Genomic DNA, 141,217 nt, shown 5'->3' on the forward strand with positions numbered 1-141,217 from the left:
ACAGTTGTGAAGATAACTCAAGTGATAAATTTTCAAGTTCAAGGATGCAAAATTCAGATACTTCAGGAAAAGCTGGAAAGGCAAATTGTGAGATTGAATTGAATGCAGTAGCAACTTCATGTGTACTGTATTTCATAACATTGCTCTACAAGCATCAAGGTAATTTCCCAGGATAAATGCTTTGCTTTGCACTGCCATGACATGAGGCTTATCCCACTGTACCTTCCCTGAAAAACCTGAGATAAACATTCTCATTATAAGCCTCTTCTATGAGAGTGTGAGTGCCCTTAAGAGAAACTCACACCAATGGAACTTCACTAAAGCAGGCATCACTAGGGTAAAAGGATCTCTGTTACACAACAAAAATGAAGCCCTTTGATAGGAATTCAGCTACTGACCACTTACTGTTTCATCAGAGCTGGTGAAGTGTGGGCCATTCAGCTTATTTATAGCCACAATGACAGCAACCAAGTCTTTGCCATTCAAGATGGGTGTTGCAAGGATGTTTTTTGTAGTGTAGTCGGTGAGTTCATCCACAAATGGGCTGAACTGGGAGCACTGTTTAACAGAGAATTTACAAATAAGCATTTTTCACAATGTGTCTTGAAACCAAGTCCAAGCACAGCCCCTTAAAGTAAGCTGCCTAAAGAAAGTTTTGCTTAAAAATTACTGAGGAAAATAAATGAGTTAGCAGAAAATTGGACCATGTACAGATGATAAAGATAATATCAAGAGCAGAAGGTGTGGCTTTTAACTGCAACATGCACGATTTTAACATTCTGTGAAGATCTTGCCAATCATAAGCTTTAACATGTCAAACTCTCGCAGAACAAGGGGGCTCTCCACTGGTTATTCTCAGATCAATGACATTCCCCATGGTACCTCCTCCATCCTTTCCTCTGATTTCTTACTAGCACTGCAGAGTGGGTAGAGCCAGGTAGCACTGCACAGGAACAGGGTATAAACCAGTGCAGTCACTGGCAATGTTCACACACGTTTTTCTTCTACTTTTACCATGGAGTTTGTTGTCAGCTTGCAGCATCTACCCTTAGTTTCTCTTAAAAAGTGGAGAAAGAATAGTCCAGGGAAAGCAGATGGCCAATGATTTCACCTGCACAGGGCCTTATTGATACCTACCATGAGGGAGTGCAGGGAAGGCCCTGCTGACCAAAGATATTCTCCCTGCTCAGGTGAATAAATTGTCATCTCTAAGTTATTCTGTTTGGGTTAGAAAAAGCCACACAAATCTGATCATATTCAGAAGGCTGTACCAGAAAGAGTGATCACTCCCTAATGAATCTTCTCCCCATACCTTCCCCACTGTTGCCCTTTTCTGCCAAATGGGCTAGACCAAGCATTTAGTTTCTGGGTCTTCTTCAAAGGAATTGCATTACAGCGATGTCTAAGAGCACCAGAATTGGACCACAGCACTCGGCTCACAGATCTGAAATCCTCCCCTCTATTTGGAGAAACATCAGAAACCAAAAAACTTTAAAATTTAAGTCACATTCTGATGCTTCCCTCAACACCAACAATTTGCCCAGCAAAAAAGAACCCAGGTTGCAGAACCAAAACAGTGTCTCAGTGTGTTCTGTGGAAGACAAGGAAAGATTTGCTGAAGGGTTGAGATATGCCTGCACTGAGCAACAAACGAATGAATAAACAGATGCTCCTTTGTAACTAGCAAACAATAGATGGAGTAATCCCAAATGCCATCTTTGGGTCACATGGATTTTATTAATCATATACCTATGATTAGAACAAGCAGATTGTTATTCCTGCCATCCAGGTTTACATGATTGAACCAGAAGTATGGAGAATAAATACTGTCATGAAAGCATAAACATAAAACATTAAAATCCCTCAGGTCCCTCCTGATATTGTAGATTGAAATTTTTGCTGGAAGAGTTTTTTTAGTCTAAGATTGTCTTTTGCTGCTTTTGATGAAGATCACCTGTACACAGCTTGCAGTTAACCTACCTGCTCTGGGGTCCACTCCCTCTGTTTGATAATGATTCTTCTAAAGGCCCTTAGCTAAATCTTCATCACAGCAAACATTTTCGAAGTTCTTTTGTCGTGGAAAACCCCCACTGTAAAGAATTTCTCTCTCTGCTACTTACTCATAGAATATAAAATTGCATGTAAAATTCCCTGTGCATTCAGTGCAGATCTGACTACTTCACTCTCTTCTGCTGGACTAGATGTGACTTTTTTTTTTTTTTTTAATTAGACAGGCAAGGTATAGCAGTGCACTGTTTGCAGGCATTAAGACCTAGCGTAATCAATGTGCTTAGTTTCACCTCACCCCATAAATGAAATTGGAAGGAACTTTCTGACTTGGTACTTGTTTACAGTACACAGCTACTACACCATGAGGGCTTTGACCAAGCACTGTGGATTGCTGCTGCCTCTTGACCCCTGTGAGCCTCTCTTCTACCCAGGTAATAAATAAATAGCACACATACCTCACGGACGTCCTTGATGTTCATGGTTTTCTTGGTCTGAGCAACATGGCCCACAATGCCTATGTCCAGTGGATAGACAATCTCACAGTCTGGGGCGACCAGGCATTCCTCCAGAGTACTTCCCTCTTGGATGTTGAAAAGCCTTGTTGCCAGCTCAGGAGTGCCATTTCTCTGCCTGTACATGAAGAGACTACAGCGGTCAGCATGAATAAGGGACCTGATTCTTCTCAAGGTCTTGAAAACAACTTTCTCCATGTTGATGCTTTCTTGCATGTCTTGGATCAACTCAAAAAGTATTTCACTCTCATTGTTGTCCCAGGACTCTGTTTTTAGTTTTTTCTCAAAGTACTGCTTGGCAAAAGCAGGGTTGCCATCAAGAAACTTCTCCACGTCGTCTTCACTAATGCTCATGGTGAATGCCCTGAATCTTGTGGGTAAGTGGTAGCCCAAAGATGTGCAAGTAGCACTCTAATTTCTCATGTGTCTCTTAAATTTTTGTAACAGAAGATGCCACTTCTGGTGTAACCAAGCTTGAGGTATCCCCGCAAGGAGAGCTTGTCATCAGGAAGATGTATTCCTTTATAATGCTGAAGGTGGGTCTGTGGGAGGACAGATCTTCTCAATCAAAGAGATTAGATGAGCTCTACAAGAGCTTTGGGTCAACTTTCCTCTTCTTAATCTAACTGCAAACAAAAACTGAGTGCTCACAATGTCTGAAAACACTATCCTGTCTCTTGATAAACAGAACACTTACTGAAACAATTCTGTTGAGGCAGCACCAACAGGGAAGGAGTGCATCTCCTAACATTGAAATAAGCTCTTTAAAGTCTAATTAAATATATACTGCTTGGGCCTAATCCTTGGCTAACAAGGTGACCATCTTATTATTTCTGCTCTCCCAGCTCCCGGCAATAGTAGGAAGAGCATTCTTCACAAAAGAACTCAGTGACCAAAATAAAAATGAAGTGAAGTAACACTGCTCTTTTAGGACTCTCTCTACTACTGCATAGCTCTATAGCAGCTCCTGTAAAGAGTTGTTCTCTAAGCACCAGCCCTGAATGCTTTAGTCCAGGGTTTGAACTGAATTGGCAAGGTCTGTGGTCTTTGCTTCTTGCTAGTAAGAGCCACGACAGGAAAACATGCCTCTTAGTGGCATCCATATAGGTAGGAATCTGGAGAGCTTCTGTTGGGGGTTGCTGAACTGAAGCACTCTGAGGAAATGTGGGAAACCCTGCAGACAAAATGAAAAACAAACACCAACCAAAACCCAAGCAATCTGGGAAGGTATAAATATTTCCCTCATTACTATCAGTGGAGAAAGGGGGAGAATTATGGCTGTGAGGAACAGGAGTTGTTTCACATCAGTGAAGCCACAACACTGCAAACAGCAGGTTTGGGTCAGTGTGATGCTGGGAGGCAAAGTGCTGCTTCAGAAAAATTAAACAATGCACAGGAGATTTCATTACTGGAGAACAAGGGTGAATCCCATCTCCTGGACTGCTGGAAAATAAGCAAGCCTCACCTGCTCAAGGAGGAAGTGTCTAAGGGCCCAGGCTGCCTGTGTCTATGAATATTGTCACTTCTCCCAGGAGTGGTTCAATCCAGCCTGGGAGGAAGGTGGCTTCTTGTGGTAATTCTCAGTCAGGATATTAAAATATAATTATTGCTCAGGAAGACTTGGGGGAGGTGATGTGTGCCACACTGCCTTCCACACCGATGCTCTAGCAGAGGAACCAGGACCCACTCAGATCTGGCATGGTGGGGGGCTGCTCCAGGCCTCCAGAATGGAGTGCATGAAGCCTTTTTGTGAGAAACAGGCAGGAGTGTCCCAAGCACAGGGTTTGGTGGCAACAGGGAATTTTGGTAGGGACTGCAGTGCTTCAGGTTGCAGGCTGCTCAGCAAGGTTTCACGTGTTGCAGCAATTTTCTGTGTACAAAGGGTGTACACAGAAAGAGCAAGAGGCAATTTTCTTGGATTTTGACTGGACACAACAGCAAGAACCAGCAGCAAAATGAAGGTGGAAAACAGCTCCAGTGAATGAGACAGTGAAATGAAAGTTTCAAACTGAATAAAACAGGCCCTTTTGTAAATTATGTGTTCCTGTTAATCCTAAAGAAGAGAAAACCAGGCAGAACATGTGTAAGTGTGGTGAAATTATTGAAGATGTGTATAAAAATATAATGAACAAGTAAAAATAGAAAGTCAGAGAACTCAAGATCAAGCATGAGGTTAAATTAGGAACAAGAAAAGCAATTAATATTTTCTGTTTATCATGTTAGGGAAGAACAAGAACATCAAGAAAAGTACTGAAGAAATGAAGTTTTTAGAGCATTGTGTAAAGTAACCTCTAAACCTTTAATTTTATTTTTTTTTGTTTTGACAACTAATGGAGGATCTTCTGAGGTTTTGAAAGTCTGGGAAAAGGTAGATGTAATGATGCTTTCAGCAAAATAGGAAAAAATAAAGAACTGGAGAATTCTACAATAGATAGTTTTGAAAGTTTGGTTTCTAAGAAAATACAGAAACAAACCTGTTTATCTACATATCCAGAGGAGGCAAGTAACAGCCAATGTGACTTTGTCAAGAGCAAATTGTGTCATACTGTATAGTTTCCTCTGTGGCAGAGCCAGAAGCGTCTGGACAGAAATGTAATTTTTGTCACAGCTCTTCACTGATGAGAAAATAACACAATAGGTATTTTTGTCTTACAGTGAGGGCTTAGATGAGATAGTGAGAAGCTGTGTGGCAAATGTATTTGAAAGATTAATAGTTTGTCTTAGTAGCTCACTAATGAAACGTATAATTTCTTGAATAGGGTTCTCTGTGTAGGCTTCAACAGATGTAGAACATGTCAGTATTTCCACTGATAGGTGTGAAAATTTTAAGCCAATGAGTAAGCCATGGTCAGGTGTCTTTAAATGTGTTTGAGCGCCATCTTAAAACTAAAGACATTTGTGTTCAGGATGAGAGGACTAGAATACACCAAGGAGGCGTGGAAAGTCCTACTTACGTGAAGAGCAGGCACCTGGTGAATTCATGGGGATGAGCCACTACCTCAGCTTAACGAAGGCTGCACAATGTGTCAAGCCTTCCAGGCAGAAGGAGATGTACATCCATTAGGATGAGCCCTCTCTTGCATAACAGATTATGCCATGTTGTTCTAAACAGATGTCTCACCTGGAATACACTGGGAAAATGTGACCTTTGAGGAAAGACTGAGGTTTCTCAAGTCCGTTTTTGAGTCATCTCTTTTCTAACAAACAGTCCCCAATTGTATAAAAGGCTATGGATAAGAAAAAAGGAACAGTCCGTCCTCCATAATTGTATAGGACAGTAGATTTTAGACCTGCAGAGAAAAGCCTTCTGAAACAGTTGGAAGAGATTGCTCCCACCTTAGAAACAGGGGCATCATCCTTTTTCCCAGGAAGCATTTCTAGTCAGAAGAGATGCACGTGAGCCAGCTGGAACTGATATAGACAAACATCTTCTTAAAGCTGGAGGGAAACATATTTTTCTATGGGTCAAATCTTCCTGCCCATGGTCTGTCAGGACAGTTATATATAAGGAAACTTGTTCACCAGTAAAAACACATTTGCAGCTGTGTAAACCTCCCATATGGGAGCAATTTTATTTATGACTAACACAAGGAAAGCTGGAGGCTGCCTTCTGCCTTTCAATATTTCTCCTCCAGCAGCAATCTGGGCCCTTCCAATACATGATAAAATACAAGCCTTGTTTCATCCCACAGTGGCAGGGAGGAAAAAAGGTTAAAGTAAAACTAATTAAATATCTTTCAAGGGGACTAACACATTTTGGATCCCAAAGGAACGAATTTTCCTCTCACCAGGTCTTTAAAGAAAGTCTGAAGTGAAGTTTAGCTCTTCTTACAGCCCAGCATACTGTTGTCTGACAGTCTGTATGATCCATTGGATCCTCCTTGTGCCAGGTACAATTTATAGGAGATAAAGTCTGCTGGGAGCTCATAGCCATTTCTCAGAAATTATTAGAAGTCCAGGAATCATAGGAATGATTAAATGTCCAGGAATGATACGAAGTGGATGTCACAGGACAGTGCTATGCAGTAAGAGGATGTACTCAGGATGCCTATGTCTGAACAGAAGGTCCTTTGGGCTTGGTAACGTGGTATTTTCCTGATTAAAAAAAAGGGTTTTGTGGATGCACTAAGGGTTATGAAAATTGTTGTATGTGCTTTCTGGCAGTGATTTGGGAGCTGAAAAATTGCAAAAGCATGAACCATTCATATTGAATCAAAATTGTCACTCTTTTGGATCCAAACCTTCCAGATATTCATACTTCATTTGGTATGAAAGTTTATGTTCAGTTCAAGATAAGTCTTTTTGTTTCAAAGCATTGATAAGAAAAACAGTGTTCAATAGTGATACTCCAGGCTCCAAATATGAAAGATCCAAGATCAGTTCCTGCTTCTGCACTCAGGGTTTGAAATTTAGCAAGAAAATTTCCTCTTAAAAAGGAGGAAGAATGAAGGTCCTAACATACTGATGTTCATAGCTGCAGAAGTGGAGAAACTCAGGCACTGCTTCTGGAGGCAAGCCAGGGCCGTGTCATTGCCGTGCAAATGAAACTATGCAGGAATGGCAGGTGGAAATCTAAATGACCTTTGCAAATGGAGCCAGCAGGCCCAGAGCAACTTTTTGGTGGGCTGATGTACTCAGAAATAAAAGCATGACGCAAAGAGGCATAAGTGTTCCCTAGGCTTTCAGGGATATTCAAGCGACACCATGACAGCCATTGCTGGCATAACAATGATAACTGAAGTAGGTGCAGTCTAAGCTTGCAATAGGATAATGTTCTTTGAATGGCCTTAGGCAGACAATGGAGGATTTTGGAGGAGGATGAGGCTGCTATTTTAGGAAACTTGCACTAGACTGTCACACAGCATAATAACATCTGAACACGTGTGGTTGCACAGGTTTGTTTCCAATAGCTTTAAACACAAATTGCAGAATTGGCATAAGACCCCTGCTATGTCACATGTTGGTAGATGTCATTGAAAGAATGTTCCAATTAGAAACATCAGATATGTAAGCTGTCCCAAAGGCTTGGCTGGTAGCTGGGAAAACAAGGTGGAGTTTCTGGGACTAAAATTCCTCCCCTCCCAACAACTCATATGACAGTCTCTCCCTAGTCCTGGCATGAAGCATGAAAATTTGTGGAGTAAAATCATCTGGCTGATGTGGTGCAAAACATACTGTCCAGGAAAAGCAGTAATGTTCGGGCCATTTATAGGACTGTGTCCAAAGCAGTGGGGGCAAACACTGCCTGGAAAGCAAAAAGAGGGGTGGGATGTGCTGAGGGTGTTCAGGCTGCTAAGATGTTTTGTGTTCCTTCTAAGTGGGAGCATTGTTTTTCCCCCTAAACAAGAAGCCTGTGGGGATGGGAGCTGCAAGTATCTAATCTAATTTGATTAGACTTTATCCTTACAGGGTGATGTATTGACAGCTATACTCAAACCTTTCTGACCCACTCATCTGTTGGCATAATGAGATTGCAGCTTATCTGATTTACCACGTAATATTCTCATGCCACCTGCTTCTATACAAGAATAAGCTTTCCTGCCTGCAGCCATGGGAGCCCAGTGAGGATCAGAGCCATGTCCCTCGCCCCTCCTGGGCCAGGGTCTTCTTCTGTCCCCCAAACTCTGGCCCCCTCCGTCAGCTGCACATGGATTGTCACTTGTCACATGGAAGGCTGGCATGCAAAATCTCATGGCTCTTGCTCAGCATCCTCCCCCTGTTCTTCCCCTCTGTGGCTCTCCAAGGACCCTTAGGACCACCACAGCCCAACCTTGCCATCTGGGATCTCACCTTAGACTCTGCTGGGCCCCAGTCCTGGTCTGTGGTCCCAGCTAGCGCAGCCACCAGTGGGTGGGATACTGCCACAGCTTCCCTGTCTACACACGTGGTCAAGCTGGTTGGGGCTGTATGGGAACAAAGTGCACCTGGGTCATAGGGATGGCACCAGGCTGGGGGTGCAGAGATCAGGGCCACCCTTCATCACAAGCTCAGGGGCTGGAGAACCTCCTCCAGCCTGAGCAAGCACTAAGCCCTGCCCCTGGCACTGCTTGGAGCCCGGCAGAGGTGCAGGTTGGCAGCCACGGGGGCAAGCGTCAGCTGGGGCACGAGCATGAGCACACCTTGAGATGTATTTGTTGTAGCACAACCTGACTATCCCACAGAAGCACAGCAATCTGACTCACACACAGGAGCACAGCAGCAGACTCTAGCTCTGCGGGAAATGCAGTTGAGCAGTAGCTGGTTATGCTAGAGCTGTATTTTCTTGCTGGCAGGACAGTTGATAGCTGCGTTGTAGCCAGATCATGAAATGTTTGCAATAACCTATAAATTCCTTGCACTTTCGTGTACAGGAGAAAGTGTGCTGCTGGCAGCCCAGTTGAAAAGGGGAAGAAGCACTTTGTCATACGCTTGCATTTTGGCCAGAATGTTGCCTCCACCTTGTCATGACAAAGGAACATCAGCACTCAATGTATTAACTCCTTTGGAGGATTAACTTAAAGTAGCCTACAACTTTTTGTATTGCTCTGATGAATTGCAGGAATTAGAGATTTCCATCTGAACGGTTCTTGTAGAAGGGACATGAGAGCACACAGGTCAGTTTAGTGTTTGTCAAGTCTGATTGTTACTATTCTGAGAGATATTTATGAGGAAATGTATCTCTGCCACACCAGAAGACTGGAAATGTACCTGAGCCTGTAAGTCACCACAGGCTGAATGTGCCTTGATTTCCTCCTTCTTCTATATGTTGTAAATATGCACAGAGTCTCTTAATCTCAATTTGATGGAGAAATGTCTCTGTTAAAAAATATAACAGTACCATAGCAGGGGCAATTTCTGCCCTAAGTGTACATGAGTTGATTGTGTTTCAATTGACAGATTGTATCTAAAGCTCTTAGCACAAATCACTGGACCTTGAATAAGAAGATTACTTCATTCATCAAATGTTCTATGAAGATGAAGCACTGAAATGATCTTTAAACTCTTCTCAAATTAAACCATGTGCACAAAATACTTCCTTCCTAAGTTTCTTCCCAAAATGCTCTGGGCATGGAATTAAGGAAGGCACAGTGGTGTAGGACATAACAAAAACTCGTAGAAGGAACATTAATGACACAAAATATGTGCTCAGGTTACCCAGAAGTAAGCTTGCTTATGCAATCTCATGAAGAAACAATGAAGAAAAGAGAAGACGCTCTAAGGAAAGATTTGCAGAAGTTTGCAGAACAAGAGTACAGCATGACAGATGAGGGAAATTATTTGTGGGAAACAGGGCCACAATGGGGGGAAAAAGACAGACAGCAGGATGGTCAGGAGAAAAGGAAGGAAGCGTGGAAAATTACTCTAACTTCAAGACTAATGAGGCATTAAAAAGGGCTACTGAGTCTATAAAAAGTTGTGGAACCAGAAGGGTGGGAGCAAGCATAGCCACCATGGGTAAGAAGAAATCAAGCAAAAAAATCACAAGAAGAAGCTGGAAGTGTGTGTGCAATCTCCATGCACCCGCCAGAACAGTATAAAGAGGTTTGCAGCACTGGCAGACACAATGCTGCAGCAAAGAGGAAGCAAGTGCTCATATTCCAGTGACCAGCAGCAGGACTGGTCATGCAGGAGTTTCACTGGTCCTCACAGGAATGGCCATAGCTCCCCATGCTAGGCCAGGGAGTCCTGCAGAGGTTTTGGTGATGTTGGGCCACACTGTGGCCTGCCTCCTCTTCCTTCTCTTCTTATGGGCAGAGGGATGCTTAGTGTCCAGTTCCTACAGCAGAGGTGGCTGCTGTGGTGGTATTTTAATGGGCCTCTCTCTTTGAGGCAACCCTGAAATTTTCAGTGTTTCCAGCTTGTTGCTCTGTCTGAAGCAGATATAAGTTTGTTCTTCAGGTTGGGTATCCCAGTTGTAAGTTTACAGAGATGGTAACACCGTGGGACTCTGAGATTTGACTGGAACTTCTGGGCTTGTCTGTAAAATAAATGATTTTTGTGTGTAGGTGATAAGAAGTGTGACACGGTGAACACATGTCCTTGGAAGGCTTGGGCTCTCTGAGGTCTTTCAGCTTTAAAGACAGCTGCTTAAAACATAAAACAAACAAACAAATCCTCCATGAAGATAAACCATTGTATCATTTTTGACAGTTTAGAGAACTCCTCTCTTTCCCACCCTCCATACTTCCATCCATTTCTCCTGCAGAAGAAGCAGATATATAAATCTGAAGTGCAGTTGTATGTGAAAGCCTTTGCTTATTCTCTTAGCTCTGTGAGTCACTAATCAGCCTTGTGTTCACAGCTATGCTCCCTTTGGAGTGCAGAAAGGTGCTGTGACCTAAACTTTCCCTCTTTGCACCTTCTGTTGCACATGGAAACTGTGTCCTCTAACACTTACTAAGGCCAGGTGCCCAGCCAATGGCTTTTGACTGTGTGCCCATACAGATTTCCTTGGCTTTTGTAATTTGTTCTTCTGGTTTTAGCTTTTAAATCCATCATCACGACTGGCATGGACATCCTGGCTTACCCATAACTACTCAAGCCCTGTGCCAGCAGTATCACTTTTGTAAAGCACCTTGAGATGCATGCTATGTAAGGAGCTGTATATATCCCATTGGAGTAATCTGAAGGAATAATCTGGAAGCAGAATTTACTGTCTGAAACATGTGGACACATGGTCTCTTGTTATATCATGCTTTGCAACCAGTTAGAGCTATAGATTTATTCCTGCATTTTTCTGTGTTAAACTGCTTCTGTTGCAGGAACAGGAAAGGAAAGAGAATACTAGACACATGGTTTGTACCTTCAGGGATATTCACATGACCTTTGTGCCTCCTTCTTTTTGGAAGGCATCCTGGGAATAACACCAGGGATTAAATTAACTCTGGTCTGTTACCTCATTTCGAAATGTGGGAGAGACTAGTGCTGCCTGAAGGAAACAATCTCCTTCCCCTTGCCTTCCCCCAAGAGCAGAATAGGATCACACCATATGTTATGAATAAAAATATACCTATTTTTATTTAAGGTTACAGAGAAAAAAAACGGTGGGACCAGTCGCTGTTAAATTAGCTTAATTGTAAAGAGTTCTTTAATTGCCCGTTAATGGTTGGTGATTTAGCCATTGTCCTCCCTGGCGCTTGCCCCGGAGCTACACCTGGACACGCAGCCCAGGAGAATAGGAGAGGCCTGGGACCACGTACGCAGATGAGAAATGCACCGCTCCAAAATTTTCCCGTTTTCTTGGAAAACCCCTAAAAACAACGAACCAATATAGAATTAGGGGACCCTAGGTGATGTCTAAGGATGGGCGTGAAGTCCAGTGCCTGCTTGGATCCTTTTTGCTTCACACCCTGACCTCAAGGATGTTCACTAAGGAGGGCACCCGAAGTGTTGGACCGAAAAGGAGGAATCTGCCAATCTCCCGTGAGGACTCAGTCCCCAGCTCTGCCTGCAGACCAGCGGACAGAGCTGCATCACCCTCCTCCTCCGTGCCACTCTTGGGGACAGCGGCGGCGTGGGCGCGACCCGTCGATTTCTCCCCACCTGAGCTGAATCTCTTTAATAAAGGCATTAAAAAGGAGAAAGATCTCCTGCCCTATTTATGTCACCATAGAGGTATATCAGAGGTCTTTTCAAGTGCAAAGACCTTATCTCCAGAGAAATGAGCTCCTTTCTTGTCTGCAGACGCCTCACTCCTTGTCCATGATGAAATGGCAGGCTCTCCAGTCTTCTTGGGCTGAAAGGGTTGGTCTTTGCCCTCCAGGACCTGGCAGCTTGGCATGAAAAAGGCAAATATTCTATCTTTAAACAAATGTTACAATTCAAATGAATACACCTGCCAGTGTCTGGAAATGGATCAGTTCAGCAGTAGTAAATATTAGATAGGTATAGAGATATGTCAACCGTATGCCTTATAGTCAGTACTAGAAAATTGCAAACAAAAAGTTTATACTTTTATCTGATGGCCCCAAACAGTCTTTTTCATGAAGTTGTCTCAGGCCTGAATTGTCTTTTGGTAGAGATTAGCAACAGGCCATTTGGGAAGCTGCCATGGCTGGGGAGGAAATCCAGCAGCTCACCGATCAAGCAGCAACAACCATCTGCACAGTTGTGCAGAAACCAGCAGATGGCACAAAACCTTAAATTTACTTTGGCCAGCAGATCATTGTGTGTTAAAATCCCACTGGAGGAGATATTTTAGCCAGCTCTGCATTCACCCTGTTCTACCAAAGCAGCAAGATATGGAAGCGTTTGGAAGAGAGGCTGGAACTTAATTTTTCTGGCAAGCTCTTGTCAAGACTCTGAGAAAACCATTCCTTCCAGGCTGACTGCCCATTATGACAGAGTGGTTGAGGCTTCTTGACTTCTCTTGCTTTGAGCAGCCTCTCTGTTTCACTTAAAAACAGTGTGAAAAGTGTGTGCCTTTTTCTGAGATATGTTGTGTGCACAAGATGTGAGGCCCTGCTCTGCCAATTGTCAGTCAATACATTCAGCAAAAATTACACTGTCATTTTTCAGAAGAGAAAGGTGTATCTCAGCTCCTGTCATTTAAAACTGTGAGGTATTTGAATATTGCCTTCAAAGTCCTAAGGCAGTGATTAATGATGCCTTTTTAACCTAATTAGATAACACACCCAAGAATCTTACCCTTGAACCACAGAACAACGAACTTCAAACTATTTCCTCTTGATCTGTATTGCACCACTCACTTGGAAAAGATCCACATTTCTGAGCAGAAGTCACAGAAACTGAAAACCTCTATGTCTGCAGCCTAAATGTGGTGTCCCACTGAGGGGAAGCCTTATTTCTCCTGCATCCTGCCCCTACAAAGGAGTGGAGCAGACTATCACTGCCCTCTCAGCCCTTGGCAAACCTGGGACTGGGACGTGCATTCTCCAGCAATGCAGGCACTGCCGTGTGACAGCCCCGAAAAATAGCCCCTCGTCAGCAGCACGAATTAGATTGAAAGTGGGAGGTTCAAGTGCCCACAAGTCATGGTGCAATAATCACTGCAGAAGCTGTCAGGGGCGACTCAGAATGTACTTGCCTGTAGCTGTTCTCCAGTGCCCTGGCAAACAAGCCCACAATTTGATCACCCGCTGGACAGCAGGGAACTTCGTGCCTGTTGCAGGAGCATATTTAGAGCTCTCATCCTGTGGCATCGGCTGCTGAGCTAGCAGCACAATTACTAAATCTGAGATAGCAGTGCAATTGCAGCAATTCCCAGACAGTTTACCCAATGCTTATTCCAATAATAAGGCAAAAGGAGGATCTGCTGGGTGCAGGAAATCTGAAACTGCTGGTGATGTATTTTAAAGGATAGGGAAGAAGATAAGAACCATTTCATCTGCATACCTGTTTAGCTGCATTTCATTAAAATTACCAGTTACTCTTATGCTGAGTTCAGTACACTGAACAGTCAGGCCATCTCTTCTACTAAAAACCAGACAGTTTTGGTGAGCAAGTCTGGAGCAGGCTCTTGGGTTTCTTCTTTGACAACCAAACACATCTTTTGGCATCTTTGTTTTATAAAATCTGTTTCGTGTTACATCAAATTCAACAAACTCAGGAATATGTTTCAATGCTTTTATTCCTCGCTTTTTTTGCCCCTATGCCCAGTACAAATGTCCATAACACTGCAAAAAATGAAGGCAAATTTGATTTTGTTTTCTTCTTGCTCTAAACAGCAAATAATATAGTGACAGATGTTATGCTCACCAACCAAAATCTTGTGCTGTGATTAGCTATTATTAGCATGTGTCTAATCCCCAGGAGATTAAGTGGTTCATCTAAGCATGGTTTCAAGTGTCACCTATGTCTCACATGGACATAAACTAATCTCTTTTGTTGGAACCAGATGAAGTGGTAAGTGTTTGGAATCCTTCTAATTTACAGAAAACACTGCAGTTTGTTCTCTGTCAAATCCCCATGTCAGGTTGAAAGAGCGTATTTTATATTCTGTGTCAGTCCCTTTAAAACCTAATGGGCATCTAGCTCTGAAGTGCAGTTGAAGAAGTTACTTTTTATGTGACTCTTTAAGTGGCCTAGCAGTTACCATGAGCTCATTCCTGTGTGGAGTTGCCCAGGCTGCCTCTAAAGATACGCAGATGGCATGAACGGGACAGGTTCAGTCACTGCGCTGCGTGAAAAGTACAGCTGCCTCCCTCCAATGTGGAAAAGGAGGCTGCACAAAGGCCAAATCAAAGTTGCCTCTGGCAGCAAGCAAGGACAGCTTTTTCCAGGCAATGGGCAGCCCTAGACAAGCTGCCTGGAAAACAACAGAGTTCACACCAGCTACAGGCAGAGTTGTGTGCTTCTATTCAAGAAGTCCTGGGCAAGAGGCAATAAGTGATCACTGGAGCAAGCCTGAAACATCCAGAAGGCTTTAGCCTCACTCTGGAAGTCCAGACTGTTGGATCAGAATCAAAAGCTTCAGGACTTCCTGGGCTGACTCCAAAGGAATTATAGGGTTGTCCCTGGTGGTTATGTCCAAGGCTCCCCACCACTCAGCACACAGTGTGAGGAATAACTGCTAGTACCATCAACTCCTACTTGAATGTCTGAAGTCTTAGATCTCCCACATGAGCCTGGGAAAAAGAGTACAGGAGCAACCTTTGCAGTTAGGGAAATTATTTGGGCACTTGAGAATGGCAGGCATGGTTTGCTGCCAAAAGTACTCTTCTAGTAATCTCTGCCATGAAAGGCTACCAGAAGAAATATTTTGGGAAGGAGAGAGTTGTAGTATTTATGTAACTGGAAGTGTTGACAAAATTATCTAGGAAGAATTTACATGAAATTGTTTCATTGAACAGGAGAACTGAGGACTGATATGAACATGAAGGCTAAACTGCATTTTTGTACTTTTTTATCCCCTCCCCGGTGTAGGTAATGCATAATGGTCTTCCTACTCTTGAAAGGATCACCTTAATTTGATGATGCAGGTATGAGAAAACTAATTATGTACCTGTTCCATGCAAGTTGTCAAAACACGTGCCTATGCAGATGCATGTGTACAGCCCAAGTGTTTCTCTAACTAATGCTCTGTGCTTATTCTCCTAACATGTGCTAGAGGCAGAAAGACTTCAATGAGACAAAGCACTGGTACAATCAAATCATCAGATTTATTAGCTTTCTGGGCAGCTTTTTCCATTATGTAAAAGCTGTGTTTGTATTAGTATAGCAGTCAGACCCACCAGTGTGAGGATTACAGTTGGTTTTTACATAATGGATTATCCAAGATTAAGTGTTTTATTCAGGCACACGAGCAAAAATAACCAATTAGTGACTTTGCAGATTCCTTATTTAAAGGGAGCTGGAGGGCAATTGACACAAAACCCTCCTGCTACCTGCAGTTCAAAGATTGAAGCAGAGTAGTCTCAAGGATCTCCAACATCTCTACTCAGCAGGTAGGTCTCTCTTCAGCAGAGGTGGATCAGACTGGCATATCTTGCAGCAGGGAAATGCAGCTTAGGTGGCAGCACCAAGGAACTGTAGTGTAGCTGCATGGGTGTTTGGGCTCTGGGTTGGTAGCTCAGCTTGGATGGTGCTGACAAGTGTTAGATAACTGTTTTATCTTAGCATCAGGACAGGTATTCAGTGTCAAATGCTCTGCAAGGATATATCATGAAGGTTCTCTCTTCCTGAAGTCTGAGAAATATGCTGGGATATGGATGAGTGGGATACTCAAGGAGAAAAACAGCCATGGGCACCTAGTTGTTGTGATGCAATGACAGATCAAGCCTCTAGAAAATTAATATTATTTGTCATGTCATGAAGGAATGATCAGAGGGCAGCCAATACCAAGGTGTATTATGCCATTAGAATGGGCACCTAGGAAAGGCCTGTTTTGGCGAGCAGAAGTGGTTGTAAAGAAGACAGCTTTGCTGGCTTGAAAGCAAAGTGGACACTCACTGTGAAATAATTAGAAACAACATCTTTACAATATACAGTGCTTTACCAGAACTCATCAGAACTTTTTTCTTCCTGTGAAAACAAAATTCAAAACATTTCAGTTTTTTACCAATTCTTACTGACCTTATCCATAGTCTGGCTTGATTTATAATACAAAAATAGAATGAATTGCATTACCACTAATGGCAAGCAAAATACTCCTCCAAAGTAATTGCCATTGATGGTCAGTTTTGGCTGAATTTAGGCACCACAATGACTCAATATCAGTGGAAGAGCTGGTTATCTACTTAGTATGGAAAGAAACTAGTGTTAAAGTGATGGAAATGCATCTGTAGCACTAGCTACCTCCATCTACTGCATGAAATAAACTCCCATGTTTGCTTTTGTCTTGCAGAATGAAATACGCACAGTATGTTTTCCTGGCCTCGGTCTTCTACACTGTTGAATATAGCCTAGCTCAGACCTGTGCAGTGGAGTCTTTCTCTGTGAAAGACAATTTTGATCCAAAAAGGGTAATTACAGTTACTTCAATAGTACATGTGAAGAAGATTTACATATAAAATGTTTTTCCAGATTATGTGCTTTGTTCATCTAAAGGGGTTCTTCACCAAAAAGCTAACTTCTTTCATATTCTGTGTTGCTGATGCTGTTCCTGTAGTTTTCTCAGTACTGTTTAACCTTCTGAACATTACAGTAAAACTGGCCTTGAAAGCTAGGGATGTTACTAGAGTTCATAATCTGTGACCTTGGCAGAACTTTGAGCTTCAAGCAGTTCCGTGAAAGGAACAATTTAGATCCACATCAGAGAGGAAGCTCAAGCCCAAGCCCTAGGGTACTTGCACCCACCACTAGTCATTCTTGGGAGTTATAGCAAATGGAAACTTTACCTAGTCTGGTATGCTGAACACTGACTCCTGTTTAAACCCATCATTTGGGCTTCTGAGGAGAAAATGAGGGCTAACCTGCTGTTGGAAAGGTCCAGTGTCAGTATTTATGTTAACTAATGGTCAGCAAACACCACAATTCCAGGGGTAGCTGGGAGGTGGCGAGCACTTTGTCTATACAAGACTAGCTTTGCTTTGTAAGAAATCACATCCAGGGAGAGCTTTGGGAATATCCTAGTTTGAAAAAGTCAAAGCTTTTGCTTGGACTCCTGTATTTGGGAATCACGGCCTTGCAGGCTTAAGCACATAACTTGCCTAACAGATGTCATTAGCTTCACTGTAGAATCAACTTTAACACAGCTAGCTCTGGTCTTCTCAGCATTTTTACCGATAATGTTAACTTTTAAGGGTCTTCCTCTCTGTCAATCACCTATTAAGATCTTGTTTTCATTTTACTAGATATTTCTTGTACAATTTCAGGGGCCCATTTTTTGCATGGATGTATTCTTTCCCTTAATCTCACTCCATTTTTCTCTGCTATTACTCTCCCCAAAACACCTTCTCCTTGTTTTGAGCATGTAGTCATCACTTTCTTCTTTGCTGGGTGGACCCTTTTCCTCATCAGAGATCAACTGTGGCCCGTGGCAGCCACAAAGATTCTCTCCAGCCAGCTTGCTACAGTCTTTGTACCTGCAATTTGATATTATTGAACGTGGTATGGTATTCCATGGAAGAGAAGGGGCTTGAACAGGAACAGGGAAGAACCAGTCTGACTCAGAAGATGTGTTAGGATGGGAGGTGCTTTTGGTGAATGTCTCACTTCACAAGGACTGCGCACACAGAGCAGTGCAGAGCTGCTAGACCCACTTCTTCTGGCACAGAGGCAAGGGTTCATCAGGCAGCACTGCAGCATCTGTGTGCTACATTCCCTCCCAAACTCAGACTGGCATTTATCAGGCAGTGGGGAATTAGAAAGGCACTTCGATCACAAAATTGTTTTTGTGCTAATCTTGCCATGGTGGCTAATGCAGATATCAATACACTTTCATGACAGTATGCAGGGAAATGGTATGCCCTGGCCAAGAAGGATCCAGAAGGCCTTTTCCTTCAGGACAACATCTCTGCTGAATACACTGTGGAGGAAGACGGCACAATGACGGCGTCCTCCAAAGGCCGAGTGAAGCTTTTTGGGTGAGCTCTTTTGACTTTCAGCTCTAGCTGCTGTCATGAGGTACTGGATGAGGGGGGCATGGATGATGACCTACCCTGAACACACAACATGGCTGGGGAAAAGCCTTCATCAAAAAGGGAAGCTTAGCCAAAGTATTAGATTAGAAGCTAGAGGTTAGACACCTTTGAGCCCTGAGACTCTTCACAGCCTGGGTCAGGTTTGGGTCTGTCACAAAACTACTGCAAAAAGTTAACAATTAAGTCAAATCTTGATTGATGGAATGGTTAGATAAATTAATTGCAATCAAGTAAAGGAGCTAATGAAGGCTGTCAAGATCCAAGATTTCTGAGGAAAACCTATGGTTAACTCTTAGATGTAATTGCAATGCCTGAATGGACAGATGGCAGGAAGCTTAAGAGTTTTGCCTGTTGGTCATGATTACTACAAGGAATTACAGCATGTAAAGAGATTAAATAGCTTTCTGACTGCAAAAGAGACAATCTGTGGCTTCCAATATGCTAGCAGTAGCAGGTGGCTATGAACCTTGAACACCTTAACGGTGCAGCACTCCAAGAAAATTTGGGAATGGGCAAATGAGGTTTTGCAGGCATGCCATGCTGCGCAAGGGGGAAGATGCCTGAAAGGACTCTTAAGAAAACAAGTGGGGTATCAAGGCTGCTGCAAATTTTATTTCTGCAAAGGTAGGATAAGAGGAAGTCCACCCTGAGCAAGGAAGGGAATGAAGACCCTTCCACTGTCTCACTAATCCAGGTAATGCTTGACAAATGGTGTTGAAATGTGGATGGCATTCAAAGAAAACAGATACCAAACAGAGAAGGGCATTGCAACAAATGGACACCCACAGGCTTCTCAAAGGCTCTGTGACAGCTTTTCACCAGCTTGGCAGAGGAGCTGTAACTATTACTTTGCGTGTAACAAACATTCCTGTATCCATATTGCCAGGAAGGGATAGACAGGGGAGAGCCAACTCTCTGCCTCTTCCTGGGGCACAGCTACTGACCCCAGAAGAGCCCAAATGCAGATGAGCTCACTCTGCAGACTGCTAGCAGGGAGCCAAGAAACAATGTTCATTATTGTGCTTGGTGGCTGTCTGCTTGTACAGAAATGGGTGGCAAGAAGCTTACTGAACTGAAGGAGGGTCAGGGCACTGCCCCATAGCTGTACAGCAGAGTTGGGGACAAAAGGCCATGCCCATGCCTGAGGCAGCTGTGCCCAAGCCCTGAGTGAAGGACACCCATTTGAAGTTCTCATGCTGCCAGGTTTTAGCTTGATTCTTACGGATCTCGTTGCAGTTTCTGGGTGATCTGTGCTGACATGGCTGCTCAGTACACGGTACCTGACCCAACCACTCCAGCGAAAATGTATATGACCTACCAGGGACTGGCCAGCTACCTCTCCAGTGGTGGTGAGTTAAATTCCCCAGCCCCTTGATGCTTGTCAATTGCTTATAGCTGTCCAGATGTGCGTTTCCACATATAAGCAGGAAAAACAGCTCAGCTCAGATTGCTCCAAGTTCCCCTGAAATACCCTTTTGGAGGGGGCATGCTTTATCCAAGCAGTTCATTTTATCTCCACAGAAAGGGCAGCATCCAGAGACTCCCCACAAATCCTTCTTATACATGATATATATTAACAAGGAGGTTTACAGGCACCAGGCCACACACAATGGGCTCTGTACAGCCAATTGTGGTGTTTAACCTAGGGAAGCCATAGTTCCTGGGGCCCACTGCGGGCATTATGGAAGTGCTGAGGTCAGTCGCCCCTGTACTCATAGCTAAACAGAGGAGACATGTAGACTCATACTGCACCCCAGCAACAAGACACATTTCTCCTCGGATAGACACAGCTGGACTCAAAGAAATTGAGATGTTAACTCAAGTGCACCTTTCAGAAACTGCTCATGCTGTATCTTACACACCCTTCAAAGCCCATCCTTTGTGTCCAAGCCTCCCATAGGTGCAGTTCCTCAGCTGTGGAACTTGGGGAGGACTTTTAAGGTGTAAGAAAGAAGTATATTCCCTTAGTACTGGCAGATGAGCCACACTAAAAAGAACTAAGTAGAGCAAGGCTGGAAAACAGGAGGAATGTTCTACTGAGGCTTCTTGTATGGAAAATGTAATCTATACTCTATGTCCTTCCTTCCACCATGCTTGAGCAAGCAACATAAAGAGGTATTTTGTCATTGAAAACCTAGAAAGTCCTAGTCCTCCTAATACTTTTAGCCTAAGAAATAAAAGGTGAAAATGCACTGAGCATTGTGGGGAAAATTATTGTCTCAAGATGCCCTGTGTTTGTCCCAGTTCTTCCCCTCATGGTATGGAGATAAGCTGGATGTGTGACATGATTATAGATCCTTTGGAAAGCTATTCCCGCCACGTGAAGTTTGCCACCTCCCTGCTGAAGGATCCACCTCTGCTCTGTTGTGCCCGCTGTGACAAGCCTGTGTGTTCTGTTGTTTCAGGGGATAACTACTGGGTGATTGACACTGACTATGATAACTATGCCATCACCTACGCCTGCCGCAGCCTGAAGGAGGATGGCTCCTGTGATGATGGCTACTCCCTGATCTTCTCGCGCAACCCCCGCGGCCTCCCCCCAGCCATCCAGCGCATTGTGCGCCAAAAGCAGGAGGAAATCTGCATGTCTGGACAGTTCCAGCCTGTGCTCCAGTCAGGTACTTCAGGCTAATTATAAAACTTACTGAGTTGCACAGCAGGTGATTACATTTGCTGTTAATGTGACAGAACTACAGCAAAGGTAGCTGTTCTTTTTTAGCAACCTTTTCCTCATGTTAGAGCTAATAGGAAAAGAGCTGCAAAGGGAAATCCAAACAAGAACACGAGCCTGCTACAGGCTGGTTCTGCAGCCTTGAGATTGCTACTTACTGGCATCCTCTGTGTTGAACCTGGTACACTACCAGATGAAGATCAGCCTTGTTACTGTAGTAGACAGTCCAGGGATGGATGCAACAAGCTGGTGTTTCTGCACTTGGAAATGCTTGTCTTGGCCACTTGCATAACAGCATCTTACCTTGGGTCCATGCAGTATCCTCCAGGAAAAGATGAAAAGGTGCCTCCAGGAAGGACCACTCTCACACTCCGTTCCATCACGACTTGTGTCCTGTATGGTCTGAGTACAGGGATGAGGGACTCTAAGCAGCATGTCTGACTGTGCCAGCTGGCAGTGGGAGTCAGCAGTTGCTCCACATACATGCAAACAGACCATGTCTAAAGCCCATTTTCAGAACAGTTTTCTGGAGGTACAGGAGTTGATCTAGTTCAAATGTTGCCCATGAAATAGGCAGACACATTTTTAGGGCTCTGCAGAAGGCAGAAATTCTTCTTTGTTGGCAGCTGAGCACTCACACTCTTCACAACCTCACTACCTGGACTGGAAGTTGAACCTTTACTAAGCCATGTAACACATGTTCTGCACTGTGGGACAAGGAATGGCAGCTAAAACCTCCTGAACAGCACTGCTGTCAGCCAGTGCTCCACTACAGAGCAGGTACTGGCATCAACCAAGGCCATGGGCACGGTGTGGGCATCCCTGCCCCATCCCACTCTGGACTGCTCCCTGTAGCAGAGGGAAGGCAGCTGGTTTGCAGGGACATGGCTGGGTCCTCAGGAAAGCTGAAATCCCATGGCTAGCTAGGAAAGGCTGCCTGTGTCTGTGCCAATAGACAGAGAGAAATGCAAACAGCAACTTTTGCACCCTGCATCCTAGTCTTGTACTGTGATTCAGAAGTATCCTAGGAAGGTTGTAGTTATAGCTTCCAGTGCAGACCTAATGGCTGTTAATGCACTTTGCAAATTTACTTACACAGACTAAAGTTTACTTTTCTTTCTTTCCAGGGGCCTGCTAAAAGTACGCTTCTGATCCTATCCTTAAGCACAGAAGCCAGACCTCTTGGTCTTGAAGTTGCCACTCAACTAATAATAAAAAAAAAATCATAGTATGGAATAGTGTGTTTTTCCTGAAAAACACATGAAAATATTGGGGGATCTTTAAACAGTGTGCAATATAATAGTGATATTTGAATTTTCAAGGGAATACCTAATGTGGCATTTGTCAATAAATGTTTTTGAAAAAAAGGCACCTCTGAAACTGGTTTTTATTGCCTATTGTCCTGTCTGTTGGGGTGCAGAAGCACAGAGGATGCTCACTGAGGAGCAGTGAGAGAGCAGCCAAGAGTGCTCCCAGCACAGTTGGGGCAGCATCACTCCCCAGCACTGAACAGGGTGGGCAGGGCAAGGATGGTGAGAGGGGCACACCCCCTGGCAGGGCTGATTGTCAGACAGCAGCATAGTGACGGTAAGTCTGGGATTCCCCTAGAAAGTCCAGCCAGCAAGGGCAGCAAGGCACAGGACAGTATGCAGGCACATCAGTGAGACGGCTCCAGGACTCAAGAGAATGTCTGAGGCAGAGCTACCTGCAGCAAAGTTCCCAAGGGGAGAACCACAAATGCAATAAAACAGATGCTATTTCCAATAACACTGGACAATGCTTTAAATAAGCAGGTGCTTGCATTTCTAATGGCATTAACAGTAATTTGCTCCTCTCTGCCTTCATAATCCAGGTTTTGGTATCTGAAAGGTATAGAACTGAAAGATATAGAATAGAACTGGGTTTAAGGCAAAGAATTTCACAGAGAAAACCAAAAGAAGAGTACCTGGAAATCTCCATGTAGAAAAATGGAGTCAGCATTATTGACATGTATTTTCCACTGCTTTTAGTAAAATCACATTCACCTTGTGTTTCCAAATAATAAAAATACCAGTCTAGAAGACCCCAGTATCCTGCTGAACCCTGCAGTTTATCAACTACACAACTTTTTACAAGCTATAATTACCAAACACAGAGGTAAGACCAAACTGAACAGCCCCTACTCCTGAGGGCTCCAAAAGGTGTGTGGAACAAAGCTGATCTTGACTGAAGACCTTCAGAGCACTACACTGTTAAACAGCTTCTACAAGATGCTTGCACAATCTTATCCACAGTAACCAGAAAGAGTATAGAAACCAAAGGCCAGAGACACTCTCCAGGACCAGAGACATTATCCCAGGGATGCAGTGAAGTCTCTCAAACTTGTATTTCCCAGGATTTCCTGGCAATATTCGTAAGGCTCTCAACCTGCTTGAACAAATGTGTCCTTGCTCTTCAGGTCTAGGGAAAGCTACCCTGACAGAGAACAAGATTGGGAGCTACCACCTAAAGCTAAGGACAGCAACAGAGGAACACTAGCAGGCAATGCTAACAAAACCCCACACAGACAGAGAGCTACACAGTGTTGAAAAAATATCGGCCTTTTCTGCTGGACTAAGTGCAAGGTCAGTGCACTGATTGAATGTTCTCCACTTCCACCCTTCTCCCAGCAGGAAGTATTGGGGTGGAATCTGTGACCTTAGGACTTGTGTAACAACTGATTAGACAGCACTAACCCTTAGCTGAAGGACCATAGCCTTTGGCCAAAACTGTCAGACCAATACTACCAGTCTTAGAGAAGTGGGATTTTTAATGTCTGTGGTTATACTAACTGTATAACCACAGCAGATGAGAGTTGTGGCAAGAAGATACAATCAATATGCAGGACCCACTGCATCCTTATTGTGTTTGGTGTAGTCTGTCTAGACAAGATAGGCAGTGAAATTCCTCCTTAGTCATATGAGGCAAAGCCTGCAGGATCATAGAAACACAGAGGTGATTCTGGTTGAACACACCATAGAGTTCACGTGCCCCAGGAATTGTACTTGGGGGAGCATGTCTCCATCAGGACCACGAGCAAGTCCTCATTGTATGATGTGGTAAGTTAAGGAACAGATGGTAGTTACACCATACATATTTCTTTCTGGTGATGCAGGAAATGTGAAAGACATGGTAGGCTAGGGCAGGCAGTCATGAGAGTATGCTGATGAGACTTACACTTCTCTTGAAATTCTGTTGAGTTCAACATGAAACATCACAAGTATATCTAGAGGCAGACATCTTCTGTCTGCTGTTTGAGTTGGTTGATGAAAAGCAGTCTATTATTCCTGAGTTTTAAGTATGTGTATAGGTCCCAAGTCATAATCTCTGTCCTGCACAAACTTTCCACTAACAAGACAAAATAAAAAAATTGTTTATTCATTAAAAGGACTGTTGTTTTGTCCTCAGAAGGTCCTTTAGTGCTGGCAGAAAGACTATGACTGCACAACAGCAGGAGGGACCCTGCAAGGATATTGTCCTTCACACACCAGTGAACCTCCTCCAGCAAGGACACAGCAAGTCCTGAGATCAGACACTACAATACCACCTTCAAATTGACCAGTTTTCTCTGGGTTGTAGTAACTGAAGCAATCTGTGCATTTGAGTTTCTACTTCAGCCTTGATTTTTTTTTTATGCTTCAGTTATATGTAATGCTGGAATTTCCACAAGTCGAGCTATTTACCCCTTGTGCTGGTAGCCGCAGCAAGCAGCTGCATGGTACTTGGTTGCCGGCTGGAGTTAAAACATGACAGTCCTTGAGAATAGTCTTTACTTTGCAAGATTAAGTTGAGCTGTAAGCAGTTTCTACAACACAATGATCAGATCTTGTTTTTACAGGGTTCATGTGAAAGACTAATAACCAGTTTTATTTGCTCTCACAAAAGATGGTAACAAATGTAGCATATACACAATTAAACAATGTAAAATACTCAGTTGAAAGGTTCTTTCAGTTGCAAAATGGTTATATTAGCCTCACAAGCTTTTGCTTGAAGCGCAGGCAAACAATCCCCTGTTGCAGTTGCAGTTACATATATTTATTTGGATTAATGAACAGCAAAAGACATACATGAGCACTCTGCAGCCTTGCTTTGGTTATGATACTACAGAACTACTAAGCACCTGCTATCACACCTGGTGCTATGGATACTTGGCACTTCTGAAAACTCTAACTGTAATGGGGGCTGATCACTACATGTAACAGAGGAGATTAGTTAAACATGCAATTTTGGAAACACTATCAGAGTCAGCAACAGATGGTTACAGAAATCTCAAGTTTCAAGTACTAAATAGCGTTTTTCTGTAGACATTAAATGATAAAAAAAGAAAACGCCATTTCAAAAATTTTTATAATTTGTTAGAAATAAACTCATACCTGGAAATACCAACTTCACTTCTCTCTGTAAAACATGCTCATTTCTTAAAGGAATGAGTTTATATCATAGCAGCAAAGAAGATTTTCAGAAGAAATCTTCTATTTTTCATGGTTTGCACATCTATATATTTTCATCCCTGCATAACAAAATCAATACTATTCACTACAGCTATGTTTCTTCTTTTTTTTTTTTTTTTTTAATACACCTGTAACTAGTACATAGTCCTTGGTTTGATAAAGACTGCTATATTCTGATTGCCAGGGTGAGAACATTTTAAAGCAGAAGGGCTACTCAGGTAGGACATCCTAACACACTAAACTGTCCACTCAAGTTCCTACATCTTCCCTTGCTCCAGACACACTAAAATCTCGCAAGACCCTATACTTAGTATTTCTCTAAATAATTTTATTTGTTTTTCCACCTCATACTAGCAAAACAACATGCTAACCGCTAGATTTTACTTAACTGTGTACACTGGTTCTTCACTCAGGGGCAATTATCACAAGTTTAAAATTTATTTTTACTACCTCCATCCAAGCAGAATGTCTCAGTAACTTTCCTTAAATTGAGAGGGTTTTCAATTCAGTAGAACCCATGGTCCTTTTCTGTTCTGCCTGTACGGACAAGGAATTGGAGGACTAGGATGTGACAAGTGCCCCTTACTAAACCTCAAATAAGGCAAGAAATATTTCATCTGAATTCTGTGATAGAATAAATCTTTTAAGGCTAATTTTGAGTAAAAGCACTTGAACAAGTAACCAGCAAGTAAGGAGATACAAGGCCACATTTCACATGCACTGACTTTTTGCATGTTTCTTTTCTGTGCTGTAAGAGTTGAGGGTATTTGAGGTAGTTCAGCTCTCTCCTACTGTGCAAACTTGGGCACTTCTTTTTTTCTGAGACCTGAATGTTTCATCAAATATGCAGTTTTTGTTGTTATGTTGGTGAGGTGGCTGATGTCAGCAAAGAGAGCAGTAGGGGATTGTTTGTGTGACAAAGTCACTCCTCTTATGGAAAACACTCCAGCTGTTTTCACTGGCATTATCCTTCTCTCTGCAAGCCTGTTAAAAGGCACAGCTCAAACTGTGCCAGTTGTGAAAAGGGAAGAAAAAAGCAGCACCCCTGCAATTTCAGGGAACTTTGCTGTTTACATAAAGTGTTTGGCATCTGCAAGCACAGCCAGTGGTGATCTGTAGCCTGTGATCTAGGACTATCACACGCTTGTGCACATGCTTTGCAAAGCACAGGAGCTCAAACTGTTCTTTGTTAATTTCCTAAGTGTCCTAAGTAGTAGCCCTGCTACATTTAAGAGTGTGCTGTCCTTTCAGATGAAAACACAGAAGGCTCTAACTAGTGTTTCACCTTTCCCCTGGCCATGCAGAGCTGAGAGACCACTTACAGCCTGTGAGGGGAGGTGTTAGCTGTAAGGGCTGAAGGAAACCAGGCTAGGTGACAGCAATGGAGAGAAAGAGGGACTTTCAGGGTTAGAGCCTCTATCACAAAGAGGCAGTAGCTGATGGCCAAAGTGCAAACAGGTGACTTGGGCAAAAGTACAAAAGAGAAAAGGCACGGAAGTCTGGAGACTAGAGTTTTCTGTGCCTTCTCCCCTCTGAGAATGAGCTGATACCCCTGTCTCTGCCTATGAGAAACAGCTCTGGCATCTGTGTAATGGTCACAAATATTGAGAGAGCTGGGTGGAAACCCCTCTGTGAGAGAGTGAAAAACCTCATAAAACTGAAGACACGGAAGCATTCTGAAATAAACCACTGTAACTAACCAACCAAAAGAACTAAGGGATCCTTTACTTCATGCTCTGAATGTGTCTTGTTGCTGTGCACTTTTCCATCAAATCATTAAGTCAAGACAGGCTGGCAGCTAAGGCAGCCAGTTCACTCTCAGAAAGGTCCTCCATGTGCCTTTGCTACCATCCTCACCCACACAGTGAAGCCATGTTCTGTTCCTGCTACAGTTTGTGACCTCTATAAATCTTAACTTGCCCTGGCCATTAGCTCAGTGAAAAAAGGGGAATCATAAATATGCATTCCCATAATTCCTAGTTACCAGGCTGAATCCCCGTTCTATAGCAGCCTCTTACCAGTTGTGTTGGCAGTTGTGCTTGTTTGATAATGCTGTCTTTTGTGCTGTGAAGAGTTAACAGGGGCAGTTCCTTCTAACTTGTGTTTCTAACTTTATCGGGCCGTTTCCATACACCCTCCTCAGCCTGGGAGGAGTTTATTTTTCTGGGGAGTTGTCATTTGCAAGGAACATACACCACTCTGACAGCAAGCCAGGCACCACTCTTCAGCATCACTTGAAAGCTTCAATGTACCCCACAGGAAGAGAGGACAGGCCTGCCTTCCCCCAGTAGTCAATGGCACGCACTCTGTAAAAGCCGGAGACTGATCTTCCTGCAAATGAAAAGGTTAGAAATGGTCACTGTGAAACTCTGACACCTGTGGTACCGGGAGGATGTGAAGCAGGCACTACTCCTGTAAAATGCAGATTCGTGGAACAGGCTGGGGAAATCAGTTCTGCACCCTAGGTAAGTGTGTCTGTGCCTGTCTGACTAAAAATGATAACAACTTCCTCATGGCCAAGTACTGACTTTTTTATCTTGTTTCACCAAGCATGTCCTCTCTACTTACTAGGATTAGCAAGTACAGGTACAGGACTGCTTTCCCACCAGTTCCTTTGGAAGAAGGCTGTGACATCTGCAACACACAATTAGTAATTTCCTTTTTTCTCCGACTTACTTTTCTGCCTGAATTTTGCCTTTGGAACAGGTTGTGTGGGGACAGGCTCAACAAAGAAGCAGAACAAGAAGCACGCAGGCTGACTGAAAACCCTCTGCTCTACTCAGGAAGCAGCACTGCTTACTTTAAAGGTATGTGAGCTGATCTTCTGAGGTTCTGCTGCTTTTTGTCCTTGATCCAGTTCAAAGAACACAGCCTTCCCTAGCAGAATCTTTGAACACACAAGCAGTATAAATTTGGGGGTATTTTATCAAATTAATTGATTTTTATATGTGTTTTAGTGGTTTTATTCTAGAAAAAAAAGAATGCTAGAAATAATGCGTAAGGAGGAAGTTCCTAGCAATAAGGACTGCTGAGACATATTTTTTCAAGCAGTCTTTTTTATTGCTGTTGATTTTGAAACAAACTATTAAAACTGGTATATAATATTATAATATGATAATGAATAATAATCTCAGACATTTGTCATAGCCATGATTTACAGTCTTTGCATGCTTGTGCAACCCTAACATTGCAATTGTAGCTCTGAACTTTTATTATGCCGCCACTGCTGATGTTAAAGACTTCTGCAGGGTAAGAGTCTTTAAGCTCTTGTTTCTGGTAAAAACATCTCTCAACCACTCTTTAACAGCATCACTATAAGGCAAGGCTGTTTCACTCAGCTCTCATCAGTGCTTATTATCAGTGTTTGTTGGATGGTCATATTGCAGACTAAACAGTACTTGATTAAAAAAAGAAAAAAAACAAAACAAACAACAAAAAACCAACCACCACCACCCTCCACCTGCAGATAAACAAAAAAATACCCAAATAAAACATCAGTATCTTCCTTCACCTGGATGTTTCATCTAAGTAAGCGTTTATTGCAAGGCCTGGTCATGGTTTTTTGTGGGATTTTTTATTATCATTTTTGCGTTTTTTACATCAGCTACAAAAGTGCTCCTTAACTTCTCCAGGACCTTGCCAGGCCTGCAGCTCAGTGACTGGCTTTTGTGACAAGTAATTACCCACGGCATACTACTAATAATGTCCTCATAACTACTTGTTGATCTCTGCTTGTCCTTGAGAATAAGTCTCTTACTGAGAATATGATCCTAAAGGAGGGGATGCACCCTTATTTGTGAGGGACTCTGTGTTACTAGCAAGTTACCTACCTTCACTAGTTACTAAACAATGGTTCACACACTCATGAGTGGCAATATCATATGACAGATTACCTAATGTGAGTACTCTTTCCATACCTGGACTGTAGACCCAGAGAGTGAATATTGTGTCTTTGGCATTAATCCGCTGGTACACTTTTCCATCTGATGAGAATTCCACTTCAAATGTCTTTATACATCTAGAAAAGAGAACCAGAGAGGTTTGTAATGTGTGATAGTGATGATAATGTGTGAACTATCAAATACTATGAAAAATCAGGGCTATTTTAACAAGAAGGACAAAAATAAGAAACGTTCAGTTGATTCATGCCTACCAAATGTAGGATGGAATGAACTGGCATTATTAGGAAGAACCAGGACCCCAAGAACCCTCAGAAAAATACCTGGACTGACTTGCTGCTTTGGGCATATGCAGCATCACAAAATGTCACGCATCTTTCACTCGGACACCAGGGTTATCAAGAATGAAGAATCTAGGAAGACTGGCTTGAAAAGGATCTAAGTCACTGCTTCCTGAGGCAATCTGTTTGTACACTGGATCACCTTTCAGAGTTCACCTACAGAGGGTTTCCAATTGAATCCAGCTTGCTGAAGAAACCAACTGGAGGTTTTCTCTTCCAGTTCACATCCCTTACAGAGATGTGTAAGATCCCACTTAGGCATCTGCTGATAACATAACTATTACCATTCATCTTCCTGTCTGGTATGCTGAATAGAATCCCCTCAGAAACGCCCCGGAATGCTGGTGACCAACAGGCAGATCCCTTTGATCAGGCAGCAAATTAGGCAGAGTTGCTCTTCACAGTTTGTGCACACAGGTCCTACAGTTCATTTTTTCATACAAAATTCATGATACGTGCACTGTATCATCTATCAAGAAGCAACAATTCATTAATTTTTGAACTCTGTAGGGCCTGTGGAAACTCAGGTAGTAGTATGTTGGTAACTCATTTGTATCAATTTTATTTTAAAGCTACTTACTTTGACTTAACACAGTTGTCATCCCACAGCACAATGACCTGCCCCTTTGTGAGAGGGATCAAACGAACACCAGTCACCTGTCCAAAGACACAAGCCCATGTAAAAAATCTGTACAAACCTATCAGCCAGGTCAAATTTCTGTGTTCATCCTTCATTACTAATTATTTGCTTTTATTTTTTTTCCATTGAGATCAGATGTAAAAACAAAATTCTTGGCTCTGTAGCTTTTTGCAGCCTATGTCTCCCACTCATCAACCCTGCAGAGGACCTTCAGAGGCTCTGGGTACCACTATGAATATGGGTGAGACTGAATGAGCAGATACAGATGTCTAATATGGCAGCCATGATTCCATTTTAGCTTTAGCTGTCAATTAACTTATCAATCCTGGCAGCATACCATGTGATTTTTAAAGAGATACTGCACTTTTCAGTACTGTTTTATGAATTTCCCACCATGGGAACTTCCATTCATCTTAGTGATGGTTCCTATCACTTGCTACGTAGTACTTGATCTTGAATTATATCTTTAAGAGCCTTCTCATTAAAAGAGAGAAGAATTGTTTATTTACTAATTCTTACACTTTTAACAATAAATAGGCTCAAATGGTCTTCTAAGATTTAAGGCAGGAAGCAGTTCCAGTTTTGATGTGTCTAATGGTAGAATACAACACATACTTGATCAGGAGCTGATCTGGGTCTTGCACAGATGTGGATAAGAAAGACTGAGGGAACAGGAAAGTCTTGCTTCAGTGTCAGGAAGCCAGCTTCAGGAAATGGGAATGGACCTGTTACCAGTGGGTCCTGCGGAGCCAAAGAATAGTGTTGTGAACAATCTTTCATTACAGCACCTAAAGATCAATTGTCAAACCAGTGTAAAGTGCTTGTGTATTTACTTTAAGACTCTAAATTTCCAATAGAGCTGGTTCTGCTAATGCTTACAGGCATCAAAGTTCTCCACACTGGGAGACTTTATATTCACCTGTTTTCCAGCTCTTCAGGAAAGAGAGGGTTTGTCCATCTCACAAGCTGGGTTGATCACAAATGCCCTTAGGCACAATCTGTCACTTCTGTAACCTCTCATGCATGCCTTTCAGGCTAGAGGTCTTTACAAACCATGGCCCCATCTCTCCCCAGTGTGCAGAGCAAGCTACTGCTAGCTACAACAGCTACACAGCTGGTCTCAGGGGATGAGGCTGTACCAGACAGCCAATCTAAAATCTTGCTGCTGCCCTTTTTAAGGAAGAGCTGATGTCTCCTACAGTATCCCAACACGTCTTACCAACAGTCAGTTGTGGTGACTGGGAAGAGAAAACACAGTACTGTATACCGAATTCAGAAAGTGAGTATTGTCTGTGAGCCCTGAAGGGGATGAAGATGACCTCCGTTTTTAACCTGGAAGTCTGAATGCATAGGGCAAACTATGGGAGGGGGAGCTGAAGTGACAGGCTGCTCACATACAGTACATAATCTCTACTTGGCTTTCATCCATAGGGAGAAGAGGACTTCTCAGAGAAGACTAACTCCTTAATTATCTCTATGGTGCATTCAGCACTAGTGAAGATGAGGGCAAACTGTCAGTCTTCCCATGAGCCCCTCAGTTTTCTGAACTTGCACTGGGCAGTTTTCACCTCAGGGAAGTGAGGCTTGTTTTCTATTATTAAGGGGGTTCATTTCAACTTTCTAATGCAGCAATTTGGCCATTCTATAATAGCCATAATATACACAGGGCCATGTGACTTACCTGGGGAGATGGAACAGAAAGAGTCTCAAAGCCCAATGAAGATTCAGAGAGAAGGCAGAACTTCCCCAAGAGCAACTGTGCCTCCTTATTTTATGGGTAGGCCCAGAGCGAAGAGGTTGTATAACACAAACACAAAGGCACAAGTTGTGCATTTTTCTGCAGGACCACAATTGAATTTTTGTGTGTATACAAAAAGTGAGTTACTGTGGGCTAAGGAAATTTTTGTTGCAGGCCTGATTTGTTGTCTTTTTCACAAGCACTTTACCCATACAACACTTCAAACAAACACATAATCATACCTCGGCATCCCTTATTTGCTGGAACTGTTCTGGAGAAGGAAAGTCAGGGCTTCCTAGGTTCTTCCACTTCAGATAGGGATTGGTTTGGTTGTTATCCATGTAATATGTCACATACACCATCTCTGTAGGAGATGAGACAAACAAAAGAAGGAAACTCTTTACTTGGATTTAAAGATTAACAAGAATAAATTTAGCAGGTGTGTAAGTCTACCTTTTCAAAAGTGATTTCAGCACTTCGGAGCCTGACTTCCACTGGAAGTCCCATGGCTAGCAATCTCATGAGGCTGTACAATTTACATTTGCCAAATTAACATTTCAAACTATTACTTCCACAACTAGTACCAAAATCCTCTTTTTGTATGTATTTGTTGGGTAACTGCATCAGCTGTGCAATTGTGTGTTCATGTTAGCTGTCTTGGAGTCATCTCATTAAGGAAATTGCTGCCTGACAGTATCCTGCCAAGTACACTGAGATCAGTAGTTTTCCAAAAAGGTAGCACTTGGAAGTTGCCATTAAAGGCAGGGTCAAAGTGTGGGCAATAGGAATGAACCTTTCAAAGAAGGACACCATTATATCTCAGAAAATCTAGGAGTGCACAAAAGATGACAGAGGAAGCTAGGAAATTAAATTCACTCTTGCAATGAAAGGCAATTCAGTAGACGTTTTCCAGCTGATATTCTGTCTTAAAGATCACTTAACATGAGCTGTCTACATGATATTTGTTTACCTCTATGTTTAGGGAAGTGGGTGGCATTCACTATGACACTGCTGATGTTGGATGAAGTCCTGTTATCTTCACTTGAATACATCAGTACTGTAGCTTGCCAGCTGTCTGAGGGCTGTGTCTCACTTGGGGTGTGCACAGATGCCAGCACACCAACTGTGCTGTTTTGAGCGCTTTCATCTCCACTGATCTTCACTTCAGCAAAAATCTGCTTTTCCCCTTTAAAAAATGTGACAACTGTAAGCATCGCTGTTAGTCAGTCCTGCATCAGAAACTGCAGGGTCAAAGCATGCAAATAGATTGAGCACAGGCTGAGCTATGTTCTGCCTTATTTTACCAGTTACAGCCTTCAGTCAGATTTATTTCACAACAGCAGAGTATGTACATACTACAGCAGTTCTTATGCTTAGCAGTTCAGCTAGCAACAGGTGACAGTGAATGAAGTTCTCCCTGTAATATGCTGTATGAGTCTCCCAGCTACAGGGATTTCCTAAAGACAGTTGCAGCCTGATGGGATGTACCCCTTGCATCACAAGAAGGAAGTACCAGTCAACAAAAAATGAGTGGTTGGCACACAGAGGGTATGAACAAAGCAGTAAGTTAAATCAAACAGATAACAGACTCTCAGGAATATTTTCTGAGCTATAAATCTGTCTGAGGAAATGAAGTTTCATTTTCTTAAAACAGCTAGTAAACAGTAAGTAGGGGAACTCACGCTTTTATGAATAGCGAGATATCTGGAACTGTCTTTCTTAGGCTGGAAACTTTCAGGGAGGAGGGGTTATTGATGTGCTGTTTACTATACCTAGCAGTGCCAGCAAGCCCATGGCAGTCAGCACTGGCTTCCGCACCATCTGGACATGAGGTGGCTTTGTGCTGTTCATCTGAAAACGTGCTGTCAGAGTCCGCTGGGTGAAGTAATGGGGGTAGTGGCTCAAGAAGGCATTGTCATTGCTCAGCAACGAGTAGTTGATGGTGTTGTTGGCTTTGGAAATGAGCAGGTTTTGGTGCTGGATGATTATCTGCAGAGTCATAAAGAAAATGAACCTTCACCTTGGAGAAAAACTAACAAACATGCAGTAGTCCCTGTATTTTTTTTTTAATTTTACAGCATTCTGTAAAGAACTGTCACTCTGCCTTTTAGAAAAGACTGAAGAAAATAACTGTTTATCATAAGTCTTGAACAACTTTACTTTAGGTAATATATTAATGACTGTAAAATCTGAAGTACCTGCATAGTTTTGCAGTAGTAAGTCTCTGAAATAATTAATACTAGAACTCTTCATAGATAATGAACACATCTCCTTGTCTATTGCACTACAAAAGATGTCCCTCTGTCTTGAATACTTAATTAGTAATCAGGATTTACCACCTGAATTAAATCTAAATGGTTCTCCAAATCTGGAGTTACTTTGTACTCACTACATCAGTATCTGTGAGCTGGTCCTGGATTCTGTTCCTCAATTAGTAATTTCTCCCACTTGGAGCTAACTTGGAATTAATTCTGCCGGTCATTCACTGGTTGCTATGCTGCTCTCCCAAAAAACACCAGGGTTCCCAAGATCTCTGCTTATTAAATTGTGCCTGAGTATCAGAATTAAGCAGAACTTCAGAAGGGTGACAACTGAAGAGTCTCACAATTGTGTTTCTGAAGGAACAGTGCTTCAGCTTCTATATAACCAAGTGTTAATTTTCCACTGGAGATGCGTCTTTCTTTTACCCTTCATATCATCACATCACTACAAACACTACTATTTTGTCTTGCAAACTCTCTGTGATGCAGTCAATGACTTGTTACCTTAGTGAAGACAGCTTGTATATGCAGTCTCAGGGAACTGGGAGCCTCTGTCTCCTCAGGAGCAGCTGATAAGATGCATCTTTTTTCTGGGTGACATACATGCTCCTGTGTTTGGGAATTATTCCTTTGCACAGGAGCACTTGGACTCTATGTGCTGTTTAAGGTAGTGGGCTCACAAAGCACCAGGCCTGCAGTGGGAGTTATTGCTACACAGGGGAACAGCTGAGCTTGCTCTGGGGTGAGGCTGCAATTACTGCAGAGGCAGGAATGTTGAGTACTCTCTTCTTCTTCTGCTTTTCTGGTCAACATCAGTAATTACTAGCAGTAATTAATAAGATCATGTGTACAGCCAGTATCCCAAACCAAAAAATGGACTATGCTGAGAGCTTTATTATACCTGATGTCTCTTGATGAGATAAAATTCTGAAGGACCTGGGAAATAATTCTCACATATATGAGGTGACAGCCATCAGTACTGACACCAGTGCAGTAGTATTACATGGAGAGGGCATGTGTGGGAGTAATCTTATCAGATGGATCTAACTGGGGGACTGTTGTATACATTCTGCAACTCAGTTCTCTAGCACTTCCCTGTCAAGTTCTCAGTTTGGTTCTGGGTTGGACCTTTTTTTTTTTTTTTAAAGGAAAGATGAAGAAAACTAAAATTAAATTAAATTTATAAAATAAATCAAGCTACTAAAACCAGACTATTGAGGAAAACCCCCACTGTACCAGTAGGGAGATCTCCTTTTTTAGGATCTATTAGTCTGAGTAGCTGCTTAAAAATTAACTATTCAGTCTACTTTTTCTACTGCAAAACCACATCAGGGGACACTACTGTGCCAAAACTACCAATGAACTATTACCTTTACAACCATAGCTGCATAGGTCACATCAGCTCGCCAGAGCTGTGGAATGGACCATCCAACCATAGGATCTGCTTCATCGTTATATATGGCAACAGAAGAAAAACCTGGAAACAGCTTCTGAATTTGCTGAACTGCTTCTACTTCTTGTTGCAAGATGTAGAGAGAATTCCCATCTCCCTGCAATAATATTTCACATCTGCTTAGTGGTAATGAGAAAAAAGTGGTAAACATACAGACATAATCTAAAGTCATAAACATAAAACACATTCTGAAAACATATTCCTTGGTCACCAAGCTGCTGCGGACCAACAAAATTAGTATTTTTACCTCATCTACTACTGCATGTGCTACTTGCATGAGCTCCTCCTAGAATATAAAATGGAAAAGAAGTAGAAGAGCTGTTTCCCTTTGGGAATTAGGCAAACTCAAATTCGCTTTCAGATGAAGTCTTGTAACTGAACATCTTCAAAGTTTTGCAAGAATAGGTAGCTGCGCTTCCTGCTATAGGCTGGACATTCATCAACTTTGTAAATCAGAATAAAACATAACTTTGGTTGAACTGATTGAAAAAAATGGCTATAAACTGAAATCTTGGACTTACCTTCTTATGGAGAGAGATGTAATCCAGCCTTACACCAGTCTCCCCTGTGAAGAAGTTCGTCCCATTGTAGCAATGACACAGAAGACTCCAACACATGGGTGACTTGGGTAAGGGATGGAAGGAATCCCCAGGCCCTCCAAATTTTAGAAAAGGACTGGCTGCTTTTAATCCTTCTGAACAAGCATCATAATAGTTGAGAAACCCTGAAGTCCAAGCAGACAGATATATCAAAGATGATAACTCAAAACAGAAACTGGATCTAAAACTACAAGGAGATATTATAACCCTGTTATTTGATTTATTTGCAAGGCCTCACAAACTGGGACTACCCTTTTCTATGCACTGACAACACAAGAAGACATCAAAACTTCAGATGCCTTCACAAGGTTCTTCTAAAGGTCTTGCATATGGGCATGTTCCCAAAGCAGGCAGCTTCAGTGAGGAGTTTTCCTCTTATTCCACTCTTCTCCCCCTTACTGCTACTAACTGTACTTTATATGCAATTAATGAACTGCATCTTCTTAGTGTAACTCGTGTTTTGTTTTTTCTGTACCACAATCCCTGATACCCAAGTAGGGAATAAAGTGTAGCCAGTAACATGACCTTAGCAAAGATTTGATGTACCTGCCACATTCCTTATCACTACTGTCTACCTTACTTCTTTGTCAGTACAACTTACACCTCACTGTCACCCCTCTGCTCACCCCATACACCTGTCTCACTTTACCACACTCAGAAGTGTTCCAAAACATGCTCACCTTTTACTGTCATAGACACATTGTCAAAGTCGTGATGGTCTGGTTCATTCCATGTCTCAAAATTCCATTTAGCAACATGCTCCAATCCATACCTATCTGTAGGAGAGGCCTCATTTATCAGTGAGCTGCATATCCAGACAATACTATCAATAAGTGACTTATACAGACAATACTATTAGCTCAGTCTGCAGGTGAGGCTCAGCACCCAGAACTATCACTAGATCACTTCCTTCATTTTTAATAATGAGGGAAATGTAATTTGTGAGTTTCAAAATGATCTTTCATGTATGATGAAATGCAGCAATATTTGAAAAAGTTGAAAGGTGAGAGGGAGATGACTTACAGTTTTGGGATTAGGGCACTCACCTTCCCTCAATTCAGATTGAGCCTTCTGCCTAATTAGAAATATTTGAAGCTGGCATACGAGAAGTGCTCAGGTTATCATGCTCCAGTGAAAGCTGGTAGTTTACAACCACAACAACATAACAAGGTTCAAAGTCAGTCCTTCGAGGCAGGCCAAATGTGCTACCCAGAACACTCTATTCATTCTGGATGTTGGCCACAGATCAGTAAAAAGAGGGACTATTATCCCATGGTCTCCATGGTCTGTTCTGGCATGTTTGTTTTCTGGTTTTGTGTTGAAATCCAGGGTCTTGAAATTGATCACAATACACAGAACTTTTTGAAGTAGGTAGAAAGGATTACAACAGAACAAATAACAAGGCTTTTCTTTCTTTAACTTACCTATGTATCTTCTGGCCAGAACAGTAATTAAGTTTCTCCACTGTACTACATGTTCTTTATCTTCAAAATCTAAAAAATATCCTGATGGATTCCCCATTAATTCAAATCCTAAAAAAGATGTAAGAAATTGGTCTCCTTTTTTTGTGAATGCTATCTCATTTTTATTAATGAAGGGTTATCACACCATCTGAAACAAACTTGTTAATGAAGTAGCATCACTAAATGGGTTCTCTTTTCTGTTTCCACATGTTCCCACCAGAAATACTTCAGATTTGAGGCTGTTTACTTGTTACTTGTCAGTGACTATAGTAGTCAAAGCTAGTAGTTGTCAACATAAATGCAGGGCTCAGAGGAAACTTGAAAGAGTGGATGTTCGCATGAATTTTTGGGAAGTTATACCTGGAGTACCTGCTTCTCTGACCCTTTTAGATATATGTCAATGGGAACAATACTCTCTTCAAGAGATCTCATTTACAAGTAGAACCATCTGAAACTGCCTTCAAAGGCAATGTAAAACAAATTGTGTTGTCTTAATTGCTATAATATCCTTTTGCTCACACTGGGACATGATGTAAAGGCAAATAGGTAAATAATGAATATTTTATCAAAACCAGCTTTGGAGAAGTTTTCTAAGAATATTCTAATGACTGTACAATATGGACGAACAGATTTACCAAGCTGTGGAAGCAGGGAGCTGCCCTTACCTGGAATCAGCTTATTTTCCCACAGCCAATCCATAAGGTTATCCAGGGCAGTAAAATCATAATTAAGTTTGCCATTCACCACTCTGAAGAAAAAAGGCAATAAAAACCACAAGTGTAAATATTATGACAAAGATAGGACTTAGATTAGTAGATAATGAGTCAGATGGCTTCCTTCTCAAAATTTGCCTAAGACTTGGGTTCTTGGAACTGTACACAAACTTCCTTCCTCTAAAGCAATAGGTGTTCACTATAAGCAAGTCATGTCTCTTGACTAATCCATGCCCTTTACTGATTTCAGCAGCAATAGAAGCAATTTAATATATGGGTCTGCTTGCTGAATTCTGTTTTTTCACAGAATATTAAGATTTTTAACTCTGTGCTGAAGTAAAATTTACATAGATTTTCTTTTTTTGGCTTAAGTTGTTTTTTCAGTTTCCATCGGATCACCCACTGCTAAGCCAGCTCTTTTCATACTGCCTCATATGCAGTCTTTCTTAATGTACTCCTAAACTGCAGTATATAATATAGATTACTTAGTAGCACTCCTTATGGATTTAGGTCCAGATGAAAAATAACTTTATATCTTTCAAAGAATGCTGAATTTATGCACAAAATGTCTGTAATTTTTACCTCATTGTAAGCATCTGCTTAATATTTCTCCTGTACTCCCAGGGTCTCGGGCTGCAAATCTTCCATCCAGCTTTGAATAAATGCATCAAAGACTTAGCACCCTACGATGCATTCCCTTGTGTCAAAGAATCTTGCAGGAACACAGGTACCAAAATGTGGACATGCACATGGATGGGAACACTGGAATTCTTTTATCCAGGGGATGAAAAATGGCATTTGCAATTTATATGTGATACACTAGAAGATTTGCTTTAAATTGCTGAAAGGCTTTTCTTTTTCCAGTAGAAATAAATACAAGGTACTATGCAGGTCAATTTCCCACAACTTCTGAACTTGTGGCCTGATTTAACCGAAATCTGAAAGGGATGGAGAAGTTTTGCCAGTATGAAGTGCCAAATAAGAATTTACAATGAACTTCTGTTAAGAACATTCTGTTAGTGTGATTTACTGCTGTTTGGTCCAAGAAACAGCCTTGGCCTGGTGGCCAAATTCTGGCCTCAGTATGACCTGAGCAAAAGGCTTTTTAAGCACCCTTGACATAAGTCCAACCCCAGTCACAGTGGCACTGCATGAAGCCTTGGCAACCCCTCTCAAAGTTGATTTCTCCAACCATGCCGGGGCACTACAACTAATTTGTTATCTGGTACAGTGCAGCCTGACCACTTCTTGTGAAGTCCTGCCTGCTCTTTCCTAGGCACTTTGCCTTTGCTTGGGTGGAAAGCTATACAAGTAAACTACAGATGCAATGCTGCCAGTATGATGGAAAGGGGAGAGACAACCACATTTCTTGCAACTGATCAGTGCTAGCATAGCATGGCAAGCAAACAGGATCAAACATGAGAAGCGGGCCATCAGCAGAGCTCTTAAATCATTGCTGGGTTCTGTGCTCAGAGTGACAACTTGCTTCTTTCTGTACTTCTCTGTGCATTTCTGAGCCTCTTTAATGGAGGCTCTTTCTCTGTGCTTTCTTGTGAAAGAAAGGTTTTAGTGAAGAATCTGTAACAGTAGTTCCAAATTCTCAGAGAAGTAAGAAGGGCTGACAGAATTGCCTAGCGAAAAAATAGGGGAATTATGTAATATGAAGAGGACAAATCTCTGACCAGGATCTAGAAGAAGAAGACAAGGCAAGCAAAGTGTAACATAGGCCATATCCACTATGCCAGCTCCACATGTTATGTAACAAAGTACACAGTCTTAGCCCCAGCCTGGTCACACTCTTTTACCAAAGACCTGAAGCGGGTTTTTTCTTTCTAAAGTATGTCTCACCACTATGACAGAAACTGATGGGCTTAGGGTTCCTGCCCAAATCAAATGGTGCAGCTGTAAAAGAAGCAAATAGCAAAAAGATATTTGCTTTAGTATACTTAAAAGTATTTTAAAAGTCGCTGTTGAACTAAAGAATGGCCATTTGGAACCTGGGGGTTTTTTTTGCTTAGACAGAGGTTTTTAAAAAAAAAGCCCTATTCCAAAGTTCAAAGACAATTTTTTTTTTTTGCTAAAACTAGTCTGCTCCCTCAGATCCATTAACTATTTCCAGTTGTACCCTGTGTTCTATTGAATAATTTGCTTACATGCACACTTACAGTGTGTGCGTAAGAATTATTAACTACACTGCCTTGTAAAAAGTTAATAATGCCATACAGATAAAAGCAAAGAAACTAGGGTCTTCCTGGCTTCAGTCCAAGGTCTACACAGTATTATTTGAAAATATAACCATAAATAAGCATATAAAATATAGCCACAAATAAAACCTTCTATTTGGTGCCTGTACACTTAAGATCCCAGGATATTTACATTTTTCTGACTGCACCAATTATGTAACACATTTAAAACAGAATGCCATTGCCAACCATGACTGAGTGACGATACACAAGATCTTTTGTTATGCACATACGTGTAGAGGCACTTCTTAAGCTCTTTGGCTGATCTGTCACTTTATAAGAATCTCTTCTTCCCACCAAGTGAACCAGACAATATGCTCCCATTAATAAAATGATTACTTGACTGACAGGATTGACATTTGCTCATTATCATAAGATTTTTATCTTATCCTTACCTATACTACATTCCTGATGTGAGATCGATGCATTATTTTACAGAACATACAGTACCGCTAGAATCTGGATTGCATGGTTGCCTGCCATGTAGTGGCTGGAAGCCATGCTGACTGTTGCACTTGAGGCACAGAAACTGGTACTACTACAAATGTTCTGCATGGACAACATGGGCTCAACTGCCAGGGCCTTGCCAGGAGTGCTCTGAAGATAATTTTACGATACTGAAGACCAGATCAAAACTGTTATACAGACACATGATAAGGTAAATCCGTGGCAGAGGATTAATCTGTGGCAGAGGATAAATTCATGGCCAAAGCTGTTCAAAACATCTTTCTACATCTAAACTGTTGGTAGAACATCATGTACCTGTGATTGGGCTCTTGGTTGCAAGCCCATAGAATTTCACAATCTACTTTTTGCCTGCTCCTCTTCCAATATTTCTGTCATGGTTTCTAGACACCACTGCCTTAATTTATTACAAGCACTCAGAAGGTTATGTACTCATCATTTCATTTGAGTGCTTGCAAGACTACGGTTGTTCATTGTTTGCCGTCAGGTATTTTGAATGTCAAGCAGCAGTCACTGTCCTGTCTGTGCCTGGCTTTCAACTGTTCCTCAGCTGCGATTTTACCGGGAAGCTTGCCAGATAGACCTTCTCATCTTCAGTCATTATAAACAACTACACTAAAGCACATTTACTGGTATCCTGGCACCAACACCCATAGAAGCACCAGGTCTGAGATTTCTATATTCCAGAGACTGTTGCCTGCTGGTGAGGAACCTTTCCAGTCTGTATCATGGTCTTAGTTCCAGACTCATGTGCCGCCTCTTGGGAGCAACAATCGTGCTGTGAATATGAAGAGCAGTGAGGAGTACAGAGGGGTGTCTGCCGGTTGTCACAAAAGGGAGCTGGTTGCTCCCTTCCTAGGAAAGGTTTGCTTCATGGGCAATCCTTTGCTGAATCCAAGGTTACAGGCCCATCTTAACAGCTTTCCACTACCTCTTATTACTGAAATAAATTTTTTTCATAGGGGGAAATTCTTTTCAGATGTATAGGTAGCACTAGACAGCTTGCCAGATTGTTATAAGATACTCATGCTGTGCTTCTTATCCACGCCACTTTCAGCTCATTCACAAACTCAGTCTCTTGGGAGGGCAGAGGTAAAACAGCTTTAGCTGCTGATACCTTGCATAACAGCCAGATCTGCTCCAGCTAGCAGATACTACTCCTTAGCCTACAGCTATTGCTTCCCTCCTGTGCCAGCATCTGTTGCTTCTCTTCTGCCCTGCATTGATCCTGTACATGCCCTGGAAAACATGTGCACATACACACATTGGACCAAATATCTTATCTACAGAAAAGAGAGAACAAAAACCACAGGCAGGGAGTGTTTCCATTCCAGGTGATCTTCAGTCAAGTACTGAATCTCTGATAACACATCAAGCTAACTTTATCAGACTTTATTGTAATGTACTGAATTAAATCTCCTGGGACAGGAAGCCTTGACCCCTGTCAGTAGGTCACACCCTGTTCAGGAATAAAAATGTACCATGTAGGGTAACCATCAACAGAGATACTCTGTTGAAGAGAGCCTAGGATTAAGGATGGCTGGGAAATACCAATATACTAGAATAGCACTCATCCTCATCCTGACATTCTCATTCAGCTAGTGTGGTCTCCCTTTTGTGTTTCTGGTAAACACAGCTACCACACACACCAAAAACTGACATAATCTGGCTTGTTTTCATCAGTATCTGAGAACAGCCTCTCTTTGGGCAGATTGGCCTTAGTGGCTGGCTAACACCACTCCCACAGCAGCACAGCCTGCTGCCATCCTCATTGGGAGCTTCTGCTTGGAAAGATTGCTCACCTAGTTCCAAATGTAGTCAAGAAGCAGGGACAGAAAACTGGCAGAGGAGTGGTAGCAGAGGAGAGACGCAACTCACACCTGTAAAATTTTTCAGCAGACTGTTGGCTAACCTCATACTTGGAAGGTGGACTCCATGAAGGAGTCACCTAAAAATCCCCTTTCTCCAATGAAGTTTTTCTGTATTACAATCTTAGAGAAGCAACAGTGCAGTGTAAGAGACCACCTTGCTGTGGCAGTATTTAGTACTTCTGCTGAGATAATGACCATATTACATACCATTATTCATCTGATAAAGATCCCTAGCTGTGCCAGACCATCTTTGCCCACCCTTTTAAGGGGGCTCCTGCAACCACTCTTGTCCAGTGTCCAGGTCCAGGATGTGGACCAATGGTAACACCATCACCATTGTTCTTGATGAATGTAAATATGCATGATAATTAAATTCCCCCTCTCAAGACTAAATGAAGTGAAAACAGTTCTTGAAGTAAGTTATTACAATAAGGAGGATCCGTAGATACAGTGTCCCAAGCAATTACTTACCACCTTTCTAGAATCCATGATGTCATTTTATGATGACATCGTAAAACTCCAGAACACACAAGAGTGTCCATCTACCCTGGACAGGACATTAGTGCCTAAAGTCAAGCTGTTCACTGTAAGCAAACAACAAACTTCCAAAGGTTCCCACAACAATTACTGTTGGGGGAACAAACAACAGTAATCTATGCCATTTCAAATTCTTTCTGCTACAAGGTGCCCCAGAAGGAGTGGTCTTCAGAAGTACCTGTCCTGCTTTTAGCCAGAACAGGCTGTTAAATGGACAGGGAAGCATATAAGCTTAAGAGGAGAGCATCTACAAGATGAAGGTCAAAAGCTTTGGACAGAAAATGTCAGCAAAGTTTTTTTTCAGAATGGAAATTGTGCTCCAAAGTGCCTCTTACAACACAAAAGGATCCCGCCTCCTTAGTTTTTCTAATTACTTTTGCAGCTATGAGGAATGAAATGAAGCCAGTTTAAAGATCAGGTTTTTACAAAGATTTTGTTTGCTCCAAACCCACCAACTGTCTACATAAGCTTCTTGTTCTGCTGAGTACTTAAGAAACCTCTGGACCTTAAAAGCGGATCCTAAGGAACTGTGAGCACTACTGAAATGTTACCTCAGAGTATACAAAGGGCTGAATAACCCAGAAGCTGAATTCTCAGCAGTTCTCTTCAGGTCTCATCAGTGTCAACCAAAAAACCTACCAGTCTGGTATTTCAGGTTTAAGTACAAGATCATTAATAACTAAGAAATCAGTAGACTCCTGGGTTATTAATTAAACAACACTTCCCCCTCCTGAACTGAGTGGAAACTAACAATATAGTACTCGTTCACACGAGAACTGCTTCCACCCTGTTCTTGTTCCACCTGCTCTCACTGCCCATGATCATTACAGGTAAAGTAAATTGGCTCCTGTTCACAAAATCCCCATAATCCAAAATAACCATGATAACTCGATAGTTTTCAGGCTGATGAACACTGATTCCTCCTCCCTGGTGGTCCCCAAACAAAATACTGCCTGTGTTTTTCACACGCCTTGCTAACTAAAAACCTAAAACAGAGGCTTTTTCAAAGGCCAGAGACTATCACATCCACACTAAATAACCTGTATATTTCACCACTTCTGTGTCTATTTATTAGCATTAATATTTTTCTGCATTTGCTTCTCAGCTCAAACATTTTTGTAAGCGGGGTTGGAAAATCTGCTTGCTTTACAATTAAGGCACAGCCTCTGCACAGAAGCATAATGCCCACCACTTCAGTCGGTGGGCCCACGCTTTGCACAATTCAGTCATCCTATAGCGGGAAGGAGTCAGCCCAGCAGTAAGAGGAGGATGTATTACAAAATCAGAGAGCCAGGCAGCATCCAGCCTTTGCTGATGTCACAGCTTGTCACAGTTAATCCATCCACACAACCAACCAGTGTGGAACACGCACAAAAAGAAGGATGGGTATGAATCCGTGTGACTTAGGAATAAACCGCTTCAAAAAATGGAGAATACATCAGCTGTTATTTACTGGAAATCACTGCCTCTTCTACAAGCCAGCCAAGAGGCTGTGCATTCAGCTGAATCTTTCTATTTTTTTAAAAACATAAAAATAGAACTGACTTTGATTTATACAGCATCTTAATAAGCATCTCTGCTCTTTGAAATCAGCAGTGTTTGAGCTTCACCTTGCAAAGCAACTCACAAAATCCTTGCTGTGATCTGGCTGAAATTCACAGGCACAGAATTGCAAGCAAACAATGGATGTTTTCAAGCTGATGCTAATCACGGCCTATGATTTTCCATTTCTTACTCAGCCTGCTTTTGTGAGCATAGACTCAGTCCTTTCAGCAGCGAGCGTGCTGTGTGTGAGGGGAAGAGAGAGACAGACAAAGCACCAACAGCTTCCTGTGCCGAGGTGAGTTAGCCTCGGAAAATATTGTTAAGACTGTTGTGTCTCTACTCCCCCCCACACCCCCCTTCCCCTTTAAAACAAATTCCAGACGTAAAAAGGGAAACAGGCTGTAGAAGCAATTTAGGCAAAGGTACATGCTATTTTAGTATCTGACCTCTCTAGACATGTGAACATAGCCAATCAGATCACTTAGGCATGGACAATTCAGTGTCCCTGTGATCCCTTCTTCAGGTTTGCTACGTTCACATTCATTTGCAAAGGGAACTATTACATAATAAGGTGAAATAGCAGAAAATGCTTTTCAGCTGATTCTTCACTACAATTTTAAAGGCTTTGCAAGTGACTGAAAGGTTCAGTCACTGTATGTGCACTGACTGCTAGAGGATACCTTTCTGATTGAGTTTGATGTATGAAACTGATTGATTTCCTTCTGCATAACACTTGGCTACAAGTAAAATGTTCACCGTGGTTTGATGCTGCCCTTGATGATTGAAGTCCAAATAAAGTCACCTATAAGCAAAAGTTTTGACATGAAGTGACAGGGAGACTTAATCAATAATGAAGAGTAAAGATGCACAAGGAAGAGAAAACATGACCAAATGCTAAAACTAGCTTACTTTAAGCACATAACTCCTTTTGGCACTGCCTGGGAAAGTTGTCACTGAACTTTTCTTCCCAAGCAGTGACAGAACAGTTCTCTGTATGCATCCAGCATTCTAATTCATTTACACACAATACTGCACCTTCTGAAATCAGCCTCCATGGTACATATTTGACTTACCATTATCGTTTCACAGTTCTGTTATTATCACCTCTTTAGGTTCACATCTTTATTTGCCATTTATGCTCCATCTATTATTTTGCTGCCAGCTATACAAGGAAATACAGTCCAAAAGTATGTGATTCCATCTATATCACTGAAAATAGCTTATTTACTGTTGTGTAAGTCATAACATTGAGAAGGAATTATTGCCGTCCCTGCTGCTAAATATGCAACAAGAACCAAGTTCAGCAATGCTTTACTTACTGTGCTCTTACAAGCACTTTGCTTGCTCATGCATTTACTGTAACTGGACCCGAAATTTTGCAATAATGCACAATATACTACTTTTACCAGGTATTTTAACTTTTTCCATTCTCAAAACTTTTTTCCACTTGTCAAGATGTGTACTAAGGAGCATGTAAATGGACAGACCAACAGTCTAAGAAAAGAAAAACATGGAGGTAAATTCTGAAGGTGTGAAGATTTGCAGATAGATTTCTCAGCTGATGTACTTCTTTTACATCTAAAATACAGACAGTCTGATAAAGTCCGACAGCTGCTGGATCTATTTTGCATATCAGGTCTGTCTTTCTCTATCAATCCTGGATTCCCCATGTGCAACTTTATGACTAACTTGAATATGTCACTTGTTTGCAAAATGATACCAAGTTTATTTTCTAACATACTAATGTTTAATAGTTTCTGATGGTAAAAAGGCAAAATGAACATGCCTTCCATGTCTTGCTCTCAATCTTGAAGAATTTTTGTGATGAGTGGTTTCTGAGTACTACAGAACTGACAAACGATCACTAGAAGACAATCTTGAGAGTGCAGCTTTTTAAATGGCATGCCAGTGTCTGCTCTTCACTCTCAAATATAAAACATTAAACTTCTTACAATTAAGGAGGCAAAACTAGCCAGCTGCATTTATAGATAGTTTAATATGAGATACAAACCTAAAAGTCTCTACAAAGTGAGATCTGATAATTATATTTTGAACCTGGGTTTGGCATTACAATTTAGACTAGTGGTGTATTTTTAAATACAGTATGGATAGCTCTTACATTCCATGATCTTCATGTTCATGTATTATCCTTTTTCCTCCCCCATCCTGAAAAACTTCCACTAATATGAAAAATATCTCCCCATTCAATATAAAGATGCATTACATTCTGTGTTTATGAAAAATGAAAATTTACTTCACAATGCAGGAAGAAATAATCTATTTTCTTTGCACCCAGAAACTGGTTGTCAATATCCAATTAAGATTACATACAGTTTCAAGGAATGTGTGAACAAGCTTCAGAATTCCACAGAGACTATCCTTGCTACATTAAATTTGCCTCTATGATATACAAATATCAGTAGTAATATTCATCTTCATCAATAAGCAGGCTTTGGTGCTACAGTCTTGGCTGTTTGGAGATGAAACAACAGTTTTCCTTAGAAGGCAGGAAAGCTCAGACATTTTACACTCAATGTCAGCTGATATATGTAAATTCGTCCTATATGTAAGATTTATCAGCTAGACCCCCTTCATGATTTATTTCAATAAAAATGCTTTTTCAAAGGCCAAACCTCAATTAGTGACCATTGACAACTAAGCACTAAGTGGAAGGACAGTTCCACATACCTCCTGCCCTAATCTCATTTAACACATTAAGAGTATTTTTTCATCTAATTGAAGTTAGTATATAAAGCCCCAGAAAACCCCAGTTAAAAAGACTGTAAAAAGCTATATCAGGACTGCAATTCTATTTGAACTCCACACAGTGTAACCAGCTCTATTAAAGCAGAATAGCAGAGATTAGTAAGAAGTCAGAGGTTACCAGCTTCTGTAATGTAATGATTTAAAGTTTATCTTTTATCTGTGGTTACACTATACAGGACAAAGATTTCTCAAGTGCTAGTGTTTATATTATCTCACTGTAAACATTATGAGAGCAATACCCAATTGGAAAGGCCCGCACTATATCATGATAAAATTTCTAATCTATTCTTATAGAAAGCTGTGATCCTGAGGTACTGCGCTACTGGGTGCTGATACGAGAACGGCTGTGGAACTACTGCATCTACTTTGTGCCTTTGGTAAGTACTAATCCATTGGTTCTGCATTTGTAGTGGGAAATAGAAAGGGGCATGCATGCTGAATGACAGCCTTCCTCAATTTTGAACATACACATCTGCACTGAATCTTGAAGATCTCAGTTTCTCCTGGAAACTGTGCAACAGTTTTTCATTAAAAAAAAAAATCAGTAACATGACTCTCCACATATATACATCACTTTTAACTGCATCAGGCACTTGTCACAGCTAGAAAAGGTATGCAGAATGCAGCGCATAGTGGATTGGAAGGGAGTGGATGCTTACTTTCAGTTCTCCCATCTTTCCTACTAAAATGCAACCAAATGCGTGCTTTTTAGGCACATCACCTACTTGATGTGCTTAAATGCTTGAGAGCATTTTAAACAATGCAGGCATTAGGTTTAAGAGTTTTTTTAATTCACTGAATTTCTGAACTTCCGACATTTGCACAGAAGGAAGCACATGCCTATTCCATTTGGACTATGTACTTTTGAAGATTTGATATTATTGACTGCGACCCAGTAAACAAACACTTTTAACTATGATTCTGAGATTAACTGTCTGTATGTGACTAATTTAGCATTAATTTTTTAACAGTTAGGTTACTGGATTTGAATTGTACACAGCAATGCCATGAATTTTTCTGAGATCATCTGAAAATCCTCAAGTAAATGTGTTAACAATGTCAAATGTATTTTTTACATCATTTATTTCATAAACACTTTTGTTCAATTCTGCTTTTAACTCTTTACAGTTTTTTAAGCAATTGAAACTGTGCATCTGTTCATAAAGATAAATAGTAAGTCATACAAACAAAAATCATCTGTAAACTCAAAATTAATGGTCAATGTTTGTCATTCTTTTCTACTGTAGTTTCTATTGTTAGAGATAGGTGTTTCACTGCAGTACCTCTTTCAGCTGTTTTGGCCAGATACCACTGTTTCACTACTCAGCAGCTGACAAGGAAAGACAGCACTTTTAGAACTGAGTGTTAGTGTCAGTGGAATTCAACCAGGATGGTGGGACCAGCCCACTCAGAATTATTGCTGGACTGAAGCCTTGATGAATGACTTCATGTAATGGAGTATGAACCCTCATCTCCACAATCCATTAATGAACCTTCTGCTGTCAGTATTTTTGTAAATCTTGTTCATCATAAAACACAGTTCTGTCAAAACTATATAATTTTCAAAATTTATACAGATAGAATGAGAGATTGCTTTATTTTGTCAATTTTTTCCCACGTGGAACTGTCCTGTCCAGAGACATTCAGCCTCATTGGCACTGTACTGTACCAAAAAAATGTTCAGAATTAGTATTTGAAGTTTCTTTCTTTCTTTTACATTTCAAAGTGCTATTTTTAGGCTAGCTTGAGGCAAAACAAAGTTATAAACAACTTTATATGGAAGGGGTCAAGTGATAATGATACAATAATATCCTCCTTTCTCTTAGGAGCCTCATATTGGGAAAAGTGCTGTTGGAGAGAAATGTGGAGGGGTCTCTGTCAAAAAAATTGTGAAGTGGGCAAACCCCAATTATTCTGCAAATTCCAATACTGCAAATACCAAAAGTAACAGAATTTCCAAATATTGGACAGGAGTTGAAAAGGAGAAAAAATTTATTTAGGTACTGAAGCAGATGGTAAACACATTTTAGGAGGTCACCAAACATGATAATTCTTGGTTCTAAGATTTAGACAGTAAAATGGACGAAAGGATGAATTTGAGAAACTTGAGTTTAAGTCACTTTATTTTTAATTAAGAAATACCTCAAGGCTAAAATTAAATTAACAGAAGCAGTGAAATCTTCTATTCTGTAGAGCACAAAACCAAAGGAACACACTATCTTTGTGATCAGCGTGCAAAATTCATAAGGTATACTCCTGCATCCCCTTTTTTATAGGAGGTACTTTAGCAAAGGGGAAAGTGAAGGAGTGGTTGACAAGATCTTCCATAACAAAGAAGCAAACAATAGGATTTTGGTAAGAGTGAAATTACCTTCTTTAAATTTTGGATTTAGAACATCACAACTACTACCACCAATTCTAAGCTCCTGGTAGTAGCCAGTAGTTTTAAGAATCCATGACCAGTTTAACATCACAGCTATTTCTACTTGTCCCTTGCCTAAGTTTTGACTTTTCATTTACATAATTTTTATGTTTCCTTCTTACTTCTAAAGAGCAGCGAACAACTTTTTGCGCAGGGATAAAAGACAATGTTGAAACCTGGCCCGCTCTAGTCATGCTTGTGTGCCAACAACACAGTCTTTTTGTGACCTTTCCAACTCCCATCTCAGATACTTACTGCATGCCAGTTCGTCTTCTTGCTTGGCTGAGAAAGGCACATCTGCTCACCCCTTAGCTTGTAGGCCAGCTGAATACAGTCCCTACAGGTCGTGGCCTTGTGCCCAACCTGTTAATCCACACTGCTTAGTAACCATTAAACATTACCAATCACCTTTGTCAAGGGGAGGAGATGGATGTTATTTATCACTTGGATAGGTCTGCACTTACACAAAGATCTAAGATAACTGAGAGGGAACTTGGTCATTTATATACCTCACAAGAATGAAGTAGACTTTCAACAGAAGTCTATCTTTGTCCTTCTGATCTGCCTACATTATGAAGTCTTTGGTTTACAGAGAAGCAAAAAATATTGTGGTCTGAATGTGCTGACATGTAGAAAAAGAACTCTGACCTCCAGTTCTCCCATCCTATGCACTGAGCAGAACAGGACTTATTCCAGCCTGCAAAGGATACAAATCTCAAGCAAGACGGAAGTTCTATTCGTACACCTTGAACATGTAATATCAAAAGCTAATGCTACATGAGGATGCGTAAACCAGATCAAATCTCAGACAAGAAGCAGCTTCAAAGGTCAGAGATGTGCTAGCCTGAACTCAGCACAATTTTTGGATCAGTGCTAGTTAATTAATAATCTCATGCATTACTTAAACTCAAATCCTCAGCTAGCAATACATATATATCCAGTTTTACAAAGTGATACAAGTGACAACATGCTACCAAACACCAAGATCAAGATTCCACAACAACACATTCTTACATTAAGGAATATTTAGCTAATAATTATCTTTTATGCAAATAGAGTGATGTCTGGCTGAAGACTTCCATTCATTCCAACGTGCAAAAACAGAGCTGCTACATTCCTGTCAAAAAGCTAACCAGGTAAGAGATTGTCTCCCTTCCAGTGCCTCTGAATTCAGGTCAATTTGTTCTTTGCCTCTTTTCACTTACTTGGCTTTGGTGGTTTTTTTTTTTTATTATTATTATGTTGTTGTTCATAAATATTGCTTATAAGGTAGACACTGAGCAAAAGTTTGTAAAGCATACAGTCAGTTGTAAATGGTACAGCAATTATTTTTCCTGCAACCCTCATCCAAGAGTTCAACCATTTGGTTAGTTTTTATTCTTTTTAAGAAAATTGCATATACTAGGCTTATCTTTTTTTCTCAAAGTACTACATTGATATTGAAACTGAGACCATTTTCTTAGTGCTTAAGTACAAAAAAGTGTTTCCAAAACACTGTCCTTATTGCATGTAGTAAACACAAGATGCCAGAGAAAACAACAGAAAAACCATGAGAATGGACTATCAACTTGGTTTTCTCTGTGACAGCTTAGTATGGCGAAACAATATGCAGCAAAACCACAGGGCAGAACACAGAGCTTAGTATTTAACTTCATGAATGATGACCAGGGTCTTGAAAAGCCATCTTGAAAGACTTCTTTTTTTTTTTTTAAATAACAGACTTTCACTTTGAAACAGCTACTTTCCCAAAAGCAAGAAATCTGATTTTTAGGAATGTTTTTTGAATCCACAGGAAATGCCTTTTTAGTGTTCATGTCCTAAGACTCTCCAGAAGAATAATGCTGTCTTGCCTTCAAGAGCATGTCAATAGTTAGATCAGTATTTTCTGGAATCCTTGCACAAAAACTGTCTCTGCAGAATGAGTGAAACTATTTGACCATGTATCTGCATGTACGATCATTCTCAGAGATGATCTTGATGGGCCAGCCTTAACAACAGGTGCTGGCCAACTGCACGAGTTCCACTGTAGCCTCTTCTCATCAGCTCTGGGATTGTTACCTCTCAGTGGCTGTCACCTTACCCACTGGGATATGGAACTGAGAATTCATGGGAAAACAAGACTTGAATCACAGCTGCTGGTGAATGCAGGCATTTAACAAAGACTTGCCTGGAAAATCCTAAACCAATTTACAGTTGAAAATAAAAATTCTGAATTGGAGATTTTAATTAGAAATCTGAAAAACTCTGAGAATAAATCTCTCCTTAGTATAGTAGTTTAATTCGTAGAGGATATGATCTGGCTTTCCTGACTTGTAGAGACCACTAAGCTAGAATGCTATTTCCTCTTTGACGTTTGAATTAGCATAACATTGAAACTCAACACAAAAATGCTTTGAAGCAATAATATTTTACCCCTATATAGTGAAAAAACTAACCAAACCTAACAAGTTTGATATGATTTTTCCACAAGGCATTGCCATGTAGTGCCTGTAGTCTGACAGCTTGCTGGGTCACTCCATAAATAAATGGTTTTGGTTGCTGGCACCTTGCTTAAGTTTGCTTCCAAGTACATCTCAGTTCTAAAGATGAAAATACAATAGCTAATGCAAGGCAGAGAGAAACATTCCTCTCACTTGTTCTGTTTTAGCACCTGATGACTCCTAAAACTTTTAGGTTATGCTGACATATCTAAGCAACCCTGCAGAACAAAAGATTAATAAATCAAAGCAATAGGTGCTAAAGCCATATTGTCTTATATTATATGTAGCTCAGCAGACTTTATTTCAGACTAGTCAGTTCTCATAAACTAAATGTATTCCTCACATCTGTTCAAATATGTCCAAAGCACCAATTGCTGGCTTAGGTTTTTATGCCACCATAAAGGGTCAAAGTGCACTGGGACATAGTTTCTAGGTGCCTTCCTCTGAAAAAAAAATCCAGTTTGCAAGAATAACACACCCCTGTACATTGAATCTACGCACCATAAATGAGCCTAACCAAGGAGCTTTTTCAAAATTGTGTCATTGCTCAAAACCAGAACAGTAATGTAATCATAGCCATTACAGCCAAGAAAGATTTCTATGAGACAGAAAAGGTTTCTGATACGAAAGATAAGCAACATGAACAACTCAACACCTGTGTTTCCAATCAAATGTTTAACTAGACTGATGTCTCTCGTTTTTCGGTGAGTTATGCAACAAATAAATACAAAACCCACCCTAAGCACATTCGTTTTTAGTGGATTTTTCATAGTTCAAACATGGAGAAAACAGCAAACGTCACTTGGCTTAAATTCTTTAAATGGCTCTATCCTCACCTACACTTGAAATCACTATTTCAGCAAGTGAGCAATTATACTATAGAGCTGTGATACCATCTGACTTCTGTTCTAAATAAAGCATTTAAAATATCTCAACATAGGGAGACTGGCTCACCCTTGCTACTCCCTCCAGTGCTTTACAGAGACACAGCTTCAGATTTTTTGGTGGACAATCCAGCATGGGGAAGCAAAAGGATGCAAAAGAATGAAGTTTTTAGGGGTTATGCTGTTTCCCAAAGAACAACTTATCCCTTCAGAATGGTTATACATGTAGCAGGAAAAATTGCCTGCCAAAGAAGCTGCAAAGAAAAATCTCACATGAACATACTGTGATGAATGTTTCTTCCCCTGCAGAGAGATTTTGTCAGGTTACAGGCATGATGAAAAGACAGGAAGAAAGATGGAACTAAGGCCAGCTGGAAAGTCAGCAGTTTGTCTTGAATGGTTCTTTCCCTTGTTTCTCTTTTTCACAAAATATATTGAGTCAATGCATTTAACCAGAAAGAATGAGTCGTTCAAACAAGGCTCCGCTCAATTGCTTTTGCTCATATGGTCAAGGGAAACTTGAAAAAATTTCACTGTGAAGATTCCAAACATAAAAGTACAATTAAAAATAACCAAGACTACTTTCTTTTGTAATTATATGAATGTAACACATATACATGAATGTGCACACAAGTCAACTTTCACTTGTTTAAACAGTTGTTCCAATTCTAAAGTCAAGTGCAAGGAACTAAGACATCTTATGCTATGAGCTGTTTCATCTGTGCAGCCCTGTTAAGAACAGCTCTTTCAGCAAATGATGATTTGAATAACATGCAAACATTGTGTTCTGTGGAGTTCTGGAGGAAGAAAGAGAAGAATACTGGGTTTCCATTTCTTAGTGTAGCCTAAGCTGAAAATGGGTCATTGGGTGAACCAGTAAAGGAATCCACTTACTGACCCCACTAGGGCTCGTGAATACTGCTCAAGTATTACCACTTTGGAAGAATGGTGCTGGATCCCAGTGCCAGTATCAGAAGGCTGGAGTCTGCTCATGTGCACAACAGCAGACAGATCTCCTCTCCTCCATTCTGTCTTTGGAGATGGCAAGAACATTGGAAGCTGTAAGCTCTGCTAGGCTGCATAAGTGTACAGAGTATAGCACACATCTGTGGTGGAATCTCACTTCCTCCAGGTGTAGCAATGAGTTATAGGCATCACAGCCTGGCAATTATTGGATTACACAGCTGAAAAAATGGGCTGCTGATAACAATGTTCCTGCCCTTATTTGGTGTGGCTTTACTGCATTCCAAAAGCAACAAGGAAACTTTAAACATTAACAGTTTCTGGATACCAATCTAGGTTGAGAGCTGACTGCTTAACAGCTACCACATTCACTTGACATGGAATTTGAAAGCATATAGAGCAGAATAAACAGTTACTTACAGGAAGGAAACCTTTATTTTCAGGAAAAAAAAACTGAAGAAAATTACTTACTGTCAGCTTGAACACAGGCGATACACAGTTTACTGTAATACCTTTTTTTTGTTTGTTTGTTTTTTTGGGTTTTTTTTTTTGGCAGGTGGGGGAGGCTTGGTTGTTTTTTACAAAAAGCTATTATTCTGATTATCCAGTATGGCAGTATAGCAAATATATATAATAGATTTCCAAAGAAATTATGTGCAAATTATCTTATGTAATAAAAATCACTTTTATCCCTCAAGGAGCTGCTCAAACAATACACACATCTGAATTGTAATGGGTTTCTTTTACTTCCAGGTAAATTGTATGAGATTAGAGAGAGGCAACTATTCAATTAAATATATGAGCCTAGTGTACAGAAGCTGATGCAATCTTTTTTATGTGGCCTATAAAAAGCACTCACTGGATATTGAACTGCCCACTAGCTTTTAAGTATGTCGAGCAAGGGCACAATAGTTATTTCCTGGCTGGCTGAATCCACTTGGCTGTAAGAAGTGAGTGGCATTTAAATAAGGACTTGCTGTCCTCATGCATAAGCCTCTCATTCTCCAAACTAATTTAGGTAAGACAGGAAGTATTGGGATTTTGCCTTTTAAAAATGAGTGCCTTTATTATACTTGTTAGCATTCTGTATATGTTAACTTTATTCATATGCTCCTAAGTACTTCACCTGGTGTTGCAACTTCATTTATCTTTTCTGTCACCTTTGCGTTCTAACAAAGACTAGATCCGAACTATTTTCCTGTCCAAGCAGATCTTGGCTAGCAAAACTGTGCAGTACATTAGAGTCTAAAGTAAACTTAGCATTGATAAAGAATGGACATGGATCTTTATAAATAATTATATTAAATTGTAATTAGTGTTCCCTTATGATGGAAATAAACCTTACTTACAAACGCAAAGAAATGTATGCAATGGGAGCTAAAATGGATTTATGTAATTGGGATGGATAAAACTCTGCTAATTTTTAAACATATGTTTAGACTTCTATGCAGGTTCTTTTCAACTTGAACAATCAGTCCACATATTTCTAGCAAGAATCTCTACTCTGCCTTTTACTAAGTTATAAATCACCTATAACACCTGAACATGCTGCTTTGAATTGTGGTTAAACTTTGCCCTAGAAATCAGAAAAGCCTTAGAAATCATGCTGTATCACTTATCTGTATGCTGTATCATAATACCTGGGAACTTGTTTAAAATTTCTACTCTAGTAACAGACATATAATAATCTTATTATTATTTGCAATCTGGTGGCAAAATGTAATTATTAAAATCTTGAAAACTATTTCTAAGCAGGATAGACAAAAGACTTTCTAATAAGCTACTCTCAGTTTGGACTGCTCCAGGACAAAAGCCTAGACGCTATCGAAAATCTGTTCTTTTGCTTTTCAATTATGTTTCCAGTTGGACTCATTAACACTTTTCTAAATTCAGAATTCTACACCTCAACAGGCTGTTACCTAACACCTACAAATCAAAATGTTCTTCTTAACACCAAAAAAAACCCAGGAAATTTACAGAGAATTCTGTCAGTTGCATCTAAGCTGTGTACAAATTGTTTAAACCATTAAAATTTACCAACAGAATACTGTGCCAGTAGGTTTACTTCAAGTTTTATGAAACTAATGGGTACAGAGTCTGTCACTAAACACTGAAAGAAGAAAGAAACAGCTTTCACTTTTAAGTGAAGACAAGCTTTGACACTATGGCAATGTCACTTCTGGCACCAAACAGCTCTGATGCAGAGATCCTGGCTGTTAATGACATTGTGAGAGGCTGAGCCTAGAGAAGTTCCGCTTTCCTATAAGTTCTGCATATTGTTGTATTAGCACATACTGTTTCATCTAGATCAGTACAAGTCACTCCTTATCTCCCACTACTCTTACATGGGCATCCTCACACAGAAGTCTCTTGTTTCTCTCTACTGATAACCAGAAAAGATTTGCCACTTGGCATAGCCTGTTTAACGTCTTCCACCTGTGTGTTCCTATTTTATATTTTTAGCTATGTAAGTTAGGACACTTGCATGTTTTGCCTCTTAGTATGTTCCCATCTACCCCAAAATTACTTATGAATGCGCTAAGCTAATTTCAATTTAATTTGACAATTGAATAAAAACCCAGAAACAGAGTTTGGTGAAAACAATTATGTCCATTGAGGCAAGAGACATCAAAAGCATCCCCATCAGGGGAATACAAATCATCCCAGCCATCACATACTAGAAAACAATCAGGAGAACCATAGGAAACACTGCTGTGTTTGTTCTGCTGTACATATAATTATTTGCTGCATCTCATTACTGGCCGAACAAAGTTGGGTAACCATGGGTTTAAACCTGAAAATAATAACATGTAGCACTCTTCCAACGTGGTAACATCATGGTACTTGGTCTGTATGTTGCCAATATGGTGGTATCTGTGAGGAGGTATTTATTATCTGAAGTTGCACATTGAAACAATCTACAATCCAACAGGTTAATGTTATGTAGCAGCTACAAAGAGTCTATCAATTCTTTATGTACATGTTTTTTGTGTAAGACTAAACTGTTGCTCTCCAGAAATCTTTGCTTTACAGGCCCTACCAGCAACATTTTTCTCCTCTGCATTGATGACAACTGCAGTGACAGATCATTATACCCCATGAGAGTTATTAATCAATGATTACAAGATGTACTCACTATACAGAAACACTACAACCTACCTCACTAGCACATGTTTGTTTCACACCATCAAGTCCTACTTCTGGTCACAAAGACCTTTATGATTTATTTCTTAGCCTCATGTGTCACTGGAGCCCTATGAGAGTGTTCTTGTCGGGATGAGGCTTCCTTAAAAACAAAATCAAGGGACAAACTTTTAGTGTTAATTGACTGTGTTAAAAAAACCTTCACGAATTGTAACCTGACAGAGGTTTTCTTCACTTTGCAGGAACACATTAAATGAAGTAAACACTGGGAAAATGGAAAGACCACTTGAGGCTACCAGAATGGAAAACAACACCTCATCCTGCTTTCTCATGAAAAGAAAGACTCATGTCAAGATTAACAGGAAAGAAATCATGCTAGCAAAGCTGAGAAAGAGCTGCTCCTGCACACCACAGAAGCTGAAGAACTTCCTTATGGACTTCTTTCCTGTTTTACAATGGCTTCCCAAGTACCGATGCAAAGAGTACATTTGGGGGGATATTATGTCTGGGTTAGTGATTGGAATCATTTTGGTGCCCCAGGCAATTGCATACTCACTGCTGGCAGGTCTGAAGCCCATTTATAGCCTTTACACATCCTTCTTTGCCAACATCATCTACTTCTTAATGGGCACATCCCGTCACGTCTCAGTTGGTATTTTCAGCTTGATAAGCTTAATGGTGGGACAAGTTGTGGACCGAGAACTTCTCTTGGCTGGGTTTGACTTGAATGATGATGCCCCACCAGCCTCAGGTGATGGCTCTCTGCAGAATGACAATCTGCCCAACATAACTGCCTTCAACCTTACCATTGCGGGGATAAATGCTGAGTGTGGGAAAGAGTGCTACGCTATTGGCATTGCTACAGCCTTGACATTCATGGCTGGAGTGTATCAGGTAAGTGGTTGCTGACATCCAGAGGCAAGGTATGAAGTTCCTGAAGTTTTTTACATGACCTAAGCTTTGGCTTGACTGTCTTTCAATGAGATACATCATCAGTTCATTTGAATGTACTTTGGGCTGTTTTCTCCAGGAAGCCTAATGGTAGGCAACTCAGAGACAGCATGAGGCAGGCAGTTTTCTTAGTTGCTAGCAAACACAGGCAAAACAAGAGTCTTCTGAAAGACCATTAACACTTTTTTGATACTCTTCTGCTTCTTGGCCTTGTTGTTTTCATGAGATAATGAAGCTCAGTACAGATATAGGAAATGCCCAGCTAGCTGTGTACTTAAAAAGGAAGAAATAACTTTTTCCCTGGATATTTTAATAGAGGTGTATACCTACTCAACTACTTCTCCAAGTTCAGCATGCGCAGCTCACTGTTTTGGTGGAGAGTGCTGTGCTCTACCAAACTGCTGTCCAAAAGATAATTCAAAGAAAGGACAAGAGGAGAAATACACTGACTAACCCATTTTTTCCGACAATGGCTGTGCTGGACTCCTTGACACTTGTCAACAAGGGTATCAAGAGAGCACAGAAGGAAGCATCATGTACATACTTCTCTATTAACCCTGTGTGAGTGTATGTGTGTGTCTGTGTGTGTGTATGTGTGTGTGTGTGTGTATGTGTGTGTATGAATGCAGAAAGAGCTAGCTATCTTCCTTTTGTAGTAAGAAATTTCAGGTCACATATATGAACAAAAAAATGCCCTTGTGAAGTTGTATTTTCTAAAACCATCTAAGGAGAATCAACTAGTTACGGACGGACAGAATCATGGAGTTTGTGAGCTGTTCTGACACTTCTGATCTTAGGCATGCCACAAAGGCAATCTGTGCTCCATTTTCCCTTCTGTCCACAGGGCTAAAATTAAAAGCTGCTTAATGCAAAAGCTAAAATAGGGATCTTATTCAAGTTTTGTTTACAAGGAAAAGGCCATACATTTTAACTTTATTCACTTTAAGACAGAAAAAAAGGAAAGCTGACTTTGGTATAACAGAAGTATTTTGGACCCACTACTCTTTTGCATAGGGAATAAAATTAAGGCAAGCCATTTCAGTGGAGTCACTTCAGACAAATGTGTGACTGACCATCCTGTCTCAAACCCCTCATTCACCTCTTGGGTTTGTAGCATTCCACAACAATAAATGGAATCACATTTTAAAAGCAGACTGGAAACAGAAAAGGATAATTCCTGTTTCAAGAATGAAATAGCCAAATACTACTGGCCTCCAGCTAGCTCTCCCCGATCTGTACCTAACTATTTGCAGCACCGGTTACATCTCATGGTTTCTTTTTCTTTTTCTGTTTCCTCAGGTTCTAATGGGGATCTTCCGTCTAGGTTTCGTATCTATGTACCTATCTGAGTCCGTACTAGATGGCTTTGCAACTGGTGCTTCCTTAACCATTTTAACAGCTCAAGTGAAGTATCTTATTGGAATAAAAATTCCACGTAGCCAAGGGCATGGGATGCTGGTTATTACCTGGATTAACATATTCCGGAATATTTCTCAGGCTAACCTTTGTGATGTCATCACAAGTGCCATTTGTATCGTGGTGCTGGTCACTGCTAAGGAACTCGGAGATCGGTATAAGCATAAACTGAAATTTCCTCTTCCCACAGAGCTGGTAGTTATAGTTGTGGCAACACTGGTGTCACACTACGGTAAGTTAAATGAAGTGTATGCATCCAGTGTTTCTGGAGCTATTCCAACAGGATTTATCCCTCCAAAGGTACCAGAGTTCAACTTAATGCTCCGAGTTGCTCTAGATGCTTTGCCTCTTGCCATAGTCAGTTTTGTCTTCACTGTATCCCTTTCTGAAATGTTTGCAAAGAAATATGCTTACACCATCCGAGCCAATCAGGAAATGTTTGCTGTGGGGTTCTGCAACATCATTCCTTCCTTCTTCCACTCTTTTGCAACCAGTGCAGCTTTGGCAAAAACACTTGTCAAAACATCTACAGGCTGCCAGACTCAAATCTCTGGAGTAATTAGTGCAATGGTGGTTTTGCTGGTGCTGCTCTTCCTGGCACCTCTCTTCTACTCCTTGCAGAAGTGTGTCCTGGCTTGTATTATCATTGTGAGCCTTCGAGGAGCCCTGAGGAAGTTCCGAGATGTGCCAGCACGGTACTGTATGAATAAGGTGGACACACTTGTTTGGGTAGTTACCATGGCTGCCTCTGCCTTGGTCAGCACAGAAATAGGGCTGTTGGTTGGCATTGTTTTCTCCATGTTATGCATAATTGTTCGGACCCAGCGGCCACGGACAGCCCTGCTCGGTCAGATTCAAGACACAAGCTTTTATGAAGATGACTTAGAATATGAAAATCTCTCTACTGTTCCAAAGGTCAAGATATTTCGCTTTGAGGCCCCACTTTACTATGCAAATAGAAACTACTTCCTAAAGTCTCTGTACAGACTGACCAATTTAGATCCTAACTTAGAAGCTGCTAGGAGAAAGAAATATGAGAAGAAGGAAAAGCAGCATCTGAAAAAGGGAAATCACAGAACTGCTAATGGACTGGGCATCGGAGAAACCACTTTGCAACTAGTTCCTAAGCAAATTGATTTCCAAGCCCTTGTTATCGATTGCTCTTCCATCTCATTTTTGGACACAACTGGAGTTAATACTTTGAAGGAAATCCTGAAAGACTACAAGAATTTAAACATTTCTGTTCTCCTGGCTTGCTGCAATCCCTCAGTGATAGACTCTCTGAAAAGAGGGGGTTACTTTGGAAAGGATTTTGGATGTATGCAGGAAATGCTATTCTACAGTATACACAATGCTGTGCTGTTTGCAAAAGACCAAAAGCTTCCAGCAGACTGCTCAGTTTAAGCCCGTGTCTTCCCTGATGATTCAGTACAAAGTGACAGCTAGAGAGGGGTAGTTTGCAACAAGTAAATTATCAGACACACTGTTGGCTGTGTAAAGCCATTCCCCCCAGCGAGTTCCACATTATGTCATATGCTACACAGGGCAGCCACTGGGGAGGCAGTCCAGGACAAGCATGAAAAGGTCAGACCACCACCTTTACTTTAAAATGCAGGCGATGTTAGTTTCAGATTGACTTGTCCATCATACCATGATCATTTATGACCCAACATGGATGTTAGGGGACAGCTGTGGTGGAAGGCCTGCCCAGTGTTGCTCACCCAGTGATTTAATGGCTGGTTTGTGTTAAGAAGGCTAAGCCACTTCCATGAAAGTGCAATCAATAGAGCATTCTGGATACATAATTGTTTAAACTGTGGCTGGCAAGGCCCTATTCCTTCCAGTCATTCTACATGTACTCCTAGACAAGTCCCCACTGTTTGCATAAAAATAAAATGTATAAAATATTGTGGAATGTAGAATATCTCTCCTCCTTGATCACACAAGCTTAATAGCACAATCTGCCGCAGGAGAGAAACTATAATCCATCACAGGTTCCTCTCAAAATGACCATTTGCAAAAGTTGCTGGCTTTGGAGTTACAGGATTCATCCGTTCTATTGGATTAAATTAGTTTAGTAAATTAGTTACTGAAGGCTGTGATACCCCTAAGCACGCTGGAAGAAATATGACTCTGATGCGCAAATTTGTAACTAGTGAAAGGATAAACAGGATTTAAAAAAAATGAATGGCTTTAATTGGCAGCTACCCAGCTAGTTTGCATCCTGTAAAATAAGTTGCCTTTGGTAGACAGAAGCAACTATAATTCAGGGATACATAAGGACCATCAAACATAAAACCTCAGAGCCATGATGCAGCACATCACTATCTTCCTACAAATGCCTGCCTGGGTTCAAAGAAAATAAGGGTAGGGTGGGAAGGTAACTCTGCAAGTTTTCTTGAAGGGGATTGATGGATCAGTCAGAACTGCCTGGCTGGTCTTCTCTGATGCAATGCTAATGAAGTATTACAATATACATGGGTCAAGTAAACAGAGCAATGCTTTGTAACTTGTGCATCCTGCTATGCTGAAAAACTGTCACCACTGTTTGTACATACTATAGATGTTGTGGGGGTTTTGTTTGCTTGGTGTTTTCTTCCTATCATACTAATCTTTGAGATTTGAGGCCTACTAGATCATGTTTTCTGGGGCTGGTTACTTTCTATAATAATTTGCATTAACTGCTGTTCATTATGCTTTATGTCATCAGTTGTATTGTTGTGTATGTACGTTCTCTCCTCACAAATAAGAATAGACTTGGATTTTGATTGTAACACAGTATGCAGTGCTCCGGCCCACGGCATGGGCAGAATATTCTGTTTCATACTCAAGTTTATAATTACCTGCACTCTCTCTCCTTTTTCACATCAGGTTCACACACCACAAAGCATGGTAGGAAATTCTATCACAGCTGTGCCTCTCAAAACTAACAGACTCTAGAAATAGGTTCCATATATACAGAAGCCATTTCTTTACCATCCCATTAAAAAAAAAAAAGTCAATTCAACACATCATATGACTTACTCATGTCAACTTTTTAGGTCACTGAATGAAAGAACAGTCAAACTGAAGCTCTCTAGGTGCCCCAGAGCCTGTCTGGCTCTCAGAAACAAGTATTTCCTTAGAGGAAAAGCAGTGCACTTCCAAAAGACCAAAAATTATCTTCACCAGGACTATGATTTGCACAGTATCAGGTTATCCAATGCTGGCATTTCAGGCACTCATTACGAAGGCAGCCTATCAGCTGCACGCTGACAGTACTGCTAAAGCAGCAAAACCTGACAGAAGCATCTGACACGAGATTAAAGGATTGATCATTAGCAGTATTTTCCCGTCATAAAACAATCCACATTATTATTTAAATTGCTTACTTGGTATGATTAGCTTCTTTCTGTTCTAAAAGAAAGTAAGCAAGGCCCAAGGACAATTCTGTTTAGTACCTGATTTTGTTTGTAACCATCCTTTGATCAGGGAATACCTCTTTTTAAGGTCCTGTTTGGGCCTAAAAAGGCAAATTATAAGAGTTACTACCAGACAGTATCAACAGACACTCTTAGGACACTGTGCTAAAACAAGCTGTCATTGGAAGTCAAATAAAACATCCTACCAATCTACACTTTATTTAGCTTTATGGACCCAGCTACCAACAGAGAACACAAAGGAAAAAAAAAACGCAAAGATACCCTTAGGTCTAGATTAACCTCATTTTAAAAGAAAAAAAGAAAAAAAAAGAAAAAAAAAAAAAAAAAAAAAAAAAAACCAGAAAGAGAAATTCCAGTGGAAGGTGTATCCTTGCAAGAGTTTCTGGAGAATAATGAAGAGGATAAGAAAGTAATAGTGGGAAGCCTCTTTTCCACCATATTTATTTTACATTGGTACCAAAGGATACCTAAGCAAAGCAACTTGACTACACATAAGAGAGAAGGTAAACTTTAGAATTTACATATGAAGAAAGAAACTATTGGTCACAAGAAACTGTAAGAACAATTTCCTGTTTTGGTTTTACTGGCAGAGCTGGCTCACAATCAACTGTGTTGGACATTGTCAAACACAGCATGAAAACAGCTTCAGTGCTATGATGTAGGGATGCTGGCAGACTGTGAATTATTTCTAAGAAGTATGTAAAAGGTAACTAAAAAAGCAAGTCTTTTTCTGGTACATCTATGTTTGCTATACTGAGTTATACTAAGATTAAAGATATGAAGACTGAAAATTAACAAAAACTATTGATTCTCTTCTCTCCTAATTTACCAGAAATTAGCTATCATGTCTTGGAGAGGAGCAGGGGATAGGCTGGTAATTCCAACTAGGTTAATACTAATATTGAAATAAAAACCATTATATGCCTTTTAAGAAATGTTATATGCTTCATATAGGTTGACTGTATTTTTGTTCACTGTGTTGCCTTGTTGTTTACCATGTATCATGTATCCAACAGATCTTAGTACTGCTACACAAAAATGGAAAAGGATTCTTATTGTGGACTGTGTCCCTTGGAACTGGGCAAAGAGCCGGAGTTTCCAGCTCAAAGTGTCCTGTCTTGTTGACTAGTGAAGCATGGCCAGAATGTGTGGGCCAGGTGTCAAAAGAGCTCTGTTTACTGGCACTGGTAACCAGCAACCTGGGAACTGTCCAGTCCATGAAAGACATCCTGGATTTCCCCACAATCATGAATATTCCTGTGTTACAAGACCAAGAGACAAATGTATGCTACTGGTTGGAAAATAAAACTAGGAGTTCTTTGAAAACAGTTTGCCTTGTGGTATCCTTTCACAAGTGGCAAAATAATGGGCTGACTCCAAACAAAGACAAAGATAAAGAGGGGAGCTTGCTGTACTAAAAAAAGTTAAAATAAAGGGATGCAGTTGGTATCGGGGGAGTAAAAAACATAATGAGAAAGACCATACAGAAGTGAGAAGGGGAAGGTGGCAGTCTTTTATTTGAGCACATGTATTACTTGGCAGAAACATTTATGGAACCTTTTTTACAGATGGTGGCAGCTGTGAAAAGCCACCAAAGCCTCTATCTGCTAGACTTCCACAGAGGTCCTCTGTTTTTTCTAAGTGCTCTTCTTCAGTAAGTGCCCATCTCTACATTCCAAGGAGTGTTCTCTACTTATGAACCCCATGACATAACACAGTTCTGCACTCAGATGGTGGCACTCAGAGCCTCTTTACATCCTTCTGGAAATCACTGTTCAGGAAGAGATTTACACATACACAAAATTACGCATCAGCACTGAACTTCTCTGCTCAGAATTGCATTCCTGGTCCTGTTGATTTTTTCAGTCCCAATGTTTGTCTGCAGGCTCCATGCTCCTTCCCCTTCTACAAGTGCTGACACTTAGTCCACTGGTTGTCTTCTCACAACTTACACATCTTCTTGTCCCTGACAAATGCACATTTTTTTGCAAAATGAGAAGTTTTAGCTTGGTTCTAAACCGTAGCAGTTTCTAATTTCTACATGTCAAAAGTGAGCTAAAGACTGAGGCTGGTAAGGTAGAATCTTCTTACCTTTGAGACACTACAGCTTTCTTGAGAACTTCTTGATTGATTGCTACATTTCCATGGTCCTAGAATTGTAATTGTGTCAAGGATTGTATCCTACTATTTTTAACAGGCTTGGTGGCTCAATCCCCACAAAGGTTGAGCAGAATCCATAACAGATGCATTCCTCTCCCTCAGTCATGTGGAAAGCTCAATTCAACACAATGACACAGCTAAGAGAGGCTGCCAGAAGGGATTCTGGGCTCCAAGTGCAGACATAGCTACTTTCTTTCCAAAGGTACTCATTGATTTTTCTTAAGTGAATTGATTACAGAAACCTGAAAGACCCAATCCACCTCCCAGGAGAAACCTCTAAGACAGGGACTCCAGAAGTGGTGAGCAGTGACGGTTGTCCTTGACACTGGTTCGCTCCAAGAGAACATATTCCACAGTCCAGTAAGAGACAGAGAAACACACAGGAAAGGGTGTTTAGTGGAAGCTTCCAGAGGGAAAGAATAGAGCGAGCAGCTCTGTTACCTACTATGCTCACGGATGAACTAACAAACAGAGACTACCCTGGGATACTGATGCAATACTTACGTGTGTGCAGGACTTATGAATCACTTTCCTAAAAAAGTAACATACATAAGCACACCTTAATATCGAGGAAGAAAAATTCTGCTCCTAATGCACACTCTGAAACTCCCTACTGCTCTGCTCACATGCCATTTTCAGAGTCTGTGCTCTCCTTCCCTGTTGCTTCCCCATAGTGGTAAATTCCCATTCTTCTCTGTCTAGGACAGTAGATGCTACAATGTGGACTGTAAATGTACTCAGCACAGCAAGAGTCTGAGCCAGGCAGAATTTTAAGAGCTATTACAATTTTTCATAGGGTTTTTATGGTTTGTCTGTCTTCACAGACCAAATTGCTCCTGCTCTAGGCATCGGGCTATTTGGCTGTTCCTACTAGGCATCTGATAGGAGTTTGTTCAAGCTGAGTTAAAAGGGACTTGAAAGGCAATGAATTCCAAATGTTCTCCTAAAGTCTGACATATATTTCCCTAAAACTAAAAATGCCATTTTGTATATAAAACCTTTTGGAACAGGGTATTTACTGGTATTACCCGAATCTAGTCTGTTTTAATTCTCACTACCTGTCAATTAATGCAGTGCACACGTGGCTTCAGGAGACAAAAAGTAACTTCTAAAACAGGCAGAAGGATTAGTGGCAGCTTTCATTTGGACCTCTCAGTAAGTTAGGCTCATACCAACCTCTGTTGGACTTTTTTGCTGTATCACATCTCCTACATTAAAGGACTAAAAAGTAAGCCATCTTTCTAATCCCTCAGCTTCTCAGCAGAAACTGTGTCTTTCCTCATCTCTTAAAAGTCCTGAATTATTCCCATCTGTTGGAACTTAGCTGACTTCCACAGAAGCAAAGATACGCAGAGCTTGCAATTCGGCTAAGATAAACATCAAAGTGAGCACCTGTTGGACCCTTTAGTGTGTCACATTTTCCTAGACTGTGACTTGAGGTATTTGCTTACCTAAGAGCAACTAATTCCAGTAACCAGTGAATCCGAACTTGTTCAATGCCGCCATGTGGAACAGAAGAAATGTAGGCAAGGTTCAGCTCTTGGTCTTTGCTCAGGTCAAACAGGTCAGCACGGTTGTGAGGTAAAGGAGGGCTTCAGGAAAAGACAGACAGAAAAGAAACACATTGAAATATTAAATAACACCTTCATTGGGCATGCAAAGATTCCTATGCTACATACCTACACCACCTTACACGGCATGAGAAGCACTGCCTAACATGAGACAAAAGCAAAACGGAGTTGCAGGATATTTGGGACCAACTGGCTATACACATTGTTTGGCAAAGTAGAATACAACCTGGGTGCATCTCAGCACCTTTGACCACCTTTGCCCAAAGGAAAACCTTGCCCGCAGTCACTGCTGCACAGCCAGCGATCTCAGGCAACAATGGCCAGAGGAAAACATACATTGATAGTTGCCTTGTCTCTGAGTAACTAATCATAAAGGAGCTCACTGTCTTTAAGGCTTTACAGCGGAAGTCAGACATGCTGACATCTGACGTAAGAAAAATATGGGCTTGACCTTCTTGACGAAATTGATGCAATGACATCAATTCTTTCTCTGCTGTGGATGCTATTACACTTTTTTGAAGGGGAATTAGATGCTCAGAGCCTTCATATTCTTCAGCCATGTTCAGCTAACCCTTAAGCATTAGAAAGCACAGGAGTGTGCAATCTGAGGTTTCTATGTTTGATTCTGCAAGCAGTTTAACAGGCTCAGGGCTATACAGCAACAATCATATCAACTTGACTTTGATATCTACTTATTCCACTGAAATCAAAATTACACTGGCAAATTTCTGTTATTCCAGTCTCCACAGATAAATACTGCAAGATGGAGGTCGCAACCCCACCCTTCACAAGTCAGCAACTTAGAATGCTGCATGGTTCACTAGGTCTGGGCATCCTTAGGGACTTTAATTAAGCCTCCTCATATTGTGCACATTCTGAATGATAAAGCATTTTTATGAGAAAAAGGATAAAACAACACTGTCCCTCAGTCTTGGTAAAATACATCCATGTGTTTTCACACTGCAGCAAGAGATGACCTGTGCTCTAACTACACGCTATACACAAACTGTTTAAGTCAAAAACTGTTGTAGTCTATGCCTTGCTTGTTGTAGTCTGTCTCCTGTGATATCGACCAGACTTGTGCTGACTGTAACTCTGCTGGGAAGAGTCATTTATGTCATCCTTGCCTACTCTGTACCCATCCATATAATCATCCCACTACCAAGGTCACTAATGAATGAATCTCTTACTGTATAACCATCTGTGTACAAAGGAAGAAACGCCTGATCCCACCTGGACAAGAACTTCACACAACAGAGATACTGCTGACCTATTACCCCATCTCCTGCATCTTTACCTGAAAGTTCACGTCTTTACACAAACCACATCCATTTATAATGCTTATTACAAATCAACCAGTACACTGTGAGCCCCTCTCTGCAGTTTCACCAGCATACAAGGCACTTGAAAACCATCTCCCTAAGCTTCAAGTCACACAAGTGAGACTTTCTAATACTGAGAAATTACCAGTTCCATTCTTACTAACAATGTATCAGCCATTTGGGTCTTTTTAATTGTTCCAGTAAATAAGGACAGTGTCAACGATCAGATTCTGACAGAATGCTTTACTACTACTCTGAAATTCAAACCGGCTTCCATTCAATAGTGGCAAAGACAATTCTTTTTGCTTAGTCCATGTTGAATAAATATTCTGAAATTCACACCCTGTTAGAGAAATCTTGCAGAAACTGTGATGGGACACAAAAGAAAGCTGACAGAGAGCGTGTTTGTTAGTGGTGCTATCAGTATTTGTCCTTTCCTGTTCTGAGTGCAAAGTGCCCATCCAAAAGAACTTCAAGCCTTGCTCCCAGGTTTTCTCAGCTGCTGATCCACAGCTGGACACTTGCCCAAAAAAGAAGCTTTAGCAGCTGGAACTCACTTGTGCCACTGCAAGAGCTTTTAAGGGATTTTCAGAAATACTAGTGCTGGCCAAGTGTTATAAAAGAGTAACTGTTGACCCATGGATAGCCTCTGCCTCTGATACTCTGTCTGTCCTTCACACATCTTTCATGTTTGCAGCTTTCCCAAGTTTTTCACACAATTAAAACCATGAGTGTTTCATAAGCCACAGTTTAAATTGGCTAAACATACTATTTTTAAGGCAATTTTCATTAATGTTTCCTAACACTGCAAGAAAAATTTAAAACAAAACAAAACCAAACCAACAAAAAAAAAAAAAAAAAAAAAAAAAAAAGAAAAAGAAAAAAGAAACAAAGAAAGAAGAAAAAATCCTGAAAGCCCCAACGTTTCTCTTCACCAGAATGTATTTCAGGTCCTGTTCTGTTCCTCCCCCCTTGGAAACCTAAAAAAAATCTTCTAAGTTTTTTTCTAGGGAACCTTTATGCATTATACAAAAAATGTGCATGAAGTCCTTTTTCCAAAGCACATGCTCATTCCATCCCTATTGCAACTCTTTTCCACGTGTTACTTAACCCACTGTATGCCTAAATGAAGTAGATCATAATCACTTTAGAATAAGATACAAGCATAGCAGTGGAACATACCATCTCTTGCTTTCCTGACTGCAAAAACTTTTAGTAGTCTTACAAAACTTAAAGGCCGTTCCAATCCCAGTTAGCTGAGCAAGACCAGGCTTTCTCCGAGAAGCAAAGCACGACCAGAATACAGGAATTTCTGCATGGTCACCGCCTTCCCCTTAGCTTGGGTCAACATGACCCACTGGCTGCATCTGGTGGTGCATCTGGAAAACGTCTGTCAAGAACAAACTCCTAGAACTATCAGTCTTTTGTTTGGTAGTACTAGAACTCTCAGAAGTTTTCCTGGGGCCCTTTAGGGGTTTTGGCAATGGAAATACTGAAAAGTAAAGGGAAATGAGTTCTGAGTATCAACATATGTACTGCGGTGGGGAAGAAGAGGGACTTTACATGTTCGAAGGGGCAAGAAAGCAAGTCAGAGAAGGGGAGATGAGGCCTATTTTTTGTCCAGTTCTCATTAACTGGCCACATCCAACATCCCGCCCTACACTGCGGACCTGGTCCAGCACCAGGCTAAGCAACAAGGGGCAGCAAGGACCCTCTGATCCCACAGCAGCAAGCCTCGGGAAAGCCAGCGTCCTCATGCCCTGGGGATCGAGAGGGCGGGATGCGGCCGAGGCGAGGGCCGAAGAGCCTCTGCCCCGCGCCTCGGGGCCCGGAGCCGGGCGGCGCGCGCTTACCAGAAGCCAGTGCTCCTCCAAAAGTGCTGCAGGGGCCGCTCGGCTCGCCGGGCATCCACGTACACCTCGTACGCCGCGGAGCCCGCGCCCAGCGGCACCAGCAGCAGCCACAGCAGCGGCCCCATCGCGCCGCGAGGGCCGCGGGGCCGGGGAGCGGGGCCCCACCGCCGCCCGCTGCCGACGCGCCAGGGCACGCCCAGGGGCCCCGAGGCCCCCGTCCCGCGGAGCCCCGCGGCCCGGCGGGGTCTCCTGCCCTCCGCGCTGCTCCCGAGCCGCAGCGCCATGGCCGCTGTCCCGGCGCCGCCGGTGCCCGGGACTCTCCCGCCGGCAGTGCCGCGGGGCGGGCGGCGGCGGCTGCGACTCACCCGCGCCCCACACGGGGGCGGTGCGCGCCGCCACGCCCGCGCTCCCTGTGCCAGGCCCGGGAAGGCCGCGGTGACGGGAGCGGAACCGCCCTCCTTCCCCGGAAAAGCGTAGGGACAGGGTGGGAGTTGTGTCCGCTGGCTACGTGTAAACCAATTTATTGATCTCAGTATGTCAAAGAGGAGTATGCGCTCTCAGCCCAGAAAGCCAGCCGCATCCTTGGCTGCCTTCAAATCAGCGTGTGCAGCAGAGCGAGAGGGGGGATTTTGAGCCCCTTTGCTCCCCTCTGGTCAGACCCCATCTGGATCCGTGCTGCATCCGGCTCTGGCATCCACTACAGGAAGGACGTGGACTTGTTGGAGCGAGTCCAGAAAAGGGCCGTGAAGTTTACAAGGCGACTGAAGAACTTCCCCCACAAAGGCTAAGAAAGTCGTGGCTGTTCAGTTGTAGAGAATAACAAATACAAACTGAAAGAGGAGAAATGTAGCTTAGTTATTGGGAAGAAATTATTTACTGTGGAGGTGCTGGGATGCTGGAACAAGTTGCCCAGGGAGATTGTGTATGCCCCCTGGCACTGTTCAAAGCCAGGCTGGACAAGGTCTTGAGCAGCCCAGTCCAGTGGGATGTGTCCCCACCCATGGCAGGGGGATGTTTGGACTAGATGATCCTGAAGGTCCCTTCCAACCCTTAATATTCTAGGATTCCATGATTCTATGAAGAGCTTTAAGTGTGCTTTATCACACACAGCCTGCAGCTTGATTCTCTAAATGCTTATTTGCTGCCATGTATACCTGAGGTGTATACCATTTTTCCTGACTCTTGTCTTCAGGACCATTCTTTTTTACCTGTTGTGCCTTCAGGAATCTTGTTAAGCCTTCCAGTTCTATGCCACCAGCTGCACCTTGAGCTGGGACAACAGCTGCCTTTGGGTGAATGCTGCTATCTGGGCTTCAGTAAGGGCTGATGACATTTTGCCAGTTGGAAAGGCTGATCCATGATGGGAGGTCCCTTGCACTCACTTAAGCTGGCTTTTTTGTTAGCTTTCCCTTGAGAGGAATAGACTGGAAGAGATTAACACCTGACAACCAAACACCGTACTCTGATTTTTTGCTTATTAACACCAACCCTGCACCTCTCTGTCTGTAAGTGGGGAAGGTGCATTGTGAGGCCAGCACAAGATGCCAGCGGTTTGAGCACCTATCTGTGATGGACATGGAAACAATCCCTTGCAGAGGAACCAACAGCTCCTGCCCAATCAGACTTGAACAAAAATTTAAGCAAAAAGTTGTTTTCAAGGGAGAAATCCCCTGAAGCCCATAGGTTCTACCACAGACCATTCCTTTTGGCATCAGGAAGGCTTGATGCTTGGAGACCAAGCTGACTTTTCCTCAGAGGCTGTTAAAACAGAACTGTTGCATTGAGTTTGGCTGATTTCAAAGTCCAATCTGGAAGACAAGATGTCAAACCAATGCTATGCTCTTTTTGGCCAGGAAACTTTGGCTGTCCTCAGGCATGTTGTAGAAACTCCTGAAACACCACAAAGCCATGGATGTAAAATGGTGCCGTGTTGACATTTTAGAGAAGTTTCTCTCAGCACTTCAGGAAAGTCTCTTCCCTGGGAGTCTGACAAGAACATGATCTCCAGAGCATTTCCAGGAAGGTCCTTCTCAGAGATTGTGGTAGGGGCTAAAGAGAAACGCCCCCCCACCTTGTTTTCTACAACTTATCCCAAGGCAAGTGCTACATGTAGCACACTGGCCACACCAGGCCTGAGCTTGGGTGACAGAAGCGAAGTAAAACCGCTGCTAAAGGCTCCATCACCCACAGGTTTCTTTTCCATGTCTAACAAAGCAGCTAGCAAGATTTTTTAAGGTACTTCTGAAGAACTGCAGTTGCCCACAGGAAATCTTTTCTGCTCACCACAGATGCTCTGGTGCCTCCTGCCAGAGAAAGAAAATCCATCGGAATTATCTGCACCCTGTGAAGGAGCCCAATACACCTCTGTTCCTAAAACATCTGAGGGCTGCTGCAGGGAGAGCAGCTGGGAGCATATGGCTTGCATTTTCCCAATCACAGCAGTCGACTGAATCAACATGTTCTGGCACCATTTGCAGGTCAGATGCCAGGCTACACTGGTGAAACTCCATTGTCTGGTCTGCAATCCTCCCAGTCCTCTTCTTCCAGGAGCAGCGCAGATGCCAAAATTACCTCAGATTACCTCCAACACAGTTTGCCAGGTTTAAAAATCTGATTCATAGCTAAACCCATATGCTTAGGTTTCTGTGAGCATGGTTCTAGAGATGATCAGGTAGAGCTATGATAAAAACCTTGGTCAAAGTGACCAAGTGAAAAAGGTTCCACTTTTTCCTTTGACTTTCTGTTCCTCCAAGGGCTGGGAAGTGTCCAATGGCAGATCTTCTATGTAGCATTTTACCAGTGATGTTTCCCACAGCTGGCACTCCCATCCAAAGTACACTGGGGGTTTTACCACAGCCTTCTCCCATCTCCCTGCAAAGACTGTGAGAGCTCTGCCTGTACTGAGGCATTCCTGAGCAGGCACACAGGCATGGGAAATGGGGAACAGCACTGTTCACTGGAGAGCAGCAATGTTCACTGTGCCCTTTCCAGTATATTGAAGCTGAGCCTTCCCAGCTGTCTGGCCAGCTTAAAATCCTCCAGTGTTCACTTCAGGAACTGAAGTCTCAGATTGGGGAGATAAGAGATGTAAAGCCTGTTACTGCTAAACTGAATCATTCCTCTGAGAAAGAGTGCTTAAGGCATTTAGTCCCAACAGCTCTCCTGGCAGCATCTGCAGATGTTCTGGAAACACAGACATTCCGGGCTGCTTCAGACTCATCAGGGAGCTGATAACTTCCTGATGCATTTTCTTTCTTTGTGAAGAGGTACCTGCACAATGCACAGGAAATTTGGGTTTATATGTTGAGGGCATGTGTGTGTGTCTGCATGTGTTGTGAATGTATGTATATGTTCTGTTCAGATGCCTCCAGCTAATTTAGTACTTAATTGAATTATAAAATTGAATTATAAAGAGCATTCCCATCTTGGAAATGCCAAGATGGCTTTGTCACACAGCCATCTCATACCACATGGCAGGAACAAGGCTTTTGCTGTAGCATATGGAACTTGAAGCCTAGAAAATCATCTGGAGTTATCTGGATATTTTTGTAATAACTAACTATTATTGCAATTAACTAATTATTGGTTAGGCCTTCCAGGGTTTATGACAGCCTTTTCTTCTTGGATGACTTCACATTGCCACGTGGTGGCAGCTGATCTTTGGACAGATAGACTTGGCTGAATAGTCTCAAGATTTGTGTTATATCTAATCCAGTCTAACAAGGACTTCTATACTGCTCTTCTTCCCTGCCACTGCTTTCCTGTTGCTGCTGTTTGCCATGTGTGAGGTCCAACACCACGGAAGGTGAAAGGAGGTGAAATAATTCATCCAGCTGACTGCCTGGGAAGCATCTCCTTTTTTGATTCAGTTTGTTTTCTTGTGCACAGGTAAGCTGCAGAGACAGGACACTGTGTAGCCTGGTAGTACACAACAGAAGAAGCACAGGGACAGGGAGGTAGGGGAGAATGAGATCGGCCCTGACTGAAGTGCCTGCTGGTAGGCTGGAGAAGGCATAGTTTGAAATTGTGCTACAGCTCATGCATCTTGATGGCTTCCATAGCATGGTCAGCCTTGTAAAATCTAACTCTGAACTGATGCTGTTTCTTGCAGGAGTTTGGCAGTTCTATATACCCATGTCAATCACCAAACTGCCACTGCAACATACTAAAGGTATCAGACATCCATATCTCACATCGGGAGTCTTATCAGCAGTACAGCATGGGTCTTTGTTCCACTTTTCTTATGGACAGCTTGTTTAGAAAGTTCGGCTTTGATGATGTCGCAGCTTTTACCCATGAGCTGGTGGGCTTTGTAAGCCCAAGATTTCCTTCTTCCTCAGTTTATTTCCAGCCTTTGGGATGAATAGTTGAAGTGGATGTGGCCTGCAGCTATCTGTTGCCTTTCCCCTCAGTGGGACAGTGCTATGCTGCCTCCAGACATGCAGTACCTCTAGCACTAAGTTTCTGCCACAGGCTGTGCAGGTTGCAGACAGATGTAATAACTGCTCCCTGGTGGTGATTGCCTATGCTGGACTTGCTTTTCTTGCAGTGATCAGCCCCAGACAGAAGTTGCACATGATGAAGGAACATGGGTGCTCCTGAGGGAGCTTGAAAGCTTGAAGGTGCCTGGGACATATCATGCTAGAGTTGTATGGGATTTTGAGGATTGGTGATTTGTATAGGAGAGAACAGGGTGCGTTATTCTGCTGTAGGGTGGGACGTGCTGTTTCCTCCCAAGGGCTTAAGATTTTTAGTTTCTGCTTCTTTCCTGGTGTGATACCATAATTTTTTTTCCATCTCCGACTTTTGGTCTAGATACAATTCTGACAAGTTCAGAAGTGTTTTGTGGCTTTTCCAGTGGACTTTCTGGACTTCATAGCTAAGGTGGAGGTGTTCTGTGCCCTGAGGAGACCAGCTGCTGGTATACAACACAGTCTGGGTTGATGCAAACAGATTCAGAGTGATGAAAATACTTCTCAGCCCTTTACAAGTGCTTTCCTCATCATTACTTAATTTACCTAAGAGGTGAGTAGGAAGTCTTGATATCACCTCTGCTGAATACAACAAATTTAACAAGTATTATGTGAATGCTTAAAATTCTAGACACCATCTATGTGCATATCTCTAATATCCCAAAGCTGACTACATTCAAGGCCAGGATTTGGCATCTCCCTGCCTTTGTTATACCTCAGTATATTTCATCCAGTGCATGTAGCTTAGGGTTATTTCTTAAATGCTCTCTCATTTTTCCAGGGACATGGACCTTATCACCCAGATGTCACCTTCCATTCCACCATGATTGAATATGACTCAAGGGGACTATTTTTCTGTAGTCCATTAGTGTACAACTATTTTTGTCATCCACTGTCAGCACCTTTCTTCTGCATGATTGGGAATAGCTGAAGACCAGAAGAGAAAGTTTCTAATTCTGTAGTCCAGCAGCAGCAGTGCTGTGTGCTACCATGCAAAGAACAAGTGGACCTTTCTCAGCGCTGGATTACACTTCACAGTAATAAACAAGTGGTAGCTCCGCATCAATGGTTACAGTTTCCAGGTACTCCCAAATGCTACAAGTCATGCAAGCCATGCAGCTTTTATTTTGCAGCTGATCCAGATGGGAATATTTATTATTTATATATCTGGTTTTAATTGATCAGTTAACTTACTATTTGCCATAATGCTCTGTAAAGCAGAGTTCTTCTGTAAAGAGAATCCGAGACTTGTTTTTCTTTTTTGTGATTAGAATTAAAATCCTCTGTATTTGGTCTGAAAGCAAGTTTTGGAAATCTGTGATGCTGGTTGTGCTAGTACAAAGGATGACTCATGGATGGAACTTTAGGTTCATGTTAGATGCCAGTTAAACAATTAATAAATACACATTTGGAAGTCTGCCCCCAAAATGGAAAGGCAAGGATGTACACATCCTCACTTGTTTGTTCCACAGGACATGGATTGTAACTGATGTTTTGTGTGGGCTGTGGAGAGGCAGAGGCAAAAATAATAACAAATCAAAGAGTCCTATAGAAAAATCAGAATAGCCACTCTGTGAGTCCTCTGGAAAGCTTACATTGGCATTTTTGCCTAAACAAATCAACCCAGATGTACTCAGTTAAAAATATATCTCCTTTACAAAGCTATTTACTGCTTTGACACCAAATGTAGCCATAATTTCTGTGTTAGACTTCCTGTGGCTATCATATGAGCTTGTGAGTCAACCTATTAGAAACTCTTGCAGTTATTAACCCTGTCAATAGCTGAGAACATAAGTACTCTCACAGCACTGTGCTTGTGAAGCAAGTAAAGTAAAGACATTGGGCCACTACCCCTTTCAAAATAATGAATAAAGATGTTTTCCTCTGCCTTCTCAGCTTTATTGCTTTTAACCAGTCAACCAAAGTTCAAAAAGAAATGCTCTTTCATTCTACCATTGCTGCAGCAAACCTATGGTTTGTATCTAATAGCTTTTATGTCTATCTCGTATAAGTCCTAATTAATGTTTAATTCCTTACTAAAGTCTTCCATAAAGGATTCACTTTATTTCTAGGCAGTACAGGGCCATCACAACTAACATGTATCATTTGTTTGACAGTTTTATGGTTCAATGGAACAATTTGCAAAGCTGTCCATCAGTATCTTTCCCGTAGCTTTGCAGCCTTTCTATTTTAGTCATGAACTGCAGAACAGAGCAGAGTAACAGGCCACTAAGTGGTACTTAGAAACTGAAGGAACAAAGTTCAGAAAAGCCACTGGAAATACTTTGCCTAATAATTTATTAAGTTGTTTTAGTTGTTTTGCAAGGACATTAGAAGAGGAGCTATGCTTCAGAGATGTCTTCTCAGTAGTGCAGGACTTGCAATATTTTTGTTTCATGGGTTTACACAGTTCTCTCCATCAAGAAGTCACACTAACTGTCAGTTCTCTGAAGCTGTAGAGGGGACGGCAGATACCTCTGCTGTCTTAGCATGGCCTTGGCAGTGCACTGTGAAAGGCTGGTAGAAGCCTTTCTGTGCTTTCCCAGTGTTTGGGCATCATTTGATAAGAAGGGAGGAAGAAAGAGATGTCAACAACTTCAGCTGTTGGGCAACTCTGCAGGTGCATTGCCTTGCAGGACCAGAACAAATCTATGCCCTAAGCCCTCCAGAGTTGGGCAATCTCAAACTGTCTGTGATATGGCTGTGCATCTTCTTTAGGTACTTGCATATAAGTCCTTGGCATATATCGTCCCCTGCACTACCTGTCTTAGACTCATAAAAGACCTTGTATCTTGGTAGATTTACCTGTGGTCACAGTTGTACACGATGTTACGATTAATAAATGTTGATAGTTTGTGATAACATTCCCATTTCATTGCGATTCCAAATGATAGTGCAGAATATTCATGGATAACATTTCATGCAGCTTCTCCATGAAGCCCATTCTTCTACAGGAGTAATGACCAGTCTCAGGGCAACAGCCTCCTGCCAGCCGCTTCACCATTTTATACAGTGCTCTCTACCGGCTTTTTGTAATGGCAGGTATCTGCTAAACCACACAGCACTGTCAGGTGAAAATGCCAGGGTTTGCACCTCAACCTTATGGCCATGATCAGCCTGATGCACAGTGAGAAAACAGGTAATCCTGAAATTATGGGGGCACAGTGGTACCCAAGCTAAAGTAAGATGGACTTTTTGCATGGCTTGAAAGATAGTTGCTGTGCTTGCCCACAGGTTTCCTTTCAAGGAGAAGGTGTAGGTTACAATTGTGGGTAGAAATGAATGGGAAATCTTCTGATGTAAGGTTTTCTCATTTGCAGTGTGGAGGAGTGGGTGTGCTCAAGTTTAACTGAGTATTCTTTTTCAGGGAAAAGAACACTTAAAATGCATGTGAAAATGGGCTGGTTTTAAAGATCACACAAGGTATTAAAAGAGAGCACAAGGTCATTCAGCTTCAGAGGTTTGCAACTGCTTCCCACACAGAACATATGAATACTTCTGCACAAGTTAGAATTCCCAGCTTTACCTCCTTCTGAAAATGGACTAGTAAACTCATTGAACTGAAGCATAACTGCTTTCCTCTAGATCCCAAAGCACATTTAGCAGCTCAGCAGATATGAGCATTGCACAATCATTTGAGATTTTACGGCAATGTGCATCTGTACCATTACATTCTGAGGTGCAGCCTAATCTGGGCAGAGCAGCACTATTGGAGGGATGAGGTTAACACAGTGCATCCATTTCAAGTAGTCCTTGCACTCATCCTTCCCTGTCTATCGACATGATTTAGTAAAAATGTATATGCATGCACAGACACAAACACACGGATAGATACTCCTCTTACCAAGAGAGTCAACTCTCAGTTTCTTGTCAGTCAGTGGTTACTGTCTGTAAATGGGTCTCCTTAGAATGAAGACATCTGAAATGATCCTTTTTCTACACAGTGGCTTCCTTTTTCTTCATGGGGCATATTTTGCTGCTCCCAGATTTCCATCTGACTAAACCTTGTATTTTCCAAACCAGATCCTCTTCTTTGGCTTGTATTTTGCAAACTTCAACCATACTGATAAAAATTTCTTCACGGTTGTTGGACTTTTTTCGTTGAAGGTGGAAGGATGAAACAAACTATAGTATAAGAGAAACAAAATGGAACTGAGAAATATCTTTGATAGCTACTTATGTAAGAAGTTACAAAGTATTCTGTGGGTGCAGGGTAGCAAGGGAGTAAAATCTAGACGTGTTTATGAGACTGGCTTTGAATTTTAATAATTTACCTTTCCTAAAACTAACCATTTTCTTTTCAAAAGATCTATCTTCAAAAAAACCCTACAAATTAGAATTTAAACGCAAATTATTTTACCTAAAAAATTTCTGCTGGCCAGAGAGTGATCAAGAAAAATGAGGTGCTCTTTGCAAAAAATGTGGTTAATTTAATTTTTTGCCTTCTTGCAAACTTTGACCTTTTCTGAATTACAAGGCTTCTAGCCATCTCTAAACAAGGGGATCCTGTTGGCTGAGCCAGCAACACTTTAGTTCCAGCAGATGTTAGCTGTCATTGCTGCTCACTTCTCATGGGTCTGCTCAGGGAATTTCACTTTTTGATCTTCCTTGTCAAGCTGTAGCTCATTGACAAGATAAAATATGTCAGACAATCACTGACACATTCTTGCTTGTCTTGGTGCTGCTGTTTGACATGGCACTGTGATTCCCTGTGTGTCAGTTTTTCCTCTTCATCATGTCTTCCCCCTATTGTTTGCATTTGTGGTCCTGGAACATTTTAACTGAATTTGCACCCTGAATCCAGGGGGTGTTCTGTCAATTTATATTTACCTTCTTCACCTTTGATTCAAAACTGCTGCATCTTCTGTAGTATAAATGAATGAGAGTTGAAATTTGTGCTTTTATGCACATTCCATCTCAACATGCTCTGACTTTGATTATGTCTTCATATTTACATGCCTCCTTAAGCAGGTAATGCAGGATGATTTAAGAAGCTTTTAATAATGTGTTACTGGATGCTCTGACAAAAAACAGAGCACAATACTTTATCAGCACTCAGCTGCCCAACTCTATTAGTGATTGTTTTCATATATTTTGCACCAATTTTTACTTGATTAGATACTAGTATAGCTGAGTCCCGACCTCAAATACCATAGATGTACAATATTACTTTTACAGTGCCTTAAAGTGTCTGTCATATAAAGTTGGCACAGGACTTCCTGCACAGCCTTTGGAAGCATGCAAAGGAATTGTCATTTTTTCCCCCCACTTCTGTCAGTCAATTTTGTCCACAAAAACCAGCAAATTATTCTCATTATTCATGTAAGTCTACCCTGATGATTATCCATCTGAATGTCTTCCTTGTTACTCAAATTTTAGAGGATGATCAGTAGTATAAGCATACAGTGAATGTATTCTGTGCCAGTCTCAGAGCCTAGAGAAGATCTGAGATGCAAAACTTTGTTATCTTATTGTGCCAGTTGAAACAATAGGAGGTAAAAGGATGTGATCTAGCTAGACCAACCTAAACCACCCAGAAGGCAGTGTTAGCTAGTCCCTGCAAAACAGGGCTCTGAGATGTCTCTCTCTAAAGTCTCTGCAGCAGCAAATCTTCTACTGATAGCAGAGAAAGCCCTGAAAGGGATGCCGTATTTCTGTATAGCTAGAGCTAGATGGAATGAATCCCCATTAATCAGATTATCTACTTCTGCCTAAAGCAAAGACAGGAATATCTCAGCTCTGCCTAAACCTAAAATTTCATCACAAAGACTGTGGCACTGGCAACAGATCACCAAACACTCCTGGTCAAATCCTAAGGCTGTGTATAAAACTTGAAGCCTTTCCCCTTTAGACACTGCCCTCTGGGATAATAGGCATTGGCAAAATTTTTTGTAACTAAAGCAGATGATGTTTTAAATTAATTTTTCCACTTCCTCCCTCTCTCAGTCACAATGCCCATTATGAGGTTGCTGATATTCCTTTCCAAAGCTTTTTCAAACAGAGCACAAAAGAAAAGATGGTTTCTGACCATAATGACATCAGGCTTTCTCTTAGACTTTTTGCCCAGAGGCACAAGAAGTATTGATGGCTCAGCCTGTCCTAGAAATGTCAGAACACATGAGGTTCACAAAGCCATGCATTAAATGAAGTGTACAGGACTCTGTAGCTGTCAGACAGTAATTTAACAAAAATAAAGCTTGGCTATATAAAGAAGAGTCAATCAACTTTGCTGATGGCCTCCTACCTCCTTGACTAATACAAAGTTATCCATAAGGAGAGATGGACAAGTCTACTGACCTACCAGAAACAGGATCTTGCCACACTGTTCTTGTTCACCTAAATGCTTCCATTTGTGCCCTCAGTTACAAAATGACTGTTTTCTTAGCAGGATTGCTCTTCATATAACAAAGAATAGGTGTTACTTTTTTCTTTCTGAATTACCAGAAGATTCATTAATTCATTATCCATTTAACTGGAATGGGCTGCTAGTCTCCTTTGGCAGACTTGAAGTGCTCTCCTTCCAGACGCAAACTTAATCCAGTGCCAAAAAGCTTAAAAACTCTCAGGACCTCTGTAGCTTTGGTCACTTACACTGCAGTGTCTTCGTTCTTCATGCTGCTGCTGATTTAAATTGTGTCAGTCCCACAGCCGTCTTTTTCTCAGCACACTTCATTTGAGAGCCATCAATTAAGTAAAGAATTAAGGACTTCAGAAATTGATTTTGAAAAGGATTAAAAATATTTTCCATAAGAAAATGGATTCTAGTCTGAGTTCTGCTTATAGAAGGATGGCAGCATTTTCTAAGGATAAAAGAGTCCTCTCTCTGTCCCTCATATAAATCAACTGGCAGTTGAAATATTTTGGAGAGGAGATATGTCATTATGAGATTTCATGGGAGATGTCACTTGGCTGCTTGCTCTTCTGAGAGTGTTGTATGTCACTGCAGTCATATCATGCTTCCCCTCACCAGGAGCTCTGTTAGGGAAGTTTAGGTTTGGCCAAATACTTCTTTAGTTCATTTTTTGCAATTTGCCTTAAAGGAAATTAAAATTTCTTGTGAGAATCTGTGTGATTTTCTGATAAACCTAAATGTCTCAGGTTAATACTTTTGGGCTATTTAGAACAGCACTACTAAGGCATGTCAGCACAACCTGAGTGCAAGTTCTATGGCACAGTGCAGACTGAGTTTTAGCACTAAGTTTCTCTTTCAAAAAATCAGAATTCTTCAGACACTTGCACCAGCTCCTTCTGGAGGGGAAAAATGTCCTCTGTGAAGAATACTAATTAAAGTCTCACCTGGTGGGAAATCCAAGCACACTTAATGTGCTTTATTGCATGTTAAGGACGTCAGTGCTACTCTAAATCTTTGTGTTTTGACTGGTTTTCACCAAAACAGTTACAGAGTTTCTCAGTTCTGCATGGAATCTTTACAGGACTATTAAGATCTGACTAAGTTCTTGCCTGTTTCTGTTGTTGATTTTCCTGTAAAATTTTTCAAGAATTTGTATCTATAATTTTTGCCAGAAGGGCTCCTCCTGACAAATTTCCAGTGAAGTCTGATGAAAAAGAAAAAAAGAGGCTTATTTGCAGATGAAATGATGGTTGTGAGTATGTCTCATTTTCCGGAAAGTATCTCTTAATGGTTAGTGCATTGAAGCCCACATTTTCATGTTCAATTTTTGTTGACTGTCTTGATTGCTCAGTGCTTTGGCTGTTGCAGTTGTTCATGTGACCACTGAGTTCCTCCTTTTTCTCCTTGCCTTGCCTCCTGTGCCAGTTTAGAAATTGACACCTCTGAAGATTGTCTGCCTGTCAGTGTGTTTGTGCAGAGCTCTTGCAAAGTAAATCTTTTTGACACTTCAACATTTTTGACACTGAAATTTGGCTGCCCATGGATTACATGACTGCATCCTCATTTCCCACCAGCATTAAGGAAGTCCAGATACTTTTAGTGATGGGTTGGGAAAACAGGCAGAGAGGGAAATACTGGATTCTCTCAGACAGAAACTTTTTGACTACTACTTTTGTTGTTCCAGAGTGGTGATATAGTCTTTAGGAGCAAAAATGGAATAAGCTAAATTAGTAAGAATAACATTCTCACCAATCACAAGGGATCAACATTGCTCACAAAACCAAGCACAGATAACGACAAACAAGACTGTTTCTTCAAAATCTACAGGACACTACAGATAAAAGCATCTCACAGACTCTGAAATTACCAGTATTGCTTAAACTTCCAGCCCCAGTTCAGATTTTTTTTTCCATTTGTTTGCATTTAATAAGGCTAGTTCCCCCACAAAATGTTGAGTATGTCTTGAACATATTGAGCCCTTTTTGCCGTGTGCAAACATCCTTGAAGTGTCCATAAAATGTTGTTGTATCCTGGGAAATGTTGGAGAGTTGGACAGGAAGCATTTTTAAGAGAAACATTAATAGATCATTTCAATGTTCCAAAATAAGGAGTAAGGACTGAAGTCTTGAGAACTTTCAAACAAAGCTTGCCAACCTCTTTTTGATATGTGTAGAAGCTGTATCCTTCAACTTTTTTGTGACCTGGGAAAGTGTTTCATATTTCAGGCCAAGGTACCATAGATATTTTCAAAAGGACATTGATTAGTTTCATTACAGGGGAGATCTGAGAAGTGAATGGCAGAGTTCCTACAGATATGGATTATTTACATATATTTACAAGTTCTCTCAAATTACACTCTTTTTTTCTTTTTTTTTCTTTTTTTTTCTTTTTTTTTTTTTTTTAATTTTTTTTTTTTTAATTTGGATGGGGTGCCTGCTCTGAGCTCAACTTTTTGCTAAGGTTTTCCTCCAGCATCATCAAGGTAAAGGGGTTTACTTTTATCCAACCTGGCAAAATCTTTCCCCTTACTTAGCTTTTCCTAACTTCTGTCCTCTGACAGAAGGTTAGTGATAGAGGAATGTCAAGTTGCCTGGTATAGACATGGTATGTTTCTGAGGTTTTTTCACAGGTAGAATCTGACATATAATTATATAAATGGATGCAGTGTTCATCACCATGCAGTAAAACATCTGTTATTTCTGCTGCACTTGGATATGTTGGGGCCCAAATATTCCAGGAGATAAACCTTATATGGGAAGATTTGTCCTTCATCCTCAAGCTGGTGTTCTTTCTACTCCAGATTTTGGATGAAAAATAGGACAGGTACTTAATTTATTTCCCATCTTATGGTTTTATGGTTTTGTTTTCTATATATGTTGCTAATGGTTGAAGCAAAAAAAAAAACTTTATTTCACCCCACTCCCTGTTCAAACAGTATTTTTTCATCACACATTTTTCTGTCTACTCACTGACCCTTCCAAAAGTAAATTTTTAATGAATTTTAAAGAAAAGTAAGATTTTGCAATTTTTTTTGTGAATCCAAAACTGCATTAAGGGAACAACTCATATGAGATTTTTCCCATCTGAAGAAACAACAGACAGACTATATATCTCATTTAGAAGAAGTCACATGGTTAGTCAGCATGTATATGTTAGTTCACTAATCACCAGATATATACATAGCTCCTACCTAGCTGCTACACGTGCTCCTTTGTACCCCTTAGGGATCTAAAAGTGAGGAAGAGGAATGGTTACGCTGTTGAGATACTGAAAGTTTGGAGGGAAAAGATGCATACACAAAAAATAATGTTCCATCACTCCTCCAGCTCACTGACTAGCCCATTTCCCTAATGACAACTTGGGTTTTTTTTAATTGTTTGGGGATTTTTTTATACACTGATTAGTTTAAAGACTCTTTCCATCCCCCACCCCCACCCCTTTTTTTTCTTTCCCCAACCACCAAGTTCTCCATTAATTTTATTATTTCTTTGGAATACACCCACAAATCTCAGTGCACTATAACACAGCCTCAGAGTAGTTATTCAGCCAGCGTACGACCACAACCATGAATTGCTGGATCAACAAGAGCACTGTTAGATGTACTCTGTTCACATGGTGCTTGAGTTATTGCTCTTTCTAATGGTCTATTAGTCCATGAATTTGTAAGGGCTAAAACTGGGCATTTGTATCTTAATCCCTTTTAGGCTAGATAATTTCAGAGGTTCAGTCTGGGACTCTTTACTGCAGTCATATTCCCATCATTCACTAGCTCAATCTGCCCTTTTGTTAAAGACCCCTACCCTTTCCACTCATCACACTCACTGCTATTGTATTTTCTCTAACAATATTGCTGCTATATCCATTATCCTCACTACAGGGAAAAAACATAAGGAGACCCACCCCCTACCGTCACCGAATACAACATTTTCAGGATGTTACATCATAGCATCCCTTTGAGCATTCCCATTTACACTTCTGCTTGATTTGGTTTTTTCCCTACTTAAGAAATGCTAAATTTCTTAGAAATAACATGTTGGCTATACTGGCATCCCTGGAGGTAATGCATAAGTCAGTATAGAATTTGATTGCTTCCACAAGATCCTATTCAAACTTGTGTGGTCTTCATGTTATTTCTCTATCACAACTGTGTGCATAAAGCTAGAGATTTCTGCTGGCCTCTCTCTGTTATGGCTCTTTAGAGTTGTTTCAAAACATTTTGTGATTTCCATTTTGAGATTGAGGAGAAATGGCATCCATGGTGAGGACCTCAAAAGAGGGTGCAGAAATATCCAATGCACCCTCCCTATAAGTGTCAAAGTATGCTTGTGGCAAAGAAAGGTATTTACATTAGGGAGGTGTAGAAACATATATATTACATGTTCAAAACATACTCCCATGAACTGTTGCTTTGGTAGAGAATTTTTAAAAAGCTGAACAGAGGTGATTGGTTTGAAGTTTAGTTCCTTGAAATGGATTAGATTTTATCAGCCTGTATATAATCTCCATCAAGTTACAAGAAGAGTTGGTCCAAGCTGAAGGTCAATGAAGGTAAAAAAGAAGTGATGTTGTTAGTAGAGTGGAAGGTGCTTTGGGGATGTTGCCCTCAGTGACACTTCAACTTGGATCTTTGTGCTGTACTCTGGTTATTGCATCTCCTTAGCAGACAGGAGCATGGGAATAGGCATCCCCATTCATGTGCTTGGCTACTCAGGGTATATTGACTGCCTGACTTACTGACTGCCCAGTTCATAGTGGGGGCAGCAGGGGCAGACTCATAGAGGTGCTGTGGTTCAATCATAGAAGCGCTGTGGTTCAATCAATCTTTTGTATTCTCTTCAATACAAAAGAAAAATTAAGAAAGGACTTTGTCACAAAACAAGCTACTGAACTGAAGAAATCCTGTGCTCAGTTTGTGGAAATACCCTAATCAACACAAGCTTCAAGACCTCTTCCCACACATCACTTAAAATTTGACTAACCAAAAAAAAAAAAAAAAGTATAGCATAAAAGATCATGCCTGCAGCATGAGCACATTATTCTGTATACAGTAGTTGTTGAAGCTCCATCTCCACTCATGCTTCACATCTCCTGCACACTGGAAGCCACTGGTCAGTGTCTGGTGGATCAGAGAGCAAACATTGTTGGAATATGAGGTTCCAGAGCATGAGAGAGGCCAAAGGCCAGGAATTACACATGGGTGAGATCCAGGCTTTGCTGCAGGGAGTGTGAACATATCGCTCAGGGTGTGACACTCGGCAAGCTGGACTGTACTAACACTTTAGCAGAGATTAGTGTCCTGGAAGGGCTTCTGTGAGAGTTTAATGACTTCCAACAAGGCAGTGAAAGTTGGATTCCTAATATTCTTCTGATAAATGCTTTATCAGTCTGATTTATTGTAGTAATACCAGAAGGTGAAACAAAACAGTGGATCCCAACAGCACTCAAGGCTTACACAGGTTAATAGTAATCTTTTAGCTCTGTGAGACTAGAGTTGTCACATATAAGGCAGGTAAAACTGCTGTCAGTATTGCTTCTGTGAAGCTGTAGGAACTTATACTGTGTGAGGGAGGTGAGAGGCAGAACACAGACCAAGAGACCATCAGTCAATCAATTATCTATTGAAGTGGGGGAGAAGGGATAGGGCTGGGAGAATGCATTTCAGAAACAGAGCAGGAGTAACCAAGAGAAACAGCTGAGAAAGCATCTGGGTGATATCAGATGGGAGAACATAGAGAGCAACAATTTTCTCTGCCTTAGTAATAGATGCACACTTGTTAGTGAAGGATAACACAAAATAATAGAATTCTGGCTTTGCCTCCAGCCGGTGTAAATCTTTGTGACCTTTTTTGCCCAACTACTTGCGTGAAAAATATTTCATGGGGAGTTCTATTTTGAGCCCAGTGCTTGCTAAGATCAAATACTCCCTGCAGAGGTTTGTCACAGGTGGCCTCTGCCTCCCTGCCTAATGTCTGCAAAGCCTTGAATGGTTGAAAAGTCTGCTTTATTTCTACAGTCAACTGTCTTGAAAGCTCTGGAAAGTGATGGTATCCAAATGCCATGAAACAGAACAGAGCATTTTAAGGTGAAATATCAGTGTTCACATGCTGATGAATTGCCCATGCAACACAGACATGGAAAAAGCCATGTAAACTTTTCAAGCTAAATTAAATAAATGGGCAGGAGATCTTTCTCCTTTTTAATGCCTTTATTAAAGAGATTCCGCTCAGGTGGGGAGAAATCGACGGGTCGCGCCCACGCCGCCGCTGTCCCCAAGAGTGGCACGGAGGAGGAGGGTGATGCAGCTCTGTCCGCTGGTCTGCAGGCAGAGCTGGGGACTGCGTCCTCACGGGAGATTCGCAGATTCCTACTTTTCAGTCCAACGCTCCGGGTGCCCTCCTTAGTGAACATCCTTTGAGGTCAGGGTGTGAAGCAAAAAGGATCCAAGCAGGCACTGGACTTCACGCCCATCCTTAGACATCACCTAGGGTCCCCTAATTCTATATTGGTTCGTTGTTTTTAGGGGTTTTCCTAGAAAACGGGAAAATTTTGGAGCGGTGCATTTCTCATCTGCATACGTGGTCTCAGGCCACTCCTATTCTCCTGGGCTGCGTGTCCAGGTGTAGCTCCGGGGCAAGCACCCGGGAGGACAATGGCTAAATCACCAACCATTAACGGGCAATTAAAGAACTCTTTACAATTAAGCTAATTTAACAGCAACTGGTCCCACCGGTTTTTAGCTCTGTAACCTTAAACAAAAATAGGTATCTTTTTATTCATAACACTAAAAAATTCCTTCATCACTCAGAACCTAAGAAGCTTCATGTTCCAGCCTTTAGAGATTGTCCTTCAATTGCCTGCTCAATTTAAGCACCTTCCTTTCTCAGAAATCTCCCTTCTGTGAGCTTTAGCAAGTTTCCTGTTTACCTTAATTTAGCTAATGCACAAGATATCCAAGGCTGATTACAGAACTGTCGGTCAGATGGCAGGACTTGACTGATTCTTTCACTATCCATTACAGTTTTCTTCTGCTGGCATCCCTTTTTACTAGCAGGTGTCCCTAGCCCGAGGAAGCACCGTGTGAATATGCAAAGAGGACCAAGCTCTAGATGAGTTGGTTGAGTCCCTAATAGCTGTCTGCTTGCAAAAGCAGTAAGTAGCAGAGTACACATAAAATTAAATGCTGCTGAGATCCCACTCAGCTGTTTCAGGGCAGTTATCACAAGCAAATGAATACGTAGACCTGAGCAAGAAGCCAGTGAGAAGTGGCTCAGATCCCCACAGTGCTTCCAGAGCAGCAAAGGTTGAAAAGTGCCCCTAGTGCAAACTCACTTGGCCGGTGGTAGTTAGCAAAGAGTTGACAGACTGTGAACTTCTCCACTGGATACTCATGTTCTGATAATCGGCTTCTCAGCAGATTATCAGAACATGAGTATCTCATGATGCAAAAGGTGTTTGTGACAGAGCTGTTGGTAACTGTCCCATTGCAGGTTAATCCATTGCATTGTTAAATCCTCACAAACAGATACATCTCTCCAACAAAGGACTGCTTGGCTCTAGAGGAGGAAATCAGCCATTCAAACCTGAGCCTGACTCCAAATGGATCTGTCATTAGGATTGCAAATAGCACCAGGGAGTATAGGCAACCCTCCAAATGGGTCCCCACATTGTTGTGTTTTTTCACTATCAATACCATGCAGCTTTTACAACATCAAGAAGTGCATCTATGTCCTAGATACCTTTTTGGTGTGCAGATTTTGTACATCCCTGCATGCTGCTTACCCTCTTTTTCCTGAGCCACCTTACCTGACGGAAAGAAACCAGAGATTTTTTTCTGAGTGAATATATACTTGGGGGTAAAAGTACATGTGAAAGGACTAAATCAGCCTCTTCTTCTACACCTAGAGGGCAAAAGAAAAATGAAAGCCTGTCAATATATGCTTTCTGTTTGAGCCTGTCATTTTGATGCTTCTTTTGGCCAGGTCATGTTAGATTAAATTAGGTACCTTCCCAAGCAGTAATGATTCACAACTTTTTGCTCTGCTTCCAGCTGGCATCCTTGTGCTGAGGCAGTACGTCAGCTGGTCTCTCTGCATTCTCCATCTGGATGCCTCATCGGCTGCTTGTCATGGCTTGGTTTGAACTTTGCTTTCCTCTTCAGTTTTTCCTAAAGGCTGCACCCACTCCAGCAGGGTCTCAGCAGCACAATCCCTCCTGGCATCTGCTCCCTGGATAACTGGCATTGCCTCCAAATTCAGCCTGCTTCCCCAGTCCCTTGCTCCCCATAACAAAGCAATTCTTTCCCTCAAGTGTGGCAGCAAGGATGGTCTTTGCCAGCTGGCCTTGCACTGCTCTCCTTCTCTCTGGAGGGGAAGCACTCATTACCCTCACCTCTGAAGACCTTTCAGTCTGCACACATGCATGTGCTGATCTGTTAACTTCTCCCACCTGTTTTCCTGGCCTGTTATATTTTTGGAAAGAGCAAAAAGTTTGAAAATGTCAAAACATTTTAAGTTGGGGTGAATTTGTTTTCAAATTGTATCTATCTTACCATATGTCATCCTTTTAGAAGCACTGGACTTTAACAGGAGTGCATATGCTATGACCACAGCCAGACACAGGCATCCTGTGATGCCACATGGCTGTGTAATTCTGTTAGCCACAGTGCGCCACAGGCATGTCAATTCAAGAAGAAACTGTGATCTTCATTTGGTAAGGTGAGGAAACTGCCAGTTTATGGACCAGGACTGTTAACATCATTCTAATAAACATTGCAACTTGGGAAAATTTGGCATAAAGCAGAAATTTTTTGTGGTTTTTACATTTTTCCTAGGAAAATGTTTGGAAAATGGAAACTTAAAAGACAAATCACCATGCTGAAACCCACTTTTTCATCTTTAAATTATTTGCAAGGAGAATTTATATCTAACTTCAGCTTAGAGATGCCTCATAGCCATGTATTGTGGTCTACCCTTACATTGTTGCTCTTGAGAGGGAAAATTACTCCCAGACTTCCAAACACTCATAGGTTTGGTTTTTTTGCTTTCTCATCTCTCTGCAGGAGGCTCCCTCTCCCTAATGAGCTCTGGAGTAAGGCTGGTGCCTGTAATCTTTAAAGATTTACTTTTCATCCCTCAAACCTTGTCATGGGCAGCCACTTCAGGGATCCACATGAGTCCACTTCAGGGATCTTCTACATGCAATCAACTAATTCCTAAGTCTTTTTATTCCAGACAGTCCTCTTCCTTTCTATCCATACTTCAACAATTTGTATAAATGACAAACTACTTTCTTATTCTGCACTGCAGCTTGGCCTCTGTATTTTGTAGTATGAAGGCCAGTCTTTTTTCATTTTCTGTCTTTTTTTTTCTCTCTACACTCATACAACAGTGTAAGTGGCTGAAACTGCAGCAGCATTTCTGTTTTGATCAAATAAATTATCCAGTCACTCAGATCTGTTCATGCTGGGTTGAGCACACATAAAGGAGATTCCCTGTCCGAGCTGCTTTCTGGGAGGCTGGATGGCACCAAGTAACCTGTGGTGCCTTCCACCTCACTGCAGCTAAACAGGACCCTCAGTTTCTCAAATCCTTTTCGTACAGATTCTTTTCAGGCATTCCTGTTGCAAGGACATGTGTACTTAACACCTGAGGAGGGAACATGCATCAACCTCTAAAGGATCATGAGATCAGGTTTTTTTAACTTCTGTGATTAAGAATAACACTATGTTGCAGAGAACTTGGCCTGTAACAGCAGCTGGTGGGGGTTTTTTCTTAATTCTGCTCCTCCATTTTCACATTATGATTACTGGCACAGGAGACTGCGTGCACGAGGGAAAAGAAAAGTTAGAAGAATTGATGTTGCAAGCTGACTGGACTGTCAGGAAAGAACTTAGTATGCTTAGTTGCTCCTGTCAGATGGCAATAATAAGTCTACTTGCCTTGGATTTATTTGCTGAGAATACTGTCAAGCAATTCTATCACTTGATGCTGTGCTTATTTCAAGGTTCATATGGCTTCTGGTAGACATGTTAAAACCATGTAACATCCATTTCTATCACCTGAAGAATCAGTCCTCAGCTAAGAAACTGAAGCTGTTTCACCTCTGCATATTGTGACAGACTCACTCAGGTGATCATCGGGCAATAGCTAAAGCAGCTGCTTCAGCACGATGAGAATTCTTAACCCTTGGGTGAGGGGCTGAGTGAATGCTCCCCCTGCTCCATGATGGCTGTCCTGTGTCTTGCCTTTCCTCTCTCCTGCACTCTTACACATTCCCCGGGGCAGAGGTGCGTGTGAATGGGAATGTGAAGTCACCTGATCGGATGCTGCCTGACTCCCTTCGCTCTGCACGGCATAAGCTCTCCTTGCCTAGTGGTACTGAAAGCAACTCTGCAAGGCTTTGCTCTGCTCAGCAGGCTGCAGAGTTTGCTGCAGATGCAAAACAGAAATCCATCCTTCTACTGCCTACCTACCATCAGGAGGGTTATATGTCTTCTTGGCTCTCGCTCCTTCCCCCAAACCTCTGTTCTCAAAAGGAAGCTCTGTTCTGTTGCTAGCAATGCATCCTGAGACGCGGCTGTGTTGGTGTTGCCCTGCTTTCTGTGTGTGGGCATTCGCGTTCACATCCTTGATTAAAGGTAGGCTCTCTTTGATACCAGTTTCTAGAATGTTTTCTAGTTACTGTCTCTGCTTTTCTTTTCTTGAATTAATTCAATGTAAAGATTCCACCAGCCATTTCTAACCTGAAATCTGTAACATTTCAACAGTATTTGAAAAGAGCTAAAACTATACTAATTTTCCAATATAAAACTCCTCAATTTTTGTTTCATAACTAATGGAAAAATTGTTTCTAGAAAACAATGGAAATGGATTAGGGCTCCTAGTAGTTTCATTTGGTGCTTGAATTTGTAAGTGCTTAAATAATGCACAATATGGATGTGCATGGTCAGTGCTCACACTTTCAAAAGTGAGAACTTTATCTATTGTTGTTCGCTATTGTTTGTGATCTGTGTTTTAGATATGTTGCAGTCATTTCTGTTCACAACTCTCACAGAGTTTAGCAGGATTTTTTGCTTTTAGGACCATTTATTTTGAAAGTCTCACTTCTGCAGATGTGAGGTGTATGCAGGTGTGCATTAAATATACTGCTTGTCTTAGCAAGGCATAAGAAACCCTTTTAAAGCAGCACCATGGGATAAAACCTAAATAGTTGTTTGATTTTCTTACTTTATTTTAAAGCATGTGTCTATTAAGAAGCTAGTGGGAAAATTTCAAATGAAACATGATTTTAGACACATTTACTTTAGTCATGAGACTTCATGTTCCCACAGTAATGTACTTCTAATCACAGTGCTATGGGTGACGATGATGAAATCTGAAAAGAAAAATTTTAGTTCTTTTTTGAATGAAACAATACATGATCTAGAAGAATCCAAACTTCATGACATATTCATGTGTCTTCTCTGAATGATGTGGAAAGAACGAAATAAAACATCAAGTTTTTTTAATTTTTACTAGAATTTTCTTTCCATACATATAAGTGACCAGTAGCCAGCATTTCATCTTGCAGTCACAATAATCCCCTGCAATTTCAGGATGCTTCGTATCACCTTAGAGGTGAAATCTCTTTTTCAAGAACAGTGGAAGGATGTCTAATCATGAAAGTGCAGCGTACTGAGACCAGTTGTCTCCCTGCAGGACATCTGCACATCCACAGCCCTTGTGTTCACTGAAGGATATTTTGCAAATTTTGTAAATTGCAAATTTATGTGCCAGAGACCATGCTGCCTGGCACAAACCCCTTCTATGTTTAATATTTGCAATCATAAAGGCTTATCATGGTTACTTGTCTGATGTGTTCTAGTGCAATCTGGGACTAATGCAAAAAACTTATGACAATGAGTCTGAAAACAAATTTTTTCTCAGTTGTATCAATAATATCTTTGGGATCATCATATAGCTTTGATAACACAGTTGTGCACAGCATGAGACAGAAATTCTAAATCTTGAGCTTATAAAGTGTTTTTTATTTTAGGTGCTGAATTACAGTAATGTATTGTAATAGCAAAGTTATTAAAGAAAATTGTTCTTCTGAGCTGTTGTTACTAGCGCCAATAAAATTTAATATTTTCCATTTGAAATCAAAGTGTATAGCCTTTAACACTGTGAAAATAACTGTTTCAGGTTTGGACTATGTGTAACAGGTTAGGAGCATTCATCTTAACTCTGCAGTGAGTCATCTTAGTGCATGTCACATACCTTGTTTCTTCTAAGCCATCTGGTCTGTTCTTCATTAATGAGGGGTTACAGCTGTGATCTGCTTGTTCCCAAAGAACAGTTCTATATTACATAGATGCATGCTATACTATAAGAAATATTAATATTTCCACTTTTTTCTTGTTCATATAACTTAATAAATGAACTTTCTGCAAAGAAAAATAGTGCTATCTAAAGAGACGAAATATCAATTTCCAAGATAAATGCAGTCATAATGTTTAAGATTAGGAGGCATCATTGTAGTCACATAATCACCTGATAGAGATTTTGATACAATAGTTGCAGCCTCAAGCTTTTAATTTCTAAGTAGCTATGCTTTTCATAAACACCCTGTTTTACCAGGAAGACTCACAAAGATTAAACCACTACTAACCACATTTCTACTTGTATTTCACACCACCTTACTTTGGCGTGATACCAGGGTGGGCCAAATGGAGGGTCATAGGCTAAATCCAGCTTAGGAGACAAAACCACTGAAGCCATTACCTTACTATTTGAGGAAACAAGGAGTAGCCAGCATTCTGCAGGAGGATGCTACAAACTGACACTGTACTGGCAACCTCTCCTCTCTGTGCTCTGGTGGCTTTAAACATGGTCACAAGCACAAGGTCCAGAAATATAGCACAGACTAGTATGTTATCCAGCACCTTTTCCCCCCTTTTTCTTCTCTCTGGCTTAGCTGTTCTTTACCTTTACCAATACAGATACCACAGCCTGCGAATCAGAGGAACGGTTATTTCACAAACTCTTCTCCCAGTACAACCAGTTTATTAGGCCGGTGGAAAATGTGTCTGATCCTGTCACAGTGTATTTTGAACTGGCCATTACCCAGCTTACAAATGTGGTAAGACTCACTACACAATACTGCTGAGCGTTGGGGATGGTTGTAAACACATGCAAATCGCTGAGGCAGGAGATGTAACTGTGATGGCTGCACACACCCACAACTTTCCTAGCTTTCATGTGTGTCCACGTGCACGTGCTGAAACCTTTGCTGTTCTTTCAGTCTGATGAGTTCTTCCCGTTGCTTGAAGAAGTGGTTTGAATGACACAGATTCATTTCCTTACTCTGTAGCATCAAACCCCTCTGCTTCAGGTGGAGCCCAGGGCAGAGCACCAAATGTTCAAGCCCACTGTTCACAGGGCTAGCCCACTCCAGAGACACCTAGTGTGTCCACATTATGTGTAGCACATGACCAGTTCTCCTTTGGGGCTGCTGCCATTTCCCAGTAGTCCTGAGGGGAAAAATCCTCACCTTTTTTTGCATTCTTTTTTCTCAATCTATTTATTTCAAAATGACGTAAGGGAAAAGTGTGGCAAGTGGAAGAGTGGTGTTTTAAAGCATGGAGGTGGGGATGAATGTGACATGTTTTGGAATGCAAATGGATGTGGGGCAAACATGCTGGGCAGGAGAGAGGCAATGTGGAAGAAGCAAAGCATCATATTTCTGATTCATGACTGATTGGCAATTGCAATAAGTGACTGTAAAAAAAAGGTCTCTGTATAACAGTTACATAATTTAGTGCTGGTCAAGTGCATCTTCTCTATAGTTTGCATAAAATTTCAAAATACTGTGATACAGATGTCTTTTTCCTTGAATCTTGACCAATTCTGTACTGTGTAATCAGAGTTTTTAAAATACTGAATCCAACAAAATACACAGCCACAAGAAGAACCTTTTTCTTTTGGTACAGGTCAGAGCAATTCTAGGTTGTGTGCTCTCCAGACAGTCAAATGCCTGGCAAAACAGTGCAGCTTTCTGTACATCTGATATTTATGGAGCATGATTTTTCAGTAAAGTTTTATTAAATTTTTCAGTAGGGTTGCACACAACAATGTACAATATGTAAACCTCTTGAAAGATGCTAGAAAAAATCTGCTATCAGTAAATGTGAAATTCTATTTTCCAGTTTTATGGGCTAAGTTTTTGGCCACCTCAGGATACTAAAACCATTTATGCCCGTGTTTCATTATAGGATGAAGTCAATCAGATTATGGAAACAAATTTGTGGCTAAGACACGTAAGTGGCTATCTTATATTTCTCATGTATTTTGCATTGAAATGATTAAATGTTTGTTACTTGCAAGCCAAATCTATAGAATAAGTTTTTGTTTTGTAACAAGAATTTTTAAAAATGAATAAGGAGAAGGTCCACAATTGAAAAAGTAATCTCTTCATTCTTTTTACCTAGAAGTTACATCTTCTTTCTTTCTTTCCTGTGGAATATATTCTTCTCCAACTTCATGATGATTGGTTTTCATCTGGAAAATTGAGCTGGATGTACTCCTTAAAGAGTGATTAAATATGCCACTCTGCAGTCCTAGGTCATCCCCACCAAAATATTTATTAGAAAAAGGAACACACCTCCATTGTTCCTGATAGTTTTGAGTATTTTTACATAGGTAAGGATCCTTAGGGGACCTAAACTGCTGAGAAAATATAACTAACTTGCACCATTTTTTTCAGGCACTGATTGTGCTCCATGTAAAGTTTTCTGTAAAAGATACCATACTTAGGATAGGTGAGAGACCATGGAGCATGGCCCCATGATAGGGCAATAGACAGCAATGCAAGAGAGCTGCTGTGCATCCCTTGCTGCCCTGACCTGGTATGTCAGTGCTGCTGTGGAACCAATACTGTCTTCTGGCAGCAGCTGCCTGTTCCTGTGCAGGTGGGCCAAACATGGAGGTGCTGGTCTCCTCTGGCGCTGTCCTCCTCCCACCTGTGGGGTGCTGCAGCAAGGTCCCTATTTTCTCTTGGCAGTGGGGAGGTAACCTTTCACAGACAAGGCTCTCTACTGATGTCACACGACAGAGGAGAGATCTCAGCGTGCCAGCAGTTCATGACAACTTCTCTGTGATGGGACGGCGCCCCATCCCATCACGGAGAAGACAGTAGCAATCAATAGGAGCAGTATTCACACATGCCCAGTGTTTCTCCAGGTCATGACCTTCCTGTCTTATGGACCATTGTCCCCTTCTCCACATGCTACACTTTATTATAGTCTGTTTTACAGGAAGATCTGAGAAACAGATATTTGTTGATAATTTAAAGTTTTATAATCCTTGTCCATTCTTCTTTCAGATTTGGAATGACTACAAACTGCGATGGGATCCCAGACAATATGATGGCATTGAATTTGTTCGGGTCCCAGCAGATAAAATTTGGAAACCAGATATTGTCTTGTATAATAAGTATGATGACTTATTTTATCCATTGATTCATTTGAATCTTTCTCTCAAATATATCCCCTTGCAGCACCTATAAAAACACTCACTACATTTTACTTTCATGGTAATTTTTTTGGTTTTGTCTCATTTGTTTTTCCAGTGCTGTGGGAGATTTTCAAGTTGAAGGCAAGACCAAAGCCCTCCTTCGCTATGATGGAATGATCACCTGGACCCCACCAGCTATATTTAAAAGCTCCTGTCCTATGGATATTACTTTTTTCCCATTTGATCACCAGAACTGTTCACTCAAATTTGGCTCATGGACCTATGACAAAGCCAAAATTGATCTTCTGATCATTGGATCCAAAGTAGATATGAATGACTTTTGGGAAAATAGTGAGTGGGAAATAGTTGATGCTTCTGGCTACAAACATGATATCAAATATAACTGCTGTGAAGAGATCTACACAGACATAACATATTCTTTTTATATTCGAAGGTTGCCAATGTTCTACACCATAAATCTGATCATTCCCTGTCTTTTCATCTCATTCCTGACTGTGCTGGTTTTTTACCTGCCATCTGATTGTGGTGAGAAAGTTAATCTTTGCATCTCAGTGCTTCTTTCTTTGACTGTATTTTTACTGGTGATCACAGAAACAATCCCATCCACCTCTTTAGTAATTCCCCTAGTTGGTGAATATTTACTCTTCACAATGATATTTGTGACTCTGTCAATTGTCATCACAGTGTTTGTCCTCAATATACATTACAGGACTCCAATGACACACACAATGCCCAAATGGGTAAAAACTGTCTTTCTTAGCCTGCTCCCTAGAGTCCTGTTGATGCAGAGGCCACTAGAACAGCAGAAAAAAAACACCTCCAGAAAAAACAAGAAAGTATCAGACAGTAAGTTGAGCAAGTCAAAGCACAGCAAACACAAAGATACCAAATTGCACAAGGAGCAGCGGTGCAGTCACTGTGATCAGGCAACTGAACTCCCTACCACCAAAAGACGGCTGAGCCATCAGTCACTGAGATGGATGGCAGAGCACATGGAGTACTCTCCAGAGGTGAAGGATGTCATTAGCAACGTCCAGTTCATCGCAGAGAACATGAGATCTCAAAATGAAACCAAAGAGGTAAGGGAGGTAACCATCCCTTTAGGCCTTGTTTTGATTGTATTGAAATCAGTGGTGATGACAGGGTGGAGTGCCTGTGTGTAAAGATCCAGGGCTAGGTCAGCAGGGCTCATGTCCTGGTAGGAGTCTGTTACAGACCACCTAGGCAGGATGTACAGGCAGATGATGTATTCTACAGGAGGCTGGAAGAAGTATCATGATCACCAGCCCTTTTTTTCATGAGGGACTTGAGCTTGCCAGGAAGCTGCTGGAAGTGTAATGCAGCAGAGAAGAATCAGTCTAGGATGTTCCTGAATTGTGTGGCAGATAATTTCCTGACACAGGAAGCAAGCCAACATAGGGAAGGTGCCCCACTGGACTCATCATTTGTGAACAGAGAAGGACTATTGACACTAGTGGCACTAGTGACACTAGTGACACTTCACTAGGACTAGTGAAGGGGGATGTGACAGTTGGAGGCCATGGGCACAGTGACCACAGAATGATAAGAGTTTTCAATTTGGGGTTAAGTTATGAGGGGAGACAGCAGAACTGGACCTTCAGCAGCTAGACTTTGGCCTGTTTAGGAAGCTGATTGCCAGAGCTCCAAAGGGAGTGAGTCCTGAAGGTCAAAGGGCTGGACATGGTCTAAAAAGGTGTCGGGGTCCGCTGTTATGTGTCTCTGCCCCAACACGGGGAAAGGTGGTTCTGGGCGGCCGCGATTGCGAGGAAATCCTAAAGGTACAGAAGCAGTAAGACAAGTTCCTGGGGAAGAAGACCATCTAAATGAGTTGTTTGTTTGAGGTCATAGGTTTTTTTCTTATTTGGGATTACTATCATAGAAAATGGTGCACATTGGAATTTAAAGGATTCTGGGGCCATATCATCCTGTGTAAACACAAACTAAAGCTGCAAAAGGATTTTCTGACACCAAGAACGCATAAGGAGCAGAAATTCTCTGGCACTTCAAGATATTTATGAAAGTGTTTAGAACCTAATGAAACATATATCTTTGATCTGTTATGGAATTTTTTCTTTTGGTTTTGAAGTTTTTTAGATGCTCTATGATGGTAAAATCCATTTCAAAGCTAAATACTGCTGTATTTATATTGAAAATCCCAACACCTTTACAAGGAAAATGATTATATGCATTATTTCTATCAGAATATTTTGCTGAAAATCATACAACTTCAATGAAACCTAAAGATCAGCTTTATTTCCCCCTTCTCTATGCCCTGCAGAAGAAGTTTCATCTGAAAGCAAAACCTATAAATTTTTTAATAAAGGAGTAGAGTTAAGCCAGCAACTGAATTCATAGTGAGAATGCAGCACATGACAGCCTGAAGCAAAAGACAGGAATCTTTCATGGCAGAGGAGGATGGGGATTGAGCCCTGCTTAGCACCAATGGCCTTAGTGCTTTGCTTAACTTACACATTTCAGCCCTGCTTTCATTATCACACCAGCTGCATAAAACATATTCATGTACTGATTCAGCTGCTTTCTCTGATGGTCTCCCAAAAAGAAGTTTTCCATGAAGTCATCCAAGTAACTTACTGTCTTGATTATACATCTCGGAAGAAATCCTCCTTTACTAGTTTCACTGATTTCCATTTTGCAAATCTCTCCTGCCACGTAAAATTTTATTCTTAGTCCAGTGTGTTCATGAGCAGCTTTGTATCTTACCTTTCAGACCATACAAGAGATGGGAAGCATAATTTTTAATTTACAAAAAATTCCCTTTTCAGAGAAAAATCAGGATTTGTTCTCAGGCAAGCCCTGGGAAAAAGTGATTCTGGAGACTGCTTCTGCTTCAGCCAGATATACAAAGCAATATGGGTGGTGTTATGTATTAGTCTTATATAAATAAAAGCCTTTTAAAAATTTCAGAAACATTTATAGCTGTGGGAGTTCTTCCTGAGTGTTCTTTCATGCAAAGGACAGCTTCCATGTCTGATTTTCAGAAGTCCTCCAAGGTTCTTCCCTGACTACCAGCCTGTTTCTATCTATGGTCATGTTACTATCATGGCCACCCTCTTTTTCATAATATCTCTATGACTTAACCCAACACTAATGACTATCATAGCTATCCTCTCAGTAGCCTTGGGAGGTTGGATAGGATTAAACTAAATACAAACCTGAAAAGTCTTACCTTATTTATCTCTTTCTCACCTGAGCTGAATTGCCATTATCAGAGTCTATAACTTCAAACTTACCCTACTTAAATTTTACTTATACTCGCCAATACCTGCTGCTGTATTCCTCACCCTCAACATGATCAAAATCCTAAATCCAGTATTTTCTTGGAGGAAAATATTATAAAATTAGGAAAACAAGTGAAAGATCCCTCAGCAGAGAGCTCTTAACTAGTTTGTATGTGTGAATGTTCCTCTGATGCAGTTTCTTGTGCCGTGTAAGTTTGAAAGTACAGATTAAAGGACAGCAACTCCATTGAATGTGATTCTAAGGTCTCTCTCTCAGCCATGCAAAATCCACTCTGTCCTGCTTAGCACATGACACTGCAGTTTGCTCAGCTGGAACCCTTGCTTGCCATAGTCCATGTATCCATGTGTCCAGTTTGCTGAAATCAGTAGGGCTTGATTGGCAAAACAGTGTTTCAAATCAGACCAGAATAGCAAAGTGCGTCTTGTGTGGGCTGTCAGGATAAATCTTTCAACAGGGTTTAGTGATATGCAGCTATGGTGGCTGTGCCTGCTGTTAAACCATCCCACTCTGTACCCACCACATGGTCAGGTCCTATTTGTTAATATCAGCATCACAGCCATGGATGGGCTGCCCTCAGACTCGAATATTTAGAACAATTCAGCAGATTAGAACAGTGTTGCATGTTCTCAAAAGAGGTAAAATACCATTAGAAAATCAGCCCCCTCTGAAGAGAAGTGAAAACTGCAGCTACTATAAGCATGACAAGAAACATTCCTGACTTGCATGTGTTCTCTTCCTTACATTCAAAGGCACAAAGGGCATTTCTACTGCATAATGTCAACTCACGATTGTATATAACATTACATGTAGTTTATCCTTCTCTTTTTTTATTCTCTTGCAGGTGGAAGATGATTGGAAATACATAGCTATGGTGATAGACAGAGTATTTCTCTGGGTATTTATAATCCTTTGTGTGTTTGGGACTGTAGGGCTCTTTATCCAGCCACTAATAGCCGAAACATAACAATCCAATGCTTTTTATCCACTTTTGCTCTTGTTTCATTTTCAGTTCAGAAATTTACCTTCTATTTCTCTCCTCTAACATAATGCCTCTGCTCACCACCTCATCAGCACCCAGCCACAGAGGTTCCCAGAACAATAAAGTATGTGTTTACATTATGTTTGAAATCAGACAGATCTTAAGCATTTAATCATATTTGATGACAAATGGACTTAATGTTAGAATGTGGTTACTGTGTGTCATACACATTTGAAAACTTTGTGCTTCTAAAATTAGTTTGATTTGCCACTTACTTTTCCATGTGACCAAAGTTCCCTTTACTTCCTGATAGTGAGTACCAAGACCTTGATAAGCTTCAGTAGGATTTCCAAGCCACATATGTCATCAGGTGAACAGTGGTCCTAGTCCACAGGTTCTGCTCTGAAAACTCTTGCTTGCTCAGGCTCAGACATAAACCCAACAGAGAAGAGTTTGTCCCTGATTAGCTACTTGTCATAGACAGAATTGGTTTGACAGCACTGTATTGATCTGAGGTTTTGTGTTTTTAAAACCCATGGTCAATCTAAATTATGCATATCCCAGCAGGAGAAGGATGGATACCATGAATCCTCTGCAAAGCTGAGCGCCCTGTTTCAAACAGCTGTGCAACGGTGTTCTGTTTCCTGACTGCTCATGAGTCTGTGCTGTGTGTGCAAATCTGAAATTTAGGGCCATGTCCTGTGGGGCTGAGGTTGCTGCTCTGTAACTGGGTCTCAATCCTAGTGTGCTTCCTCCTGAAACACTTAGTAGATGTGTTCTTGATGTGGTTTCTATAAAATGTGGGTGGTTTACCCTTAAGTCCCTCATTTGTTTAGATTCCTGTAAGTTTTGTGGTGAACAGTTTTTCTTTAAAAGGCACCACTACAATTAAACCAAATGGCTCCAAGAATACAAAGCCCTTCTCTCTTATAAGAGCCTCTAAATTTAACTGTACAGCATCAGTGCAGTGCTTTCAGTGTCTGCCATGCATCAGTCTCTGCTCTGAACATCACTAATCCTTGGAAAGTAAGACTCCCTGTTTCTGAAGTCACTGACTGGCCTTTTGCTCTTTTGTGATGTTTCATAATAAAGATAATAGGAATGAATTAGTGTGTATATATTAAAGGCAGAATGACAAGAATATAACTGTCTTAATTCACGCAGTCATTACTGTAGAACAACAAGTAGAAGAAAACTATTATTTTCTGTAATCCTCTGAATGTTGTTCAATGATGTAGCAACTGACAGACAGATGTATGAAAAAGCATGGTTTATTTTGTCAGTCTGTCAATTAAATGTCATTCCTGAGATACACCTTCTTGAAGAATTGGGGGGTTTTTTTAGATTTTCCTGTTGTACATGTGTTTATAGATGCTACTACTGGGTCTTTAATCAGAAAGAAGGTGAGGGAAAATAAAGAAAATTTGAAGAGGAGAGCTGAATTCTGAACCTAAAAACTTCATTTCTACAGAAAAAAAACATCTGACTGCCAGCATTCCCTGGTATACTCTATGACCATCCAAAGCATGAAAATATTGTGGCTGAAGGTGCATTGCATTGGTCTCTTAAGCATGACAGCTACAACCCCACAGTGAATAATCTGACTTCAGCAAAATCCCTGATTTACAAAGTCATCTTCTGTCTCTTCTTAGTGCACTATTTACCCTTCCTTTCTCCAACTCAGTAACTTTTGGAGCAATATTTTGCAATTCTCAGCCGTGTTTGACACATTCACTACTGGGAGCCCAATGTACTGTTGCCAGCTTTGTGACAGTACTTGAGAGGGGAGATGGGGAATACAAGAGGCATCTCAGCATGTCACCTTGAAGAAGGCTGCAGTAGGTGTGTCCCTGCAAGAAGACATGGAAGAGCCCACACAAAAATGAGTTTTGCTTGCCCAACTCTTGTTGAAGGTTGGGGACCTTCTGAAAAATTAAATAACAAGAAAAGTTACAACTAGAGCTGGTGCCATCCCAGATGTTGACTTGGGTCACACATTGTGCACAGCCACAGAAAAGGTCTATTCTCACCCCATCAGCTCAAAAGTCACATCAGCAACATCCCTTATTAATATGCCTCAGTGATGAGTGTACCACTGGCAGCAAGAATTCTCCTCTCCTTGGGAGTGATGGCATCTATGAATTAACTTTAAAAGCACAGAAGCAATTAAACAGCTCAACATCTCTTTACATTCTCTTCCCAAGGGAGACCATTCTTCCAGTTTACCTCCACTAAAAGGCCCAGAAGAGTTTTTCATATTTATCTTTTGGTGAGTGGGTCATATATGTGAGTGCCAAAAGCAGTGCCAATGTCCCAGCAAACCAGTTCCCAGAAACTGAGGCAGCACAGGCTGAGACAATACTAAGGCAGAAGGTTACTGGTTTTTTGTTAAGACTTGTGATTTGCAATATTGTCATCCACAGGCCAAGTAGATAGAGCAGAAGGAAGGCCTCACTGCAGGACTGTCAGCCCAAATGTGCTCACTAGTTGTGTTTTTAGTGGCAGACCTATGTGGGGAACATGGTGAATGCTTTTGTGGGCCAGCAGCAAAGAGATTTAGAGAAGCTCAGGATCAGGGAGCACAAGGGAATGAGTAGTGAAACTACAGATGTAGCAGTACCAGATGCAATACTAGGAAGACTCAAGGCCACAAGCCATACCTGTGCAATTTTCATACATCTCCAACACATGAGCTCTGCTATGTTCACCAGCATAAGCCAGAAAAAGCAGCTTGGCATCAGACACAGACGTGTGAGACAGAGCCATGTATTGCCTGCGGGTGGGCAACCAAAGTGTTGCATGGTGGAGACAGGACCATCTGTCAGATGCACACCTGAGGAGAGGAGGCTGTCATCTGTCATGGCTAACGGGCAGCCTCCTGGACGCAGTGCTCATAGGGAATACCTATCAATAGTGGACTTGAAAAGACTGGAAACGCTGGAAAGAAGAGCTTCCTGGCTCTACAGCTATTTCACAGTACTGTCTAGGGGCACAAATGCACTTTATGCAAGAGGAAAGGAGCAACAGATAGAATGGTCAATGTGTATGAGTTTTATGGTTTAATGGTCAAGTTTTATGGTCAAGCAGTATCTTATGCTAAGAGATCTCTCTCTATATGCCAAACTAAATGAGTTTATTCCAGCAATATAATAACCATGTCTGAATGCTTCTTGCTCAAACTCACTGAGAAAGCTAAAAAGTAATAAGGACTTTCCAAGAACCTGAAAACCCCTCTGTTTGAATACATTTGGGACAAAACTTTTAAAATGGGCTACAGTCTAGATTTGTTGACAACAAACCAACAGCAAACCCCAGTGTATGGACACCCCAGGAATCATTTACTAAATACATCTTTATTAATAATATTATTAATAATAATATTAATAATAATTTCTACAATTGAACAGAAGTTTCTGCATTAACACAACATGACAGGATTACATTAACTCATGGAGGTCTGGTGTGCATGCACAATCCAAGCACAACACTTCTACGTATTTTTAACAGTTTCTAACCTCCATCTGTAGAGAGACAGGATCAAGGCTAGCTAAAACTTTAACACATATTTAGATTGTCAAAAATTGGATCTCCAAATCCTTTGCTAACCCTGAAAATATTTGCAAGGTCTGAATGGGATTTTCTAAAGCACCCCATGTTGGAAAACACTGCCCCAGCAAAAGTAGTGACAGCTTCATTCCTGTGTTGAAGAGTTTCACCTGGGTGTTTTCTGTCACATCTCACTTATTTAACACTTTTAAGAGCTGTTTCTAATCATGCAAAAGGATCCCATAATAAATTAATCAAAGGAATGAAATTCTGAATCGCCTAGGAAACATGGACAAGCCAACATCTAAAAATGTATCTTCCTGGTGACCAGCCCACCACATAGCTCTCAAGAGAAACCCTACTCCTGCAACAACCAAAACTTTCATCTGCCAAAAGAGACGTCTGCAGCTTCACTCCAGCTGAACATTTCAGAAGTATCACTGTCACCTTATGGAATAGCACAGCCACCTTCACTTAGGTGATCTTCCACTTGTGAACAAGCAGATGAAGGAATGTTAAATGTGGAGCATGGAGAAAAATCCTCATTTTGTCAGCCTTCTGGTATGCTACAGAGCAGCAAACAAAGTTGCAAATAATACTGCAAAGTGGGCAATACCTTGTAGCTTCCTGATGGCTGAGGTGAGAGATGAAGTGTGCATGCCATAAAGGCTGGTAGTGGGTGGGCAGTGCTAGGCTCCGCTGCTGTGGAGCTGATCCTACAGCAAGGTGAGGCTAAACAGTCAAGGTTTTGAGCACCCCATCTAAGAAGTATTTATATTTTTTCTGAGACACATGCTATGCAATTGCCAGTTCTGACACATGCATAAAGCAGTCTGTAGATACTTACAATGCTTTTTAATTGGAAACACAGATAAACCGAGTAGAGATTTGTGTTCCTACTGTAACTTCTTTTACAATGTAGCACTTTAACTGGCAGATCTGCCTTTTAAATATAATGATTCTGCAACACCTTCTATTTCCAATTTTAACTAATAATCTTGGCTTTTATAGTAATATAACCAAGCTAACAATAAAATAATGATAACTCAGTTGTGCAACCCCAGTTCACTTTAGGCCTTGGCTGTGCACCAAGCTCTTCTCTGATTTCAGCAAAATCTGTAACTGGTAGAGTTATTATTAAGATTGAAAACAATAATAAATGCCCACTGTCATCATCACTTTCCCTCATCCTTGCTGCTGCTTCCCCTGTTGTACAGCAGAGACCAAGCTACAAGGCACCACTGTCCTTCGGCAGTGTACTTGTATGTTATTGAGGGAGTGTTTTCTACAAAGTGTTGTTCAACCACATCCGTAATGCAGGGGTGAAGATGAGAACTGAACCTGTCACTGACACCACCAGAAATAACCACAGGAAGATCCGATCCAGGACTTGAGCTACAAACTTCCAGTCTTGTACAACCTGCGAAGGATAGAGGGAACATAAACATAAATAGTAACAAGCTTGGTACTGTGTTGATACTGCTACATACATTTCAGCTCCCCAAATCTGGTTTTAAAATTAGATGTTTGTAGTATGTGGTAGCCTAAAACTAACAGAGATCCCCTTTTCAGCACTCATAGCTGCAAATCACTCAAACCCGCAAAGCAATTCCATAGTTCTATGCACATGGTGATGAGACTTCCTCAGCCTGCACAAAAGCTTTTAGTTAAGTGCATATATGAAAATTTACAGACTTAGCTTTGAGGATGGCTTTCCAGTGAACTGGACTTCTTTTTACAGACCTGCATCTCCCTGTAAATGCCAGGATGAGGCTCTAACACAGCACTTTGACACAAGCATTGATTCCAGTACAAGCAGTTACATTTATTTGTGTTTGCTGAAGTGATTTGTTGACTCAGATTGGGTACACGCAGGAGGGGAATTTTGAATGGTGAGTGCTGGCACAACTATGCATACAGAAAAGTGCAATTTATTATGGTGATTCAAGGGACCTTTTTTTAAAAATTATTTCAGCTTCAAACAGGTATTAGTCATGGACAGTATGTGCTCACATACTACATTTGATTTACTGCAGTTTGATTTACTGCTCTTCTTTCTACTGTAGTCCTCTCTGCACAGTTTAAACAAAGCCCTAGCTCTTGCTAGCAGGATGCTAACAGAAGTCTTTCCAAATGCTGCCAGCTGCATTGCTCTACTGTACAACCCTTGCATGAGATTCATTGTTTGCAAACATGTAACTTGCTATTTTAAAAGCCAGGAGGTTCATTGAGAGGGGAAGGATAGCAGTAGGGAACTAATCTAAACACGTGTTACTGAAAATCTAGAATACCTTCACTCAAAATAGAGCAACTATGCAGTGCACAGTATGTGCTGGGAGGCCAGGACTGACACCTGGCAAATGCCATAGAGCTTGCCTGTAAGTGTAAAAGTTACATTTTTGAGCATATGAGTTTAGAGGCTTCCAGATTTGTGTGTATTCCAAACTTACACAGGACAAGGTTATTCAAATAAACCCAAACCAGGAATTCCTCCAGGAGAAGCTACTAGAGTCTCTTGCTTCTGTAAAGAGCAGGGACTCTCACAGAACAATACGCTTCTCCTTGAAGCTATGTGTTGTCTCAAAAAACATATTATTTATCAAGGTCTGAGGAAGAATATGTCTCACAGGAGAGCAGGAGGAAGAGGCAAAAGGAAAAGCATGCAGAAAAGGAAAGAGCTTGGAAGCCACTGCTGTCAAGGAAAGTGTGATTCCCTCCTTGCCCTCCCTTCACCTACCTGTCTGATGAAATGCTCCTTTTTAACATGCCTGGAAATGTACCGAATGGAGTCAGCTGCCTTTTCCAGAAAGGCAATAATAATTTTTTCTCCATCTTTCACTTGCTTGTATCTCTGCTTCCCCAGAAACTTTGATTTCGAGGTGGTTCCCTTTTCTTCAGTGTCTGAGAACGAGTAGCGATCTACATGGGCCTTCATGCAGAGCAGACGAGGCAACTTCTGGAGAAAGAGCCTTTTAACCCAGGGTGCCATGGGATGGTAAGTTGCTGAGGATCGGTGGTGGACATTGATAACAAACACAGTCACGATGATAGAGAGGGTCACAAAAATCATGATGAAGAGCAGATACTCACCGATCAGAGGGATGACTTTGGAAGAAGAAGGGATTATTTCCTCAATCACTAAAAGGAAAACAGTGAGGGAGACTAGAACTGAAGTTGACAAGGAAAGCTTTTCACCTTCATCTGAAGGCAGGTAAAACACCAGGACAGTTAGAAAAGACAATCCCAGGCAAGGGATTATTAAGAAAAGAGTGTAAAACAATGGGAGGCGCCTCAATACAAAGGAGTAAGTAACGAATGGGTAAGAGTACAGCCCATCCTTCCTGTTGCCTTTCATACCTTTGGCGTTTAAGATCTCCCACTCCCCATTATCAAAGAAGTCTTTCCTGTCTACATTTTCATCCACTAAAATCAAGTCCACCATATTGCCATCATATGTCCACGACCCAAACTTCATGGAGCAGTTCTGCCTGTCGAAGGGGAAGAAGGTCACATCCATTGTGCAGGAGCTCTTATAACTGGCCGGTGGTGTCCAGCTCACCACTCCATTGTACTTCACTATAGCTTTGGTCATCAGGGATCCCTCAAAACGTCCATCAGCACTGGGAGTTGGACAGGAAGAAACAGTACCAAGTTCAGGATTATGTTTGCCCCAGTCGTACCCCATTTGAGCTCTGCTTTCTATCGCTCACCTGGAGCACAAGGTGCACAACATTCACACTGCTTAAAGAAGCAGCCTTCTGACAGCACATACAAGCCTCACAGTAGCTGACGTGCCTTGCCCAAGCTCTGGCCCAAGCCCAGAGCAAAGAGCCACGCTACTCACTTTTCAAACAAAACTATGTCGGGAAGCCACAGAGACTCAGAGGGGACCCGGATAGCAGTGATCCCACCGTATTCATCTGGATTCCAGGACAGCTTGTGGTCGATCCATTCCTATAACAAAACAGCAGAATTCTGTTCCCATTCATAAGCAGCAGCCTCTTTCCTCACCCCCACATGTGCCTCAACAGCTGCATGCACAGCACAGCAGGCAGAACCAGCTGCAGAGAGGGTGCCCGACAGGCGTGGCTGGGAGGTAATTATCCCCACAAGCACTGCTCCTCCAGACACAGGTGAGACCCAGGAACCCATCCCTTTGAGGCTAGCAACCTCAAAGCCAGTACTTCTGGAAAGTACTTGACTCTCACTTCACTCACCATCCTGCACAGCCCATCTGAGAGTAGTCTAGAATGAAGGAGCCACTTCCCTTTAGTGCAGCAGCTTTCCTTCTCTCTGAGAAGCAACCCAAGCTGGTTTTGGCTGGCACAGACCCCATGGAAGACCCCATAGACACTAGGTGGTGTGGGTACTAGCACACAAATGAGTAGCGGTGGCCTAATTTAATTCTCAGTGAAGACTTAGCTTTTTCCAAGTAATTGGAATACAATACCTAATATCTGTACACTGTCCTTGAAAAAAAAAAAAAAAAGAAAAAAAAAAAAAAAGGAAATTTGTCTTTCATCAGAAAGACCTGGAGACTACTGATGTTATTGTAAAGTATTTGGTTACAAAAGCAGGGAGAATCCTCTCCATTTTCATCATGTTGAACTCTAGAATCATTTTTCTCTCCTTTTCTGGATTTTCAGACAGGGAGGTCATAACAAGTGGCTCCAAGAACCTGGAGATTACCACAGAAAGGCAATGGAAAATCAGCTCTCTGATCCTTGTTCATTATTAATGAGGATATTAATTTGTCCACAGAAATAGCAGCAATGTCCTGCAAGAGCTGTAGACTGTGGTCAATACCAAGAAGTGGAAGATGAACCAGTTTCCATTAGCTGCAGCACTAAGAGATCTCCAGGGATGCAGAGGTCTCAGCCTTCACTGGGTAATTTCCTCCACAACTTAAGGATGAACCAGAAAAGCAATATCGTCTATTAATTCTCCATATGGTTCCCTTCTTATTTCTTTGATTCAGCATGCTTTTTGCAGCTATACTAGAGACATTTGTTATTGTTCAGGTGTGGAAAGAGAGGAGGGGCCATTGCTGCTCATAGCTTCAGAATCAGGGACAGAGTACACCACTTTCAGCATTATCTTTTCTCTGAGGATGGGTGTCAAACAGATGTCTCCAGAAGCCTAGGCTGTTACGTGGTCACAGCCTCACCTATGTCCTGGACACTTCCTACAATAGTACAACGGGACTTAGGCTGGAAACACACATCATGCAAGGGGACAGTCAAGGCTGAGCAGCAACGAACACAGTCATCTTGTAGCCCCCTAACACAAGAGCAGCAAATACCCTGTGAGGCACTTGGAGATAGAATCATCCCTCTGGAGCTGAACTGGAGCAGCCCCTTGGCCTGGATTATTTGCTCCATCTGCAATACTCCTTGCTTTCCCCCTGCACTGCATTGATTTATCTTCCAGCTAAAGTGCTCTTTCATGTCTCCAAGGCAAATGGTTGTTTCTTCTTACTAGAGCAGAAAATAGGCTGTGTGCAGACTTGGAAGATGATTAGTTTAAAACAGCAATCTCCCTGTGGGCTATGCTGACACAAACCATAGCAGCAGATGCATAAGGCTTTTTCCCTCTCTTCTCCATTTTTTCCAAGCTGCTCCAGACACTGCAATTGCTCTCCCCTTCCTCCAGTTCTACCAAGTTTCCATTTCTGTGCTGTCATTGAAGAGTTTAACCCACCGCTAGTGGAACAAAAAACACTAGACTCAGATTCTTGGCCCTTGCTAGTAGACCTCATTGCTTGCCTGAATCCAGACACTTTCTCAGCAACCACTAAAGGCTCCTCTGAACCTTGTGTGTCAGCCTGCTTGTGTATCAAGTCCCACCATCTTGAGCACCAGGATGTTTGAGGTTAACAAAAAAAAAGGAAAAGAAAATGCTTGTGTTTAAGGTTTGCTTATCCAAGAAAAGTAAGACTCTTGCTGAGAAATTATGAAGGTAATCAGGAGCAATCAGCATGGATTCACTAAAAGTAAAACATGCTTGAGACCAACCTCATTGCCTTCTATGATGAAACAACTCCCTGGATGGACAAGGAGAGAGCACTGGATATTGTCTACCTTGATTACAGCAAGGCTTTCAATACTGTCTCTCTCTCAACATCCTTGTAGGCAAACTCAGGATGTTTGAACTGGATGAGTGAATAGTGAGGTGGATTGACACATGGCAGAATGGCAGATCTCAAAGAGCTTGTAAACAGTGCCACAGGGGCTGGTTGGAAGCCTGTCACTGGTGGTGTCCCACAAGGTTTCATACTGGAACCTAGGGAGGAACAACCCCAGCCACCAGCTCAGGCTGGGGGTGACCTGCTGGAAAGCAGCTCTGTGGAGAAGGACATGGAGATCCTGGTGGACAACAATCTGTCCATGAGCCAGCAGTGTGTCCTGGGAGCCAAGATGGCCAATGGAATCCTGGGATGCATTACGATGAGCATTGCCAGGAGTTCAAGGGAGGTGATCCTGTCCCTCTACTCAGCACATCTGGAAGCACATCTGGAGTTCTACTCAGCACATCCGGTGAGACACATCTGGAGTTCTGTGTCCAGTTCTGGGCTCCTCAGAACAAAGAAAACATGGATAAAGGAAGTCCAGCAAGAGGGTCACAAAGATGATGAGGGGACTGGATCATCCCTCTTACAAGGAAAAACTGAGGGAGCTGGGCCTACATGAACACACAACTTCCACAGCAGGACACCTGGGTCAGGCACAGGTACTTAGTGCTCAGCCGGAGCTCCTAAGGGCACTTATACTGTATGAAAACTACACCTTGTGCCTCATTTTCCACTCCCTTTGCATTACCTTCTTAATGTTCTCAGCTCATTAGATGGAGAAGTGGTATTAGAAATAGTAACAACTCCAGAAAGCCCAGTTCTGGGAAATCACAGTTCTGAGTTTCCCTGAGGAGCTGCCCTGGCTCAAATCTGAGGATTCCAAAGGCTTCCAGAGAAATCAGTGTGTCTACAGTGCACAGGGCTTGGACCTGCAGGTGAAGGTGGGTGCTACAGCCTGCAAAGAGAATGGGCTGGAAAGGGGAGAGGACAGACAAGGGCAGATGAGGGTCCTTTACAGAAGGATTCTGCTGTCTGCTGCAAGTGGGTACTCAAAATAAGGGAGCCAAGATGTGGCCTTATGCACAAAAAGGGCTCTACAATTGCAGCTAAAGGTGGGGAAACTGTAATACTGCAGATAATTCAGGGCAGGTTCCCAGCAGTTGTATTTGGATCAGAGAGAAATTTCTCCAGCAAAAGGGGAAAATTCTGTCTTCCCCACAGTGAGGGGAAGTCCCTCTTCAAGGGCGAGATCACCTTTACATGCAGTGTTCATATTGGTTTTAGGGGTCTTGCTCCAGCCAGAATCTCACACTCACTGCAGCAGTACAGTACCCAGACAAAAACAGACATATTTCTCATCCACCAGCCCAGCAACCCCCAAGAATGTTTCCTCATGACATGATTTCAAGCACGGCTTGTTTTTTATGTCCTCTGCCCAGGATCAGCTGACATCTTTACAGATACTCACAAGGCTGAGAGACTTAAAATAATTGTCACAAGGTCAATAAACTGGTGCAATGTAACCTAAACCAAAAACAGTGTTCTTCAGGAGTGAAGAAGAAAGGAGACCTAACAGTTCAATTTGTGCCTTTCCCTCATTTGTATAAATCACTGTCAGTTCCAGAAGCAATTATGATAGAGAGATCTGATTAATTTGCTACAGCTTTTAATGGGAAAAGGTCTGTGGTGTGTGTGTGTGTGTTTGTGTGTGTGTGTGTGTGTGTGTGTGTGTGTGTAACATACTGGCCTCTTTTTGTCTTTACATATGCTGAGGAATGAAGAAAAATGTCCGAGGCACCACTCTTGGCTCAGGCAAGAGAGACAGTACTTGTGTGACCTCTAAGTATGAGACAGGATAGTCCCTCAGGGCACATATAACATCCCAGGGATAGCCACTGCAGTACTAGCTGTGTCACTTCCCTGAAATAAATACTGGCTTGAGCACACAGCTGGGGTGCAGGTCAGGAGAAGAGGGTACCCTATGTCTTAAAAGGTGCCTTGCCTGCTTTTCTGTCTCCATACGTAGGCTGAAGTGAGAAGAGTGAGGTAAAAACTTGAGGTTAGGTATCTTGGTGCTGGCCACTCAGCATCATGAAATGGGATAGAAGGCAGAGTGGGCAACAAACTGAGATGGCTACTCAGCTCAGATCCCATAGGGCAAAGGGAGGTCTGATGTGGTCTAATTTACCTGTTTCAGCCACACGTTGGTTGTCATCAGCTGATTCTTCTCATCCTAGAGCGACACAAGGGAGAGAAGATTGCAATACCAAACCAGCCATTAGAAACAGACCCTGAGCCTGCTGAGTCCAACCCTGTGCCAAGAGGAGGAGATCCCTATGGTCCTGTTTCCATGGGCTTGGGTTCTTCAGTTACTGTTGAGGGAAACTGACTGACTTTCTAGGTGCTGTCTCTGCTATCAGTGGGAGCCTCTGAGGCTGGAAAACTGAGGTCCGGCATTTCACAGGAGCTCAAAGGAATCATATGCCAAAGACCCAGGATGCAGCCAGGGCTCAGCCAGCAAGTGGTATCAGGTCACACATGGTTGTAGGCTCATAGGATGGCTCATCTCCCCACACTGCTCAGCCTGTAGTGAGTTTGGGAAGATACAAATTGAAACATTATCCTAAATATGTAAATAAAGCAAAAAATTAGTGTCCTTTCCACAGCACAAGGGGACATTACCAGGGGCTGGGGGATATAAGGAGCACATTGTTATGTGGGTACCACTGGGCATTGTGAAAATTCCACCATACATTGCAGCGGAAAGAGAAGGGGAAATTTCCACAAGAGCAGAAACAGAGGATTATCTATGTTGCCTCTAGAGTTTTATCTTAGTGACCAGCTGGGTTAAGACTTGAACTATCTTTGGCATCAATGCAAGCTTGCTTGGAATGAATAATGTCCAACCAGCTCTTACTCTTCCTCAGCCCTGTAGCTGTCTTCTCATTAAATTGCAATATAGATGTCAAGGACTGTCTGGCATGGGTTGTTCAAAGCCTTATGGAAATTAGGCCATATTCCCTGAGAACAATAGGGAAAAAAGGACCTTCAGGTTTCCCTCAAAACAAATGAGTCCTACAGTCCATGCTGAGGGTGGAGGGGAGGCAGGGAGGAAAGAAGGTTGTATCACCAGCAGCATTTCATGCTCAGTGTTTCGCTGCCCAACCATCACTGTGCATTTCTTGTGTCAGGAGGTAAAAGCTAATTACATTACCAGTCCTCCCAGGTGGAGGCACAACTGCCTATAAAAGTGGTGTTTTACTAACACAACACTTACCACATCCACAAGCTGTGATATCTTCAACCCAAAAAGGACTTTGATGGTGTCATTGGAGTTTTCCACAGGGCGGACCCATTTCTGATAGCCTTCAAATAAGTGCTTGAGGAGCGCATCCTCATTTTCAGCAACTGAACTGAAGGCATTCACATCTGAAAGAGAGCAACACAGAGTGGAGGCATTGCCAGAAAGCAGACATGGAGAATGCCATGACCTAAAAAATGAGACAGAGCAATGATGTGAGGAAAATTCACCTCTAGGCAGATCTTGTCTTGAACAGCGAATTCTGCAGGAATTCAGATGCAGACTCTCAGCAGAACCAGGGCAAGTGAATGGAAAATAGCCCAAGCCAAATTCACATTAAAAAAAAAAATCATCAGACCAGAGAGTGATGACTTTGTACCAGGTTTATATTTTCTATGGACTTTTTGCCAAAGCAAAAAGAGCCCATTGGGCAGCAACAGGAGCTGGATATGCAGTCAGAGCTAGATCTGCCAGGCAAGCACAGAGACATCTTGGCCTTTACCTGCATGACTTGTGACTCCCACAATCACTGACACCATGCTCCCCCTTCCCCTTGCTACCATGATGGGGGATGGGCAGTTCAGACCCTCCATCCTTTCCCAAACATCAGCCCCACTCCCTGTGGTGTTGAGGTTCTGACATGACCTCCATTTCTTCCCTTGTGCACACACACAGCAACCAAGGGTGAGAAGGATTTTATCTCTCTTCAAAGCCACCACGGAGGAAAAAAGACTGGTCCCACACAACAGGGATCACAGTCAATATTGCTGTGTCAGCAGTCAAAAGGGACCTCACAGGACACTGTCCAGGGCCCAGCTTGTGCCTTGCCAGCCCCAGGGTGAGCAGAACATCTGTGTCTGGACTGCCAAGCGCTAGGTGCAGGAGAGGTCTGCAGGCCGAGGGGTGGTGCCAGGAACTGACAGTGGGAGAGCCCTGGAGGGCACCGTCAATATGCTCACACACTGCGTGCATCACGCAGAGTGTGCACGATCAGAGTTAAGGCAGCCCCCAGCAGGGTCCCTGTGCCACATGGAGAGAAAGGGCATTCAAATCAGCCGGTTTTGAAAACTGGAGGCAGAGAGTCATGCTCTGCCTCTACATGGAGGAAAGGGTGTGACCATGGACCACTATCTCTGCCCATGTCCCCTTCCCCAGCAGCTGCTACCCATCTCCTGAGCATGACAGGCTGTGCAGCCTCCTCCACCTCAGTTAGGGTCTGTCAGAGGCTGCAGACAGGGCTAGACCTCACAGCAAGAAACACAGCTGAAGAATTGCCCAAAGAAAAAACCTGATCTCATAACAGAGCTTTCCATGGGACAAAAATCATTCTTTAATGCTCTCTGGGTCCTCTCAGGATAGCACAAGGTCCAAGCAACACTGTCATCCCCCACTTCCAGCCACAGCAAGATACCGTTCCTCTTTGAGGAGCTATTAAGTCTGAAACCTAGTGTTTGCACTCACAGGATAACAACTTTACTGTCAGATGCTCTAGCACAAGCTGTGTTTTTCCTCTGTATCTGCAATACAGGTGTGGTGGGGTTACCAAGCCCTGGGCAGGTAGAGACTGGCTGATCAGAGGGACCTTTCACATTCATTTCTACCTGCTGCATCCCTGAGCCAGGAATGGCTCAAGCTGTCAGCACAGTTTATAGCAGTCCTCTATAGGGCCACACTCTGTCTTGTCACTTACAAGCCCTTGAGGTCTGCTATTTCCACAAATGCCCCTTCTGCTTGTTGCAGGGTTTACTCTCATGCCAGACCCTAGCTCCACCACAGCAGTGTCTGCAATCTGTCCTAGGAAACTAGACTGGTTGCCCAAACACAGCAGACGGGTATTGCATCTGCAGCCAAAGGAAGACAAAGAACACACTTCTCCCCACTAACTACCCACAACCTCACAGGTCCAATCCCTTGACTATAAGAGACTTTGCAGAGACTCCATCTCCTAGACATTTCGCTTTCCCTTTAGGAGATTCATAGGGGTGTATGGTTGTTAAAAACAAGAAATTTAACAGAAAAGCAATTTAATAGAAAAATCCATAACCCCAAAACATGCACGATCAAAACCAGCTCCATCTTACTGACAGAATACATTGCTCTGAGATTTATTTGAGCAATTTTATTATTGCTCTAACATTTATTTGAGTATGACATCCTGCACACATATATGCAGCCACACACCCTCTGTGTCCGTGGGTGTGTATGACCTCCCTCAAAAGAAAATGGTGCCATTTCACAGCCCACATCTCACATAAAGTTCCGGTACCTAATGCTGCAAGTGGGTATAGAAGACAGGTGGTAAAGCTGGGCTTGGGGCTGGATATGTTGAATCTCAACTGCTGAGGAAGCCACAAAAAAAGTGAAAAAGAGGAGTCTCACAAAGAAGAAAATCAGAAGGAAGAAGACTGCTGCCTCTGTGAGACAGCCTCAGTACTTGCACAAAGACAGTTTAAAAGCAGAAGTTATTGATGAGAAATAAGAAATATCATGTGGGAAAATAGCCTAACAGTTCCTTTGACCCAGCCCCACTTTATTATTAAACTAGATAAAGCCATGGAGAAATTATTGAACAAAGTAGCACTGCCTTTGAAAAAAAAAAAAAAGGAGAAGCAGCCATAGGACAGATACATCCCTGAATCTACCATATGATGCACTGAGAGGCAAAAACTGGGGAGCTCCCTGGCAGGCTAACATGTATTCGAGTACTCAAGCACTGTCTGCCATCTCCCCCACTCCCCCCGGTTCCTGTCTCTCTCTGTGATATGTCTAAGTAGCAGCTCCCCATGGGTGCAGGACAGGAGTTCTGGGGCAGAAAGTCTGCTAAACAAATGTGCAAAACACCCCAATAAGCACAGACGAGACACTTAGCCTTTTATCAGTTTGCCTGAAAAACTTCAGTTTTTCTCTTGGTGACAGAAATTCTCCCTTAATTCCCTTTAGCAGCCAAAATTCGAGCTTAGGATTTTTTGTTAATTTCTAGGCAGCAATTACCCCACCACCAGTTATTAAAACCTAGATGTCAAACTGACCGTGGTTGCAATACAAAGGCAGCAACTGATACAACCCTCTTCTGCTACTCACACAGTGTTCAGAGGATGACCAAGGGAAGTCAGCATTCACCATATCTGAGAAAGCAGCAGCTAACCGGCCAACAGAAAAAAAAACTTGAACACCTGCAGCTCAGCTTGGAAGAAGAAGAAATCACACCTACCCGAGTGGCTCAGACACAGCGCAATGAGCACTAGGCAAAGCATGGGCACCACCGCGGCTTTTCCTTTAAATCTGATCTTCTGTCTTCATTAGCAAATCGGTCTCATCTTTGCAGCGGACTAAAACCATCTAGTTAAAAATCGAAGCAGACAGTTGAGTCTGCAAAGCAAGGCAGCACCTTTCTAGCCTTATCTTGCCCTCATTATGACGCTTGGTAAATCACACTTCATTGATTTTCAGTCAGCTGTCACATCCCGTAAGCCTTAAACAGGGCTCTGGGTCCTAAACTCTGACTGATCTCTTTGTGGCAGTATTAACATGGCTATAAGCGCTGCAGTCTAGGAGTATGCAAGAAAAGTCTTTTAAGAGGAAAAAGTCTTTTAAGGAGGAAAAATATCTTTTACGCTACTGCTGATTAGAGCTGGGGAAAAAAAAAAAACAGGCTGCAGTTCAGAACCAAAGATAAATCAGATGCCTTAAAGATTATCTGTTTGTTCCAGCTGTATCAGTTGTAGAGGCAGACTCCCTACAGACTTAATTTGGCTTATTCCATGCTACACTTGCTGTTCTGAAGCTATAAAATGGATTTGGGGGGCAAAAAAACTCACGTAACAAGTAAGTGAGAAAATGATGCTGATTTCTAAATTTATATCTCATACACAAAACATCACAGGCAGCAGCACGCACGTCCTCACACAGCTTAACAGAGTATGTTGCCCCAGGGTGTTGTTAGCAATGGGAGTGAGGATTATTTAGCCAGCTTCTCTGTAGTCAGACCTCTGTCAGTTCTCCCCAGTGACACCACATAGAAGGCTCCATTCAGAAATCACCAGAAATTGGTGGTAATCACCAGAAATTGCTGATAATCAAAAGGGAGGCATGTTCCTCTTTTCCCATCCCCCTGACACTGCTCTGCTGAAGGATTATCAGGATCTTCTCTGTTTCTTCTCAAATGAGAGTTACTTTGGCATATTGCTGGAAAGAGGAGTTTTCTCCTGAACTCCTCAAGTTTAAGGAAGAGGCATGCAAAATTCTTTTAGCTTGTCCCCAAACCCAAAAACTCTTCCTGCTTTGATTATTTCTTTCTGGCTATTAAATTGCTTGCTGACTTTTATATGGGAAGCCTGGGGTTTTTTTCCAGCAACACTGGGTATGCTTCTTGCAGTGGCCCAGATTTTGGTACAGTCACAGGTTTTGTGATTCAGATTTGCCTTATCTAAGGTCTTCACGGAAGATTGATAACTGGCAGCAGTAATTTTACCAGATTATTCATCTTGCTGTAAGGAAAAAGTTGCTATGTAAGTGTGGTTCAAAGTCACATTGCTTCTGCAAGTGACATTCTTGTAGTATCCCATCAACTTATTCATGCTTCTGTGGCCTTGCAGCCTACTGCATCCCCAGCTCTCAGGCAGGCCACCGGCAGCAACTCAGAGAGTTTGCCTTTTCCACTGCTGTACTACACACAAGAAATCTGCACGGGTTCTTCCTAACTCCTCAGTTCTGCCTGAAATATGAAATATAAAGTATGGTTGTGTTACCATTGCCCCTACCCACTGCCTTAGACTGTGACAAGAGATAAGGACCAGGTTTGCCTGATCATTGGCTTCCAGAGTTACCAGACAGCCAGAGGAGAGTATTAGAGACAGAAATTCTGTTTGCCTGTTGTTTTCTGTTCACATGTCTTTATGTAGCTGTGCACCCCAACATTTTGGAAAGGAAGGTATGCATGAATACTCCATTTTGCCAGATGGGCCATGAAGCAAGAGGTGCATCCACTCTGAGATAGCAAATTAATTCTTGGGCAGAACTCTGCTTGTGGCAGTACCTGAGTAGCTATTCTCTGTTGAAAAAATGTCTTTGCTTTTCCACAGTTTTCATGGGATTTGTAACTAATATGAGTCTGCAATTCCAGGCTGCAAAGAGCCAGGTACTGCCTAGACACAAGCAACACTGGAGCTGGGCCTCACCCTTTAGACAGCAAAAATCCCAGGAAAAAGAGAAATCTACCTAGAGGCACAAATCCATCCACTTGAGCACACATGGTTAATAGCAGCAGCAACTGAAAAGTCAAGGTTATGACAGACAGTCCTAAGCCATGTTACCTGAATGCACCATGCATGGAAAAACACAGATCCCAGGGGAAGGCGACAGTGCTGGCTGGCAATCAGAGGGTGGGAAACCTGGACTAAAGTGAGAAGGATGGTGAAGAGGAAGGACATAGATGGGAGGTGCTCTGAACCAGAACTGTGAGGTTTTGTTTCAAAATCCCAGAGCCAAAGTAGAGTTTGCTGCACCCCTAGGTATGTCAGCTCCAGGAAGGAGAAAAGAGAGATAAGGCAGCACTACGGAACAAGAGACACTTTTCAGGTAGATATGTCTTCTCCCTCCCAAACCCATCTCAGCTTCCCTGGTCCCTGTAGGTGACATGCCAGAAGCCAAGGAAAGCCCACCTGGAATGCCAGGACTTGTGATGACCAGGCTCCCTGGAGCTCCCAAGGAAGGACTGAATCCATCTTGTACCATCTGGCATGACACAGGAAGCCAGCAGATGAACACCTGCCTGTAGGAGATGAGGGACAATTTCTGGAGCAAAAATAGGGTCGGAAAGGGCAGAACTCCTGGAATCTCATCTTTGCCCTGACACTTCTCAGGTTCTTTCTGATCTGCCAGCAGCAGACACCTCTCCACACCCAGCAGCTTCTCAAAACGTGTGTTTTCACGGAGCAAGAACAGAGCTGGTTTTAGCTAGCTCACCGGTTATTTTTCCACCACCAGACATTTCCATGTGCCAGATGGAACAGTTTGGAGACAAAAGTCCACCTGTCCACACATCCTGTCCGCTCTCTTCCAGCTTCCTGTCCCCCCGAAAACCCTTCTCCTTTCTTTTGGCTTGCTTACCGGCCCCACCAAGCAAACCCCATTCAGTCTCTGCCTTCTGCCCTGTTCCCCTCTAATCCATCCCTCCTCCTCTATCGCCAGCTGGGGGCTATGTACAAATCACGAACAGGACGGGACTGCTAGGAACGTGCCTTGAGCCATTTTATTTTCCAGCATCAGTCTCATTACATTGTTATGACAACGGGAAGATGCCAGCAGCTCACATCCCAGGCAGCAGACCAATAACTTAATGTTACAACTTACTTTGTCAGTTGTTTGACCAATCACACAAAACAAAAGCATATTGACAGTAGTTCCATCCAACCACTATAAGCACACGTCCCTTCAGTTAAAACAATGCTTGCTTATTTCAAATACAATACCTGCTTATAAGCTTTAAGGTACAATGCACAGAGCTCCATTATTAAGCTTAGAACTTCCTAATATCTCGCTAGATATACTTTTCTGCAGTTTAGGGAGTTATTCTAGGCAAGCGTTAATACACAGACCATTGTTCCATTTGTCCTTACTTTTCTACTTTTTACATAATTTTTCTGCTGACTTATTTTATGGCTACTGCTTAGCTCTAATCACAGTTCTGCTGTCTCTGAGGCCTGCCTTTCAAAGCTTTCCCAAAACCCTCTGATTTTATGGATCCCCACACTCCTCAACACACCTTTTTCCAACAGAAGCTGCACCACATCCCACCGCCCTCATCTCTACCGCAGTTCCTCAGCACAGTCGCCACCTTCCTCCTCCAGCTTCCCCTCCGCCTCTTCCCCCCTGGCTGAGGCCGAGCGGAGGTGCCGTGCCCCGCTCCGAGCCGCTCCGCAGCGCCGTGGCCGCTGTCCCAGCTCCCCGCCGTGGCAGGCCGCGGGCAGCGCAGGCCGCACCGCAGGGCCCGGCTGCTTCCACGACTCCCGCCCTTCCGAGGGAATGCACGCGGCTGCTGCGGCATTACACGCTGCGGGAGCTCTGTTTGGGAGACCCGGGTAACGTGAAGTGCTAGGAACTCATGGCTGAAAATGTATGCGTTCGTCTTTGTGTCAGCCAAGGAGCGCGCACCGCCCAGCGCAGCGGGCTCAGGGAGGAGCAGAGCAGGCTGCAGGGGGCCCTTGAGGAGCCTGCCTGAACTGAACTCGGAAAAGTTGCACCAGGCAGTTGTCTCGGCAGTGATCAGGCTCTGCACGCACAGGGACAAGGTTTTGCAGAACAAGAGTCGTTTCAGTCCTTCGTTTCCTTGGCACCTTCCTACCATGAGGAAAGGCCTCCCTGCCCTCCTTCCCATTTGTACCACATCCATGTGAATGCAGCTCAAGTCTCCGAGTCCCTGTGCCTTCTGACACTGCAGAGTCCACACCACTGCACGCTGCTCTGTAAAAACTCCCAGTGCTTCACCGGGAGTGGGACACGGTCTTTGGGAGGTGCAGAGGCGCTTCATCACTACATGCACATTAATATTTCTAATAGGTGGTACATCACCTTCTCTATTGGAATCGTTGTTTTCCTTTTTCAGTTCACACTTTACAGTGAGGTCTCATTTAGGAGTGTCTTGCAGCACTGTAATCACTTCCTGCATTTTGGTGACACTACCTAGCTTTGAATATGATAATTTTCAAATCCATTTGTTCTGAGATAGTGATTGTAAACAAAGGTCTGGCTCAGCTCTGCCATTTTCTCAGCTTTTCTTTCCATTTCATCAAGCTCGTCTCTGCTTTCATAAATGCCCATTGCAGTTCAAATTTTATCTGCAGCATCATAGACTTGCTGTTCAGATTTCAAGGCTTGGAAGATTTCAGGGTAAAGCAAACAACTAGCAAGGATCAAGACTTTGCAAGATGTCAGAGAAAATCTGCTTTAATGACAACTGCTTTCAGGAATGACAGAGGAACTTGGTTCATGCCTAACTGCATGAGCCTCTCAGCCTCTCATTTTCAATGGTTTCACCTGCTGTCTAGAAGCCTTTATCCCAACACATGCAGTGAGTGCTCTATGATAAGAGGTTCTGCTTTCTCATTCTGATTGAATACAGGCTTTTTATCCCCATGGCAATCATCAAATTTAAAGGGCAATTCCTGCCACATCCTATGGCCTCAATAAGTTGCATGACTCCTTGCACAGCTTTGTCCATTTCATACACTTCTCTGTGGATGTCACAGCTCCAGCTGTGAGAATGGTAGTAGCTGACAAATTTTCTTTTTGGAGCTGCTCCATCTGGCATGGGAGGATGAGGGGCTCCCTTGAAGACAAAGCAAAATTAAATGATTTGTCAGAAATTGGATGAACTCTACAAGATCTGTTCCTACCTGCATTTGAGGGCATTTGCTCTTTATGATCATTTTCTGAGTCAACTGAGATGGTTGTCCTGTGGGTCCACATTGTCCATGCAATCCAAATAAGGGGGATTTTTTTAGCTTTAGAAATGTATCTTGACAGCGGTAATAATTCTGGACTGTCTAAAAGATGAAAGCAATTATCATGTTTCATTAGAAATGTTTGGAAGCCAATACTTCTTTGTGTCTTTCTTCATTATATTGTTGTATGCTGTTGTGGTGCTGTTGGAAGCTACTGTTTTTACAGAAAATGCAGCAGCACTAATTGTCTCAGCTATATTCAGCCTCACAAAACTCAAGGTCCTATGATGTGCATGCATTTTACTTCAGATCATCCCTGGCTAAAAAGTAGAAACTGCTCTGGCAGCAGACTAGTCAACAGACCAGACCTCACCTCTGTCGAAGTATCATAAAACCACCTTCTCCGTGGGAAAACAGTGGTGAGAGATTTTGCTAGGGGTTATTCATGTAATACCACCTGCCAACTCCTACCTGTCCTTCTCTAGGGTCACAGCAGGGCTCAAGTCAGCCCTCTGCTGTTCTGATGACTCCTGCCTGAGAGTTTGAACTGGGACGCGAGCCTTCTATCCAGAGATATCTATCCATGGCTTGCTTGCCATGCTGAGTCTTATATTGTTGGGGTAATTGCCAAATACTTCATAAAGAAAAATATTTATTCCTTCTAGAGGTTTCTTAAGATTAGATAGAAATGTTTACAGGTAGGAGCCAAAGACAGTGTATGCAGGACCATAATTTTAAACATCAGTGACATTTTGGATTTCTGTTTTCATGGATTCATAAACAAAGACAGTACATTTAAATGCAGACCTAGAAGCAACTTTCACATAACTTCCAGAATATTCTATTTATAGTGATTTATTATATGAAGATTATAGTCCTCTTGAATGTCTACCTATATGCTTAAAATTCCGTGTTGTCTACCTCTAGGTATTTGCTTGCTATGTTGTGCTCATGCATATGTACAAAAAAACCCTGTCAGACTTCATGCCTGAGAGTACTGAGTATAGAAGAAATAAAGGCATTCAGCATGCATGCATAATAGCCTATATCCTCAATAGAACAGTTCTGAGTAATATCACCTAGCCTGGAACTGTGGAAACAATGGATGTTAAACATGAGTGTAAACATAGCATAGCATACCAGATGCTTTCACAGTTTCTGAATGAAGTCAGACATGCTTTTCATATAATTTGCAAAAATTAACTTTTGGGCAATATATAATCATTACAAAAGTGATGTGAAAGTAATGTTAGGTAGTAGAATGTCCTGTAATTGCTTGATAATAAATAATTATTTGTCTTGTAATTATTTGATATAATTTTGTAATTATTTGGTATAACCCCTGCATATATCTTAAAACAGTTTAAGTTCATCAAATAGTTTAAAGTTATGAAACAGCAAACTGGAATGTTTTGATACCTAAACAGCTGTCTCTACTGGATGACATCTTTGAAATCTCTCATTTATCTTGCTTCTTAGAAGCCAGAGAAGCTGAATACAAAACCAAATGTTTACATCTTCCCCTGACTAGAAAGCATAATTGATATTACCTATAAAACATGCAAAAACTAGTTTTGTCTTTTCTATCATGTCAGAATATCCTATTTCCTCTAACTTTTAATGGCCTGCCTATGTCTAGTCAGACGAATTAACCTAAAGATATTTAGGTAACTTCACCTATTAGTAAACTGATGCTGGGTTGGAATAACTCCCTGAACTGGGAGCAGAGTCTGACAATTTGTATATATTAGGAGGAAGAGGAACATAGGGGGTAACAGCCAAAATGCTCTGCAGACTACTCCCATGGTGCAGGAAAAATGGGCTGGGAAGATATTCAGTTCTCCAACAGAAGGCTGGTAAGTGTAGGGTCAGTCCCTGGCAAGATGATGGGGCAAAGTGCCAGGAGACAACTTGGCATGGTCCTGATAGAGCTTAGATAGAGATAGAGATAGAGGTGGCAGAACAAATGCTGCCTCCATTAAACTTCACAAAGGCTCAAACCCACCTTTTAACTGCCTCAGACCAAACTGGGCTGCTGTCCTCCTCCACATTATCATCCTTGCATCTCTGCACTGGGGCAACTGTAAGGACATTCACTTTCAATGCAAGTCAGCTAATAGACCTGGTTTCAAATGGTTTGTAATGTTTTGAGGCTTTCAGTAAGCCCAGAGAGCTTGATGCATTAACCCCAGGTGCAAACAACATGACAATCAGTGAAATCAAAAGGAGCAATAAAAAGACTGCAGAGTTTAATTCAGAGTTTAATTCCTCTATGGGTAATGGGGATGACTGTTTGCATAGGAATGCTATCAGGCACCTTACTCAGTCAGGTAAATAACCATTTATCTTTGCAGCTGGACTTTACCTTACCGTGATCTGACAGCAGCACAGGAGACTGCCACACTGCTGTGAGCTCATCTCATGTAGTGACATCATGAGCAAACATTTGGCAGCTGAAGCTACATATGACTTCATGACTTTGTTCCAAAAGAACAATGCTGCTTAGTCTTGTCTGAGACAATGAGGCTGCCACAGAAACTCTCTTCTGCACAAAGCTGAGAAAAATCCATGGGGACTTCATAATGATACAATACCATTTTCAGAAATTCAAAGAAGAAAATATGATTTCATGGGATTCAGCAAAGCTTTGCCCAAAATGTTCAGTTAGGCTTTTAACATTTCAGCACTTCAGCACTAGCAGGTCTTTTCTTTTTTTTTTTTTTTTTTTTTTTTTTTTTTTTTTTTTTGGGGGGTGGAGGGGGAAAGCTACATCAAGCTACATCAGTGGTGAGGACATTGCTCAGAAAGCCCTCCCATTCCTTGGGAATTGCTAAGATCACTTTTATATCTCTTATGTATAGGAATCAAAAGGCAAGAAGAATAAAAGCAAAACTCAGCTTGAAAGCACAGAGTGAAATCCATTAAAATATTAAGAAAGCATCCCCTTTCCTCAGGCCAAACTCATCCATTAACCCAAAGCAGTCTTCAGAGACATGCTTTTCATTCCAATGCTGTTTCCAAAAGCCTTTTCCATTTTCATCTCTGTAGTAATTTTATAGTATGAATCAGCAAAAAGTTACCAGTCCATAAGAAAAGGTTACTGCCTCACCTTCTGAATTCAGTTCCCTGTTCAATTGCTGACAAGCTCTGTAACTGAGTAGGTCAGTGTCTCATTATCATGTACAAAAGATCAGAAAATGTGTTGGAAAACACAGATGTTTAAATTCTGATAGTAATAGTAGAAAAAAAAATAGATTAATCTTTGTTAAGAGAGAAGAGTGATGCTGTAGCTGAGCAAGGCGAGGCACACAAGGAACAGTCAGAGAAAATTATATACTATTTGATAAAAGATAAAAGATTTCTAGATGGGAGAATAGTCTTACTTATATCTCATATCTCATCACAGAGATGATGGATTTACCAGGCAGCAAGATTTTATGGCAATCCTACTGTGAAAAACAAGAAAGGACAATGCCATCTCCTTTATGTGTAAACTTTTTGATTTCTTCTTTCCGAAGGAGTAAAAGGTGTTGAAAGATGCTGGGCTTTTATTTGGTGTAGGAATCCAGGCAGCACTGTGAACAACACAAGAAAGCACCACTTGCAGATATTTATTTAATTTCATTACATCTTGTCACTGAAGTCATATACATGTCAATTACCTGGTGGCTATTATATTAATCAAAAAGTCCAAATTCTAGCAACCTTAGTAGACAGGTCAAGAGTTAAATATCAATATTGATGGAAGGATGGTTATCACCATAGTGACACTATTAGGTTAAGCTTGCTTGAACATTTGAGTGTAAAATTTATTACATATGTATTTACAATTTTTTCAGTTATATGAAGATTTACCATGAGGAATTCTTGAGTTTATCACCTGATGACAGTATCAAAGAAAAGTAACTCCACTGATCTTATAACTGTGGTTTATGGATACCTCTATTTGACATAGATAATTTCCAAACAAGCTGAGTTCTTTAACCTGAGTTACATGAGCATTCACTTGGTGGGAATAGATGTTTATTATTATACAAAACCAAGAGATTTCTATGTTGTATTATCCGTACTAAAGAACCTGCCTGGTTCCTTACCATGCTGAACACATAAATGAACTCTGAGCAATTTCAGTCCCTTGTCATGCAAAAAAACCCCTAGTAAAAATATTTTCCTGTCTGAACTTAGAAAGAAAAAAATTAAGAACTGAAAGTATATGCATACAACAGGATTTGAGTTTATTGTTAAATGAATTCTTTTTCAGTCCCTCAATATAATACCATAAATATTCTTCTGACAGCAAATTCTAGAATTACTCTAGAATTACTAGATTAAAACCACCACCACAAAATCATTTGATGTAACACTGTATCAGCTCAGGACACCTATGAGACAGCCTGCATGATCAAGCTTAAAATAGTTAGAATGAAACATTTATCAGTAAGGTCATCTTCTGTGGCCTGAGCTCACACGACCTCCTGCGAGAGCTGTAAGACTCCACCTTGCTGGCTCACAACCACCTTGAGAATAACTCTTCCTTCAGATTTTCTTTATGTGCAGGAAGTATTCTGGACCTGACAGCATCAGCATCACTGAAGTGATGAATGAAGAGTCTGATCCTATCAATACAAAATAAAAAAGAAGAAAAAAACCACCAAACTACACCAAAAAAGGCAAGAAATTGGACTAAGCTGTAAAAGTAGACATCAAAATCTTCCTTCTTTCACAGTGAGAAGCTGTTACTATCACAAACCTTTAAGTACAGGTGGAAGTCTAGGGATTTCTTAAGCCTTCCTCTTAATAGTAAAAGTATCACCCCTAAAAATGTCTTCCTTCCTGAAGGCAAAAAAACCCTTTTTCTGCAAAATACATGTGTGAGATTCCTGAAAAATATGAGAATTGGGTGATTGACCCCTGCAATGGATGAATGTCCAGAGGAGGTGGGCAAGAATGATGTGCTGAAGGAAGAATATAAGGAAAAGCAATGAATTGTCATAAAGAAAGATGAAATTAGCACAAGAGGGACTGGATAGAAAATTTTGTTTTAGGAATACAGCTGCATCATTCAGCCCTAAGATCCAATAAACAGCCTTCCCCAAAAATAATTAGTCGAGAGTAATGTTTTCCTGAGCTAACCAGGCCAGCGTGGGAGGGTAGTGTTTATGTGACTCAGCCCAATATAAAGTACAGGAAACAGATAACTCAAAAAATCAGCTTGGAAAACAGTAACTGGCTTGATCTGGGTGTAACCTGCATATTTCTTCCCAGTAACTGTGAGGACGCAGTGTCATGACACCAAGCATTTAGAGACCAGTAATGGGAATTTGAACAGTATATTTGAATTGTGATTCCACTGATATTGCAGCTGCTATAATGTGATTGTGCTGCAATTCCACTATATTGCTGTAACATTCTGCTACATCAAAGTCCTGGATATATCTATAAGAACTTGGTTAGAGAGTACAGGAATATGGCTGCAGGCTACTAAATGAGCCCAACACAAAAGAAGACGCAATTACTGGAGGCAAGACCTCTTCCTTGTTCTGGATTACCTGTACAAGGTCATTGAATTGAAGAGCTTCCAGTAGAAAGTCACAGATCTTTCATAGCCTCAAATACTGGAGCATTGGTTCTTCTACAGATGATGAGTACAGCCTCAGACTCTGCATCTTTAATGGTCACATCCAATGAAACCTGAAAGGAAGTGCGAAGCCTGTCTGATTTCCCCAAGTTATCCATGAATTTAAAAAATCAAATCAAACAAAACCAAACCAACAAACAAAACAAACCACAACAAAGAAAACACCACCACCTCCAGTACCACCACCACCACCACAACAACAACAATCAAACCAAACAAGCAAACAGTCCAATGACTGGACTGATAGCATTCTCCATACTCATCCCTAACTAAAAGACACCTGGAACCAATTAAGAGGCAGAGGACAATCACTTTTCACAAGCCCCCGAATGTGTGAGTCCAGGCTCTACAATCTATTTGCCTCCTTTACAATAGGAGGAAGCATCTACAGGATTATCAATTATCAATTATCAATTGTGGCAAGACTGTGAGGAGACTTAATTAATAGTTTAATTATGACAATGTAATGTTACTATTCTCAAGAGAGGTACTTGAACCTTTCCTTCTCAGTAACTGCTTTAAATACTTTCTTTAATTTAGGAATATTTAAGATGGCTTTCTTGGGCAACTGTTTCAAGTGAGTCATAGTGGATTAAACCGCAACTTCGCAATACATTTTTTTTGCCCACTTTTAAACTCTTTCAGCCTAAGGTCTTCTGCCAATTTTGTGCAATAAAATGCTGTAGTTCTATCAAAGATCTCTATATGAAAATAAAATTTGCATTGAACAAGTGCAAAGGGAAATCTCTAATAGCAATTGCTGTAATACTTTTGAGTCATGTATCCTGTTTTTCTCTTTCTCATTTATAAACAAATCATTATGGTGGCAGAATATGGTAAATAAACTTCTGTGCTTAAAACAGCAGGAGTTACATACCTGAACTTGCAGTCATCAACATGCTTCAGCAGACTGTGTTTTGATGGTTAAAATTAGACTATAGCTCACCCCATTCCACCCTGACAAAGCCACCTGATGAAGATGTAAGCTGTCAGGAAACAGATAAGGCTACAGACTAAAACCTAAAACAGATCTCACAAAAGAAAGAAAGCAAGAAAGCAAAAGAGCAAGTAGAAATAACTGCCTGGGTCCAGAAAAGCAAGTAAAAGGAGGAGCCCCTTGGAAAGCATTCAGAGGCTGTTGAGGTTTTAGTTTTACCCAATCAACTATCTTCCTCTCCTTCTTCCTACATTCAGAGTGGGATTTGCTTTGCACTTTCTTCAGCTGCAAGAGAACTTTCACGATTCACACAGGACACCAAGGCCTTAAATCCTAACAGAGCTGAAAAAAAATGAAATGTCAGCAAGACAGAAGATTTCTTGGACATGTTGATTTCCTTAATTTGCTGCCATAGTTTTTAAGACCACACCAGTAACAACACAGACAAGATGGTAACTGGAAACACAGGAGTAAACAGAGCGGTGACAAAGAACTCCCTCAGCATCACAAGAAGTAATTCAAGTATTTAGCTATGCATTTTTTTCCCATAAAACATACCTCTTTGCTTGAAAAGTCCCAGTTAGACAGGGAAATCTAATACTTTGCAGAGGTGTAAGAAGAAAAAAAGCAAACACTGCACATAGATCAGATACCCTGCTGCAGCAAAAGGGGAATTGGGGCAACAAGGAAAGGTAAGTGAAGTGGCATAGAGGCAGTGAAGGAGAACCCTAGATTTTGACTCAGTCTGTAATAGCTGTATTTTCATAAGCATGTTCTTGTTTCAGATGTAACTGACTTTGCAAAGTCTCTTCTCTTTATCTCATATTCTTCACTTCTCTCCCACCAGTTGTCTTTCAATACAATTGCTGCTCAGCGATACAACTGCTTAGAAGTGTCCCCAGTTCCTATCTGTTGATGCATCTGCCCATTTCAAAATAAATATTTCTGTAATTTAATGATGGAATTTTTTGCCAGTTTTGCTATTTTCTAACTTGCTTGAATTATTGTTTATAAAATAGGCTTCAGTGAAGTGCATTTAAACAAATGTCAGCTACGTCACGTACACTTGAACAGCCACATGCCATCCTGCAATTACAACCTCTGCTTTTTAACTCCCAGTCACATCTTTTCAAAGATGTTTATGAAACTGATGCTAGTGCAGGTACCAGTTGTGGCCAATGCAAACAGTAACTGTTGCAGACCTCTTTAACAGATGATTGTGTGGATGTACCAGATCCCAAAAGGAGAGGAAATTTTAACACATGCTAGTGGAACATATTGTGCTTATTGGCTAGAATTCTTTTCCTAGCCTCACCAGCAGCAGAGAGCCTTCACCTTCTCTTTCTATACTGCAACCACAGAAGAGAGATTGTGAAAGAGTGGACAGGGTGCAGTGCATAAAAAGTCAATGGCTAAAAGACAATCAGTTGTTTCTGTACCAGTCTTTTCTCCCCACTTCAGAGCTCTGTGGTACTGAAAGCCCTCATATGTCTACTGAAGTCCACACTTAGCCCAGACATGACTACATCAGGAGTTAACAAGACCTTTTCTTGGGAAAGGAAAAAAAATAGCTGCTGCAGGAGAAATTCAAGCCTGTTATCTCAATAGGCTGCATCTCTTCTTAGTAATATCATCTGGCAAGAGGAAAGGAAGACAACCGAGCAGCAGCCCCCTCTTCAGCATATTACTTCTGAAACTGTCCAGAGAAGGAATAATCAACCACCTCAACAGAAGAAACATTTATGAGTCAGCTGTTAAGTCAACTTCACCAATGCAAACAGCTTAAAAACACAAGGATTCCACACACCAACCATATATCAGCCATCTACCAGTGTACCTAAAATTTAACTTGCAGACTTAGTTTTGTTCGGCTGCTTCCCTGAAGGGTTAAGAAGTTAAAACACTCAAAGGAAGGGCCAACAAGCACAGCAGCCAGACATAACATGGGGGTGGAAACAGAGAAGCATGGCCCAGGTGGAAGGAAATGGTGCTGAACATTCAGAGTAGGAAGCTACCCACGTGATTTCAGAAGAAGCTGACATAATGCTCATTGGACCCAGAGGAGAGGATTTATTTCTCCTCATGTCCGCTTTTGGCCCTGTCTTTAGCTTGTATCAGGTGTGGCCTGATACAAGCTAAAGACAGGGCCAAAAGCGGACATGATACTGTTGGCCTTCTGCTGCCTCTCCACTACAAGCCGAGCCTGCTGCTTTAGTGAGCTGAAGTGCCCCACAGAAGTGTACAGCCAGCACCACAGTCAGCTCCAGAGAACTGGAGGACATAAAGGTGCTAGTGGGAGTACACAACCAAGTGTTGAGGTGCAGAGCCAGGTGGCAGGGGGTGTGGTATTGGAGTAATCCACTGTGCTTCAGGAAGTCACACTTGAAATTCCTGCAGAGTAAGAAGAGAGGGTTTTCTGCAGAGAAAACAGACACAATCTGCTATCTGGCACACATGCCAACAGCATAGCAACAGTTTTTTAAACATCTTTTCCTTGTCACTTTTGAATTTTACCAATTTTAAACACTAAGTGTAACAGAAACAAGGCTTGGGAACCCAACCTCTAAACAAGGAAACTAGTAGAAAATAAAAATGTAAAATGTCAAGACAATTTTGGCAAAATCCTGGGAAAAGAGAAGAGAGAGTAATTAAAAATCTAACACATCATTTGCTTTTCAAATTTTTAATTAGGTATAATAAATGTACATAAAAGGAAGCATTGGCATTTTTGTTCATTTTAAGTGTATGAAATGGTAGGGAAAATAGACACATGGCATGAGTGAAGTCAGAAGTATCAAGACTGATTTGAAATATTTCAAAATGTCATGCTAACAGGATATTAAGGGAAGCTTTTAAAGCCGTCATGAACAAGGCTTGTTTAACATCAGAGCTAGAACCCATATCACACACAAGTTTGACATAGACTGAGAAAAGCAAATTTTCCTCATGTCTCGTATATCCAGGAATTTCAGCTGTGACGTCTACATTAGGGTTAGCCAATTTCTCTCATTTTGAATGAGTTTATTGACTAAATAAAATTTTAGAAAGTGCAAACTGCTGCACTACTTCGTCATGCTAAAACTATTATTTGAAAGAGTCTTAATAAGGCTGAAGAGGAGGCAGCAGCATTTGAGATATTATAAACCAGTCTAGCACCAAGCAACTCCAAAGTCTAGTTCCCTATCTGCCCTTTGGTGGATGCCCTCTGGGGAGTGAAAAAAAGAAAGAAATAAAACCACTGTATACTGCAAAGCCATAAATACCTGACTGACTCCCTGGATGAAGAACAAACTTACTTCACTTCCTGAAGCTACACATGGTTGACATGCGAGTTAATTTCAAAACCAAGGACAACACCCTACCAGTTACAGTGTTTATGGGAAGATGACCCTACAACATACTTGGACTGTATATTACCAGTGTCCTTTTGCAAGCAGTCACTGTAAACAGTATATTGTCTTAATGATCCTGCCAACAGTGCAGTAACATACATGTTCAATTCAGCCTTGCACTTCAGGATTATTTTTAAGTGCCCTCAAAACAAAAGCTGCTTCTACAGGTCTCATTAGCTATGCTAATGAATTCTCCTCATCGCCCTCAAAACACTCATGGGGTGAACAGTTACTCCAAAAGAAGAGGTTCATTTACATACCTCACCCAAAAGGATCAAGGAATTACTTTTTGCAGGTATTCAAATACATAGCAAACTGAAGTTGGAAGTTTTCCCAGACTGAAATGTGCATCTTAGCTATCTTTCTGCAGCACTTGCAGATGTTAGCTGACCTAATTCTGTTCTTTCTAAAATCAGTGAAAACTGCTTACTGGGGATTACCAAAGCCAACATGAGAAATCTTGAAAAAGCACTAGGTGTACAACCACCTAAACTTCACTCTCGCCCAGATTCAGTTCCCAGACCCTGTAAGCATAAGACAGACATTGTAAAAAAAGTAAATTTCTATGTGTCTTCAATCTTGCATCCTTTCCTTCTGGAAGCAATTAATATTTTGTAAATTCATTGCATATTCTAATTCTGAGATACTTGCATCTTCAATATATTAAAAGTATATCAAACTGAAATGACAATGAAGAAAACCTATTATCTTATTTGTATGACTGCTTAATTACTGTTTCAGAATTCTGGAAATTCTTACATACAGAATTAGAAAGAATTTCGTTTTTAAACTAAATTTATTGGCCTACCAAAGTGAAAACTGATGTTCATGACTCCTAGGCAGGTACTTCTACGACTTCAAAATAGTCATTAGGCAGAATCACATAGCCTTTTCCTGCCAATATGTCTTTTTCTTTCTGAAACTGAACAATTTCTCTTAGTTTCTCAATTTGTCTTTCCTGACGCCGGCACCGCTGTTGCGCTGTCTTCAGCTTCTTCCGCAGCTTTTCAACTTGTTCTTCCAGCTGTTGAATTCTTTTTCGCTGATGGACTGTATCCTCTACGGTGTAGTTATGATCACAAAAAACAGCAAGATTGCTGGGGGTCTGGAGAGGGGGCATCAATAATCCAATACTCGGATCTACAAATCTGGCATCTATTTGAGACAAATGAAAAGAAGGAGTTGATGGAGATTGTGGTAGTACTGGAGCTGCTGGTGGTGGTGGTGGTGGTGGAGGCGGTGGCGGCGGTGGCAGTGGAGGAGGTGGCAGTGGATCTTCTGGCTGCTCTGCAAATTCTTCAGACTAGAAAGAACAAGGAAAAAATGCACATTTTCATGCTTAACATTGTTTACAACACAACTCCCTTATTACAGCCCCAGAATAACCTAAACAACCAGGACTTAAACTAATAAAATAAATTTCAAATACACTATTTTTAAAACTGGCAAACATTTCTCGGCCTGCTTTGTCCAGCTTCTCAACTGGACATATTTTTAACCAGCTTCATTTTAAGGGCTCTTTGATCTCCCACTATCACTGCATAAATTTTCTGTCCATTATTAAATGTCAAAGTAATGCAACAAAAGGTATGACATACACCTGTCCTGATATGTGGAAAAAGTGAGAATCATAAATTTATAGAATGTTTTAGGTTGGAAGGGTCATCAAAAGATCATCCAGTGTCAACACCCCTCCACCTTGGACAGGGACATCTTTCACTAGACCACGTTGCTCAGAGCCCCATCCAGTCCTTGAACACTTCTGGGGATGGAGCATTCACAGCTTCTCTGGGCAACCAGTTCTAGTGCCTCATCACCCTCATAGTGAAGAATTTTTACCTAATATCTAATCTAAACCTGCCCTCCTGCAGCTTAAGGCCATACCCTCTTGGCCTGTCACTACATGCCCTTACAAAAAAGTCCCTTTCCAGCCTTCTTCTAGGCCCCCTTTAGATTCTGGAAAGTTCTGCTATGAGGTCTCCACACCACTTTCTCTTTTCCAGGCTGAACATCTCCAACTTTTTCAGCCTGCGTCTCTAGGATGGGTGCCCCATCCTGCTGGTCATCTTCTTGGCCTTCTCTGGAGTCACTTCAACAGGTCCAAGTCCTTCCTGTGCTGGGACCCCAGAGCTGGATGCAGGGTTCCAGGTAGGGTCTCACCAGAGCAGAGGGGTAGAATCTCTTCCCTCGCCCTGATGGCCATGCTGCTTTGGATGCAGCCCAGGATACTTCTGGCTTTCTGGGCTGTGAGCTCACACTGCCAGGTCATGTTAAGAAACAGAACTGCATGCCAGCAGATGGAATGGATGAAGTGAAGCACCCCTTGGCAGCAGCAAAATATTGATTGGCTCAACTCCATTGCAGGGTTTTTTTGCAGATAAAACTGCAGGTTTTATCACATTGCTATTAATAGATCCACTTGTAAAGGTCAGGGCAATACAGATTCCAAGCCATTTGAGTACAGGCTAGAGCAGAGAATCAGATTCTTTCTTCCCCAAAGGAATCCAGTATAATTTAGAAATGCTTCTGTGCACATGTCGATTGAAAAAACACTGTTGAAACCAAAGAGCTTGCATTTTGCCTATTGAAAATAAAGCTTAAAATATTCTCAGTAAAAGAGTCACTGAAAAAATTTTCTACCTACTCACCTGTTGCCAATACAATTAGTACAAATAAAAGCATAAGGACTGGGAGAATGTTGATTTTAAGAACAGCCAACAGTCCTCACCATCAAAATATCAAGCTCATCAGATCTGAAGGTCGTATCATTAACTTCCTTGACTTAACACAAAAGCAAGATAGATGTGTGGGTGTCTACCTGTCCCCCATACAAACCACAATACTTGCCAGACAGTAACTGAAAAGGCAGTTTGGTGATTTGTATTGAAGGAAAGTGATGATTGGCATTAAAGGGAAGTTTAATATGCACTCAAATACAACTGATCACAGAAAAGTACAAAATCAGTAAACTACCAATCTTATTTCTCAGTTATAAAAAACTGCTGCTCTTAGCCTACCTAATTCACATATGAATATTCTAAAGAGCCTGACCCTGCCAGCTGTCACTATCAAATTTTTCTACTAAAAAAAACCCTACAAGGCAAAGGTAGAGCTAGAAAAAGAAACTCATTCTTGCTAGAAACAAAAGCAAAAAATCAGATCACTGCTGGACTGCTGAATTCACAGAGACTTCTATTTGAAGCTATTGAGCATATGCTACCTCTGTATATACAAATTATTATTGTCACAACATATCACAGAGAACAAATATTTGGTATCTCTGGGACATTATCAGTGACTTCTAATTATTTCTTCTAGCCAATAAATACTTCTCCTAAGACATAACTAAAGAAAAAGAAGGTATACCAAATTACATAGTGTGAAAGATAAAAATCTGTATTTCAAAATCCATGTGGACTCAACTCCAAAACAACCACAATTATTCTTTGTTATTACACTGTTACTTGAAGATATGTGGCAGTTCATTCAAAAGTGCCATGAGACAAATAAAAATAGAACTAAATCCTTCAGAATTAAAAGGCACTCACTGTTCTGTGTTTTTGTAGATGCAGGTATGACAGCGAAATTGGGAATGTGGCTCACTACTAAGACTGCTGCACCAATAGTACTTTTGCAGACTACCCTACACACCCATTCAGCTTTCAGACTGTAAAAAAATTTGCAAGTGTTTTACACACAACAAAGAAAATGTGTATTTCACAGATAAGCAAAGAAGTGTGATCAAACAAAAAACACAGCCATATTTCCCTGTAAGCTGTCTCCTTGTTTACATTCTGTTTATATTCTCTTATCTATTATTAGCCACTTTTCATTTTTCAAATGTGTAGCAATTTTATTTATGCAGCACTCCAATACTGTATATAAAGAGAAAAACTGAACAAGAAAAATCTGAGTTTTCTTCTGTGCACTTCATCCCATTTAAGTATTTTGCTCCCCAAACCAACTCTATCTAGCACTGTCTTCTTTGCCACTTTTTCTATGGCAGAGCAGTAAGAGATCAAATATTTTATATCCTTTAAAGGATTAAAAGTCAATCTTCTCCATTCTTGTCTTGAAGTTATGAATTGTTACTTCTTGATGTAATAAATGACTTGCATTTGACAGTAAATTTTTCTAGTGGCACAGTGAAGGGAATACCTCACACAGAAGTCTGTACCATCAGAAGTCAGGGACCAGTATGGCTTTTGAAAACATTAAGGCAAAACACAGGTGCTCTCAGGACAGAGAGACAGCAGGTGCAGGTAAAGTTCTGCCACTCACTTTAACTTCGCAAAGTCAAAGCACAGAGCCCTCTTAAAGAGGCCAGTTAAGTTTCACAGTTAACATCCACATCTTCAATACTAGCAGTAGCCATCAGCCATGGGAAGAGAGTAAGTGCCATTTGCAAGCACTAATGAAGGCTCCCTCAGACTCTGAATATGCAGGAACTGCTGTGAAACAGTTTAACGACAGGGAAGTACCTTCTTGCTTTGCTGCCATTCCATTTAATTCAGCACATGGATGCTGTATTAAATGGACATGTGAGCAGGTCAAAGCCAGTGTCTGCCTGTACAACACTTTGTGCTCCAAAGCCTCAGAGAAAACAAGCACAGCTGTTGGAGGTGTTTTCAGCCACCACAGCCGTCCTGGTGACCCCAGGCAGACAGGCTCAGCATCCTGCCAGCCTTCATCCTTCCCAGCCTGCATCCTCTCATTGCTGGCTGCCCTCCCACCCTGCAACCAGCGACACGCATGACACATTCCAGCACCTGCAGCCATGGGTGCTTTGGGTTTACCTTTTCACTGGGTTCAGTGTAACAGAATATTGTGGGCACAGCATTCTCTTTTAGGAGCTTGTTATTGCATTCCCTCTTAAAGCAATCGGGGGTAAAGTGTTCTGAGCAAATGCTACTGTACTTGGTCGGCTTGAAGTTTTTCCTCTTAACAGCAGCTTCCCACTTCCTGCAAAGATCGGGTCTTGTAAGAGGAAACCTGCAAGCAAGAGGCACTTTCAGCTTTTCTGGAAAGCTTTATAACCGGACCCAAAACCTTCCTGCTCCCCGTCGGGGGGAGGGAATGAGGTTTCAGCTCGCTCTCGCCCTGCAACAGGCGGCTCAGAGGGTCCGGTCCCTCGGCTTTCCCCAGGGAGACGCCGGGTGGGGCGGGCGAGGCACCCCACCCTCAGCGGCCGCGAACAGACATGTCCCGCTCCCTGTCCGTCTGTCTGCCCGTCCGTGCGTTGGTACCCGCCCACCCGCGCGCACTCCCGCCCGGCTCCCCGCCATCCTCGCGCGCGCGGTCCCGCGCTGGCCCCGCCCCCCGGCGCGACCCGCCCCGGCGCCCGCGCGCGCTCACTTGTGGAAGGAGATGGGCTTCTCTTTGTCGTATCGGTTCCGGCAGCGGTAGGCGGAACAGGACTGCACCATCCCGCCCAAACCCTTGCCCGCCGCGGCGCGGCCTCCGTGGTGACGGACGAGCCGACGGGGCGCTGCGAACTCACTGCCGGGCACCCATGCTTCCCCCGCCTCTCGCGGCCCCCCCCCGCGCCCGTGGGCCTCCGGAGAGGGACGGGAACGGGACGCGCGGCCTCTCCCAACTCCAAGATGGCGGCGCCAGCTTCAACGGAACCTCTCGCGGTAGCGGCGCGCACCGCGCTCCGCCCATTGGGCGCGTCGGCGCGCAGGGTGGGGGCGGGGTCTTGTTCGGCGGACTCGCCAATCCGGCCGCCTCCTTTCCCCCGCTCCGCCCCCTTTTCGGAGCCGTGCTCCGCCCACAGCCGCACCCACAGCTGGGCAGCACCGCCCACAGCCGCGCCCACACCCACAGCTGGGCAGCACCGCCCACACCCTCACCCACACCCGCGCCCGCAGCTGGGCAGCGCCGCCCACCCCGTCCGGCACCATCTGGGGAGCGCCGCCGCTCCCCTCCACATCCACACTATGGCAGCGCCTCCGGCCCCGCCGGGCACAACCCCGGGCCCGAGGGCTGCGCTGCGGCCGTTCCTTCACTGAGGGGAACCTGTCAGGGCCCACTCCGACCGCGCCATACCCGAAGTCTTGGCCGGGAGTGGTTGCCCCAGCCGGCGGGCAGGGCTGCGGCCGGGCGAACGGGTGTGCACAACAACAGGGACAGGAAGAAGCTGGCGCGGGGGAAAGGCAAAAGAAAACAACGGGAAGACCACATTGCCATAACACACAGTTGCCTTAAGGACATGTAAAACAACTCAGTGTCGCTCGCCTAAACGTAGTTTGCAGGTACATCAGCAAACAGTAGATAGATCTCTCAACAAATCGATTTGTTGTTACAAATAAGTTTATTTCGAGCACTTTTGACATGTTCCCGTTCTGTGGGCTCACTTTTGAACTTTGCATTTGATCAAGAACTAAAACCGTCCTACATAAGTGACAGTTTTTGTATAGGAATGATGAAGGAACTTACCTTTAGGGTCACCCCAGTCAAGTGTAACATTATATCTAGAAATTCACTGACAATGACCACAGACCCAAGTGAACTTCCATGGCTTTTCTCTGACCCCACACAAATCATCATTTTCTCCTTAATCTGCTTTCCCTCTCTACACTTGCTTTGTGTGGGAAAGAAAACAAGGTTTATTTGCCTTAGCTTGTAGGCTGTGGCTTCTCTGCCTAGACAGCTCTCTTTGCCCAGCAGCTACCAGTCACTGCCATTTGCTTGCCCAGGAATATGACAGAAAAGTGTGTACAGCAGCTTCAGCAGTACTTCCACAAAGCCACTCGCATGAATTGTTTTCAGTACTCAGTGTTGGCTGAGCACTGCTAGCTCTGCTCCCTCTCCTGCTAGGTCAGCCAAGAGACAAGGAAACCAAAATAAGCCCTTTCTAGCACTACCTTCCTCATCAAGAAAAACATGCTTACTCCTCCCCTATCCACGTGAATGCCTCTGTCCCTGGCCTTTGCCTGATGGCTTTCTTCTCCCTCGAGTCCTGCTGCCAGTTTTCTCGGCAGCAATTCTGCCACAGCCTCAGGGACCAGAAGAGCTGGGCTGTCCTATGGCAGGATGAGCTAGGGGTGACCAGAGCCAAAGCCCAGGCTCATCAACCTGGACGGAGTCCTGCAGCACAAGAGCAGGCAGACACTAATGGACACACCCACACAAGGTGAGGTGATGAACCAGGTACAAGGTCCACCCAGGTAATTCAGGCAGGAGCAGCAGGAGATGGTGCCAGGAACAGAACTGGAAACACAGGTCCAAGGTTCACCCAGGAGATGGAGTGGAAGAGAGCGATACCTATGACACAGCCAGGCAGGGACTGAAGGTGCTGGGCTGTGTTGAAAAGGAGCTCTTGCACCATACACAAGAGTTGGGGGCCCCAAAGTACTTGAGTCAAAGTCATCAAGGCCTTAGTCAGTGCAGTTAGACTCCAGTTCTCCTATAGACCTGAAGAGGGATTCTGAGTCAAAGTCCTGGACTTGATACCACTGTCCATCTCCTCCACTGCTGGTTTTGGAATGAACCCAGGCACAGGTGGGCACAGCATGGCCATATAGAGCATGAGGCTAAGAGCAGAACACAGCAACTTCACTAGACACTGTGAGAAGAGGCACGTGGTCTTGGTATGTAGGAAGGAAATGCCTGGGGAGAACGCATGAAAGCATGAGTAGGTTGCAGAAGGTGACACCTAACTCGGGGCGGGGGGGTCCATCACAGATGAGGAGATCTGGTGAATGTGTAGATGAGCCACTGAGCCCATCAGTCACAAAGCTGATTTTAAAGACTTAAAGGAGAGATTTCAGCAGCCCTCTCAGGATCACATTGGTATCCTGAAGCAAAAGGGATTTATAAAAGACTGGGAGAAAAGAAATTTCCTCATGCCGTAAGAATTTCAGAAACTTGGAGAAGGGCAGAGGCAATTGTCTTGACTAAAGATAACAAATAAATACAACCCCCAACTGAAAAATGCTATTCACATTTCAGTAGTTTTGAAAACGTTGGAAATAAGTACAGGACGTTTCAAACCTTCCCCCCCCCCCCGAGGAAAAAAAGGCTACATCAAATTCAAATCCATTTTCTGAGTGACTTTAGTTTGACTAGTTGGCGTGTTTCCTGATGGCCAATCACTTCCCGTCAGACTTCCCAGCACCGTGTTGTTGAGAATCATTAGTCCTCGACACCTGCACTATCCTGTGCCCATCCATCACAGACGCACCAGCACCTGCCCCAGCAGCCGCCACGCAATGCCCTTGCTCGCTTTCTTCCTGAGGACTCCCGGTCCCGGGGCCGGAGTGATGGCCCGGAGAAAAACTTCCCCGTTCCCGGACGAACGGCACTGCCCCCCTTCCCACACCGCAGTCGCGGGGCGAGTTTCCGAGGGGGAGGAGCAGCGCGGGTTCCCCACGGACACCCCACCGGGAAGCCGTTCCGCGCAAGCCCGGCGGGCGGGGGAAGGAGCGGGCGGGGGGGACCGGCGGCGGCAGCAGGGAGGCGGCGACGGCGGGGCGGGCAGCGGGCCC

General features: G+C 42.0%; 7 protein-coding genes across 11 annotated transcripts in view; 3 read left to right on the top strand and 4 right to left on the bottom strand.

Annotated features, from left to right (window-relative positions):
• PDE6B (phosphodiesterase 6B) overlaps positions 1 to 3,028 on the bottom strand; it is a 20,892-nt gene extending 17,864 nt beyond the window's left edge. Inside the window, exons 1-3 of the mRNA XM_041395936.1 lie at positions 2,466 to 3,028; positions 406 to 558; positions 1 to 72 (exon numbers count right to left, since the gene is read on the bottom strand). The exon at positions 1 to 72 is cut by the window's left edge and continues 18 nt beyond it. Coding sequence (XP_041251870.1) covers positions 1 to 72; positions 406 to 558; positions 2,466 to 2,876 — 636 coding nt within the window. The 5' untranslated portion in view covers positions 2,877 to 3,028. The remainder of the gene's footprint in view (positions 73 to 405; positions 559 to 2,465) is intronic.
• Positions 3,029 to 15,662: 12,634 nt separating this feature from the next.
• Positions 15,663 to 22,578, top strand: LOC121331482 (purpurin). 2 transcript variants are annotated; one of them, XM_041395934.1, is made up of 6 exons: positions 15,663 to 15,907; positions 16,807 to 16,924; positions 18,351 to 18,487; positions 19,781 to 19,893; positions 20,950 to 21,162; positions 22,343 to 22,578. In XM_041395934.1, the coding sequence occupies exons 2-6, from the start codon at positions 16,808 to 16,810 to the stop codon at positions 22,351 to 22,353; spliced, it is 591 nt and encodes a 196-aa protein (XP_041251868.1). In that variant the 5' UTR covers positions 15,663 to 15,907; position 16,807; the 3' UTR covers positions 22,354 to 22,578. The 2 variants fall into 2 exon arrangements, with proteins under 2 accessions (XP_041251868.1, XP_041251867.1); XM_041395933.1 differs by having other exon boundaries at positions 15,663 to 16,924.
• A 3,202-nt stretch (positions 22,579 to 25,780) lies between these two features.
• Positions 25,781 to 71,200, bottom strand: IDUA (alpha-L-iduronidase). Its single transcript, XM_041395906.1, has 14 exons — positions 70,807 to 71,200; positions 67,512 to 67,652; positions 38,744 to 38,826; positions 38,040 to 38,147; positions 37,296 to 37,391; positions 36,538 to 36,740; positions 35,934 to 36,113; positions 34,075 to 34,291; positions 33,273 to 33,488; positions 32,545 to 32,666; positions 31,180 to 31,305; positions 30,505 to 30,581; positions 29,602 to 29,702; positions 25,781 to 28,015 (listed from the first exon to the last, which is right to left on the bottom strand). Exons 1-14 carry the CDS (start codon positions 71,088 to 71,090, stop codon positions 27,915 to 27,917), a joined length of 2,055 nt encoding a protein of 684 aa, XP_041251840.1. The 5' UTR covers positions 71,091 to 71,200; the 3' UTR covers positions 25,781 to 27,914.
• On the top strand, positions 51,687 to 61,882 carry SLC26A1 (solute carrier family 26 member 1). The gene is given in 4 exon segments (XM_041395905.1): positions 51,687 to 51,776; positions 58,354 to 58,362; positions 58,364 to 59,005; positions 60,362 to 61,882. Coding segments are annotated over 4 exon segments (2,262 nt in total).
• A 20,816-nt stretch (positions 71,201 to 92,016) lies between the features above and the next one.
• Positions 92,017 to 101,477, top strand: CHRNA6 (cholinergic receptor nicotinic alpha 6 subunit). The gene is made up of 6 exons (XM_041395943.1): positions 92,017 to 92,266; positions 94,610 to 94,749; positions 95,882 to 95,926; positions 96,991 to 97,100; positions 97,237 to 98,221; positions 101,266 to 101,477. The coding sequence occupies exons 1-6, from the start codon at positions 92,188 to 92,190 to the stop codon at positions 101,386 to 101,388; spliced, it is 1,482 nt and encodes a 493-aa protein (XP_041251877.1). The 5' UTR covers positions 92,017 to 92,187; the 3' UTR covers positions 101,389 to 101,477.
• A 3,364-nt stretch (positions 101,478 to 104,841) lies between these two features.
• CHRNB3 (cholinergic receptor nicotinic beta 3 subunit) lies at positions 104,842 to 121,319 on the bottom strand. 3 transcript variants are annotated; one of them, XM_041395944.1, is made up of 7 exons: positions 121,084 to 121,319; positions 119,981 to 120,090; positions 114,297 to 114,448; positions 113,208 to 113,252; positions 108,794 to 108,903; positions 107,687 to 108,569; positions 104,842 to 106,369 (listed from the first exon to the last, which is right to left on the bottom strand). In XM_041395944.1, the coding sequence occupies exons 1-7, from the start codon at positions 121,122 to 121,124 to the stop codon at positions 106,235 to 106,237; spliced, it is 1,476 nt and encodes a 491-aa protein (XP_041251878.1). In that variant the 5' UTR covers positions 121,125 to 121,319; the 3' UTR covers positions 104,842 to 106,234. The 3 variants fall into 3 exon arrangements, with proteins under 3 accessions (XP_041251878.1, XP_041251880.1, XP_041251879.1); XM_041395946.1 differs by lacking the exon at positions 119,981 to 120,090; XM_041395945.1 differs by lacking the exons at positions 119,981 to 120,090; positions 121,084 to 121,319 and adding an exon at positions 117,532 to 117,588.
• A 10,684-nt stretch (positions 121,320 to 132,003) lies between these two features.
• On the bottom strand, positions 132,004 to 138,350 carry THAP1 (THAP domain containing 1). 2 transcript variants are annotated; one of them, XM_041395948.1, is made up of 3 exons: positions 138,084 to 138,350; positions 137,525 to 137,690; positions 132,004 to 134,031 (listed from the first exon to the last, which is right to left on the bottom strand). In XM_041395948.1, exons 1-3 carry the CDS (start codon positions 138,152 to 138,154, stop codon positions 133,564 to 133,566), a joined length of 705 nt encoding a protein of 234 aa, XP_041251882.1. In that variant the 5' UTR covers positions 138,155 to 138,350; the 3' UTR covers positions 132,004 to 133,563. The 2 variants fall into 2 exon arrangements, with proteins under 2 accessions (XP_041251882.1, XP_041251881.1); XM_041395947.1 differs by having other exon boundaries at positions 137,525 to 137,720; positions 138,084 to 138,341.
• Between the last annotated feature and the right edge of the window lie 2,867 nt (positions 138,351 to 141,217).

Source organism: Onychostruthus taczanowskii, unplaced genomic scaffold (assembly GCF_017590055.1).
Source record: "Onychostruthus taczanowskii isolate IOZ18803 unplaced genomic scaffold, ASM1759005v1 scaffold121, whole genome shotgun sequence".
NCBI lineage: Eukaryota > Metazoa > Chordata > Aves > Passeriformes > Passeridae > Onychostruthus > Onychostruthus taczanowskii.

Bases quoted from the DNA above. Each gene is read 5' to 3' on its own strand.
- LOC121331482 (XM_041395933.1), top strand. From the start codon at position 16,808: ATGAAATACGCACAGTATGTTTTCCTGGCCTCGGTCTTCTACACTGTT. The intron at 18,488-19,780 runs GTGAGCTCTTTT...ATCTCGTTGCAG, and splicing joins GGCCGAGTGAAGCTTTTTGG to TTTCTGGGTGATCTGTGCTG. The intron at 19,894-20,949 runs GTGAGTTAAATT...CTGTTGTTTCAG, and splicing joins CAGCTACCTCTCCAGTGGTG to GGGATAACTACTGGGTGATT.
- CHRNB3 (XM_041395944.1), bottom strand. From the start codon at position 121,124: ATGAGGGCGGTGGGATGTGGTGCAGCTTCTGTTGGAAAAAG. The intron at 114,449-119,980 runs GTGGGCTTTCCT...GCTCTCTTTCAG, and splicing joins CACAAGTCCTGGCATTCCAG to ATGTGAATGCCTTCAGTTCA. The intron at 108,904-113,207 runs GTAAATTAGACC...GTTTTGTTATAG, and splicing joins CCAACGTGTGGCTGAAACAG to GAATGGATCGACCACAAGCT.
- THAP1 (XM_041395947.1), bottom strand. From the start codon at position 138,154: ATGGTGCAGTCCTGTTCCGCCTACCGCTGCCGGAACCGATACGACAAA. The intron at 137,721-138,083 runs GTGAGCGCGCGC...TCTTGCTTGCAG, and splicing joins AAGCCCATCTCCTTCCACAA to GTTTCCTCTTACAAGACCCG. The intron at 134,032-137,524 runs GTAAACCCAAAG...TGTTCTTTCTAG, and splicing joins ACACTGAACCCAGTGAAAAG to TCTGAAGAATTTGCAGAGCA.
- IDUA (XM_041395906.1), bottom strand. From the start codon at position 71,090: ATGGCGCTGCGGCTCGGGAGCAGCGCGGAGGGCAGGAGACCCCGCCGG. The intron at 31,306-32,544 runs GTATGATTATGT...TTGGCTCCGCAG, and splicing joins AGCAAATAAGGGATGCCGAG to GACCCACTGGTAACAGGTCC. The intron at 28,016-29,601 runs GTATGGAAAGAG...TTTCATTTGCAG, and splicing joins TCTCTGGGTCTACAGTCCAG to GAAGATCAGTCTCCGGCTTT.
- CHRNA6 (XM_041395943.1), top strand. From the start codon at position 92,188: ATGCATCCTGAGACGCGGCTGTGTTGGTGTTGCCCTGCTTTCTGTGTG. The intron at 94,750-95,881 runs GTAAGACTCACT...GTTTCATTATAG, and splicing joins TTACCCAGCTTACAAATGTG to GATGAAGTCAATCAGATTAT. The intron at 98,222-101,265 runs GTAAGGGAGGTA...ATTCTCTTGCAG, and splicing joins CTCAAAATGAAACCAAAGAG to GTGGAAGATGATTGGAAATA.